This window comes from Tyto alba, unplaced genomic scaffold (assembly GCF_018691265.1).
Source record: "Tyto alba isolate M040663 unplaced genomic scaffold, T.alba_DEE_v4.0 Super-Scaffold_9, whole genome shotgun sequence".
Lineage (NCBI taxonomy): Eukaryota > Metazoa > Chordata > Aves > Strigiformes > Tytonidae > Tyto > Tyto alba.
Window position 1 is genome coordinate 13,098,427 of NW_024881330.1, and position 144,179 is coordinate 13,242,605.

The window sequence follows — 144,179 nt, forward strand, 5'->3', positions numbered from 1 at the left end:
GCTCCATTTCAGTCAACAAAAAGAGGTGATCAGTTAAAGCACAACACACGTTATGGATAAAAATAGACATCCCAATAGAAATGTAGTGAAAATTGTAGATGTGGTAGAATCTTCTCCATCTCATTCATTTGGTCATATTCTTCATTTTTATTATTTTTCAAACTGATATGCTACCCATTCTTTTGCCACAACTGAGAAATTATTTAATTAGACTCCTTTGTAGCTTTTGCAATAAAAAGACTGAAATCACCAAAATAGTGAGGCAGTAGGTTTTCCTGTTGGCCCAGCCTTGTTGTACCGAACTCTCTGGTTGTTAACGCAGCTCCATCTCATAAACAGAATGATGTGATTGCTAGGTCTATTGAAAAAGCTTGTTCTGGGTCCCTGCTGCAAAGCAATCTGAACTCAGGAGATCTCTCTCTCCCCTGTCACTCTGAATCTCTCTAGTGTGTGCTGTACGATCATTTCTTCCAGAATTGAAATGCTCTTGACTAGAAGGTTTCAATTCTGCAGCCGCTGACTGCTAAAAATGCTTTTGTTGCATCACCTTCCTCATCTCAGCACGCCACTTAAGGTGTTATTTGCAGTAATAGCTCACATCCAGGCTCAGAGAAACATCTGTAGATCTGCTGAGAATGGGCTGGTGAGGTCCTCACACCAGGTGCTGCATGGGGGACGGTGGGGTTAGCACAAGCAGCTGACTGTCCTGCTTCTGCTCTGCTTCACAGTGCCTGTGCCACTGTACCAATGCAGATGGGACATCTGATGTTGGTCCTGCCTTGATGTCTCCATGGTGATGTTCCTACATGCCACCTGCTGCTTCAGAATTGCACCTGGTGATCTTAGATGGGGAAAAGTGATCTCCAGGGCTGCAGCCACAATGCAGGAGTTTAGAGAAGCATTTTTTTTTTGAGAGGCTTGTTTGTTTTTTTCCCCCAGTCCTCATCTTGAATATTTCACAACAAAATTCTGAAAATGTGGAATTCTGAAGCTACTAAGTTTGTTTATAACAGAGCATTTGATTACACTAGCTCTTTCTTTACTGTGTGTTCCATTTCCTCCAACAGGCAAAACTATCACACATGTATTTGATGAGAGGCAGCAGAGGTGTTTTCCAAAGCTTTCAGCAGACAACTTTCAGCCTGTTGACTGTTTGAAGACTAGCAATCTCTAGCCCTGCACACATCAGAAGTTAAATTCCCACTGTATTTAGCAAGAGCAGAACTGCTTCCCCATGTGATGCTTTGCTACTCCAGCCGCTGAATGCTGGCAGAGAGTCATTTCAGATTAATCTTTAAACTGTACCAGGGATGATTGACCACAAAAACCATTGTCTGTTCAGTAATTAGTTGAGCATGAACGCTCTGGCATACCAATGTTTCAGGAGCTCTGCTCTGATGGTGGGTCTTGCACTGAGAGCTTTGCAAGGTGTGAGCAGGACACGCACCAGCTGCGTGCAGACCAGCAGGTGACTTGCAACTGCACATGCCATTTGGAGCAGCACTCAGTTTTCTTTCCTTTCAGTGATGTATGTGGTAGCATGTAAAACCAACCCACAAGAATTCCTGTGTAAAAGTCCTTACAACGCTGGGATGAAATGTATTTTGATGGATTAAAAAAATGAGATCACAGTCATTCATATTCATAAATCAAGAGCCCAGTGAAAACCCTGAGTTAATATAATTATAAGCAGTGTAATCAAAGAGCTCTCACATATGAAGTACTTGCAATCTGTCCCAGGTTAAAATAACATATTTCACTGAAAAATTTGCCTTGCCCCCTCAAAAGCACCGACAAAACAATACTGCCTGTTTTTCTGAGACAGGGATCAATTTATTTAACTCGGTTCCAAGAGAAACTGACAGTGGTTTTGAATCAATCATAGCCTGTGAGAAACTTGCATAGAGATCTGCAAAAAGTACTGAAATGTCATTTGACCCAAAGAGCTGAAATGAGATCAGATCACGTAGGGGTGGGCTAGTGCTGTCAAACACTGATCCTGATCAGTGCTGAGGAGCCTCAGCAGCGTTGGAGCCTGTCCTCCATCACACATCCCACAGGGCACCTCGGTCCAGCTGGTAAGTCTGCTCCTGTCGTGCTCAAGCTGCTCTGAAACCTGGAGGTTGTAGGACCAGATGCGAAATTTGGAGCTGGTTCCTCCTCCACGTTCCTCCTGTGGGTTGGGATGCGCAGGAGCTGGGTTCCAGGTCTGGGTCTGATTTGTGCTGCCAAACCTTCTTGTAAAATATGCTTTCTTTAGTTTATTTCCACTTATTTCCAAGCAGGCTGCATGTTTCCTAGTCTCAAGGACTGCAGTGATGTGATCCACCTGCTTTTATCCTTTAATTTACAGCCAATAACTGAAGAAAGTCAATAATACAGGCTCAGTAAATAACATGCTGTGGGTACTTTGCAGCACAGAAAGCAATGATGAGCCCAGGTGTGTGGGCTCTTCTGGTGGACCGTAGTGTGTCCACTTTTCATTGCTGGTGGAAAACGAGTTTGCTTCATCGGTATTTAAAATGAAAGAACACACAAGGTTGGTTTCTTCCAAAAAGGGAATTACTTGTCTGATCTTGCAGTACTGGGAAAGAGTGGCACAGGGGAAAAGAAATAGGCTTAGCCAATCACTTAGCAATGCTAATGGTTAATTAGCAGTGTGTGAAAGCTGATTTGGAAACCTTGTTGTCTTGTGATCAGGAACTGCAGGGAAAGCCTTGTGACCTTGAAGCATGCAGGGGAGAGGTCTGAAAGCAGGGAGTGACCTGAAAGTAATTAACGGGTAGGATTCATATCACATGCTCTGTTCATGCTTCATCCCTGTCAGATGGGAATTAACAAAGCAAGGTATGATCAACAGGGCTTGTTAAATATTACGACTTTTCTAAGACCTGACTCAAATAGTGAATTGATATTTTTCTCCGCAGTGTCAGTCCCCCATCCTTCCTGGGAGGTCCTCAGGATGCTCATGGTAACTCATGAGGAACTTCCTCACATGGGGAGCAAAATGAATGGGAGTAAATTCAGAGTCAAACCTGTCACTTTTTGTGAAGCTATTGAAATGTGAGTGATGGTAGCAGTCAGTGTTTAGTTTTGTGTGCAGCAAGATAATTTTCTTGCCATGAATAAATTAGCATATTTGAATACTAACCAAGTGGAACAACCTTTCAGGCAAATGTCACACCTTTTTTATTCTGTTTCTAAAAAAGGTTTTGTGCCTGGCATAAGCAGTGGAGTGTCTGGGGTCTGACACAAGCCCAGATGCCACAGGGAATTCAGTCCACACCCCAGTGACTACAGATGCAAGTACAGGTGCAGCTTCTCTTTTTGGATCCAATGGGAAGAACACCTCAGATAACCTTACACCTGCTTGAAATAATTTTCCTGATGTAGTAAGAAACATCTTTGGCAAGGAGGTGTTCAGCTGCTCAGCATCTCACAGTCTGGAGTATGTTTGTGGTATAGGCCCCCAAGTATTGATGCAAGAACTCCGCCTGGATCATTCCCCTCATATGGCTCTGTGCACAGCTCTGCCACCATCCTTGCCTGCTACTGCTGGGCAGACTACTGGCTTCGATGGCTCATGGTTTGTGCTGGTACAGCAACCCCAGGTTCTCGTTCGTTTATGTTATGTTCTTCCCTGTTCTCAAATCCAGTTGACTTCTCAAACCACTAAATGGAAATGGAAACACTAAATCCAATCTATAAAATTTCAGCCCCAAAATCAGAGGTGATTTGGGGGAAAGTGAGGTTCTTGGAAATAAAGACGCTTTGTCTCTTGAACCACGGGTCTGCAAGGGCTCTACAGCCACTGGAATTCTAGTGATACAGGGCCTAGATAGGAACAGGGGATGTAAGGGTTAATATGGGAATAGCAAGAAGGGGATGACAAGGGAAATAGTTAATAGATAAGAGTTTGCTTAGATTGCACAAGATAGATAGTGCTGTGTTTGTGTTGCTCGACCACTATCTCCTGTTTAAGTAAAAAGCCTCCTCCACCCCTGAGTAAGTGAAGATTACCCCACAACCGGCACAAACCTGCTCTGCGGGTCCAGGGGGTGACAGAGACTGCGCAGGAATTCGGGGTGAAAAGTTCAGCACTGAGGAAGAGGAGATACTTCCTCCCACGACCACCGCCCAGTCCTTCACGACCCCTGCCCAGGACCAAAGAAACTCACTGCGCAGACTCAACTGGGAGGAGATCATGGAAATGCTAATTTTAATACGAAGCGGGGATAGGTGATGCATATGTATAGGCGTATTGCGAAATATTATGAATATGTAATCATTTGCTCTATAAATCTAAGGCAACGGTGCCACATGGTAGCACACACATTAGGAGGAGCGATCCCCTGTGTGCCCAGCGCTGAATAAACATACCTACTTTACAATCTACCAGATTGTGGAGTCTGTTTTCCGCACGTCAGTTTTGGCGAGCCAGGCAGGAGACTCTCTGCTCGACTACGGGATCGACTGCGGGGCGGACTCTCCCAGGCGCGCCCCGAGCACTTTCCTCGGAGGAGCCTCCGCTACCAGCCGCTCACCGTGGGGGGCAGACAAGGACTTCCTGAAGCCGCGGACTAAACGGTATGTTCAAGGATAGGAGCCTGTAAGTCGTACGCGTGGCTGGGGCAGCTGGTAAATCGCTCAGAGACGTCTGGCGTGCAGCTAAGCCGGGTAGGTGCACCGAAAAGGCGCGAATTCGTGCGGGTTAGGGGAGTCTAGAGGGCAATTATATTTTGCCGCAGACCGATAGAGCGGTCGCTGGCTCCATTCGGGTTAGGGGAGTCTAGAAGGCAATTATATTTTGCCGCAGACCGATAGAGCGGTCGCTGGCTCCAAATTGAAAGGCCTTTGTTTTGTTGTGTTTTCTTCTGTTTTGTTGTGTTCTGTTTGTCGTGCGGGTTAGGGGAGTCTGGGGGCAATTATATCTTGCCACAGACCGATAGAGCGGTCACTGGCTCCAATTGGGGGGGGACCTGTTGGCCGATAGGGCGGCCACAGGCAAGAGTGAATGAAAAGGCGTTTTGTTTTGTTTTGTAGTGTTTTGTTTTGTTGTGTTCTGTTTTAACTTCAGATGAAAGTGCTGTAAGTATGTGGACGTCCGTGAGAATGGGAGATTGTGAGTGATTGCTGTGTGGTGATCATAAGATTGTGAGTGATTGCTGTGTGGTGATCATAAGATTGTGAGTGATTGCTGTGTGGTGATCGTGTTAAGCGAGTGTTTTACAGAAACAAGATGGGTAATACTCAGAGAGGGGTGTTAAAAAAGAGCCCTCTCGGCTGTATACTCGCCCATTGGCGGGACATTGCAGGGAGCGGAGGCACGGAAAGCAAAAGGACTCTTGTAAAATATTGCAATCAGTGGTGGCTGCTGTATAAGCTAGAGGATGGCGCTAAATGGCCGCTTAATGGAACACTGGACTATAACACTTTGTTACAACTTATGTTGTTTTTAAGGAGAGAAGGAAAGAAGGAAAATGGGATGAGGTATCATACGCGGATATGTTTTTCACTTTGCGAAACCACCCAGAGTGGAAAAGGGACTGTGGGTTAGTACCCCCAGAGGACCCTATGGTGCTCGCACTTGAACGAGAAAGTAAGGAAAGTAGGGGTAAGCTAAAGAGGTGTTGCTCATCATGTAGTATTGGACAGAGATGTACAAAGGTGGATAAGGTTGAAAACTTCAGAAGCTGCGCCCTACGGAAAGTGGGAATCTGGAGGTATTGTTAGAGGAGGCGTGGAAAGTGTTTAGCAACAGGGAAGAAGAATGTCGACAAGGACAGATGAAGTTGATGGCCACTCTGGTTCAGAGACCAGCCAGGCAAGGACCGCGGCTGGGGCGGGATCAGAGTGCTTTGTGCAAGGGTTGGAGAATGGGAAGGCTTCAATGAATGTCAAATGTAACAGAGGACTGACGGGGACCTGGGGGATCTACCCTGGCGGATCCACTGGTTAAACTTAAGCTGGGGAGAGAACAAGAAGAAGTAGAACTTTTGGTAGACACAGGAGCAACGTACTCGGTTTTGAATCAAGCTTTAATACCACTGGGGGACGACTATGTTATGGTAAAGGGAGCGACCGGCCAATCTGAAAAGGCGTATTTTTGTAAACCTTTAAAGTTGATTTGGTTTACTGTCTTAGATTTGAAGGACGCCTTCTTTTGCCTTCCTCTCCATAAAGCCAGCCAAAAGTTGTTTGCATTTGAATGGGAAAATCCTAAAACTGGTCGAAAGACCCAGCTCACCTGGACAGTGTTGCCACAAGGGTTCAAGAATAGCCCTACTCTTTTTGGCAACCAGCTTGCAAAGGACTTGGAATCCTGGGAGGCCCCATCCGAAAAAGGAAAATTATTGCAGTATGTGGACGACATTTTGATCGCTAATGAGACAGAAGAGGACTGTGCAACGTGGACGGTGAGCTTGTTAAATTTTTGGGACTACGGGGGTATCGGGTCTCTAAGAAGAAAGCCCAGGTGATACAACGCAAAGTAAACTACCTGGGCTATGAGATCACTGCGGGGCAAAGAACTTTGGGACAGTCCCGTAAGGAGGCCTTATGTCAAACCCTGAAACCTCAGACAGTAAAAGAATTAAGAACCTTCTTGGGAATGACGGGGTGGTGCAGGCTATGGATCTATAATTATGGACTGCTTGTTAAGCCCCTGTATGCGCTAACGAACACCGAACAGACGCACTTCGAATGGGATAAGGAGGCTGAGCGAGCCTTCGATTCACTGAAGAAGGCTTTGATGTCGGCCCCAGCTCTAGGACTCCCAGATGTGAGTAAACCGTTTCTTCTCTTTTCTTATGAGAAGCAGGGCATTGCCCTGGGAATACTGGCACAAGACCTAGGTCCATACCGACGAGCTGTCGCCTACCTCTCTAAACAACTAGATGCGACTGCAAAAGGGTGGCCTGGGTGTCTGCGAGTGGTGGCTGCCCTGATACTGAACATACAGGAAGCTCGGAAGTTCACTCTGGGCCAGAAAATGACTGCCTATGTGTCCCATACAGTATCGGCAGTCCTGGAAGCAAAGGGACGGCATTGGCTCTCCCCACAAAGATTTCTGAGATACCAAGCTGCACTAGTAGAACAAGATGATGTACAGATAATAGTCACTAATATTGTCAACCCAGCTTCTTTCCTCAGCGGTAACATGGGGGAACCAGTGCACCATGACTGTCTGGAAACAATTGAGGCGACATACTCAAGTCGCCCTGACCTGAAGGAAAGCCCCATGAAGGATGAGGAGAGCTGGTTCACGGACGGAAGCAGTTACGTCCTGGACGGTAATCGACACGCAGGGTATGCCGTTACCACCAGGCAAAAGGTAATAGAATCAGGACCTCTGCCTGCAAATACTTCTGCACAAAAGGCAGAAATAATCGCTTTAACTCAAGCCTTGGAACTGGCCAAGGGTAAGATCATAAACATATACACGGACTCCAAATACACTTTCGGAGTTGTACATGCACATGGAGCAATCTGGAAAGAAAGAGGACTATTGAACTCCCAAGGGAAAAACATCAAACATGCGGAGGAAATTTTTAAACTATTAGAAGCTGTTCAACTTCCTGAGAAGGTGGCGATTATGCATATTAAAGCACACCAAAAGGTGAACTCTGAATTGGAAAAAGGAAACGAGCTGGTGGATAGGGAGGCAAAACGGGCTGCCAAAATAGAGATAAAGACGAAAGGAGCACTTATTCCCAATAGGCAAATTTCCCTGGAAAGTAAACCAGAATATACCAGGGAGGATCAGAAACTTATTGCAGATCTGGAAAGGACATATAACAAGGAAGGGTAGGCTTATACCCCACAGGGGAAGTTAATTATCCCCTCTCGTTTACTATGGCATTTCACACGAGAGGAGCATAGAAAGAGACACTGGGGAGCAGAAGCTTTGTATAGTCATTTGATAAAAGAGATTGTAGCCAGAAATTTGTATACCACGGTAAGGCAGGTGACAATGCGACATCTGCCTCCGGACTAATCCCAAAAACGCCCCCAAACTAGAAATGGGTCAGATTGGGAAGGGCAATGGGCCTGGGCAACAATGGCAAGTAGATTTTACGGAATTACCAAGAAAAGGGGGGTATCGATATTTGTTGGTACTGACTGATACCTTTTCAGACTGGCCAGAAGCATTCCCTACTAGAACAGCTAAGGCTCGGGAAGTAACTAAAGTAATGATACAAGAAATAATACCACGACTTGGGGTTCCGGCAATCATATCCTCAGATAGAGGACCACACTTTGTCTCAAAAGTAGTACAACAAATTAGCCACCATTTGGGTATAGATTGGCAGCTTCATACCCCGTACCTCCCTCAGTCAAGCGGTCAAGTGGAAAAGATGAACCACTTAATCAAACAGCAAATTGTAAAATTGGGGCAAGAAGCAAACCTGACATGGCCTCAGTCCTTGCCCTTGGCCCTTTTACGCATACGGACAAGGCCAAGGGCAAGGGAAGGGCTAAGCCCCTTTGAAATTTTATATGGACAACCATACGGGGTACAAAAAGGAATATCCACACAAATTGGAGATGAAATCATGAGCTCCTACATGGTGGCATTAGGGAAGCAACTCAATAAGATCAGAAAACATGTAATTGGTACTCGAGGTAGAGGGCTGGATGGACCTGTACATGATATACAACCTGGGGACTATGTGTATGTTAAGTCTCTTACAGAGAAAACCTTGGAGCCACAGTGGGAAGGGCCATTCCAGGTGCTGCTCACGACGTTTATAGCCATCAAGATTAGGGAATACTCAGCCTGGATACATCACACCCGAGTAAAGAAAGCCCATAAATCCCCATGGAAAGTTACCCAAGTTCGGCCAGGAAGATTACGCTTCTCACGATAAGTCTGATAATCATTTTTCCTCTAATGCATAGTCGAAGGTTCAGTGAATGGCCATGGTCCCAGGCTTACATTGGGCATACTAATAAGACTAGAAATGTGAGCAACCACACGTTGGCTACTATAGTTATGCAGGGGACAAATGTGCCCACAAAAGAAGAATGGGATGCCTATCCAGGAGAACCACAATTGCAGGGAACATTGGGACAAGAAATTAAAATTCAGATGCAGAGCATTTAATAGCTCTACTTACTGGGCAGGAAAACAAAGGCTGTTTGGGACAAAGCCACCAATTTTGAAAGGAGATTCCAATCTTGGTGGACTATGGTGAATTTTACCTATGACCCCACTACTAACATGGCTACTGCCTTTGTGCTCACTAATCTTGTATTACCCGGGAACAACAGGGGTTCATCTGTGAAAGCAATACAATTGACGCCCGAGACATATGCCTTGACACTGAGCAAAGTGTCTGCCACTTCGAAATTCACCCAGATAATAGCAAGAAAACTGTGATTGTATATGCTGGTCAAGGCTGTATATGTTTAAGAACCGCTTGCGTATTCGTAGAGATAGATCCTGACAATGTAACTTTGCCTACTGGGAATCATTCTAATTTCTGTATTTGTAACTTTGTTAAGATTACTGGGTGTGACTTTATATATTGGGCACCAGTGGTTTCTCACCAGTTGATAAAATCTAACGTTACAGGGTATCTCGAGTTATCACCTATACCTATTGGAATGAACCTTACATTAGTAAGGCAATTGATTAAACACCAAGATCTGTTAGGGATCTTGAGAGAAATTCAGAAAAACGGAGAGAAAACTTTAGTCACTGTTCACCATGATACAAAAGAAATAAACAGGGTTTTTCAAAGAGCAAAACAAGATGCAAGTCATAACTGGTGGGATACTCTTCTCGGCTGGTCGCCTTCTGAAACTGGGGTCCTTAATATTATGATACAGCCCATTGTGATCCTACTAGGTAGTGTAGCAATTTTATTAGTATTAACCATCATGTTATATTTATGGGTCTGGAGAATGTTTAAAAGGATAACTGCTATACATGAGGCTTTATACTACTCAGGAAAATAGCTGAAGTAAAAGAATTTACTTAGTATGATAAGAAAGGGGGGATTGATACAGGGCCTAGATAGGAACAGGGGATGTAAGGGTTAATATGGGAATAGCAAGAAGGGGATGACAAGGGAAATAGTCGAGATAAGAGTTTGCTTAGATTGCACAAGATAGTGCTGTGTTTGTGTTGCTCGACCACTATCTCCTGTTTAAGTAAAAAGCCTCCTCCACCCCTGAGTAAGTGAAGATGTTTGTGTTGCTGGACCACTATCTCCTGTTTAAGTAAAAAGCCTCCTCCACCCCTGAGTAAGTGAAGATTACCCCACAACCGGCACAAACCTGCTCTGCGGGTCCAGGGGGTGACAGAGACTGCGCAGGAATTCGGGGTGAAAAGTTCAGCACTGAGGAAGAGGAGATACTTCCTCCCACGACCACCGCCCAGTCCTTCACGACCCCTGCCCAGGACCAAAGAAACTCACTGCGCAGACTCAACTGGGAGGAGATCATGGAAATGCTAATTTTAATACGAAGCGGGGATAGGTGATGCATATGTATAGGCGTATTGCGAAATATTATGAATATGTAATCATTTGCTCTATAAATCTAAGGCAACGGTGCCACATGGTAGCACACACATTAGGAGGAGCGATCCCCTGTGTGCCCAGCGCTGAATAAACATACCTACTTTACAATCTACCAGATTGTGGAGTCTGTTTTCCGCACGTCACTAGAGGGTTGTAATCGGATTTGGACTACAAATATAGTTGGTCCCAAACTTTCCTTTTTTAGTTGCCTGCACAATCTTTGGTTTTACAAACCAAAAAGGCCCTGACCAAAGCCCATGGAACCAGTAAAAATGGTTTGGCCTTTCCATCTTTCCTCTCCTCATCACAGATGTTACAGAGAAAAAAAAAAAAAAAAAAAAAAAAAATGCTGACAAAGCATTCCAGCTTCACTTTTCAGCCTGAAAAATCTTTCATGTCCAAAACCCCAACAACTGGATGAGCTAATACGTTCCTGTTTCTTAGGCACATATGTTGGCCTTACACTCCAAAGGTCTGGTGGGCATGGAGCATCACCAGCGAGAGATGTTGACTGAGGATCAGAGGAACAGCACTGGAGAAGGCAGATATTCAACTCTGTTAAGGGTCTACCTGCGGGGCAAGGTTTGGCTGCTCTCAGCAAAACCCCCAGCACTGCACAGTTGATAGAAGGAGACGTGCTGGAACTTGTCGGCCACAGGCCTTGGGAAGAACTTTGTTTAAAAGAAACAGGGTGCTGGCTCGATATTTACATAAGAATCATGGACATGTGAAGCTGTAAATACCAATCAGCTGGTAAATGAGGAACTATTGTCTCTGTTCAAGATAGATTGTTGTAGACAAAGTGGGTGCTTGGAGGAATGCCTTTGGCATTAGCCAGTCTGTGAATGCATAGTGTGGAGTGTAAGCCAATCAGTCTTAGGCATGTTCTGAAGAAACCAATTGGTTTGTAACACGTTATCTAGGAACTAGTATAAAAGTATGTGAAGAACCATAACATGACTGACATTCTGCTTGCATCAAGCTGTGTCCCGTCTCTCAATCGCGGCATCTACCATGCTCCTGAGAGGGAAAATCACAGTGCCTGCCTTTGAAACCCATTGTCCATATTGTCACGTTTTACACATCCAGTCCGTAAGTGCTCCTCACAAATAGCTACCCCAGCTCCTTGTGCCAAGAACAGGAAGGCCTGACCCCAGTACGTCAAAGCCCACCCATGTTCCCAGAGCCATGAGCGAGCCCTCTTTGAGGTCATAGCTGCCAATGGGACATTGGTGTGAGCTACACCCCATCAGGAATCAGTCAAAACAGAGCCTGGGACATGAAAACTATTTCCAAATGAAGATTTTGGAGGAGGAGAAATGTGTGAACTGAGCAGAACAAGATGGCTCTCACTAATCCTCTGATTAATAGGTTGCTCTTATTATTACTGTTTGCTTAATATATTGACTTTATGTATGATATTCACTGCAGCTGTGTTCTAAGCTGTTACAGCGTAGCACTTTCACACAAGCTGTGCACATACATCTGCACTGTGGGTACCAGCTCTGGAGAGCCGTCAGTGGAAGGCAGAGCCGCTCTGTTGGGTGAGGAACCTTTCACACACCAAGAGTCAGGAACATAGTGATGGTGTTAAGAGGCCGCAGGCTTTTGAAAAGTACTTTGTTTAGTGTTTCAGTGAGGTTTTATTGCAATGGCTAATTAAGAGTTCATCATATGCACCAAATGCTGCCAACGTTTATTTGATGTACAGTCATATTGACAGGCCAATGTTTTGTCAGTATATCAGAATTGTGTGCTTGTTTCTGCAGTGGATTAACTATTGCTTATCTGTCTGGAAAAAGAAACATCACTAACAAATAAGTAAACAAAAAAATAAAACCTTGTCTTTCATGATGTGCCAACAGCCTCTGGGGGTTGCTTTTGCATTTGGCTCTTTTTTCTAATATTTGCCTGAAATCTGGCATGTAAGTTGCAGTGCAGAGCTAAACGGTGTGGGCCAGCATGCTCTGGGCATGACAAACCTACCTGGATTTCCTTGTGCCTCAAATCTGTCCCTTAGTCCAGTGAGGGCTTGCAGCTGTAACCACTGCTCATGGGTGTAAGGTGAGGATGAAGGTTTCAGAGTCAGGGCTTCCAAATGAGGCAGCTGGACCGGCTGTAGCCACTTAGGCTGAAGGTAGCAAAAGTGGGTGAAGGAATCCCTCTGAGGTGTGGTACCCCAGAGTAGCCAGCTCGCTGGTTCAGGGACCAAGGGCACATAGAGACCCCTCTTGTTGAAAACTGCAGAGAATAACAAAGGACTAGAATAAAAAGAAACCATTGGAGGAAGGTGATGGCAGTACAGCTATACTGTTCAAGCATCTCACCTAGCAACATAGACATCTGAAGAGTTCTTCTTCTATATATTTAACATACTTTTATATATATTACAGTATTTCCCAATCTCCAATGACTCTCAAATTTGCTTACGAATGGATGACAAATTTCTGTACCTGCCTTTCTTAAAAGACAACTGGGGAAGAAGTCTTATAACACCTGCAGATACTACCTGCAGGTCTGCTATGTTTTCAGTGCCTGAATGGCAAGGGAAAATTCGGGCTGGGGCTGGACATGGTAAGTGGAAATGGTTTCCTTCCCCTCTGGCAGCCTCCCCTCTGCTCCAGCTTCTGAGCCAGCAGTTGTGTGCAGTGGACTTGCTGCTTTCTACCTTGCTCACTGGCAGGAGCCAGCTGCTTGTAAAAAGAGTACCAACCCCCAGCACAGCACACAAGGGAGGTGACAGGGCTGGAGCAGTGTCCTCCTGTGCTGGCAGGTCAAGCACAGCCCTTTCGAGGAGCAGCAATATGAAAAATGTTCTGTGCTGCGATGAGCAGATAACTCTGAAAGAGTAGGTTGCTGGAATTAGCCCATTAATAAGCTGTCAGTATCATCAGAGAGAGTTCAGCCAGGGCCATTCTTTGGACAGCGGGAGAGAGGGAACAGCCAGAGATATTTCCGTCTTGCTCTTAATGAAGGTGGCCTCTGTTACTGCCGAGGTGTCTTGGAGCCATTGCAGAGGCATCTAGGAAGCAGACATATAGTTTCTGCTAATTAACGTAGTTCTGATTAGTTTCCATACCTTCTTGAAGAAGAGATTAAAAGACATGAAATCTGGAAGTTTTTTCAAAATCATCCTCTCTCTATCAGAAATAACATGAAATGTTGTTATTTGTTTGCTTTTGAGATGGGAACTTAATTAGAAAGTGGAAGGGAGAGGTGGTTGTCATCTACTAAATGTCTGGGAGCCTGGAACCAGAATTTGGGTTGAGATTTTCCCTAGTCACAAATAGCTGATATAAAATTTATAAATTAGTCTGGAAGGAGACAGCACTCTGCACTTTGGAGCTGAAGGCAAACAGGCTATTCAGCCAAGCTCATAAATATCCTTTTTGGAGCTCACAGTCAGTGCACAGAGAAATGAGGAGCTCCACTTGGAAATCAAAAGCCTTTTCTGTGACTAACATGTGGAAGAAACAAATTCTTATATCACCTCATCAGGGGATTTGTTTCTTCCAAATGTAAAAGTCATTTTAACATAGTCATTATTCACTATAAGACCAATCTGCTGGGTGCAGTGCAGTTTGCTGGCTGGGAGCAAGGCACAGAATATTCTGCAGAAAGCAGGGCAGGGGCAGACCCCCTGGCTTCACAACCTTGACCAAACCACCATCCCAATAAACTCCTCAGAAGCAGCAGAAACTGCAATTTACAATATATTTCTGTGCTCTGTAGAACAATTTGGTGCACTGAGATGGAGATTTGTTTTATAATAGTCCATGTAGGATGGATACAGCTGTCTTTTATCTATATGGACAGCAGAGTGGTGATAGTTAAACATGAAAGGCTCTAGTGTACCCTTAGGTGAGGAATAAGATTTAAAAGTCTGGGTAATATCTTTCTTTTTCTGATATGTCCTTAATATATCTTGTGTAGTGGTGACCACATTTCTTTGTTTTGAAATCAGAGGAAGAGAAGGACACCTTGCACTTACTTCCAGGTGCCAGGACTGCCTTGAGGTGGTTTAATACATGCTGTGTAAGAAGGGAGACCTCCAGTGGGTAGGTGTAATGGTAGGGAGACTCACAGGTGTTAAATGTTCTGATAAACTACCTTCTGGAGCTATGATCACATAAACATCAATCATAGTGCCTTCAAATCTTTTCTGAGTAGGCAAAAAATCTCTTTACAGATAAAATACCTTCTATTTGTCCAGAATCTTAACTTTCAAGAAAGTTTGGGAAAAACAAAAAAATAAGCATCAAAACAACCCCCCAAACTAAACACAAAATACCCAGGTCCCAAAATCCAGGTGATCCAGGCTATTTCACATTAGACTTAAAAACACAAATAATTAAGTCTGCTAAGAGGCACAGAACTGTTGAATTTGCTGTCTCAGAAGAATGATAACTGTAGGATAAAGATGTATACAGTCTGTTTTGGAGTTAGCTTTCCCCCTTGCTTTGCTTTTTACGTTAAATTTTTCTGCCAAACCACAAATTCAATATTCAGTACAACATTAATGCAGTCTGGCTATGAATGGCCACTCTCAGTATAGACATCCCACCAAAACTAGTCGAGTATGTTATTCATAATTTCTGCTAGTCACATTGCTATCTTGCCTTTTTAAAGTGTTTGAAAGAAGTTAAAAAGCAAAAAATACTAGTCTTTCAAAAATAAAGTATTCCTTCCTTACAGAGGATGAAGGTTGAAAATTGGAGGACATATTTTCAAATGCTATCCTTTTACCTTTATCACTCTTTTACCTCTATCTACAAGAAAGCCGAAGAGGGACTTTTTACAAGGGCACGTAGCGATAAGACAGGGGGTAATGCCTTTAAACTGAAAGACGATAGATTGCGATTGATATAAGGAAGAAATTATTTACTGTGAGGGTGGTGAGACACTGGAACAGGCCTGGAGAAGCTGTGCCTGCCTGTCCTGGTTGGGGCTGGCCTAGAGTTCCCGTTGGTCTGGCAGCGGGAGGAGCTGCAGCCCCCTGAGACCCCAGGGGCTCCCCAGGTCCCAGTGCCCTCACCTGTGTGCGGGGGCGGGGGGAGCACAGCTGGAGGGCTGGGCCCCGATTGGCCGATAGTCCATGTCATGTGACACTGTGCTCACTATATAAAGGCAGGAGAGGGCTGGGAAGGGAAAAAAGAAAAGAAAAGGATCTTCTGATGTCCCTGCTCCCATGTCCTGCTCTTCCAGAGTCTGAGCAATCCCACACTTCTGGGAGTGTGGCTGTGGGGCCTTTGTGTTTGGGATTGCTGGCTGGGAGCAGGCGGGTCTTGGTCGGTGGGTGGTGAGCAGCTGTATTGTACATTACCTGCTGATACTGCTGTCAGTGTATTATTCTGTTACTGTTATTCAACTGTTTTTATCTCAACCTGCGAGTCTCCCTTTGCCCCTCTGATTCCCTCCCCATTCCCAAGTGGGGGGGAGAGTGGGTGAGCAACTGCGGGGTGCTTAGCTGCTGAGTAGGCTCAAATGACAACACTGCCCCCTCCCTGGAAGGGTTCAAGGCCAGGTTGGACAGGGCTTTGAGCAACCTGGTCTAGTGGAAGGTGTTCTGATCTGTGGTAAGGGAGTTGGAACTAGATGATTTTTAAGGTCCCTTCCAACCCAAACCATTTTATGATTCTGTGACTTGGTTGATAGGTTTCTCTATATGGGAATTATTATAGATATTGTCAGTTATTGATGGTTTGCATGAAAACCTATCTGTGCCCTCTCAAAAGGCAAAGAAGAGTCCATTGCAGAGCCAGGAAACAGTGTAAGATCTTTCTATTTGTGGTGCTTTTCTATACAGACAATTCAAATGCCAGCACCTGGCCTGACACGGGTTATGTCCCTGTGTAGGAAGGGACTGGTGTACCTCTTATGTGAAACCTGATTTATTGTGAATGCTTTAGTCTTCCTGAAACATTTCAGGTGACAGGCTGATAGGGTAGTTTGCTTTCATTCAGTTACAATTCACCTGGATTGACCTGCTGAGCTGTCTGTTTTGTGGTATTTCTGGTGTTTTGGAGCAGATATGCAGGTGCCAACTGCTACAATGCAACCAGGGCTATGCAACCACAGCTTTGAAACCACAGTTGTGCAGCTATGAATGCATTTGAGAGAACTGTGTTTCATCATGAGCAACTGGGGGTTCAGCAGCAAATCAGATACTATCTGCTGCAATAGGGTGCTAGAGGGTTGGGGTAGTCAGCAAACACATGCGTTTCCATTGCTCTCTCAAAAGTAGAAGGAATAGCATAAATGGTAGTCACCAAACCTTCCTTCTGTGGAAACAAATTAGCACATCTGTGATGAGAGGCACAGTGTGGGAGTTGCTGGAGTTGTTCCCTTGTGTGAAAAGGATCTCCTGATGTCCCTGCTTCCATGTCCTGCTCTTCCAGAGTCTGAGCAATGAAAGGCCAAGGTACCAGGCTGGGCTGGTGCAGCTCCCCAGAGCCTGCCAGCACCTTTCACGGTGGCTCTAGAGGCTTGTACTGGTGTGGGGGGAGAGGTGTGAACATGCTGTGCTCAGAGTGCAGTGGCTCCCAGCACAGGACCTGGAAACATTTGTTCATCAGCTAGGTTGCCAGAAGAGCTCCCCCCACCAAAGCCCATTTATTTGGGGAGAGGCAGTTGTGCTGCCTCATTCTCAGCAGAACAAAGTCAGTTCAGTCCTTTCCTAAGGTCACAGAAAGACAGGAGGAGAATGTACCTAATGCCAAAGGGTCCATGCCAGAGCCAAGGCAAAGAAAGAAAAACTGATTTCCAGAGCAGGTCTCTGGAGAGGACACTAAGCTAAAGATGTGAGTGTAGCTCATCTGGACAACCCAGGTACCAGCCTGGTCCTGCACGCTGCTGGGATGCTACCTTGCTATATGAAATGCAGACTGACTGTACGACACAGGAACTGGCAGGGGCCCGGTGAGGTTTGCAGAAATTACTTTGCAGATGATGGTAATCATGTCCTGGCTGGCCCAGCAGAAGCCTGAGCTTGAAACTTCATCCTCCAGCAGAGCTTCAAGGCTTCACCTTGCCAGGGCCAAGGCTGCTTGGGACACTATGATGGTCCTGGCTCTGCTGGGCAGCTCAGCATCGGTGGTGGCTTTGTGGGAACTTGTTTCTCATGGAAATCAAGTGCTGCTTTTCTCTGTCTTATTCAATGGACTGGGAGGGGGAATTAGAATTAGTTTTTTTACCCCCAATTCCTTTCTATTCTGTGGTAATTTAAGCTCCTGAGTTGTGGTGGCAGTAGAGGGAAGCCTATGCTTTAGTTTTCCTGGGGGTTTTGTGATGGGCTAGGATGTTATGAGTGGGAAATAGCTGGTAATGGGTGATGCACATGGCCCCGTCCTTAACTCCTGGTGAGTCTGGTGATCATTTCACACTATTGCACACACATAAATGGGTTAGCAGCTGGGCTAAAGTAGCTTTTGCTTGTACATGTGAATGAGGGTTTGTTGCAAATTTCTGTAGCAAGACTCGGGAACAGCAAGTGTGTTCTTTGGATGCTGCTAAACTGTGCAGTGTGAGACAAGATATTTTTGTTGTTCTAATTAGCTATATGGGAATGCAAAATTGCCACAAGTAGTCAATGCCCATAAGACTCACCTTTTGCTGTTGTGTACCTGGTCAGCATATAGCCAAATCAGTGATAACAGTTCTTTTCTGTTCTTACAGTAGGAAATCAGGCAAGACTGCAGCAAACTCCACTGTGGAGGTATTGGTCACTGGTAACTGTCTACTTTTACTGGCCAAGCTGAAAACTTCTGCTGCTTCTTAAGCATTTCATGTTCTTTCTTGCTTGTAGTATTACCCTGCCACTGTATGTTGCCAAACTGAGCCAATAGAAATGACAGAGGTATAAATTAATAGATATTTTGCTCAAGGACTCACAGTTCAGTATCTCTTCATGTTTTTTTTCTGTATTGTTCCTTTTTATGGGAGGCCCTGACAGCAAAGATCTGATAGTGATTTTCTACTGCTTTCCTCCTGATCTGTCAAAGCAAGTGGCTTCACATCTCTGCTCTGCAATGGCAGTAATGCTTTTTCCTTCTGATTCATGTAATAAAAAAGTTTTACAAAGATTTCATTTTTGTGTGCCTGTGAATATAGCTGGAGCGGACATATTTTTTTCCGCAGAGAATCATTTATTTTCTAGTAGTTCACATCGTATATTGATGCGGTTCTGCTTTGTTTTTCCTCCCTAAAAGTAGGCTTTCCATTTCCTTTCCTCAGATGTTCTTCAGCTGCATCACCAGACCAAGGCAGAGGTCCATCTCCCTGTTGCCCCATCTCTACCGCTGTGCTGTCGGACATCTGCTGGTAGCATTTATAAACCCATACAATTTCTTTTGATGCACAGTTTTGCCTGGTGAGTGAAAATGCAGCACATCCACCTACGGCAATGGCCACATGCATGGGTGACACCAGGCCACTATTTGCTCTGTGACCTGATGTGTCCTGTTGAGAGTAGCAAAGTTTTGGCACCAATACATGTTTCCAGGCTAGAACTGGCTTCAGTCTGGTCAGCACAACTCTCTGACATGTCTGTCCCCAGTCACCTGTCTTGATGTGTCTATAGGTTGAATCAGCTATGACTGGAGCCCCGAGCAGGAAGAGATGATCAATGTTCAGCTTGCTCCACAATACTAAATCATGAGACTCTGTTCCCTCTCTGCTCCTTAAGTTCCAGCAGGAGGTGAGTTTGTGCCTAAAAATATGGCCCAGGGTACCTGAATTTGGGCACTTAGAAATTATTACACCCCAAACGTGAGTCTGTCTTCAACAGTTCGGAAATAGGTCTCCCCATCTTCCAGGTTTGCCCCCTAGCAATATAACATCTGCACCCTCCTGAGAAGATTTTTGGATGCAAAAAGCAGTGTTTATTGTTGCAAGCCAAATGTCTCAAAGCAAGATGTGCCTTTTTAGATCAGCAGTGCTAGGCTATTATTTCCAAATATTTTGGGGATTCCTGGCTAGCCTTTCCATTCTAAGAACACAGTGTCATATCTACAGATCTTGTATTTTCCAGTGGTATCACTCAGCTATTTAATGAGCTATTTGTGGTCAGAAACCAGGTGATAAAACCACAAGTTGAACTAGCTGGCCTCAAAATTGAGCCAGCGTAATTGCAGACCAGTGTTGAGATAACAGCTCAGCATAAGGATGTCTGCTTTTTGTATGAAATAGATAGAAGCCCTTGACAATAACAACAATCCTTGGTATAAACCTCACTCTCTATTAACTACAAAGCCCATGTCACCATAAACTCACTTAAGATGCAAAACCATAACATCTGGCATCTGTATGAGTAGTCCAGCATTGAGTGCTCCTGTATTTTGTCTCTTTCTTTAGTACTTAATGACAGCCCTACCTCTCCAGCTATTTCACAGCAATCTGGAAGATCATGAAAAGGTATTTGGTTTAGCTTTGTCCCATAAGACAGTGCTATACAGCTCAGCCTACACGTGTTGAATGCAGTGATAGGAAGTCTGAGAGTTGTAGAGGACTTAGCTTGCTTGCGTTTTGGCTCTGTGATGCCTTTTTCAGCCCAGACTGCAGGGGTAAGAGGATCTTGGTGTCCAGCAAATCAAGGGGATCAGGAATGACTGTGATGCAGGGGATTGAAGACCCCAGAGGCAGCAGGGGTGAAAGAGATGGATATTTGCACAGGAAGGCAAGGGAAGAACGGAGACCAGGTCTTTGCAAGGTTACTCTTCATCCAGACTCGGACCAGGCCTTGGAGGGGGATGTCTTTTCAGCCATTTCATCCCAACAGTGCTGCTGCCACCGTTTGCTTGCTGCTGGGGTCCAGAGCCAAGACTTGGTCCTGGAGCTGTGCAGGAGGGCCCTCCAACAAGGGCAGTGTGCTCAAGCCACATTCCAGTGCTTCACACAGTCCATGGCGGCAAGGACAAACAAGCAAAGTAAAGACAAATGGACACAGCAGCTGCCATGCGGGATCAGGCCTACTGCCTGAGACACTGGAAAAAAATCAGAACCTTCGCCTTTATGACTTAACAACATACTCCAGTTGTCATGATTCATTTCCCACCTTTTGCACAAAAATAATTTTATTGGCTTTTATTGGAGCTTTCAAATTGCAAATCCACAATTCATGGTATGGTGAGATATATTAGGAGAAATAAGATTTCCTCCTCTATTTCACAGAGGCTCAATTGCAAGGTAGCACAAAAGTGAAAAACAAATGGTTTCAGAGGAATGTGTCACATGCTGTGGGGGTAGAGACTGCAGCACACAAGAGCCCAGTGCAGAGGGGTATGAGATGAAGAGGGACTCAAGGGTGCTCAGCATCTTTCCACATCACTGTCTTGCATTGCTGCATTTAACTAGTGCAGATTCAACCATGTAATTATGTTTTAATTTCTTGGTCATATTAAATACACTTCTAAAGGAAAATAGCCCAACAGTAAAACCCACATGTCTAATTGTAATACAATTACTCACACACCTAAATAATTCAGTTATATTTACTGTATACTTAGAATGTGAAATTTAGAAGAAATACTAAAAGCTATGATCAGCTAGGTGGGGTGGGATGGGATGCTTTCAGCCTGCCTTTAGCTGTCTGCTTCTGTGATCAGTGGAATGAGGAAGAGGCACTTTTAGAGCAATTCATCCCATCCAAAATAAGGCTCTAAAATGCTTTTTAAATCTAATGTATTTTTGCAGTGGAGGTTTCACTGACATCCATTTTTCAGAATAATGCAATTACCTGTGCTGTAGGCTAGAGGGGAATGCAGAGACTCATTGCACAGCGTTGACAGGCCAGGTTCTGGAAGTACCACACAAGCTTCCCATAGAAGTGGCCTCTGAGAATGATGCAGATGCCTACTTTTCTATTCCTGCACCTGTATAATTCCTGTTATCATCATTTCTAGGATTTATTTTTCTTGCCTTTTGATACTTTAAAATTTGCAAAGGGTGCTTACACTTTTTATGAGAGGAGCATGATGGAAAGCGTTTTCTCAAAGGTCACCTTTACAACATGTCTAACCATGGATGAGACTAGAGGAGATTTCTATGCCTACTTCAAATCCATAATCACTCATTTTAAGGCCAAGTGGAGTCATTAAGTTATCAAGCCTTGCCTTGTGCATGACACAGGCTGCAGCATTTTCTTCTGTATTCTTAGGTAGGATGAGGATTTTCACATTGACAACTGTGTAAGGTTTTATTCTTTGTTTTCTTTAATCCTCCATGATTTGTTCCCTTCTGCAGCCTTTCTCTTTTCCATTCCTCTCCCTCCACTCATCAAGCAGCAGCACTGTCCTTGTTGCCTCTCCTTAAAAAGGATCATTTGCTATTGCAGTGCCTGTGCCTGAGTCTTCATCATCCTGATCCCCCTCCTCCAGTGACCTCCATCACTTTCAAACTGTAGCTGAAAAAATTTCTTTCCATCTCTGCTTCTACCTCCCCCTGTCACCAACACTCACCTCATTTATAAGTGCATAAGACATCTATATAGAGCACAGAGCTCCTACTGAGAGGCGCAGGATGAATTCTGCACATGACACTAAATGAGATAATTTAACCTTAAGGGTTTTTTAATAAACCTTTTATTTCTAAATAATCATGCCATTATAAGGTAGTTGAAAAACAGTTCAAATAATTAATTACAAAACTATGCAAAGACTGAACTATACATTTATCTTTGTGTACAGATTTTGCTCTTAATATTTAATCATTTGTCTGTAATAATAAATACTTGACCAACAAATCAGTTCCAGCATAGCATTAATTAATTTGCTTTCAAACTCAGATTTAGGTGCATAATCAAACTTCCATTGTCAATAAAGCTGCAGCAGTATGCTAATGATAATATACATTAGGGCTGGGTCTGAATGGGCAGCCAAAGAAAACATTAAAACATTCTAAAAGAGTTCCAATTTCTGATACAAATTGTAATGTTTTCTTTTTACAAGGAATAAGATGAGTTTCAGGTTATTAATTCTGTATGTCTGACTTTTATTTTTAGCTGAAGTGTTTATATATGATTGGCTACAATGAGAGTAATAACCTATGCTCATCCTACAACTATTCTATGACTGATCGCACCTGGTAGTGTGTAGATGAAGAGCACCAGGAAAACAATGAGAATAAGCAGAATTATGCCGATGATGATGTACTTCTTGTAATTTCTCCAGATCAGGTGATACAAACACTTGAAAGGATTTACAAACCAAGAAAAGGATGTGTCTGGTCGGCTAAAGCAGAAGAAAGTAAAAGAGAAAAATTTTTATTAAGGCAGATCCAACTATTTCCAAAGCTACTCCACTGCAAAATTGATATTTGGGTATAAAAAGAACCTTCAACTCCTGGGAACCAACTAAAGAGTTTAGAGGAAACTTCCATGAGTTTCACATACTATTGGGTCACTCTTCTTCTATCCATCCCTGAGCCCAAGCTCCACACACCATTCAGAATGAAATTCCAGTTCCTACTTCATAACTACTCCAATTTAAGGCAAGATATAGGGTTCAAAATTACAGACAAGATCATGATAAACCCTAAAGAAGAAATATAGACATCCTGAACTTGAGTGCACAAGCTTTCTAATCATTGCAAGGAATTTAGCATTACAAAAGAAGTATTACAAAAAAATCTGATTGCTCAGTGATAGTCACAGTGCCGTAACAGTTGGAGCCAGCTCAGGCCTGGCATGTGCCCAAACCATCATATTTTCAGAAGGAGACTTATCTTCTGAAAACAGGAGATGAGATGAACCTCAAAATTTAGGTAGTTTGCCTGAGTACATAAAGAAGAGCCACCTTTTTCTGGTGGAGCATATCTGTACTCCACCATCCTAAGTTTTTTTCAAACATTACCCCATGTCTTATTCTCTTCCATACCAGGAGTTTTCTTCACACTGTACATAAAAGCTGACTGCATACAGAGAGGAAAACAACGTTTTCCTTAGGAAAAATGTTGGCATAATCTCTCCTCTGGAATGCCTGCCAGTTTGGGAGGTCAGTATTTCTCTGACTTCAACAGCCCAGCCCCTGCGATAAGCAGAGTCAACATCTGTCATCTTTGTATGATGAGATGACCTGATGATTATGGTGGTGTGGAGCAACATTAACACCTGTGAAACTGGGTGCAGGTCATATTTCTTATCCACTATCACCGTAACTGTGCAGATGGTGCAGCAGTAAGGACAATGAAATTAAGACTTGGGGTCACAAAAGGCAATGGCCGTGTCTCACTCCAGAAAACTGTTTAAGGAATTTAAGCAATGTTTTAGTCATCTGGAGAATTCATCATTCAGCATGTGAAAGTGAATGCCAATGTGACACAGTCTGTAAATCTAAAAAGCCAACAGAATATCTTTTAATTAAAGATTGTGTTTTATATTGAGGTGGAAATGACTTGGAAATAAATCAAGAAATAAGCCCTCCAGGTTAAAAGGAATTATTAAAAAATGGATACTCTAAAGAGTAAAACTTAATGAATCACAGACTTGAGTAACAAAACTATTAATCTGCATGTTCCGACTACTTAAGGGCTTTTCATAACCTTTAAAGACAGGGGAAAAAAAAGCCAGGCTGTTGCTCATTTAATTAATTTCCTTTGCATTGTAGGCAATAGGATTTGGTACCAGTTATAGCAGCATATTTATTATAATGGAGTGCATCCAGAAAAGCAACCTGTCTTGATCAACAGAGATGAAGAGATGGACAACCTCATGGTACTTCGGTCAACAGGAAATTACACTCGTTGCACCTTATTTCTCATTTGCATGTTTCTCTTTAGTTCCCAGACATTTGTCTACCTTTGCTCTGGTACATTAAAGAGTCTGCTACTGTCTAGTACCCCCTAGAAGGTAATTTTAGTTTTGAAATTACTTTGTTTCTTAATTAAAAAACTTAATTACACAAAGCAATTTCAAAATTTCTCTGCTTCTCTGTGTAAGCCTACATAATTATAAAAAAAAATGTGAACCTAATACTATCATAGAGATGGAGATCCTGACACAAATCTCCTTGAGATGCACTTCTTCCTGAACAGAACTCCTTTGAAGTGCAGAAACAGTTATCTGTTATTTCTCAGTTGATTTTGTCTACTCTGCATGTATGAACCACATATTCCATCATTCAGGGGCACTGAGCTGTTTATACCAGCTTTTTGGAACTGAGGCATGCAATGTCTTCAGCTATTAGTTTATCTTTCCAGTAAGTGAGTGTCTAGCTAAAATAATATTTGCTATCCACATGCCAATATTGATTTAGTAACCTTAGGATTTATTTTGCCTAACTTTAAAACTTAGGTGCCCAGCCTGGTCAGCTGTGGACTGTCTGAATGTAGAGAGGAAGGACCTTCTGGAGGACAACTGATCTCTTTCCCCAGCTCTCATCTTAAAATGTGTGTATTAAGCAAATGAGATGTCTCTCCCATCTATATATGAGCAGCTACAAAAGGAGCCTGAACAGCTTGCTTCTGACATGGGTAATGTCAAGTGAGACTAGCCCCACCCTAATTTCAATTTAATTAAGACATACATCTCAATTAAGAGTAGAACTATGTTGACTGATGTGTTGGCTGTATATTTCATTGTAAAAACCTAGATGTGGAGCCTCTCTGATTACTTAGTGCAAGATCTGGACAAAGCCTCTGGTTTTGTAGCCTCTGGGTTGAAACACCTCCAGGTTGGCTGTGGAGCAGAGAAGGGGGCTACCAGGCTAGTGACAACCTTTTGGCCCAACAGCATATTTGTAGATAAATATTTTTTAAATATGATTTGCCCTTGAGGTGAAAATACAGGGAACCCTGGAGCCCCCGACTGCCTGAGGTGCATGGACTGGCCCTGAAAAAATGAGAGGAAAATGAGACAGTGCCTTTGCACATCCTGTTGGCAACCTTCTGGACATATAATCCTTCTATTACACACTATACGACCTCTTAAAACTGCCTAGGTCGATTGCTTCCCACCACATGTATTTCAGAGCTATCCCAGTCCTCTCTCCTCTGTAAAACAGTGATTTAGTTTCCATTACTGGAATCTTTCAGACAGGCATCTGTCAGGCATAGCCTATCCTGCCTTTGGGTAAAGATGTTGGGTGAAATGATTGATTAGTCATTCCAAGGCTAATTTTCAACAAGTCTCTGATACCTCTAATTTTCAGGCTAGATTTATACCCTTGGTAAGGGTATTGGCAATTCTACCTTTACACTGTTTTTTTTCCTTTTTTGTGTTTATCCTGAGATATATATCAAACCAACGAGATTAAACAGAATGTGCAATGTTTACCATTATGATTAGCAATTGATTTTTAGAAGCTTTGGTAGCAGAAAATATAACATCAATTTCTCTCTCTTTTTATTTTTTTTTTAATCTAGTTCATTACTTTAGTAGAACAAAGTAGTTGAGCCAAAATAGATTATATGTACATTTTTTCTGAATGCCAGAATCTCAGCCAATAATATTTTTCTAATGTGACAAATACTGAAATATAAAATGCTCCTTCTAGATCATCTGCCTTTGTTAAACCACTTTAAATGTTCTCATTAAAAAACTTATGAGGAAAAATAAGCATTTTCATTCTTTGATAATGAATACAAAGAAATTAAAAATAGATCTTTTAAAGTCATATAATTCCTGTATGACCTGTTTTTCATTTTTATGTGCCTTTATATGCAAGTGATTAATTTATGCAAAAATATATGTATATATGCAGAGGTCAGTTTTCCACTGATATGTAGCAAGTGAGACACCTTTAAATGTGTGCAGATAATTCGTGGAATCATAGAATCGCAGAATCATTTAGGTTGGAAAAGAACCTTAAGATCATAAAGTCCAACCATTAACCTAACACTACCAAGTTCACCACTAAACCATGTCCCTAAGTGTCATGTGTACACATCTTTTAAATACCTCCAGGGATGGTGACTCACCTACTTCCCTGGGCTGCCTGTTCCAGTGTTTGATAACCCTTTTGCTGAAGCCATTTATCCTAATATCCACAATTCTTGCTTCCTAATACTAAGACTCTGCCTCCTAAGTCATATCTTAAAAAAAAAAAAAAAACAAACAAAACAAACAACAAAAAAAAACAAACAAACAAAAAAACCCAAAACTGGACATAGAAAATATTTCATACAGTCATTTTAAAGCACTTAAACATTAATGGCTTATAATTATCCTCTTAATTTAACAAATATAATCTGTCTGATCTTCATAGGTGACCAAACTGGGGTGTTAGGTGTATGCATAAGTTATGATGGTCTAAGAGGTTATAACATGACCGGTCAGCTCTGGAATGAGTCTGTGTGTGAACTCTAGCTGAGGACAAACATGCAGCAATGCAATTTATTTGGATTTCCAGAGGAAGGCATTTCAGCTAACCTGGAAGGTGCTGCCAACTACACGTGACAGCGGCCAGGTGATGCACAATTTGGACAAATGACTTGTTCAAGGTTACAGCAGGAAAGAGGAGAAAAGCCAGGAGAGGAGCAGAGAGGCCTGCTTTTCCCTGTTTCCTGCTGAATGCCCCTGCCCCAGCTTGTTTAATGAATATGCTGCTACTCACTTGGGTTTTTCCAAGGGTTCAGGCTCTTTTCGAGCTTTGCCTACCGGATTCTTCTCAGCTTCTTCTGCTGTGACCAAGTGAAACTCAGCTTCCACCTTGCCCTGGATCAGAGATCATATGTAAACATCCAATCCTGGATTATTATCACTAAATCACAGTAGGATTCAGCTCGTGGATAAATTGTGGAACCAGCTGAGGGCAAAGGAAGTTGATTAAAGTAAAATAAGATAGTTTTTGCAATTAAAGAGAAAGCACAAAGGAAAACCCAGGCACCAAATTCCTGACATGCTCAAAGACTGTGAGGAAAGAGAGGTAAGATGTTTTCTTCCACACCCATATATTAATTTTCTGCTTCCTAAATGTCCTGGTTTGGGCTGAAATAGAGTTAATATTCCTTTTCGGGAACTAGAAGAGTGTGTTTTGGACTTAGCTTTGGGTTTGGTATGAGAAGTATGCTGATAGCACACTGATGTTTTCAGCTGCTACTGAGACTTCAAGGACTCTCTGACTCCCCATGTTCTGCCTGCGCGCAAGTGCACAAGAGGGAGCACGGCCAGAGCACCAGACCCAAATTGGCCAATGAAATATTCCATATCATGGAACATCATGCTCACTATATAGAGGAGGGGTGGTCTGGAAGGAGCTCTCTCTCTCTTCTGGGATTGTGATTGCAGGATCTTGGTATTTCGGGGTCGCCATCCAGGAATGGGCTGGGTATTGGTCAGCAGGTGGTGAACAATTACATTGTGTACTGCCCATTTATATTTTCTATTACTGTCATTGTTCTCATTTTATTACCATTATTAAACTGTTCCTATCTCAACCTGCGACTCTCCCTTTACCCCTCCAATTCCCTCCCCCATTCCCAAGGTGGGGGGGGAATGATGGGTGATTGGTTGCAGGGTGGTTGTCTGCCGACCAGGCTCAAACCACGACAATAAATTATAATGTAATTCAAGTGAGAAGATCTGTCTTCTATCTATCACATGTCCTGGCAGAGCTGAATGACCGAGCTGGAAGCTGCATTGCTGACATGGACAAAGTGAAGTCCACCAATGGGGGAAAATTCAGCCAATCACAAGTGCTGGAGCTGTTGAGCTATGGGGTCTCAGCTTACAAAATGAAGATGGCTAGAAATGAGAGCTGTGTGCAGAAAATATCATGCAGTGCTAGAGCTCTGTTCAGGATAAAAGAGTAGTGGTCTGGCAGGTGGATGCAGAGTAAATTTTCTTGATGGATGGCCAGAAGACGATACACAGGGATGTGACAAATGGACAACAGTTCAGCACCAATTTACTGATAATTTCTAGAATTAGGAAAAGTCATAATGGAATATAAAAGCTGGTTTACTGATTGTTTTCATTGTGACAAGACATTAAAGCTTGTTGAGTGACTAATAAAATACTAGCACTTATAAAAGATCATGTCTGCTACACCTTGCAGTAGTAATATGTAATCTGAGTTATTTGGACTCTTAGTATCAGCTGTAACTTTTGCTATGAATGTTAGAGCTTCCTAAATATGGGTTAAATATTTGTTTTCCCCTTGCACTCACAGCAGCAATTCTGATGATAGTTCTGTCTGTGTTAGATTACAGAAACATTCTGTCTTTTCCCTGTTTATCCAGGTACATTCTTCAGTGCTATCTCCACTGTAGAATTAATTATGCCAAAGGAAAACAAAAATTAAGATTTCTGAGATTTAAAGATTCCAATAACAATTAAGAGTGGGTAAACCAAATCAGCTTCATAAAATCTCTGATGGATGAAAACCAAACAAATGGCTTTTCATGTATTTGTTATTTTCCTAGCCCACGACATTGTGGATATCAAAAACTAAAGTGTGGTTATCTATGGCCAGTGGCTGTGATTCAGCACAAAACTGGGTGGAAAGAAGGATGCAGATAAAAGGGATCAGTGTGGAAGACAAGGGGACCAAGAGATAAAAGTGAACTGGGAAATAGAGAATCAATTGTACTAGAGTTGAGAAAATGGATATAAAGCAGGGATTTGGGAGTGAAGCCCATTCACTAAATCCATGGAAAGTACACAGTTACCTTCAATCTGAAGAATACAATGAACTTGAAGATGGCAGTTTTTATTAAAATATTTTTCTTGCTGGAATGCACACCATATGAAGGAAGGGTGAGCTTTAGGAAAACCCTTGGGAATCAATGAAAGACTAGAGAGGGAAGGAGATCTCCTAAAAAAGGGTCAAAGCAGGTGAATTTGTAGAGGGCTATACTACAGGAAGGTAGCTCTTGGTCTGTGTCCCCACAGGGATCTGGATGAACCTAAAAAGACTCCAACCATACTAATCCCAGGACTTGGCTGCAGGGATGCCTGAGTTTGGGTCCAAGCTCCTAAAGTGCACTGTGGCCATGTAAGCACATCAGCTTGGGTTCTCCTTCACTTGCTAACAGAGTTGTTCATGCTCTGTTTCACGTAGATGGGCCCCAAAGACAATGTACAGTGTTAACTATTGGGATGTACTTCATGACTAGATACATGCACTCCACCTAGGAAACAGGATCAGAGCTGCCTTTCATCTACACTGAGTATCCCTATACTGCTGTAACAGTATAAAGGAGTCTTAAAGACAAGGAAAATGGAGAAGTTGTGTTAAATGCTGAGAATTTCAGTGTAGTTCCAGATTATATACAGAAAGCACTATAACATTACAAAGAGAAGCTGCAGCAGAAAACCCTGAGATAAATGGCTGGGTACACACTGAGTGGGATTTACACCCTGCTGCAAGCCTTGTTATGCTAGAGGCTTCAGGTAAATGAAAACTTGTGTGGTAGCATTTATATTCCTTTTGGGAGGATACTTCTAACATAACAAGTCTTGCTGAGTTTGGAGGGAAGCTGTCATTGTCCTTTGCATTCCTTTATACCAGTTGTATCCTGCCACTAAATCAAAAAATATTGGCTTATTAAGCACACTCTAACAAGAAGAGGGGACTGTGCTCTTTCTGCTTGAGATGTGTCACTAGCAAGGAAAATTATGGTAGACTCCAAAATCAATTCCTTCACCATGGTTGAAACAAGAAATAAATAGTAAAGAAATAAATAACCAGGTGAGATTCCTCTCAGGATTTCCTCAGCTGACATAATGTTGGCTGGAAGCACCTTATTTTCCACTCTACCCATCCAGTGTGCTGGGAGATGAAGAAAGCAAAGAAAAACTATGAAGTGCTCTGGTTGCCTGGGATTATCTGAACCAAATCTATGGGGAACGACTAAAGCATTCAGAGGATTCCTATGGATTGACAGTGATGCTTGTTCTTCAGATGCCATATCCAAAATTAACATCTGTCTGTCTCAGGATCTCCGCAGAGCATATCAGTCTCAGAGAAAAGCGGTTCATCTGTAGTGAGCTGCCTACCGTGAGCTCCCCAGCCTTGATGAAAGGCCACCAGCCTCTGATGCGCTTCTGCTGAAATATGGAGATCTTGTTTTCTTCACTTGCTGCCATAACTATGCCTGTGTCACAGCTCTTGGCTGTTTTTGCTGCTTGAGGGAACCCATTCAGGTTTAATTCAAGAGTACCTGGAGGGAGAAGAACCCATTTAGGTTTAATTCAAGAGTACCTGGAGGGAGAAGTAATGTGACAACACTCAGAGACCAGACAGATACTACAGCATTCAAACAACAGCTTCCAGATGAGATATATGGAGCAATGCAACATCCTGGGCTCAAACTTCAGAGCTGTGGATCTCTCTGTACTGTCAGTCATTCATTGGTATTGCCCTGACATCATCTGATCTGAGTTTCTAATATCCCCTCTCCAAGAAATGTGTAAGTTTGCAGTGTGGTGCTTCGGAGAAAGACAAGCAAAAATTGGGTCTCAAATTCCACCTCTACACAGTAGAGGTCTGGTGAGACCTCAGGTGAAGTTCAGGCAGATCCATTGCATACTTACCCAAGAAATCATCTGAAGAGAGTCTTTCAAAGTCCCACACCTGAAGAACCAGCTCAGCAGGTATTTTGCGCTCTGTCTTTTCCAAGGAAAATATATTTTCTCTTTTACTAACCACCATTTGCTTCTCTGCTGGGAGATAGTGAAACGGGAACACAAAGCGCCAGTTGAAGTTGCCCTCTCCTGTCAAGGAATTGTAATGTACATCTGTCTCCTGCTTGTCGTCTTCCAGACCCTTTATCCACCTGTGGCAAGCACACAGTGGAAAGCAACGCTGTCACCACAGAAGCTTGAATCATGGTTGCCGTTTTTTGGTTTCAGGCATGATCATGTATTGATTCCTTCTCACTAGGAGGCAACACACTGTTCAGGACCATGACACACAGCAACAGTCCTGGCTCAGGGATCTCAGTCACCTGCCAGCCGTGGTACAGGCTGCAGCAATGGCCAACAGCAATCAAAAGCTGAGTGAATACATGATTTTTATTTCAATCAGACCCCAAAATAGCAGTTGGCCATTTGCTATTGGCCAAGACATCTGAATTCTTTGAGACAAAGTCAGCATCAGTCATTTATCCACTACTAATCAGCCTGTATTTATGTTGTCCCACACTAATGAATTCTGTGTCAATGTCCCAAGATTGATTCCAGTGCTCAGTATTACAGTCTAAATTGTTTGCAGTTGCTGTTTGGGTGTATAAACATGGCATAAGTATGGCTGGAGAAGTTTCTCTGTTTTTTCTTGTGATTTCCTCTTGGTTTCTGCTACAGTGTGCACAATATCTTATGTGCAATGCTATGGTACAAAAGGACAATGGTTTCCTAAACGTCTATTCTGAAGAGCTCCACTGAGGTAATGATCCATCTAGGTATATTTTAGTTCTGAAGATGATTCATGACAGCTTGAGTAAAGATTAGCATTTCTGCGCTGCATCCAAAGAGTGGATTTTTCCTGCAAGCTCCATTATTTCAAAAAGGAATTAGGAAAACCGGTAACAATCCCAAACACAGCACTGTCCCCAGTGCAGATCGAAGCCTGGTGACAGATTCAGTGCCATGTGCACTGTCTGAACATAATGAGGTTTGTGTCTTCATCATTAAGACATAGAAACAAGAAGTTTTCTGCTCCTGGCTTTCCCTGTCAGACCACTCTGGCATTGATAGCGATGCCCTCATGTTACCAGACAGCTCAGCACAAAGGTGGGCTCCCAATTCTTCCCTCAGTTTTGTGCTCTCAGAGCTGCTCTGCTGCTACTCTGAGCATGTTTATGCTAGGTCGGATATATCTGTGTGAACGCCAGTGATTTCAGAGTAGTTCCTCTCAGGGAACTGCAAGGGGAGGTTTGCTCAGCCAGTGTGTGCAATAACCACACCTGCAGCACGCTGGGGGCCATACGGTTGTGTTAGTGTGTACTTCACCTGGGCTAAAATCACCTGCTCTAAAGGAGTGGTACGACTCCTAGTGCCCCACAGATTGGTCAGAGCTAACACTAATCTCCCTACGCTCTTTACACAGGAATAAGAGCTGCTACCAGATTGCCCTGTCCTTAGGCTTACTTTTTAGTTTTTATTATGTTCCTGTGATTTTCAGAACCTGAAAGTGGAAAATATCCTCCCTTCCCTGCTCCATCTGTCCCAGTGGTCCCTCCTGCAGCTCTTTGCATTTGGTCATTGTCAATACTGCAACAGTTTTTTAGGGGGATTCAGTTTTCCATATGCCTAGTGCTCTACAAATTCAGATTTTTCCAGGACTCCACGATGACACAGTTCATACTGACATATTAATCTCACTCTCTAGTGGTAGAAATACAGCAAAAAGTCTAAGACTAGTCTTGCACCTGATATTTCCAATACTTCCTACTGTCACATATGCCATAATTTTCCCCCACCCCTCTCTGGTACCTGCATTCAAATCCTGCTCAGAAGAAGAAAGTGCAAAGCAGTACTCCAAAACAGGCAAATAATTTTAAGAAGTAACCTGCTGCAATCTCAGGAAAGATCTGGTTTGAGTGTCAAGCTCCCCTTTTGCTCTCTCTCTTTTCATTTTATTTATGTGCTATGGTTTACTGATTCTACCATCTGTGATTAACATCTGTGAAGCTTTAACAGACATTTTGACTGCATCAGGAAGGAGATGGAGAACAGAGAGTGTCCATGGGGTGTTATCCCCAGCGTGGTCATGGTCATTCATCCACACATGTTCCCCACATGAGGTTTCCATTAGAAAATATTTCCATTAGAAATAGTCTGGCAAATAGCTACTTTCTTGTTTTTAATGTGATCATAATTACTTTTTCTCTGATCATGTCAAATCTCTCTGCATCTGTTTTAGCTCTTACAGTTCAAATCCTGTAAGAGTTTGATTTCTGTTGGCTAAACCAGGCTTGGTTTTCCTGCACCATCTCTGCCTGAGCTAGTATAATTTTTACAGTTACTTGATTTTATGAGGGAAAAAAAAAAAAAAAAAAAAAAAGAGAAGCAGCAGTATCCGATATTGATGAGTAATTTGGGCAGGCATTTAGAACAAAGTGCCAAGATCACAGAAATAGCTTACAAGATATTCTTAGAACATAATTATTTCTTCTGATTTTTGATTGAAATGTTACATGTTCTTTTGAAACCAAGTCCTGAAGAACTTACCCTTTTACATAGATATCACTTGATTTTTGCCCGGTGAAGATATTTTCATCTTCTAGAATTACATCCTCTGTGTTCCAGATTATTACTCTCAATTCATAGCTGAAAAATAGAAGAAAGTAGGCCTGTGTGTACTCAAGCTCTGGTCAAACACTAATGTAAACATCTATGAAATCATGCTTTTATAAAGTGAGAAATATTGTATTTGTGTAAAACTCTTAAAATAGCATCAGCCTCAAGCTGCTTCTGTTTACTCTTCTGTGATAGAATGGGGCTGGTGGCTCCGCTCAACTTTTGGAGCATGCTGGACAACAGCATAGTTACTGCCAGCTTCAGAGGGATGGAAAATTTCTTACTTTTTATGTGCCTGTTTCTTTTCAATTCTTTTCACAAAAATGCTGCAATGAAACAAGGAAAAGTTGATCTGAACATCATAAAACCAGTCTTCAAAACAGTGAGCAGTTTGCTAATAAAAAACAGAGCTCCCTGGGAGGTGCTTTTCAGAAGAAATATCTATAAATATTATATTTGGTGCAGTCCAGTGCATTAAAAAGAAACACTGTTTAAAGATATTTTCCTTTAAACAAGTGCAATCATATTTTGAAACATCTTTAGTGAAAGGAATAAAAGTTTTCCCATTGTTTCCACTCCCTATATGCAGATATTTATGGTGGCCATCCAAAGCTCTAGAAGCTTGAACTGAAATACAGATGTTGCAGGTGACATAAAAAAATTAATACTCAGAAAATTAGGTATGCCTTGAGTCATTGTATAAACCGCAAAATATAAAAAAAAAACCCTAAACAAACATCAAAATAAAACAACCCCAAAACAAACAAACAAAAAAATAACAAACCCCCCTACAAAAAAACAACAAAACCAACAAAAACCCCGACTATTTTGAGATCACCAACCTGATTTTTCTGATATTACATGTGTTGTCTTGGAAAAAGCTTCAATCTTAGGTGTGAAACAGTTTGCCCCAGAAGTTACCAGATACCCAGATATTAGGTCATGGAGCTCTTAGGGAGATGTCAACGATGAAAACCAAGCTTCTGCACTATTCAAAGAAGCTTTCACCTGCAATGCTCCATCAGAGCCTTGTCCAGCTGAAGATCATCAACAAGAAATATTTTCACAAAATCTGTGAAGTCTTATGGAGTCTGGAGCCTGTTTTGCTGCAGAAAATATTAATTTCTCAGCAAAATGTGTAACTAGTGTTTACAAGTTTACTTTCTTTCATGTAATTAATGGTTTAGCAGTATTTTTCCCTGATTTTGTAGGCTACAAAAACAGCAGCAACAATTTGGGTTTGTGAACATGGTTAGTTTTAAATCTTTTTGGATTGGAAAATGATTGTTGTTAGGGAGCTTTATAGAAAGTTCTGGTCTGAAGCAAGTAATTGTTACATAGACTCTTATTTTTGTCAAATCTTGTCTTTTGTAAAAGGAAAGGAAAAGAAACAGGCTTGTATTACATTGTTTCTTGTTCAAACATAAATAATACAGGAATAGTACCTGCTGTTTCTTCAGACATAAAACTGTCAGGAAAGGTCTTGCTAAAATATTGGAATAAAGCTGATATAGGATGGGCTGAGAACTCTGTTGCTCATTTTTGTGTTTCATTTACATCCAATTACCTTGATGAACTATGTGTAGTGTTACATATAAAGCAGCATATAAAATATCTCTAGGAATCTAAAAGAAAGTTATTCCAAACACATCTCTTTTATCTGTTGCTGCTTTATGTGTTTCTTGATCTTATATTTGAACAAAGTGCTAGAAAGCCAACAGGTGTAACACTATTGCATCAGATTAAAGCTCTCAAACTGGGTCAAGTAAGTTATCTAGCTGAAAGAGGTAGTGAAACCACAATTGTTTCTTTCAGCTCAACAAGTGGATGATAACATCAGAATTATTAAGGGACTCTTGTCTTTAGCCCCCTGCAATCTCTATATGAAAAAGGTATATCTTTCTAAAAGAGGTGGGTGATAGCCCTTGATGAAAATATCACCAACATTTCTTTGAGTTGTTTAATGGAGGAGACCAAACTAGATGTTCTCACTTGACTTGAAGTCATGTGAACCTAATAAAACTTTTCTCAGGATCACAGAAGTTTGTTCTGATTGTTCTTTTTATAGTTCTTTCCAGACACTTAAGAAAAACTCAGTCTTTCAAGACTTATGCCACTGTGCTGGGAGGAAAGCACAGAATATTACCCTTTGGGTTTTCTTGGTGAAATGTCCACTGGGGGTCCTGGCAGAGGCATATCTTTAGGAAACATGTCGACCCACATCTGTACACGACCCTTGAAAACAAAGATTTAACATCTCTGTAACCTTATTTTAGAGAGACTTTAAAAGGCTTTAAATGTAGTTCTGATGTCCAAAACTTCTATATGCACCAACTAGTTCACTATCCTGTAGCTATGATTTCATCTATAAGCTTACTAGACAATATAATTTTTCATACACATATTCTATCAACCTCTCAGGAATTTGGTGAAGTTGGAATTCAGCTCAAACATTGGCAACTTCAAGGTAAAATCATTATAAAAATAGTATGTGATGAATGGAAAAAAAGAACCAGAGTCTAAATACAAGCAGAATTTTTGCTGACTTAATAAAATAAAGCATTTTAAATAATGAAAATATGCAGTTACACCTTGTGTGATTACTGTGTATTTAGGTAATTGGCTGTATACATACATGCGTGACAATTTTCAAGTTGATACTGTACAAAGTCTCATGTATAGTACAACATCTGGATGCTGTCTCTGTAAGTTTGCAGATACAAATAGAAACCATAATAACTGGGGGAAAGGAAAACTGCTCCTGGGTCTACCATCAGCACCACTGCTGAGCTGCTCTACCTGTTCCATGCCTGGCTTATCCTTATGGTAGAGAGGTCGAGTCTCAATGTGCTCTGGGACCAGTTTGTATCCAGCTCCAGTGATTTCTTCCCAAGAATGTAAAACCTTTAAGGAGAGATGTTCATATGATTCAACTGGCTCCTCTATAGGAAAGAGAACAAAGAAACCAAAGAGAGCTGAATTATAATGGTGAACCCTTTGGTAATATGTGCCATTAATTATTAAAGATGGTCATTTAAAATTTGTTTGAGTTAAAAGGAAGCTTTTATGAATCCCAGCTAAGTAAAGAAGGGTCTTGACATCCATTTAGTTCTTGTAAATAAGGGTACCCACCAGGGTAACTAGAAGATTAGCACTTAGGCAGCAGTTTATCTGTAAAACACTGTGAATCATTCCACTATTACAGCAGTAATTTCCAACAGAAAGATGGAAGAAACCTGTGAACTACCCTTTTATCAGAAAATTGCAAATGTGAGGCTTTTTCACAGCTCATGAAAGGCAAGGAGACTTGGATTGTGATGGAGCTGGCAGTAAATAGGCACTAGTAGTTACATCTACACCACATTTTGCCTTGTGATGGCAACAGCAAAGACCCTTCTGGAGAACGAAATTACATCTTAAGGGAATAGGGTTGAAGTGCATGGGCAAGAACATGTCACCTCCTGACCAGCTCAGCTTGGCCACTGGAGGAAGGGAGACCTCAGAGAATGGCACCTCAAGGAAGGACCAATGCTAATACTGAAGGTAGGGTGGATATTGGAAAGCACAGAAAGAATTTTGAGCTCCTGAGCTTCTCTTTCTTCCCTTTTTGTGTGTTCTCCACACAAAAGGAACTCAGATTTTTGAAGAGGGATATCTCCTAGATTAGGAGAGAAGTACTCAAGTGAGAAGAAAATTCACAGCAAACTGTTATCACTTTTCCTATGTTGCTAACTCTGATTTGCTGGTAGGTGACAAAAGGTTTGTTTAGAATTTAAACAGCAGGTATTAAACCCTTCCTAGAGAGCAAGAAAGGATGACCCTGTGGTTCCCTCCTGTGCACTGACATGTGTTTGAGATGTGATGTATTTAATTTATTTTTAGCCAGCTAAAATCAAGGTCTTTAGCCTGAGCTACAACTTTAGCTTGAGGCTACAGGCAGCCTCAAAAGCATGGACATAGAATGTCTCTCTAAGATACCTTTCTAAAGATTGTTTTCACTCTCTGAAGATGCCTATTTCTTCCCATTGGCTACAGGTAGTCTTAGACTACCTGGGAGTAGTAGTCAAGCAGTTGGACTAGATGAGCATTGTAGGTCCCTTCCAACTTCTATTCTATTCCATTCCATTCCATTCCATTCCATTCCATTCCATTCCATTCCATTCCATTCCATTCCATTCCATTCTATTCCATTCTATTCTATTCTATTCTATTCTATTCTATTCTATTCTATTCTATTCTACTCTTCTTTAACATCTGTGCTCCTAGAGAAAAGTTAAATTATTCTTTCCCTTGCAATTTAAAGCTGGAGGTAAGGCCCATAAGTACAATTTTCTCCACCTGTAACTTGGAAATGGTACTGCTTCCCCTTCTCACTACTCCTCTAGAGCTCAAATTTTATGGTCTTTGTTAGTTTTACAGATCCAAATTATGACCAGCACAGAAACCCATCAGGAAATAAGGACCCAGATGTACTTGTCAGAACAACAATCTGGATAAGAATTATGCAGAAGACTGCTGTAAACTAGTCCTTTATAACATGTTGAAAAACTGGTGTACATAAGTACTTTGGACTTTGCCATCTGGTTCTGTATTTCCTTGCTTCTGGTTTCTATCATCTTGTCTGATATTTGTTTGTTTGAAGCTCATCTTAGTGAACCATGATTTTGTTCAAGAGATCCTGTTGCTGGTAGTCAGACTCAGTCATCTGCTGATGACGAAAACAAACAGCAATACTAGAGTCAAAAATCTCTCTCAGGCCAAGAAACCAAAAATGGATCAACTCTTCTCTCTTCAACTATGCTACCTTAACAGCCTTCTACTTGGGGTATGAGCTATATTTTGTAGCTGCCAAGGGGAATATTCTCAAAGATGTAAAAGCACACATAAGGGAGTAAAGGTTTCCCTACACTGCCACGGTGTCCACTACTGTCTCCAAGACCAGCTCCTTCTGTTATTCCCTGAAAGTCTCCATCCTCACATCTCTTTTCCTTACCCTAAGTATAAAACTGAATCATGGAATAGTTTAGGTTGGAAGGGACCTTCAAAGATCATCTCATCCAAACCCTGCCACGGGCAGGAACATCTTTCACTGATAGCTTTGTCCCACTCAACTCCTATGTGATATGGATACTCAACTTACTGGTAGCTTTGACCTCTTTTTAAAGCAAGTTCTCTCCTGCCCTCTGGATTCATGGACCCCACAGATACCTGAATTTACACAACACTGTGTTAGTGCTTCAGAAGAGCACTCAGAATGGTAATAATCAAGAAGAGGAAAAAAATCAACAGAGGAAAGCCAAGTAGGTAAGGTAGGAGTGGCAGGTCCTGGAACCTAACTGTGGTCAAACAGAGACTTGTCTGATCTTGAGTAACTCACTTCACATCTGTATTTCCCTTCTCCCTTCTTCTTACTGCTTCTTTTAGTTTAGACAGAGAATGCATTTTTTTAAAAAAGACTCTCACTGACTTCCCATGCTTTGATTTGCTGAGTGAAAGGATTTCAAAGCATGCAAGCTACACTCCTTTCAAACCAAACTAAGCCAGAAGACATGTTCCAAGAGGGTCCCCTGCACTCCAGCCAGTTCTATCCTTGGGATCAGGTGGGATCTGGTCCAAAGTATCCCCTAACACCTACTATGGGGATGTCAGGTCATCAGCAATAACTGTCTTACCCTACAGATTTTCTGCAAGCTACAGCAATAGCCAACATAGACACAGCCTTCATCATCACAGTTATATGACTATTTCAAAGCAGAGACAGGTTCCAGTAATGTGACTTTAATGTGCATAGCACAACAGGGCCCCAGCTACAGCTTGGGCAGGCTCCTGATACTGCTACAATGAAGTTGAAGAATGACGAACTACTTCATTACCATTCTCATCTTCTGTGAAGACTGTTTGTCCCTTAAAGACTTTTGTTCCTACTTGTATCTCCCCTGGCCGCATGAAGGGTCCATTTATCCTGTAGTCCTTACACAGCTTAGTGAGGATCTCGCTTGGCTTGGTTGCATCTCGCCACGCATTGTACCCTTCTCTGCAAGAAGTGAACAGAGAGTGAAGAGAAATGGGTGAAGTTTTCTTTCAGCAAAGTGCACTGGCAAATCAGGACTCCCCATGTAGAGATTCGCTTCATGGTCAGTGGCCCTGACATCTGCTCAGCCAAAATTTCCTTTGAATTGTCCAGCACTACGTCTTACTTGAGACACCCCCTCTGTCTGCTCAAGTCCTGGGCCCAACCACTCTTTTCTCTCAAAACACAGAAGTTGAGGCAGCCTTACCCACAGCTTAGATAAAATATCCCATGCATTGGCATACTTCCCAAGAGGAAAAGGACCAGAGCTCATGCCCTGTTCTGTCTAAAGAATTCAAATCTACATGTTCTACCTCCATTTAAGGAGAAATGTTCTGTGGTTCCCACATGCAGAGGAGAAGCTGAGATTATCTGGGACCTGGAATAAGCACATAAAGGAATATCTCACACTGGAGACTGAGCTGGCAAGGAAATTCTTGGGCTTTGGTTTGTGCTCCTGTATTGCTTTTTTACATTGTCCACCCTTTGTTTGTAGACAAAATAGAGAAATCATCATAGAAGAGCCCCAAACGCACACCAGGGTAATGGAATTATTTTAGATTGACTGTCTTGGCATTAATTAATCTTTGTGCACAACGTCCTTGAGAGTGCATCTGTATGACAGGGACCAGGAGCTCAGCACCACCGCCCTGTGACTCATCTCTGTTACAGAAACCATCCCAGCAGCCCTGCTCTCCTCCCACTGTCCCCAGTATCACACCAGTCCCACCGGCCTTGCTGCAATCACTCCAGTTGCAGCTGAATAACGGAGAGCAGAGTAGAACCCTGTCATAACTTCTCTGACAGATTTTTTTCCATTTACCTTTTATGCCTGTCTAAAGGAAGTTTGTCAAGCAGATATGTTATACATAGGCTGTTTACTATCTAAAATACTTGGTGAACAATGAATGTTGATAATTTTAAAATATTCACTGCCTACTGAGGCTGCCAGCTACCCAAAGCCACTGCTAAGCTCTCTGGTGAATTTTAATTAAAATACCTCCTGTGACACTTTTGTGCTGGAGAAAACATAATATTTAACCACATCTGGAATTTCTCCTTCAAGTCAAGTCATTCACTGTGTGCTCTGTTGCTGTCTAAGAAGTACTTACATTTCATATTGACTTTGTAACCCACAGGTAGCTCGATGCCTGCTGTAGAAACGATTTTCCAAATCAATTTTAGTCTCTCCAATGAGATCATCTGTTCCCACGAAGTCATGGTCATAGATCAGGACTGTGAGCAAAGAATCCTTGGGGAATGTAGCTTGGATTTCAAATGATCTACAGCAAAAATTGAGACCTACATGCAGCTGAATCAGTCTTGAAGTCTAAAAGACTAAGTTAATGAATACTGTGCAAACACATGGAGGGTGTCTCTTCTAATAAGAAGTGTGTGTGTGTGTGTGTGTTGTTTCAATGAAACATACTGGAAACACACAGTGCAAAAGTATTTTCTTTCTCCTGCTTCCTGACAACCGCTTTTACAGTTCTAAGGTTTTTCCTACCTACAGTAGATAGAACAATGGGATGGAGCTGGTCAAGTACAATGATTTATCCTGAATCCAATAGAGGTAGAAGTATGGAAAATACAAGGGTATTGAAGCTGTATGTAAGATTTCTCATACACTTTTCAGAACCCTCAAAAGGGACATCTGAGTCTTTTCTGTTTTCTTCAAAAAGCTCCAGGTTAAATATTGAATATAGGAATCTGGGGACACCCAACAAAATGATCAGGTAAAAGCATTAAACAAGTCCCAAAAAAGCAAATATCAAAACTCCCTTTTTACTCAGTGCATTATTCAGGGATAGGAATTGTCATTGAGACATTTAGGGAAGCTGAAAATATAGAATTGATATTAAAAGGTATTTTACAAATGAGTGGAAGACAAGACATCCTCATCAGCACAACAGTGGCTTCAGATTTCTTCAAAGCACAGGCAAAACTGAGCTTTGTCTCCTGAAGGATGAGTTTTGTCCTTTTTCTCAAAGTGGCCAAACTCAATTTTGTAGCAAGAGCAGAGCAGTTTTTGGAGAGTTTTGGGAACAGGCTGGGATTGCTAGAGGTCAGTGGCACAATACTGACTTGGGCTTCTAGGATGACGAGAGGTAGTTACCATGACTGATGGTAATTCTGAGAAGAAGTTGCTGGTCCAGTCACCCCACTGTTACCACTGGCAGCAGCTGCAAGGACTATCCAAATGAAAAGCCCATTCCTAATCTTGTCTAAAACACAGTAGTGATTTCCCATTCCATCTATATGCATGACTGTGCTTTATGGTTTATGTTTTTAATGACAGTTCAGTTGCAACTTCTACTAATGAAGAGATTAAATCACAGAAACTGAGATGGTACTTCTCTTTTCCCCTTACACTGTTTTCTTTAAGTCTCATATTGTGCAGACAGGACCCTGGCCTAGGGGACTTTCAGTGCAACATACTATAGTTTCTCTGTCTTAATGATCTTACAGAATAACTCAGTCCCAATTCAAAACATTTAAACATTTTCAACCTTCTTAAAACAGGAAACTTACTGGCAAAAAAATCACAGCTATTAGCATTAACAACATAAATAAGTATAAAGTACTGATAATACAAAGTTGATGTTTACTGACAGCTTGTCACTGGCCCCCCCATTCAGAAGGCTGTGTGTTCAAAAAAGTATTTTGTTTTGTCCTAGTCCTAAAATTATGAGATTTGTTTGGCACTCTATTCAACCTGAAATAGCAACAAAGATTGTGAAATCACACTTTACCGTGCTATTTATTTCATTTTAAACTTAAGAATTGCATAAATTTGCACAGACAAGATCATTTGTTGTCTCATTTCCTCTCATGAATTGCTTTGTAAAATCTCTCACAGATTACATTCTGTGATGTGTTTTGACTGGTATGAAAATGAAACCATTTATAATCATACAGGGTGATACCAATTCTCAACATTTTAACCAATAGAATGAGAAAACATCCAAAAAGGCAGAAATCAGCATATAACAAACACTTTGTAATAGTAACAGCAATAGCGGTTGCAAGCGATAAAGCAGAAATCATCTCTGAATAAGAAAATAAGCCATCACTGACCTTCCAAATACTGGGTTTAGTTGCTTGGGGATGTAGTTTTCCCTGTCTTTAATTTCTATGTTGCCCAGTCTCAGCACAATGTAGGGATCTGACTTGCCATCTGGATCAGCTGGGCTGAGGTTAAATGCCTGTTAGGAAGAGAGAATGTGTCCTCAAGAAGCTTGTTTGAATGCAGCATGGTCACAACACAGGACTTTGAGTTTCCTGCCCAGTCCTGGGTGTTCTGGAAGTGCAGAAGCTTTGATTCCCTCATGTAATATAGAATTTGGCATTTAACTTTTCAGGCTAGTGGGAAAAGATGATCTGGAGGAGAAGAGAGTTTGCAAAGGTGGTGCAGATGTAGCTGCTGTCCCACCTCTAAGATGAAAAAAGAGATGAGCAGGAGAGGCAACATTGAGGAAGAAGCTGTCTGCACAAGTCCATGTAGGATTCAGGAAAGGCTTCCCAAAAATATTGGTCCAGACCCTTGAACAGTGCAAAGCAACTTTTCAGACTGTATTTACAAGATGGCTTGGAAGTCTTTATATTCAGGAAGTAAAGCAATCTCTTCTTATTCTTCTGTTCTGTTTGCTATTGTCTCTTTGCTTGCCATTCTTCCCCTCTTAGATCACTTGCAACTCTCTTGTTTCTCTGAAATACCAGCCTTTTCTACCCCTTTTACTTCTCACATCATGCTCTCTCATCCTCTTGTCCTCTATATTCCTACCTCTTTCTCCACTCCATAACTTTTTCACATCTACCACTTTGATTACATGCAATTCACAGCCCTCAAAAAATATGCTCTCACTGAGGTTTTATTTAAATATGTGTTATTTTGAAACAACTTTACTGATTAAAACTGGCTGCATTTGCATAATGTGGCTGGAACAGGTTGGCCAATACTATGTTTTTATGTCTCTAGCCCTTTCAGTTTGAACAAGTAAAGTGATTCTCCAGTCCTGGGATTTATCATGAGGAATATGTAACATTTTCTACTCTGAACACTCATTTCTGCAACATGAACATCCTCTGAAATATGACAAAAAGTTTCTACCACATGGGTGAGGATTTCCAGAAGCTTCACTGCAAAGACACTAGAGATAAACTGAGCTGAAAAGAAACATCCAAGTTATTTCAAGGTTGGAAGAGTATCTGTCTACTTACTGCCACAATATAAACTCTGATGAGGACTTTGACGGAGTGGTTTGGCGGTATCCCTTGCAGGATGCGGGGCTGCCCTCTGTCCAGCAAGCTGCCATCCTCAGGACTTGGGTATATGCAGAAGGAGCCCTGGTAATACACTGGTTTTTAACTCCCTTGAAAACAGATCAAGTGCAATACAAAAACCAACCCTTTAAATGCAAACAAAACATCATTCATGCAGCCTGTCCTGCAGCACATATGTATACACAACACATTTTGTGGTGCCACTCAAAGGGTACACAGGCTTCAGTGCACTAAACACAATCTTTTAAAATGTCTTTGCTCTATACTGTGGTGCCATCATCACGTCTATGTGATTGCAAGAAGTACTTGCATGCTCTTAGCTCTCTATTTTATTATTTAAAGGACTAATGCTTGAAGGTGTTCTAAACCTAGTTTTCTTAGTATTAATATTCTAAAAATAATATTTTGCCCTTAACTGTGTATTTGAAAATCAATAATTTCACTGGGTTAGTTTCACAAAAGTGTGATGGGAATCCAACTGTATTTTTGCAGTCACCACACAACTCATATAAATCAATATTGACACATGCTGTTGAGTAGCTTATACTGCCTGAAAGCAACTAGCAAGTCACTTGAACAGAAATTTGCATTGCAAACTAATTGAGGTATCAATGAGTTTAATCAGTTCCTCTAAACTACAAAGTGTTTGAAAATCTAATATTATTATTCATGCTTCAAACTACGTTTTCAGATTGGTGCCCTGGATCAGGCTGTGCAATTGTTTCCAACTGGAGTAGCTGTAAGGGCCTCCATTTAAATTACTGAAAATTACATATATAATGCTGTGACTGATAGTGCAGTAATCAGGTTGCATTAGTGGAATCTGGACTACATAATAAATCTTGTATTTCCCTTCTCTGGTTTAAAACTTTTTTGTAATTCCTTGTTTCAAAACAACAGTGAAGACCTGGTGCTGGATGCTGCTTTCATCAGATAATGGGAAAGAAAAAATATGACTCTAGATCCGTTAAAGAAGATAATTCTATTTGCAACAGACTGTCAGTGTCTTTTTCTTTCATCTTTGGTATACCTGAAATATATATGAATACATAAAATCTCTAAATTATCACTCGTTCAATCAACACTAAAGCTCACCTTAAATTTTCCTATTATTCTGTCTTCAGATTCAGCATGAACTTCATCATTAGATTTTCCTCTTAAGAGCTGGAAAGTTTTCACCCAGTCCTCAAAGTTATTAAACTCACTCTCCAAGTCTCCTTCATAAATCTTTGAAAATAGGAGAATGCTTATTTTTTGTGGTGCAGTGAATATATTTATAGTAACTTTTTTTTTTTATTACAGATGACTAGAAATCCATTTTGACTCAGAATAAAGGTTTGAATAAAACCACGGTTTTGTAAAAGTCCTTGAAGAAAAAAAAAGTTAATTCCCCACTTAAAACAGGCACAGTTTTGTCCTTAACCAAAGTCCTTCCCAACTACTGGAATAGTACATTAATGCAGCAGGTAGAAATGGCTCTAGGAGGGCCAGAATCAACATTTGTAAACACTGGTGTGGGTGAAAAACTGTGTGGATGTGCTGCTTTTTGCTTCTGTTTCCTCTCTGCAATGTGCCTTTGACATACATGAGAGCAAAGCAGACGATAAATGCTGAGGGACAGAGCTTTAGGATAGGTGAAAAGACCAAATAATTTTTAAAAGGACGGGGAGCTTTTTCAACAATCTCCTCCTGTAATTTATGAAGTGTTATTCAGTGTGAAATAGAAGGGCCAAGACTAGTGCCATTCCTTTAAAAATGGAAACAGCAGCTTCAAATTCCCCTTTATTCGGATACAACCTAATCCAAGTAGTCCTAATCTTTTTAAATCTCCTCATCTCTCCAGTCATTTTGCATGACCCATATAGTTTTCTTTTAATTCCTTCTATCATTATCCAAGCAAATCTAATACAAGCTGAATATTACCTCCCCAACATGGAGGATGCACTAGAGATTGCAGCAATGCTTTCCGTAATCTTTAAATTATTCTTAAAAATAAGCTTTAATAGTCTGTAATATTTCCAACAGGACATTTGAAATTTCCAAATTCAGTGTTTTACAGGTGAACAACAGAACTGAATTTTCACTTAAGTGTCTCTGGGTGTGTCCATACTGGTAAATTGAAGGTGTAAGGCCAAACAGGCCACATTGACCCTATGAGACTTTGGTTTCCTCTGGGCCCCATGTGCTGATATGCATTATCACCATTATTTTGTGTATTTCACTAATTTAAACTGTCTGAAATAAATATAAGGAGGGTTTGATAAACTCAGCTGCTGATGTCAAGCTTTGGGGATAGAGTGAATAACAGCCTTACCTCTCAGCCTTACTTATTTCTTACCTGCAGTGTTGCTAGGTTTGCAGTTTCTTTCTGTTTCCTTTTCAATATCTTTTCCTTCTTCTTTTTATCTGGCTCCTCTTCTATGATCAATGCAATGTGGTTGGAAGTCTGCTTATCTGCAGAGATTTCATGACATGATGTAGGTTTTAGTGAGCAAAGCACATCAAATGCTTCAGATAAGGATGCAAAATACATTTAAAAGAGTCCTCCTCATTACTTCTCCATTCATTCTTCTACTGCCAAACATAGGATCCTCCCTTTTCCCACTGCTCCTCCCAGGCAGAGAGGTGGCATTTTATCCTCTCTGTGCCTGACAGGCTTCATGATGAGCTTGCTGGACCAAGTGTGATGGTGTGCTGTATCACTCCTTCTCTGCTGGCCATCTCCAAGAACACCCTTTTCCTTCCTCTGTGACTCCTCCCAGATGCAAACTAACAGATCTTAACAGCTTTCACATAAAATTTAAGGCTTATTTAAAACTGGAAGCAGCTATTTAGACTGGCTGGTACTTCAGATATCAGGTGATCTAAGTCCTTTCCTCAAAGGTATCATGAAATAGAGTGTATCTCACCCTGCGAAATCCTAGAAGTATGAGAAATGGGAGGAGGTATCTAGCCAACCTCAAGTCAGACTCCAAACACTGAGAGGGGACTTCCCAACAAAAAGACAATGAGACCTAAAAAATGACATTGAGATGGTTCAGTTCTTTGGCTGAAATCTGGATTTTGAGTTCACTTTACTTTCATTTTTTGAGTAGTTCATGTGTCTTTGATATCACTAAATATTTTGAAATATATATCTATTATCCAGTATGTATAATACTTATCATCATAAGTGAAAATATGTAACAAAACCTATCAGAATTTACAAGATCTGAGGCCATCAGACAAAAACAATATGCCACAACTGCCTGGATAGCATGTGGGCAGATGTCATAGTGTCAAGTAAATATCTAATTGTGAGTACCTTTGTAGAACATTTTCTATCTAAATATTTCCTCCCTGCGGACAAGTGAGTTTCACTCAGAAACTGATCTCTGCCTCATCTCTCAACAGTCCTGATGAGCACTGAAACACTGTCAGCTGCCACTTCCAGAATGATACCATCTGACATTTAGGTTGTGTCTTGCATCCTGAGCAATCTCAACACCTCCTTTAAAATAGAAACCACCTCAATCACTGAAGTGCAGTCAGCTCTAGCATGGGAAGATGCTATAGTTTAATTCTGAATTGCAGCTCCGTGTAAACAGTAAACATTTGTTTTCTTTACCAGTCTGTTCAAGCAGTCACATTTGTCCTAAAAAAATTTTTTTGTAGAGCTCTGTTTGATTGTGGGAGAACCTGTTAAGCCATTGAGTATATATGTACGGAGACTGATATACATACACACACACACACAGAGCTTATTTCTGGACAATTTCTTTAGGGTTTTGTGCAAAAAATTCCCTGCTAGAACCTGATCTAGACACAAAGCTTTTCAGCTTTGGAAGTAACACACATGACAGTAGAGTCTCTTAGCAAAAGTGGCTCCTACATCATTGATCCTGATTTGGATTCAAAATTGAGAGAAGCTTCTTTTTTCTGAATCTGTTACAAATGCAACCTAAGATTAGGATAATCTCCACCTTCTCTCATTTAGGACCCTGACTCTGCAAAACTTTGTGCATGAGATTTGAATGACAGGAAACTCATGTTAGCACAACACTGCTTATGAAGTTTTAACTTACCCACCATCTGACCAGTTGTAGTGGAAAGAACCCAGTATACTGGCAGCACTCTGTTACTAGACATTAATTGTTGATGGTAAAATACTAAAAAAGCAAAATATCAATAGTTCAAAATATTAGAAAAATGTAAATAAATTACTTACTGTCTTCAGGTTTTCCTTCACTGGAAAAAATTTCTTTTGCCTTTCAAAAGAAAAAGATGATGGACAAACTCCTCATTATGAATGTAACAACAAAGGGGAATCATTCAGCAATAAATCTACTTTTACAACACTGCTCATCCATAAGTTTTGATCATGCTGGTTGACTGACCTTTTGCATTTTGAGCACAGAAGCATAGTATTTTGACCACCAGTCAATAACATTTTCAGCTGATTCATCTGCAATCGTTCTTTTTCTCCTCTTTGTTGACTGTCGGATGGATTTTTTCATATCCTACCAAAACACAGGAAAAAGACGAACTCTAGAACTGATTAAAACTAATCACCCAACTCATGACATCAAGCATGAACAGATGTATATGAAGAAAATTTCAATCTCCAAGAGCTAAATGAAATGCAGTATAAATGTCTCTGTCTTTTATTTCAAGACACTTCATCATGATCATCATATTATTAAATCTGTCTCTATATTATCTACTGATGATGCCAAAACTTTAAACATTTGAGACATTCACACAGAAGCAACACATATAACAGTCAAATCTACACAGAGAAATAGGTAATGATGTTTTAAGGGATGCTAACATTCAGCTACAAATTCATTTCTCCCACTCTGCAAAAAATACTCTGCAAGTATTTTAAGAACTCTCATTATTATTTTATTGCCTTTTGGAAGAAGAAAGAGTCACAACATTTGCTGCAGTTCAGCTGTTCTCTTCTTACAAAAAGCTGAAATCTGATCCTGAAGATCACCTGCTCATGTGGCAATGTAACTTAATTTTTGCCTAAATATTCACCCTTTTAAATAGAATGTTTCATCCTACACACTTACAAAGAGTTATCAGTTTGCCTGGGGAGGCCGAAGCAGAGATAGATAATTGGGAATGATAGATAAATAAGAATGATAAATAATACAACACAGATTGTTAAATTATGGGGTTCCATTTAGAATTCTTTTCTTATTATACTTTGTTGTCATACATTAAAATTATTCTGTACCAGAAGAAAGATACAGACTGGTGTATACCTCTAGGGAACAAGACATCCCTGCAGTTTCTTTGACCTCCTAATTATGACAGATGCTGGAAACATCTAGCCACTGAAATATCAAAGGTTAAATCAGCATGCCTTATGTAGCTGCAGAAACAGCTTCTGAAATTAAACTCAGTCCTGCTTCCTCTGCTTTTATTGTTGTTAATAGAAGAGTGATTGTGATGGGAGAAACTACAGAGAAAGGAGGAGCATGTGAATCTGAACAAAAATGTGTACAATCTAGAGTGTATACTGTACTGTAAACTCCATGATGGCCAGAACTGCTCTGTTTTCCTGTAATTTTCTATCTTCTTCTACCCACAGACCGACACCAATTTTACACTTTGACAGTAAGATCTTACGGAAACACACTTTCTGCTCCACATTTGTACAGAATCTAACACAAAGGGACTTTCATCCCTGTCTAAATGCCATGGACAGAGAAACAGTCATTCATAGTGAGAGTTTTGTAATTAAGTAGATCATTTAAGGCCAGAAAAAGCGAAAATTCTACTACTCCAGTAGCACTTGCTCATATGATGACCATCTAGCACAAAAGGAAAGAAAGGAAATATTTATTAAAGGAAGTAATGAAATGATGTGGGGTCAAAGCCCCATTGCCAACTAGTTCTCTCAAGGGCCATCAAGACAGCATGGGTGTTAACATTAGTACCCAGAATCTCTAATCCTGAGAGTAAGAGATTACCATTTTATAAGGAAGGGCTAAATTCTGCAAGACTGCAACAGAAAGTTAGCTGGCAGCTTCAGCTATACTCACCTTCTGTTTTCTCTCTTTCCCTGGTTCAGAAGCAGAGTGCTCTGGTTCAGTGGCAGGAAGTGTTGTGAGATGTGGGTCTGGCTGTACCACTGTACATTTACCCTGCTCCACCTCAGCGTAGATGTGATCAGATAAAAATGATTCTTCTTGGGATAACTTGGCAGGCTGGGAGGTCTCAGGTGAAGCTGAAATTGAAACTGTAAGTTAGGTAAGATTTTGCCAGAAATGTTATCATCGCACTTGGTGATCATCAAATGATCATATCATCAAGGGTTTGACCCTACACTCAACACAATAAAACATGTCTTCTAAGTGCATGCCTAGTGTTAAGCCTCTGAGTAGGTCCTTTGATTTTGTATTTGGGGTCAGGATTGTACATTTACCTATCTCTATTTCTACAATGTCTAGTCTGTTTGTTGTAGCTTGAGGATCCAACTGGGTGTTACATAGGAATTGCTTAAGGCAATTGATGGTATGTGTTCCAACAAGGGTACTCCTCCCAAATGCTCTCCAGTCGACCACGCAGATGCTTAGTGGTGGATGCAAGAGTTCATTTTCAGGCAGTTCCTAGTGAAGGAGGACAGACAGCAGCATGAGAATTGCTAAGGAATATAGAACATATATAGAATATTTGTTGTGCACAGCAATGAGGCTTTTACTCTTCCCTCCCTTCTCCCTCTCAGCTATTAACATACTCAAAATGCAAAATGCATACAACATAGGCAATATAATTCTGTCCATGACTTTTTGCAAAGTCTGGAGAAGGCCTCATCCTTAAGAATACAAAGTGGACTGTACAGACTGTGCTACTGAGTTGAGTCCTCTGCTGTCATACACAAGCATCTCTTGTTAGGATAAATTGGGAGAATCAGGAACGTTCAGAAGGAATGAATGCTGTGTTGGAAGTTGTGAGTCTTAATGTCACTGCTGCTTTGTAGAAGGCTATTAACCCTATCTGCATCAGTTTGCCCAGACATGAGATGTGGAAACTGGGTCGCTAGATGCCTTATAGGGTGAATCACAAAAGGGAAAACAGTATTTTGGACATGTGATGTACAATGGAATCTAAAAATACTGTAGCAACTGTACTTCAGTATCTAAGTTAGTGTTTTGATATCTTTTGTCTTATAATTAAGCCTCTTCTCTCGTGATGCTAGCCACTAGAACAAATTGAACAGATTACTTTTTTCTGATGCTGACATTTGTCCACTGAAAGTACCAGTTCTTATAACCCAGCCAACAGGTGATAATTAAATTTCCAGGCCATAACAGCAAATGTTACAATATGAAAAGGTCCAGAGCTCATGAGTCATAAATAATCAAACCCCTTAATAGCCCAATAACACACGAAGGAAAATGAAAAGAATTGAAAGAAAATAAAGGAACTGAGCACTACACTGCAAAGTGGAAAATGAGGAGAAAAAAGTATTAAAAACATCCCTGTTATCTGCAGACAAGTTCTAACCTATCAGTACAATTATGATTGTAACATATTTCCTTTCCTACTTGAGACATAGCATGAGTAACATCATCTTCTTTTATCATACAGATGTATTGGAAGTCTTTTAAAGCATCTTCAAATTAGTAGCTTTTTCATAAGAACTGATGCCCCTTAGTATTTAATCAAGACACAGATAAAATTATTTGACAAGAAAGGAAGGAAATTAGTAATTAACATCTTGTCTAACCAGAGAACAGACAGGCAAGGAGCAGCATGCTGTACGCACCACTTCAAACCAGTCTGCTAGGCCACTGAAATTGGGATTTTTCTTGTAGCTCTGGATGACAGAGGATTTCACTCCTTTCCCTGCACATTCAATAAGAACCTGGGGACGATCTACAGAGAGGAGCTGGACTTTCTTCAGCTCTCGAACACCCCAAAACAGGACCTGTGGTAGGCATAGAGAAAAATCGGTAGCCTTCGGAGTCCCCTCAGTCTGGGGGAAGACACTGCTGGGGTCCCATCACCTCATATCCTTTTGGGAATGCAGGACTACCAGAAGAAAAAACAAACAACTTAAATCGGATATTCAGTAACTTTCAGGATTAATGGTGGAAGTTAAAGCAATTAATAACATCCAGCTGTTATCGAAGAGTTATTTCCAACAGCAAGATATAAAAAACACACTTGCAAAATTTGTCTTTTCAGCAGGACAAGGGGGACTATTCATCTGACCAGTAGTGGCTTGGTTTGTTTAAAGTGTTAGAGCTGTTGAAAGAGGAAACAAATCCCATATGAGCAGAGGTGATTGACAGAGGCCCTCAGGTCTGCAATGGATGGTGGGAGATCTCCAAGCAGCTTTCCTTCAGAGGACCATCCGCCTGATCTGGAGGACAAGAAGGAGACTGGGTCTGTAAAACAGGGACTTTATACAGCACACATCAGGGGGTCCTGAAGGAGAGGGCTGGGACAGCAAGAGGTGATTACGTTACAGTTGGTGAGAGAAGCCGTGAGTCTCGTGAACCTGAAATGAAGACTGGAACTAAAAGGAAGTATGGGGGGCTTTGTGGGCAACTTGAACGCTGGCAGGACTGGGGATTTGTGTGAGTCAAGGAGTGGCAAGGGGCAGTAGGAGGGTGTGGGGATCAATGAGGACCGGTTTTGCTGCCAGAGGTTCCCAGTTAAAATTGGACACAATTCTGTATTTACAATGGCTCCATGGCCTTTTCCTCTAGTGTGAGATATAGTTTATAATATCCTAACAAAAATAGTTGTGTTATATTTATTCTATGTTATGTCCTTGCTGGATAACCTCCAGAGTTCATACTTCCTTTCATGCACTTCAACACTAAACCTGTTCTCACGGCAATTTAACTATCTGGATCTGGATGTAATTTCCCTGATTTTTAAGGTGCCTGAGGTATCAGACTAAGCAGGGGAGTTGTCCTGGGCTCTCTCCAGAACAAAAGGAGACAGAAATGCACTTCCAAAACATAATTTAATCTATTTGAGATCTGAATCACTCTGGGAGAGTGGCTGCTCTGCTCAGCTGGCAAAAAAAAATAAGCCTCCAGTGATGAAATTTCTAAGATGGGTGCCTTGGAGCTAGTTGGGACAAATATCACAGCAGTGTAAAATAGAAAATGTACAAGCAGCACAAAGCAATCACGCTGCAGGGGCAGTGGGAAAGCCTTCATATCACAATACTTAGAGTGACAGCTAAGTTTAAGGATTTAAGTTGTCCCTTTAGCATCAGCAGAGTACTTCACAGGCTTATTTACCTTGAAATGTCAGGTGTAAAAAAAAGATTACTGCTAACAAAAACTCTTCCTTATGTACTGAAAACAATAGCTTAAGTAAATGATATAGCAGAGCTAGTAACTGTTCTCTCCTATTCAGCAGCTCAATTGCTTGATCTTTGAAGGCAAAGCTGGAACTGCTTCTGGGCGCCTGAAAGAGTATTTTTGGTGAAGGGCCACCAGATAATGCAATCAGGGTCTGACTTGGCACAGAAAAATGGGCAAGTAAGCAGGTGATGTGAAGGCTGCAGGATGAGTGACAATGAGCAGGGAGGCTCGGCAGTATCCAGGTCTTACACTGACAAGAAAAGCTGCCACATTTCCCTGTTTTCTAATATAAGGGGACTTTAGACCCAAATGGTGCAAGAAAGGAGGGAAGATAACGTGCAACATTTGTACACAGGCAGGAGACATTGCTTCGCTGAAGTTTGGGACCCATAAAAATCTTGGGAGGGGTCTGGTGCTGAACTTCACCTCCAGCGAGGTCAGCTGCAAGTGGAAGCTCTCCATCTCCTGCACACACTTCCCTGAGCTGCACAGAGTGCAGGTCCACCAGCCACGCTCTGTCACAGGAGCAGTCCCTTCCCAGCAGGTCAAGACTGAGATGTAGTCCTTGCTGGCCCCAGGTGGAAGAACCACCTTGCATGCCCAGCCTTGAGGAATCATTTTGGTCTGAGCTTACCACATTTATTTTGGGACCCATATGCTATTTTTATGTGATTCCTATTGATCAGAATTTTAAAATTACCATCCCTTACTGTTACAGTTCAATAAGAGAATAAAAGGAGATGAGGTCTGGAAATGGAAATATTCTAAATAACTCACCTCCACTCTGTACTTGCTTAAAACAGGTCGGATGTTAGCTGGGACTGAGTAAATCTGGCCAACATCTGGTGGATCCAGTGGAGGAAGTCTGAGTGGATCTGACTCAGGAATCTGAAACATTAAGCAGTCGTAACTTAGGCTGGTTTTTGGAAGAATAAAACCAGTATCAGAAGTATCGGTGAATGACACAGAACACATCTATTTAATGCAGTTTTACAAGACACATGCAGAGCAGATTGGTTGTGCTGTGAGAGAATTGTGACCTGTATTGCTATCTGTCCTGCTGTGATGCTAAAACATTTGCTAGGAAAAGTATTCAATACATTGGGTTTATACACTGAAAGGAAGCCTCCTATGTCCAAGCAGAACATAATCTGCCCTAAAGACATGCATGTACTGAAGCATGGTGATTCTATTTACTAGAAATGGATATAGCATGGTAATTCTAGTTAATAAAAATCCTGAGCAAAACTGCTTAGAAGATTTTCACCGAAAAATTCTAGATCTGATCCTAGTTTTAAAAGGCTGGTGAACAGACTGTACACATCAGCTAGCTCACACATTTGCCAGACAGACATAGTGCTTTTCAGCTGCTAAGACATAGTGGTCCTGCATTATTGTACACTGTCATCACCTGAGAACTTGTAAATCTCATCTCCAGCAATATGGATGGGTTTCTCTGTGCAACTACTAAAATCTTGTGGCAGGTGGCACTTATTAACTTTGTGTGTGATTGCACGTGAGCTTGCCCCATGTTCAGGAGTTTGAGCATACACGACTGCCCCGTGCTGGGTGGGCGGGAGGAGAGCATGGCCCACCACAGCTCTGAGGCCCAACCATCTATTTGCCTTTTGTAGTGCTCCAGGCTCTGCTGACTTTGGTTCACCCTCTGTGAGAAAGCTCCCTGGCTTAATTTCCCAACCTCTTCCTAATTTTCAAGTGTGTTTACGAACTTCTCAGTCCATGCAGGGCAGATCTGAAGCCTGGCCTGATTTAGCAAATTTCTACATAAAATATTTGAAGCCAGCACCTGATGATCAGTCCTAGCAGAAGCTCAGGCTGTGATAGCAGAGAACAGTAGGAACAAAGGTTTCACAGATGAGCTAACAACCTACAGACAGAGCTCTCCCTGGCTTTCACATGAAGTACAGCACCTAAAGCATACTGTACATACAGCTTCTGGGAGAAAGAAATACAACTTCTGGAGTCCTTCAGCATTTCTAAATTAACTTGTAGCTGTTGAAAGGTGAAGCAGCTGAGATACAGCTCTCAAAGGGCCTGTAAAGTTGGAGCTTTCTGCTTCATTTAACTAGTCCATCTGTCTGTTATCTGCAGCTATGTACAGTTGTGGGGGAGTTTAATTAGCATAAGGAAGAAAAGATGTGTTCCCTAGCACCATGTAGGTGAAGGAGGAGATGAGTGGAAAATGTATCTTCTAGCATAGCACCTGCAGCATATGTGAGCATTCACATAATTAACAGCAATAATTCGCATGCACGTTTACTGCCTTTTATCAGTAAAAATCCAAAGCAATTAATTTAATAGATTTCATGGAACTTGAGGCTAGACATCTAGGTCTAGTTTTATTGTTCCTTAACAAATCTGGTTTCTATCAGTCACCTCTGTGATGCTGTTTAAAAAGCCAAACAGAAACACACAACTTTGTGAGTAATACCTGCCTGTCTAGAAATTCACCTATTTAGCTTTAATCGTATTCAGAGCTTCCAACTCTATATTAACTGACATTAAATGCTTCAAAAATTTACCCCGTAATAGCTTAACTGGTACTTTAAATAAATCAAGAGGCAAAGACTACCTGAACCAGATTGCATATCAGAGGTCATGTCCCTGCACACAGTTCACATCTCAGGGTACCCACTTTCATTGCATTATCTGACTTGGGTACTGATGGCAGGTGATCAAGAAAAATATATTAATCTGCATTGTACGGTGATTTATGCATATGTAATTTGTAAACTGCATCATTTATTTATTTATTTATTTATTTTTAAACTAGAACATACATAGCTACTTGTGTCCCCTCTTACAGCTGTGAGAAGGGATTAGTTCCAAAGGACATAGTTTAGGAGAGGAAGGCCAGCAATATCTCATATTTGAGGACAGGACTGCCTCGTAAAGAGTTTTATTAAACTGTATTCCAGGACTACAAAACCTAAGACTGATATCAAATCAAGATTCCCTGGATCTTCCTTTTTGTTCTTTTTAAGAATTGCAATTAACTGAACAGTTCTCCAGTATTTTGCAAGGTCTGCAGTTTTCCAAGATCTAACAACCACTAGTGGAGCAGAGACTATTTCTGTATTACACAGTGAAACTGTTAGTTTCAGTGAAATTAGCTTGGTATAACTCAGAAAGGCCCTTGCTTCAGGGCTACAGTAAAACTGCACAGAACAAGAGGTGAGAAACAATCTAGCACACAAATGACAGTAGAGGAAAATACACACAAGGTGTGTTTTTTGATTAGCAACAAAAAAAAAAACAGTAAATCCTGAGCTCACTTTAAGCAAAATCAGGACTCCTAGTATACATTAGTCTATATTTTTTGTCTACTATTTTTTTGAAATTCCATGATGCTTTGTTTTAATAATAATTTCATCCCAAACCCCAGCAAAGTAGCTTTCATCTTGAGAAAGGAGCATTCAGTTCTTATATAACACTTCTTCAGCTGAGCCAAACGGTACCTGCAGATCAGAGTTACTGAGGATAGTATGTCATGGGAAAAGTTATAGGCTCAGAATGAGAATAAATTAGAAATGAGAGATTTTTGCTTCCATCCTCACACAAAGCATTATCAGGATTCCCTTGACGTTGGAAGAAGCCACCGGCACATCATCTCTGGGAGTGCTCTGAAGCCTGGCAGATGTTTATATATATATTTTCCTGAAAATTGTTTTAATGTCCATATTGCTATTACCTGCCACGTGAGATGTTCTAGAGTGTGGTCACTGAGAAGAATAATACAGAGTGTGAAAATAAGGACTGCGAGGTCTTTACTTAGAGTTCTTGTCAACTCTCTAGAGAAGTCCTAGGGGTATATTTGGATATATCGCAGAGGCAGTATTGCTTCCCTTGTCCCAAAAGATGGCAAAAACAAAATATGATGCTCCCTTTGTTCAGCAAAAAATGTATTTCAATTAAAAAATGCAAAAACTATGGCTAAGGTACTAGACTTTATCCCTTGGTGTCCACCATAATGAGGAAATGTTCCACATGGTGTCCTATTTCAGGCTTTTACAAAGAACATAATTAGCCCATCATGCTTAGAAGCCTGTTTTACCTTATGTGTAAAACGTCACAGAGTTCCACATTTTTCCCATTTCAGAATAAACTACTGTAGGTTTTCAGCAGAGAGGTTTCCTCTAACTGGTGGCTCTGCAAATTCCACTGAAATTCACTGAATTCCCAGGCACAGTATACCCCACTAATGCATCTGCCAGGTTAGATGCAGAGCTAAGATGAATTTGCCTTTTGTCTCTCAGTTAGAAACCAGAGTAACATTTCTCTAGATATGTTAGGGGTATCTGAAAACTCTGTCTCCCTAATCCAATCCTTACTACTCACCACTTCCTTTTCCTAAAAGTGAAAGCAGTATTGAGAGCTTTGATGTTGCTAAAGTCCTGGTCATATGCTACTCCAAAGAGCAGGTCATTGCAACAGCAGTGGGATTTTCACAGTTGTTTCTCAGGCCAGAGCCCAATTTAGGGCAGGGCAAGTGACAGGTAAATGAGGCTGAGAGCACACGAGGGGATGGCAGTGGTGTGTGCATGGACAGTGGCCCCTGGCAGGGTGGAGGGAGTGACAGAGATTTCTTGGGGACTATGAGGTCCAACAGCAGAGGGATCCTGCTCCAGTTGCAATTGCCATTAATTCAAGAGGGTGATGGGCCTTGATGCCACAGCTGCTTTTGTGAGCCCATGGTGTAAAAGTGTAATGGTTGAGGAAGTCTAGTTTACCTCTAGAAGCTCAAACGTAGCAAGAAGGTCTCCTCCTGAAAGGTTTCCACAATACACTGGGTGGTAAGAAAGTTTAGGTGGTTCATATTTTTGATCAGCAAGTCTCACCACAGGGGCAGCCACTGTAGACCCAATATATTCTGCCTTACCCTAAGTAAAGGAAAACATAGGTGTCAAATGCATTTGAATTTCACAGCTGTCATAGGAGTCAAGATGATGCAGAGTTTAGTATTTGTAAAAACACTTCTCCTAAAGGAAAGAGCAGGGTGAAATGCAAGGCCGCTATGAAAATGGAAATGCTGAGTACTTCAGAGCATCCAATATTTCTGAGCTCTATATTCAGTCAGTGTCAGAATTTGCATGGTCAGAGAAAAATCTGTGTCTCCCCAGATTTATATATAATATTTACAGTTGTGTGCAAGGGAGGTGGGGGCAAGATGCTTATGATTTCTGTAAACCAGTCTTTAGGAGCAAGATTCACTTGGAAAAAAAAAAAAAGACAAAACAAGGCCACAATTTTGCAAGAACATAAAGTGAGTCCCAGGGCTGTTTTCAGATGTTAAACTGCAAACCACTGTAACACTGAGCTCCATTCAGCAAGGTCATCCATTTCATGCCTATTCAGTGACACAGCTTTACTTTCACACTGGCAGTAAAATGTAAGAGCCGAGGTTTTTATTAAGAAGGATTTTGAGTTTACCACTGCATCGTCATCGTACAACTCAATGACAATCTCTGGTGGGAAGTGAGCGATCTCCTCTCTGTTGCCATGAAGCACAATTCTGTTGAAGAGCAGCATCTGGTTCCAGGTGGGGGATAACGTCTGAGAAATGACCTAATGAAAGAGAGGAAATCTTTAATGACATATGAACTAGTTGGTTGGGAATACTCCAGATGACTTGCTAATCTGCTGGTGATGTCCTTTCCCACAGCCGGAACAATTCTTTGTCTGAGACAACCACATTTTTCAGCAGCTATTCCTAGACAGGAGGATATGATTCTTTCAACCTGGGGCTGGTATCTCCAGGTTCTCCGTTTCCCTTTTTCCTCACAGACCCCTCACAAGCATATCAATACATGACCACCGGTCTGTGTAGACAAAGCTCAGTATTGAATTTAGAGGAAAACTGTTGGTTTAGGAAAGCAAGCACATGTCTAATGCTATTAAAATAAAGCCTTTTCCCTAAGCTGAAGCCAGCTTTCACTTCTCCAGGATACATGTTTTCAATCTTGTTTTTACTTCAGTGTAATGACACATAACACTTCATGAAGAATAAAAAAAGAAAAAGATATTTTAATGAAGCATTCATAATAAATCAATAGTTTGTAATTTGGCTTATGTGGTTGCTTATGGCGTTTCATCATAGACAATATTTTAACTGTCTTGGCAAGAAATCTATTTAACAAAGATAACATTTAAAGAGGAAAAATATACCAATTGTAAAATGACTCATAACCTGTTATAGTTCTTTCAAATGGAAATAAGGCTCTTGACTACAGTTTATTGGCATTTGGCTGACAGTCTTCTAAAAACATGCGAGTTATTGGCTGCAATATTTTGGTCAGGCAGTGAATAAACTTAACACTTCTGTGCCTATAAAATCCTATTTCTCCTGGGACAAATTCTACTTTCCTGAATCTGGTGCATCTGAACATGAACTTTATTGGTTTCATTCACCAACTTCTGTTAGAAGTTAAGATCACATCAGATCAGGAAAAACAAGTTCATATCCTTGAGGAGTTGCCCTTTAACATCAGGCATCTAACTTTTCCTGCTAGGTACCTCCTTGCAAAACCAAGATTTTTCCTCTTCATGGCTTAATTAGAAGAAAGAAAAAAAAAAGTGTAAAGTGTTTTCAATTACTGAAAGAGACTTTGGAACTTACCTTCGTGGTCTGGCAGTGTGATGTGAAAGTAACTTTTGCAAAAGGATCCGAAAGTCCAGTGCTGTCAGCTGCAATGAGTCCCCTCGCCTGATACATGTGAGCTCTCAGCTGGAAGAGGTGTGGGGCTACATCATTGCAAAGAAAAGAGTAATGTCAGCTTCATGGAAATGATGCAGACACAGGTAGGACAGGAAGATTCATTACCTGCTGTCCGACCAGGATCTGACAAGGGGAACTGTTGCTAGAGCTGCCTCACTAAAGAAACACCTGACACACTCAGAAATTGTAAGACTTCTGTATCCATTTAAAATAGATGTCTGATGTAAGTCTCTACTGCAAAGTTGTTAACTGATAGTTTTTATTTCCCATCACTGGTTTATCTACTAGGTGTTTAACATGGTAGTTCAATCAGGAGAACTGAAGGATGCTTCCTCATTACAAGGAGACAGACTGATGGGACAGGGAACAGAAATTGCAAGCAAACAGGTCCTTTCTTTCCCTGATATCTGCAAGCCTCAGCAGCAGGACTGATGACCTGACAATGAAAGCAGCCTTTTCTGATTAAAAGATAGTAAGCTTTGATCATCTTAGAACAGTTACTATAAACAGAGGTTGTGCCACCCTCTGAATTAGGTCTTTTGGGGCCATGACCCTTAATGGCTGATATGGAGAAGAAACAGTGTCTTACTTTTATACAGCAGGCAGGCAGGTGAGGGCACCACACTGTGCCCTGAGTTGGTATTAGATGGAAATTCAGTCTCATATCCTACAGGCAAATTCTCCATGGTGCTGTGGGCATAGCTGGCAAGTCCAAGCCATAGGTAGATGTCCACCTTTGCCTGCACCGTCCAGCCCAGCGGGCGCTTGCCTGGTAACTGAAGGAAAAAATCTACCCATCACCCACAAGCTCAAGAAAGAGAGATGGCTGGATGCTGAGTCCTACAAAGCCAGAGTAAAATAAAGGAGCATTCATTGAGTTGATATATTGACAAATGGCATTTCTCCACAGTGAGTGGCCCTGAGACTCATTTAGTACAAAGAACTTCTGTGATTCTTAGGGAAGAAATTCGTAGTTTGCTCAGTTGAAAGTCCATATAAATGGCATACTGCCTAACATTCAGAGGTTTGTGCAGGCTACCTAATAGCTGCATACAACCCAGTGCTAGCTGATACACTATTTTTCCCATACTTCAGTCCACTTTCCATTTCATGCAGTTTTTCCACTTTCCATTTCATGCAATAGTTGCTCACATGTATTACTAAAATATTACTCCATTGCGTAGGTCAGAAAACATATTCCAGTATAAAATATTACTAGTCTTGACAAAAAATACTATTATTTCCTTCATCTCCTTTCCCACTTCATCTAGCTCTGCTAAACTCAGTGTTTAGTATTATCTACTTGTAAGGTAATTCTTGATATTGAAGGGGTTGTAGAGTTAATTAAGGTATTTTTTTGCTCATGCAGGCAAATAGTACTATGTTTAACAAGTACCTATGGCAACTATCAGGAGCTTTGATATTTCTATCTGCCCTTTAGCTGTGCTTTATGGGAGTGGTCCCAGCAGCTCCAGATGAAAAAACACTAAAAAGTCATTATATGAAGTTACTATTGTCTTGTGTGTTTGGGCTTTTCCTGATGGCCATAGTAACAACTACAGTGCATAATATTCAACCACCAGGTACTAGAGGTCACACTGCCTTTGTAGGAGTATACCCATTAAGACTTTCCTTCAAGATGAATAATCCCATAGCAGTATGTCGGACATATATTGCACAAACCTAGGCACATTTTAAATAGCAAGCATAAAGAATTGCTGTATTGCCTCTGAATATCTAGGTTTCCTTGCTACCTCAGTTGACGTGTGCTGATATCTTAGCAGTCTCCTCCTGGATTTTCATGTGCTGCATTCTGATGTCTTTGACAGCAAAGAGTCTGTACCTCTTGTATCTGTTTATGTATACAGCTATAGATAAACAATGCCATATACTTGTCATAAAAAATAGTGAGAAAATTAATTACTCGTACACCAAAATCCTGGCAACGATAGAGTGCTTAAAGAAGGACAAGCATAAATGTAAGAAGCAAACATTAGTAGATGGCAGATATAAATGTGTACACGTTTTTAGTACATTACAAAGATAAGCCTGTAAAACACAGTCCCTGGAAGAAATCTGAATACTGAATGCTCCCCATGCATTACCTGTGTTTACAGAGCACCCCAGACTTACTTTCAGGAAATGGGTTTTAATCTTCCCACAGTCGTTGCCTCTCTGCTCTTTTGCTGGAGAATAGAGTATATTTTTTGCTGGGACTCTTGCATATGCAACTCTCTTGTTGCTGCTGAGCATCCAGATGAACACATCAGGCACCGTATTCTGCGGCTGTTAAACAAGAAATGTTGAACTAAAACTGAATTATTTCTATGAACCACCACCATTATTTCTGTTAAAACACTCTCTACCAAAAGCTGATTCCCTCATGGCTCCTGAGGAGTGGCAGATGTGCAACCAGACTAAAAGAGGCTGTCACTTCATGCTTTGCAGTCCAAACCTCCATTCCCAAGCACAGATAAAGGTAAAGAGCTTTGTAGAGTGATTCAGAAGCACTCATTTTATAAATCATTTCAGGTGAAACTAGAACTAAAAGTCTGTGTACAACTCTGTCTAAGGAAATAAGTTTCCCACAGATTGCGTAAGTTGAAAGTACCTACCATGGAAATACCATCAACTTCATCTATACCAACAAACCAAAAAGGACCAGGGCCAAACTCAAGAACTGGCATATGATCATCTATTCTGCTTAAGAGGATGCTCCAAGGCATCACCTTGCCCTGTCCCAAATGACATTTCCCCAAGCAAAGCCTAAGCATGGTTCAAAGCAAAGACCAGCCCAGGGGCTCTTTCCAGGAAGCGCTGTTAGCAAGGTCCCTCTATTTTTGGAAGGAAGGAAATTTGGGTGTAGGCTGCAAACCACAACAGGCTGTGCCACTTGCCCTCTGTGCCAGGTAATAACCTGTTTAGTTTTCTAGCACAGACACCTCTCAGAGGGACAACACTCCACTGGCTGGATTTTGGTCTGACCAGAAATGTCTGTTCTTCTGTTATTCTCAGGCTTAATAGCATGTCTAAGCAGTGTCTCCACAGTAAAGTACACTATAGAGCCCCCTGAGCTCATACCAGTCCAAATCACTATGTCCAAACAAGTGGACAGTCAAATCAAAAAGCAGACTATCTACAAACCACAAACCTCCAGGGCACATAAGAGATGACCTTATTAAAAAAAAAAAAAAAAAAAACAAACAAACAAAGAAAAACAAAACAAAGCAAAGCAAAACAAAACAAAACACAAAACTCTTCGTACTGCATTCTTTCCATGCTACATAGCCCAGTGTTTTCTATCCCAGTCTGTTAACAGATCCACTTAATGCAAAACAGGATTAGGTCTAAATATCTGAATGAGAATTCTTTGGATAGCCAGGCCAGGGGATTCACATGGGATTATGAAAATCAAAGTCAAGCCCTGCATTTTAAATTTATCTGAATTTCTGTGGGGATTACCTCATCAACCAAGAATCGAATTTTATCTATAAAGTTCTGAGTCTCATGCATCATTTCATCCAGTGGCATCTTCTTTTTCTGCTGCTGAACAATTCCCTTGGCATCACTGGACATTGCTTCCTGCAGTCAGGAAAGACAATATGTATTTTTTATGCACTATCAAGTAATTTGAACTGGACACGGAAGGAGAAAACAGTCTTCGATTCAAGTTGAAAAACGAAGATGGAGACACTTGGTTCAAGGTAACAATTACTTTCTCTGTCACAACAGAAAGCAATCAACTCTTTGGACCTGATAACATAAAATGTGCATGTCCCCCATTTGCTCTTTGTTTGTATGCATATTGCATGTATGTCCTAAGAGACATGATTACCGCCTAGAATTATTGGGCCTCAGGCCTGAAGAGGTCAAAGCCAAAATCTGTGCTACAAACAGTAAATAAAGCTAATAAACATTCAGACGACCTCCACCCAATTTGGTTTCTTCTCACTGGTTCCCTGGAGGAGGTGACTAGGTCCAGGAATAGAAAATGCCAGACCTTACTTGTTTTGAAGTTCAGCCCCACCACAGTAATTAAATGCCTAACAGCAGTGTTAATTTGGTGTTTTTCCACTGAACTCATCACCATCCCATTTTAAGATACACAGAAAAGAAAAACCATCTCATTATAATGTCTTACTTGTATTTTAAAACAACATGTTCTGAATTATTTTAGGGTATCTTACAACTCTTTGCTGTTGTAAGACAAACCTTAGTTGTAAACCAGCTACAGCAGGGTTTATTAAAAAAAGATGTTCTTGGATACTATATTCATATTAATTACAAAGCATTCCAATATGGTGAAATCAAATATAAATTAAGATGTATTAAACCAGCATGTTTTTGGTTAATGTTGCATTAATGCTTAAAGGCAAAAACACACATACCAGCTCTTGCTTGAACAGCATGAGTCTCTTTCTGTCCAAAGCAGTGTAGTTCAAATCTTTGGGCTTCTTTTCAGCAATGGTAATGAAGGCTCTAGGACACAAGAATAACAGGTTCTTTAAATGTGTTATTTTTTTAATGTGAGCTGCTAAAATACTTTGGAATAAAATGTTCTCTGTCTGCTGCAGTGCATGAACCAGAAGACAGAGATGCTGAAATTCTCTAAAATAAATATTGAGCATCTATAAAATTCAAAACATAAAGTCCAAAAAGTCTGTACCACATTTCACAGAAACAGGGTTAATATCTAGAAATTAGGGTTTACATCTATTTTGAGCCCAATCATGTCATCTGACACAGAGCCCACTAGGTGATTTATCCCAGCATGTGGAATCTTTTGTTTTTATCTTAACCTTGTCAATTTTTACAGTATGTCTATCACACACTTTATTAAATCCTACTTATCTCATATATGTTCTATTATTAGAGTCCAGAAAGCCAAAATAATATGACAATGATTGGCAGTAGTCTACTTTCAATACTGAATATTGAAAATAACAACAAAATATTTTCTCTGTGTAAATAGAAACTGCAATTTGAGAAGGTCTTTGCTTTTATAGCAGAATAAATAAAATATATATCTCAGTAAGTTTACTGTGGTTTTTTTTTTTTTTTATTATCATCAGTTTCCTCGTCCAACCTTGAATTTGTAGCCAACTTATAAAGTTGATTTTCTGTATGTCTTTAGTAAAGGTAGTTACCTGATTTGGTTTATAAAGTCATTTAGAGTCATCCTCATTTTCTCCTCAGATGCAATCTCCGAAACCTTGATCAAGTCCTTTACTTGCTCTAATGATTCTTCCTGCAAAAAACACATGACAAAGCTGTTATGTAAAGGAGGACACTTTGTCGTTCTGCCAGTTATAACACTGTTATTCACTGTATGACTAGCAAGAATGAGGGAGGAGACTGTAACCTAACAGAACAGGACCTTTGATATATCACTACACTTGAAGTGCACGGAGAGAAGATTCCAGCAGCGTGATTTATTTTGACCTTTCCCCAGTCTCTCCAACTACTAGTCCAAGATATTACTACTTGGAGCAGCTCTCTTTTCTCACTTCTTTTGTGAAGATCAGTCACTGGGAAACATTCACTGCTGGGCAGGGGGAAAAACTATAGTTCTCCTTGGTTCTATTTCCAGCCCTGCTGCTTAAATCTAGCAAGTTGCTGGAGTCAATTTCTTAAACTTTAGTGAGCACCTGAAACCATATGCAAGGTCTACCACAACACCTGCTGTTATCACTGAAAAATTGAGTTTGTTCTTACAAACTAAAATAAATAGCTGGATTTCCAGCAAGGCCTGTGGGTGTTCAGGTGCACTGACAACAATATCTGTCCATATATATATATTCTGATGTTTAATTTGCAAGTACCTGGGTTTGAAATATTGGCCTGTAAGCCACTGTCTTCTCACAATACAACCTTGCATGTGTATGACTTCAGTGTTGTTTCTCATGAGGTATATAATGAGGGATGAATCAGAATCTTAATTTGAGTGCCATGAATCAAAATATTCAACATTAGAAGTCACTTTAAAAAAACCCTAAACTATTACTTTCTTGAGATTGTTGATAGTTAACTTTAAATAAGGGTAGAAAAAATCATCATTGTGGGAAAACATTATGACTAGGGCATCACAGTGACTGCCCATGAGACGATATACCATTTTTGTCTCTATCAATGTTTTTAGGAAAAATAAAACCAAAAAGTGTCCTTCTAAGAATCTCCAGCATAAACACAGGTTAAACCATGTGGTCTGGGCAAGAAGACATCAGAGGAAGAGCCATAAGAGAGAGAATTATTCTGTATCTCGTATTTCAAATGTTTGACTGTTCTTACAAAGAATAAAACATTTCTGAGAAAATAAGACAGTCCTACAGAAGAAAAAAAAATGTGGACATGAATATTTGACTAGCTCTAATAATTCAAAACTATTTGGCAAAAAAAAAAAAAAAAGAGAAGGGGCTGATATCAGCTACTCTTTCACAAAATAAAGAGGAAGGAATGCAGTCAGGGGAAATTTTGAAGGCCTGTTTTGGGGAATGTGACCTCTCATTGCCATACTCTGCTGAATATATGAGCCTGGGAGGATGGTTGCCACTTACCAGGTGATCTGCCATTTTTTCAAGAGTGTTGGATGAGTACAAACGAAAAGTCTGGTTGCCCCAGTAGCTCTTGACACAGATACAGGGCTTCCTCTCATCATACGGCAGGTACTGGTAGTTCCTGTGAAAACAAAGCACAGAGCAGATCATAAAGGTGAGAGAGGAGTTCAGGGAGAGGTGAAGGAAAGAAAAACTGTTTGGTGCTCTCACAGCATAGGAACCGAGGACACGACAGTGTATGTTCACAGGTACTAACCAGTAAATACTGGGAAGAACAAACACAAACTACTTATGCTACCTGTGAGATCACTGAAGAAAAAAAGCTTGAAGTCAGTGGATCTAATCTCAGTGCTTTCCAGGGTGGGAGAAAAGCCAGGCAGAGACATGCAGAGAATCTCTGGTATACTGCTAATAGTGGGAAGCACAAGGGGAGAAGGAGGAAAAATTAAAATCTGATCTCCTCTTCAAGAGCAATGGCTCCTCACATGCACAGCAGGAAAGGCATGGCAGAGTCTCACCACCGCATTACTTTCACAAGATGCTTCTTTTCAGAAGCAATAGCTAGTGGAGATTGACATTCCTTGGCAGAAGCTGATCTGCAGGACCCTGCTTAGTAAAAGTGATGCCAAACACATAATAACCCAGTGATAAAATGCATCTGCTGCTCTCTTTTTCCTCACTTTTTATCTTAGGTCCAAGTTTCCATACTGACTTTTTTGTAATGCTGTTTTCTTTGGGTGTTCAGCTGTAGGAGTGTCTTGTACTGAAAAAAATAAGTAAGACACCAGCATAAACAGAGGCTCTGCAGACTTTAATGCTTACCTGCCACAAACCCTGATGTTCTGATTAGAGTTGTGATAGGAACTATGTCTGTTGACATTTTCCACCTGATCCTCATATCTGTAAACTGCTTGACAGTACCTGGCCTTCTAAAGAAAGAGGTACCATCTAGTCTTGGCATTTAGCAATATTGTGGATTGTTCTACCTACCAAACTGACAAAGAAAATATTTATTTTTATTAGAATCTTTGAAATGAATTAAACCTTTACACTTCTGTTTATAAACAAGACCATTTAGAAAAACTGTTTCACATGTTTTCATCCATTACTCCATTCTTTTTCTCAAGGACCATTTCTTCCTACTTCTGCTACTACCTGCTGTTTAAGTCTACATCTATAATTATTAGCTCTGAAAAGTGTTCTGGGAAGCTCACTCTTGACCAGATTTCAAAATTTTTGATGTGTTATTCTGCTTCTGGAGATGGTCATTGAAAGAATGGTACTTGTGATCAGAGTATGGGAGTATGTTATCCCTAAATCACGGATAGCATTGAAGGATGTACACTCGCCTATAGTTTTCCAATGTATAGTTGGTATAATGCAGCCCTTTTAGAAACATGAGAAATTCAAGAGCCCGTGAGTCCAAGATCAGAAGATGCATGTAAAATGGCTCAGAGGACATTCACTTCAGTGGAGCCTAGAAAATTTACTGTTGTGAAAGATGTAATTGAGGGTTTGAAAGCCTCAAATCCACACAGCCCATTTAATGCTGCCAGGATTCATTAATGAGTCCTGCAGGATTATAAAACAGGAGCCAGAGTCCTGCACGATGAGGTTTTGAAACCCAGATCCTCACCTGTTTCCACCTGTGATCAGTGGCTTCTCAGGGGGTGTGGTGGATATCAGGGGTATTCCAAGGTCATGAGAAATTTCATCCTCCCCTTCATGCAGCAGGCTTTCTTCTGCTTCTCCATCATGTGTCTTCCTTTTCCCTCCAGCTCCTGCTGACACCCCATCAGTAACATTTCCAAAGTTACCTAGAGACACGGTGTTAGAAATTAAGAGATGACTAGCTTGGAGTTGGTAAACTTGAATGAGATTTAAAAAAGAGAAAGACCAGATATACCAGTGGAAAATCTTTGTCTCCTCCTGTTTGTGAGCTGTCCTGGACATAGCACAGTTTATAAAGGTCCTGACAGGGTATGTCAGTCCTGATGATGTTTCAGACTCCAGGACAGTGCTTCCTTACCGGCCCTAGGTGATATACACCTAGTATACTACCCCTATTATTAAGTGATGTGATCCTCTAGTTTCTGGCCCCCAAGAACTTCTGTTTTTGTTAAAGAAACTCAGAAGCAAAAGCAATGCTGCTGTTGATATTTCTAGACCCAGGAGACCCAATATGTGTTTGCTTTACATAGCAAATGTATGTCTTCTTTATAACATACGGGAGATCATTCCAAAGTCTGATCTCAGAAGTACTAAAGCTTATTTTCAGGAAAACATTTTTTCTATAGTAGGGTTGCAGAGCTACTAATAACCATGCTTTGAGGCCCCAGCTTCAAGCCTAATGCCAGACAACTCTGCTAACAATACAGCCATATTCTCTGATAGATTTTGCCTTAAAGAGTAATTATCAGCACTGGGAAAGAGCAGCATCCATCAGACTTGCAATTACAGATTTTATTAGACAGGCAGAAAACATTCGCTGCAGGAGAAGGATGTGCTGATTCACCCCAGACAACATCCTGATCTGGAACTTTGGTTCTGTCTTTCATGTAAATAATAGCCATTTGCCAAATTTGGATCCAAATTTCAGCTGCACAGCTAACTGGTAGATGTTCAGGTCCAGAATTCAGATCCAGATTCATCTTTAGTATTAATTCTGAAAAGAATCACTATAATTCTTACCCAACTATACAAATGAGTTTCTTGTCATTCTCAATTGTGCCTCCTGCTAAGTTTCATCAGGAATCGGTATCACTCATTGACTGTCCTGTTTGTCACAGACATCTCTCCCTGCACACATAGCCCTACAGCTGAGCAGAGTCAGGTGCAAAAACACAAAGATGGGAAGTGCCAGGCTGCTACTGTGCACCTGAACTCTAAGTGGGGCTAGTACAGAGATAAGCAAACCCCTGCAAGGGAAATTAGACCAATTCAAGTTTCTCTCTTAAGGGAAAATTCTTCTACTTTGAAAATATCCACTCAATATTCATGAAAATGTCTTCATTTTCTCTTTAGTTTCCTCCAGGGGGCAATTCAGCTCCACCATGAGGAGGTCCCTCATGCAGTACAGTCCTGCTTTATGCAAAAAGAGTATAGGACTTGCCAGGAGGATCTTAGAGGACAAGCCAGTGCATGCATTTTGAGGCTTGGCTGTACATCACCCACACTCACAGACCCACATGTAGCTCAATGGGGTTGGCCAAGACAGTCCACATGGATCCTGCCTGCAAAGGGGCTCCTGCATAGCCAGGGACTAATTGCAACAGGCACCATAGAATGAACTCTTCCTTCAAATAAATTATTTGAGTTTGGACTCCCAGGGGATTAGGAAGCGAAATACTGGCTGAGTTGCTGTATACAGTGGGTAAGAGGGTTTGTATTAATACAAGGAATCTGGGAGTAGAGACAGATAGACATTAGTATGCTCAGCTTGACTGCTATCCAGCAAAATTATGATCAGGGTTTAATTCAAATGTAAGCCTTACTCTGAAGCTGACTCTTGAGCCGAGACACATCTATCAATAACATGCAGCATCCCCTTGCTCCTGAGACTCCCTCTCAGCTTTGGAGAAGAGCTTAGCACACTTACCAATGGAAACCTCAAAGGTTATGGGCTTGTCCCCAACCTTCCTGTCAATCATTGTGGCTTCAAAAAATGTCCCAAAGAGGAGGAATTCCTCGAATTTCTCTTCATAGATCTATTGGAGAAGAAGGAGGCAGAAAAATGGCACTTAGTTTACCTTCTACTCTTTTAACAGCACAGAGAAGTGTTTACAAACCTCTAGCAGCTGTGTTACTGTCATAGATCTATCTGTCCGAGGTAGTCAGTGAGGCACAATTTGTAGGAAGAAGTAATACCTCTTCTCTGAGAAATTGATATGACTGGGAAAAGTTATAAGCCTGTGTGACTTTGGTCTTGTCAATATTGTTCAGTTCTATCATAACTGATTACATAAAAGTCATTACCCCTCACTTCATACTCTGCCTCACCAGTAGTCGCTATTAAATGGTTTCAGCACCTTCACATACTCTTATACCATCACTCAAACTATACATCTATGGCAGTTCAAGGGCAGTTTAAGGGCACTCTTAGTGCAACAACAACAAAATATCACCATCCTGATATAAGTCATTTACCAGTGAGTGTGGCAATAGCCTTCCTTTGCATTGCAATAGTAAATGCTGCGCTCGTAATGCAACCAGGCAGGGGAGTGCTCATCCAGCTCTGCTTTCTCTGGGATGACTTTAACCTCCTGCCCCTGTGTTTGTACTATCAAGACTTTTTCCTTGCTCAAAGTCAAGACTTTGACACTCAGCTCCCAGTGACACCAATAAGACACAAAGATTTCTGGTATCCACATTATGCATGGCAGCCCTGTGCAAAAGCTTACTGAAACCAAGCAGTCCTTCATTTTTTTCTTTCTTTTTTTTTTAATCCTGCTGTGTTTTAAACCACATGCCCAAAGGTGGGGTCTTAGTGCAGGGGGGTTCAGTCCTCTGCTCTTTGCGTTCCTTGGTGTCACAGAAACCAGCAACACAGTAACCCTGTTTTCAGCTTTTAGCAGAATTTGGAAGCACAGGAACCAAGGGGTCTCAGCACAGCAGCACACCCTGAAAAGTGTAACAACCTTTTGTGGAGTTTTAAGGCTCTGCTAGGCACTGTTTTAAACCTACTGGAGATCCAGTATCTGCTTGTCCCTGGCACAAGCTCTTACTCAAGGAAGGCCAGCTAATACCTCTAGTGCTCTTGTGTCATTAACAAAAGAAGCAAATAGCCCCAAACCAACACTAAGCCCAGAGGAGTTATGTTTTATGGCTTGAATTCTTCCCAAATTTACACTCCAGCTGCCACAATCTCTCCAATGCAAACCCTACTCATTTTACAGCATGGACAACAGTGTACTGAAGTCCATTAGGCAAGATCAGTACTAGCTTCTTTTGCAATGGTGAGGCAATGAATAAAATCTTAGCTGTATATGAATATCTGCTTGTCTGACTTTTACAAAGCAGAAGCAGCTTTTGACACCACTGATGATCTCTTAATTTTGAAAAACCTCTGCTATACACAATAAAAGGGTATAGGTCTTCAGTGAAAGAATTAGCAGCATCACATGTCAAAGCTAGCACCACAGATTGCAGCTCCACAGCAGTTTTAGCTTCCTTGTGCCTTGATTGTTTTCAGCATGAACCCAGAACATAGGGTGCCTAATAAAGCTGAGGCTCAGAGACTACAAGACACACATCTATCTCCCACTATAAAGAAAGCAAATTGCAAATGTTTAATGTCTTCTTGATGCCAGAATAGACCAATAAAATTGTGCTGTGGGGCTGGATAATTTGCCTCTGTTGTCTCAGAGGCTCTATGAGACATCTTTTGCCTTATTTGTAATGTCTTCAGTTCCTGCTTTTCCTTTCAGAGAGTTGTAATGTAATTACTGTGTCTACTGTAGCATGAAATATTGCTGAATGTCAAAAACTGAAGAATATCTAACATCACTGTATTATGTTGTCGCCTTTTACTCATTTTGTGTTTGAAACTGAGGCACAGTAGCCAGAAATAAATCCTTATTACTGCTATTAATATTTATTTGTGTTACTGCAGGGTTTGTTCCTCTACCTGGAGTATTTAGCCAGCACCTAAGACCACAGTGTTTGAGCCACTCACAATAATGGATTTCTCCCATATAAAGGAAAATCTATATGGAAATAAATTTATTCTCATGTCACTTCTATTACAATCTTCAGAGAAAAACTGAGGGACGGAGGCAATTTACAGCTATATGAGTATATAAATCAAGACCAGGACACAGGTTCGCACAATTGGCTTGCAATTACCCACACCATTTCTCTGATAACACACTCCTTGACCTGCTCCAGCTAGCACGCATGCCAGCAATGCCAGGGCACAGGCCAGGAAAGAGCTCTTGCCAAGGCTAGGCCTCAAGATCAAAGAACAATTTTTCCTCTCCTATTTACTTGTAGAGACGGAGTCACAAGACCAAGAATCAGATCTAATAAAGGACATGAGTGCCTTAAGCACTGAGGTGGGGCTCCCACTACAGAAGCCAAAATTTTCATCAGTGACATACTGAAGGGGGAAGAAAATTGGTTATGGGGATATTTTTCTTCCTATTTATTGGGTAAAAAAAAATGTGCTGTTGATTCCAGGCAGTGATGGAATGGAACAGAGAACCAAAGCTCAAGTATTGGCTCAGCACCTGATCTGTTAAGTGTTGTTGTTAGTGTCTGTAATAGATATATGTTCCTTTTTTATTTCCTCTAACCAGTCTGTCTTTTGCTCATGAGCATAACGGGTGATCTGCCCCTCCTGGTCATATCTCGAATCCCAAGCCTGGCTCATTTATCCCTTCCCATTTCCGGAAGAGAAGGGGGAGTAAGTGGCTCATGGTGTTTGGCTGCTGACCAGGCTCAAACCACAACACCCCATCAGCTCTCTATCATTTAGCAGATATTACATCATGTAAGTTTCTAGCTGGAACACCTGGAAGCAGCTAGTACAGAAGGGACAATAGGACAGGAGACTAAGTTGTATGGAAAACAAGTCCTACTTGAGATTTTTTTTTTTGTTACAGGTACATATTAATGCTCCATTTGTGCTGCATTATTATGGAAAAGTCCCAAGACTAAGGAGGCATGGAAAAGCTGTAGGGAGCACATAAAATCAGTATTGTATGGCCTGAACCCAAATACACACATCAGTGACATCCTTGGAGGTTTAGGGACACATGTCAATCAATCTCTTAACATCATACTGACCTCTGAAGGCACATCGAATGGCTCAACTTCCACTTCAGTTGAGTTCATCTTATCTGAAGGAGAAGCTGACTTTCGATCCTCTCCTGATTTGTCAGTTTTGTCTTTTCCTTTGGGTGGTCTGAAGTCTTTATCTTTAGAAGGCAATTTGATATCCTTGATAATACTTGAAAACTTTGACTCACGGGCTCCTCCCGAAAGTATCTCCACAGCAATCTCAATGAAGAGACGTCCCCTGAAGGAGACCCCTTCTCCAAAACCTTCGTTAAGCTCCTGGTGGTCATCCATGAGGCTGTGGTTCCTGGGTGAGCCATAGAGATTGATCCAGGCAGGCCCAAAGGTAGGCAAAAACCCTGGAGATAAAGCACCTTTTATGACATTTCTATTAGGTGTTAGCACACTCTCTTCACTGTCTGCTCCAAGAAATCTTGTCTCTTGCACACCAAAAGCCAAACCTGAACCACCATAGAAGTCTATGTGGGTGGGAACCACCTCATATAGAGCACTGCTTTGCAAGCCAATTTTTAGGCACCAAGGAACCTTTGCCAATACCCACCCAGGGACTCTGCCAGTATGGAGCTCTTTCTCAGAAGGTGTTTGTATCACACGTGCTGGGGCATGAGGCCTATTGCACCTCTTGAAACAAAGAGCTTGCTCCCATTGACTGAGGGCTGGAACATGATAGGAGAGGAGTGGAGGCTTTTTCACCTTGTCCAAACTGTTCATAAGCCCATCTCACTACTCAGTTTGTATGATTTATCTTTTATTTTCTGACTAAGGACTTAGATACACATTTGAATTGCCAGGTTTAAGGAGTTACTGTGCCTTTACTGAGCTGTGATAACTGACAATGTTCCACATGTAGATCACACAATATAAATAAGGCTATACATGTAGACTCAAACATCAGTGAAAAGACTCTGCATAGTGAGATTTATCCCACATACATGAAGACAAACACACTAGTCCATGGTACCTCCTTAAGCTTTGATAGCACCCAGCTGAGCTTTACCTAAACACTTTGCTCTTACTGGATAGATCTAAGCCACAACCCTGCTCTGCCCGTGATTTGCACTTTGTGCTTTCATTGCCCAACAGAAACTCTCATGAACTATAAACATGCATCAATCATCCCTAATGGACTAGAGCAGACTATTGCCATGGTCACAAAGAAGGTACCAAATTATGTAGCAACCCTGTCACAAGAAAGGGAGTGGTAGACCACCATGCACCAAGCACAATGTAGTATATCATATTAAGCAAAAGAAGGTCTCTCAGAACCAACAAAAACTATGGATGTTCACTTAAGCTCTGGGCATTCCTAAAATGGAATTAGCCAGTGCCCAGGTCCCAAGCAAGTAGATTTTACCTTAAGGGCATATTCTGGAACAGACATTTTCCACTTTACCTTTGTCACCATCTTGTTCGTTTGATATTTTCTTCAAGTCAATGAAGTGGGTGGCTAAGGCCACATCATTCATACTGCCTTCATCCCAGACCTGGATTTTGACTCGTCTGCAGAGTGGGGGGAACATTTCCTTGAAGATAATCTGTTCATGCCATACTGGATCTGCACAGTTCTTTTGCACTGTTGTCCGACCCTGAAATGAAAATCCAGCAAATTTAATCCCAGACGGGTCACACCCTGGAGAATGGCAATGAATACAGCACAAATTGCACTTAGCAACATCCCTCTGGTCATTTTTAAAGCACAAATATCCTATCTTGAAAGTACTTCGGCTTTTCTATTAGCTTGTTTATTTTCCCCTCCATATCTAATAAAAGACCACATTATGGCTAATGAATTCTCACCTGCACACAGCAGAGCCTGGAATAAGATCTAATTCTTCAGGGCCCTCATAAACAAAACATCTATGAAGCCAGATTTTACCATTTCTGCTACAAACTGAACATCTTCAGATGGCTTTTTAAATACCTGGTTAGTGGTAATGCAGCACAGTTTGTCTCATAAAAGATGAAATTCATTACAGCTGCCAGGCTGTGTGTTCCAATGGAGTAACCTCAAATGAAGCAATTTATCTAGTATAAAATACGATTACTGTGGCTTGTGTTCTGGGCATATGCCTGTGTGCTAGGGATGTAGAGACTGGAGCTATTCCTTCTAGCCTGAAGGAGACGGCAGGACTGAAGCACCATCCATGCACCATAAGCTGTGGCAGGCTTTCTACTTTCACATTTAGTGCGGAGAACCAAGTCAGGAAAACCACCAAAAAGGTCTCCATACCCGTATTTTGTGCACCAGCATGAAAACCCACATCAGTGACCCATTCTTATGTCTTCTTCATCCCTCTAATAAACCTGAAGTAGCTGCATGCTTTTGAATGTTTTAACTCATAGCAGTCTGAGATGTAATACTTTGCAATTTGCATTCACAACAAAACACAAAATCAGCACCAAGAGCCTCATTCTCATGCCTGGAACATTTGTAAAGGACTACCTGGAATTCTCCCTAGGGCTTCCTTGCACATAAAAAACACTGCTGGCTTAAAATAATTTCCATTTTAACTCTTTCCTTATTTACACCAATAATCAAGACAAGCTCCCTGGCATGGTATTTCATGGGTGCACCCCAGAGGAATCAGGTTCCTGAACCTCCTCTGTGCTCCTCTTCCACCAAAGTCAGAAGACCCCTCTCAGCAGCTCTCTGTAGAACCATGTTTGATGTTGGAGGAGCTCCAGGACCAATGAAGCTAGGCAACACTGAAGCAGTCTACTGAAATGCTTCCTATTCTGCTACCCACAGAAAGCTGCAAGGTTCCTGAATTACAGCAGTGTAATTCAGAAGTCAACATACAGCCCTAAAATCCAGATTGAAGCATCTTTACTGATTTCAGCCCCACTTCATTTTTTCATTCCAGGGAGACCAGAACATAGCACTTACCTAATACCACACTGGGTATTTCACTATCTTGTAACTTAATGTTTTAGTAACAGATCTACAGAATTCTCTTTCCCCTCCTGCTGCCTGACTCTAACCTGCTGCTGTGAGGCTCATTTTGGATCTGATGGCATTAAGTATTTCTATCTCTTTGTTCCTGCATAATTTAAGAACTGAAAATTTTCTTTCTGATGAGAGAAATATGAGTTTTACTTAATTTCTGTAACTATAAGTTAAAGGACACCAGCATAATCACCTGCCTGTAGCAAAGCTAATAGGAAAGAAAGCCTACATTTGTGATCAAGAGGATCCCAATTACCATTTGACCTGCAAACATGACCACCACATAGGGATCCACAAGGTCCTTACTGTCGCCGATGAATGCTTTGGTGACATTGGCCATGATGCTGGAGTTCATCTTTGGAAGTCCTTCTGCTTTGTAAATTCTCACATAAAATCTGGCCCATGGTCTTTCAGATGGAAAGCCTTTGGGGATCAAAAGGTTCCTGAAGGAAAAAGAAGCCATTTCCTTAAAGCTGGAAATTCAGACAATGAAATTATATTTTTTCCAATAAAATTGTCATCTTGAGTTAGTTTGCATCCTGAGAAGGCACAAGGCATATGAATTTGCTTCTGCATCTAGACCAAAACATTTTCTGGTTACCATGAGAAAATGATACAGCATTACTCAACAAACTTGTTTATGTGGTATAGAACTAGGTCCAGTTAGATCACATTGCTCAGGACCTTGTGCAGTAAACTCTGAATATCTCCAAGGATGGAGATTCCTCACTTTCTCTGGGCCCCTGTTAGGTCTGACCACCTTCATGGCAAAAAAAAATATTGTCTATGTTCTGAAATTCCCTTGTTCTAACCTGTGTCCAAAGCCTCTCATCCTTCTACTGTATTTCTCTGAAAAGAGGCTGGCTCTGCCCTCTTCATGTAGGATACCCCTTAACCTACTCTTCTTAAGGCTCAAGAAACCAACCCCGCATCCCCCCCACACACACACACCTTTCCCTGTAGACCATGTGCTCTAGCCCTCCACTGTCTTGGTGACTCTCCACGGACTTGATCCAGTATGTTAGTACTGAACAGAAACATTGCTCCTGTAAAATTTCAACTATGCTGGCAGCATACTTTACCACCCTCTGTATTTTACAAGGAGAATGCTAATGTACTTGAGTTTATCTAAGGATATGGAAATTATCCATGCACACACATTTGATAGAGGAGAAGGAAAGCTTTTCCTCATATTTTTTCTTCTTACTTCACTACTTTTCAGAAATATTTAACTGGTTTCAGATCAATGAACGTTCTGTCAGGGATAACCTGGCACTTAGCCAGTGCTGAGTCAACTCTATCAGCTGCAGAGAAGTGACGCTAATATACTCTTCAATTTAGTTGAGAGGATTATAAAAAGTCTCTTTGAGCACATCAGAACAGCCACATGTACAATGCTATCCTGCTATTAATCCTGAGTTAGCAATGAAGGGACTGAAAGAAGGTCAGAGGACTCTTGAGGTACTTAATAAAGAATAAGCAGTAAAAAAGAAACTATTGCAGTACTTTTCAATCTGCTCCTCAGTATCAGCTGTCTTCTGTGTAGCTTGTATTGCATCACCTTTCCCAGTCACACTGATGTCACATTTCAGGTATCCCTTGGCTCCCATCCTAATGTCACCAGGGTCTGTGAGAAGCGCCCACTTGTCACAAAACTGATGACCTGTAAGATGGACAAACATAAACACCCAAAGAGAGAATGCAAAAAAATGCAAATATTTCTCCTTTTCACTCTGAGGAAGGGCACTGCAAACAACATTTGTGTTTTCAGAAGGATCATGCGGAATTACATTTGTTTAAAAGGCACATCTAGAGGGTCCAAAATGTTGTGTGACCAAAAAGGCAAACAAAGGCTTGATCTAGAGCTTATCAGGAACAAGGTCATTTTCATCAATGGTTACTGAGATCAGTGACTAAAGACCAGCAGAAGCTTGCGTGAGCTATCAGCAGCTGAATTAAGGCTGAAGCTTTATGAGGAAAGACCAACTTAGAGGGGGTCTTATCAGAGGAAGAGGAAGCAGCAAGAAGTAGGCTCAGCTCCATCTTTCCAGTAGGAAAGTGCAGAAGACAATTCACCCACAATAGCCTTTGTTTCAGGCCTGCTTCAGGAACATGACTCCAGCAAGGTCTTAAAACCTTACATTAAGTCCTTGGCCATCACCTTGGGTGTGTAAAGGAGTAAGAGGGAGAGACCAGAGTGTACCAGCGATATGAGATTGAGATCAACCCTCAGACATCACCCTCCTGTAAAACTGTGAGCAGGAAATACAGGACAGAATTCAGAGACCAACGCAGTCTGAGTATGGACATAGCGTGATCACTTCAGTCAGGTCATTTATCTCTCCTGACTCTTGCAGAAGCCCTGAAGAGAGGGTGATCTGAATGACTCAACAATTTTGCCATAGCTGGGTGACATCTAGCAAATTGTCTAAATATGTTCACGCCCAAAGACTGAGAAAAGACCAGGTCCTTGAGTAATTATGGAAGAAAGAAAGATACATGCTTTGTGAATGGTTGTGAAAACAGGCCAAAAAAGAGGTAGGTGATCTTTTCTTAGCTTCAAATTTCAGAAAGCACTGGACAGCTCTGAAGATGGCAGGTCAAGTGGAGCCCATAATCACCTCATTGTCATCTCCTTCTTCTCTTTCCCATTATGGTCTGTTCCTCCTATTTGTCTTATGCTCTCCTCACCATTTCTTCCACGCTCCATTCCGCTCTCCCTCCCTCCACTCCTTCTACCCCAACACACATCAGAGCTTTGGATGCTCTGTAAGGAATGAATGGAGTTAGGTTTTGTAGAGTGTTCAGCTGCCCACTCCAACCCCCTAAAGAAATGCTGTCTTTGATAAGTGCTTCCCACCCATAAGCAGATTGTCAATGTGTTTTCAGTGTTGATAATTTTTCCAAAAGTGTGGTTGGTACTCTGGTATCCAAATAAGAAAACAACCATTCTAAAAACCTTGTTAATTTTATCCATTGGTGTAAAACACAAGCTTCTAAGTGGAAAAAGAGCATACTTTCCTCTCCTCTCCTTCCTTGCCTCATATCTCATGTAAGAGGCAAAAAAAGCAGAAAAGAACCACTCACCTGGCTGACCATACACTGTTCCCAGATCTACTTTAAAGGAGCCTATCAGCACACTCCCAATCAGTTTACTGTGCACAACCTGTTAGAAAAAGGGTGGTTAAAAGATGTCACTATCTCTGTTCCCTGTCAGCCTAAGAAAGAGCAATCCAAACAAAGATCATATTCGCTTCAGAAGTAATGATCAGTGAGATCCAGTACCACCCAAAACTGGGTGTAAATACCCACGGCAGACACAGCAAGCTTTTGAAATGTTGTGATATTTGAAAAATTGTGGAAATTTAGAAACTAATATAGTTGCATCCAAGTAGAATCACACAGGTTCATCTCACAACCCAATATTATATAGAGTGGGAATCAGATGGATGTATCTTCAGAGCAGCTGCAGTTATATTACCTATCCTGGCAGTTTTAAATAAATTATAATGAATATAAACACAAGGAGCATAACTAGTTTAACACTAGGCTGCAGAAATCATACCACTTTCTGTGCAATAGCTGAATAGGAGCAATAGTGAATAGGAGAAAGAATTAAAGTGTTTCTCTGCAACATTTCAATGTGCACATAAACCAAGAGGCTCAATTCTGATTTACTCTCAACAATATTAATGAAATCAGAGAAGTGATATAGTTGTAAATGAGATGGAAAGCAGGCCGCAGTGAGTCTGTCTCCTTATACTTCCTGTCCAGTAATGAATTTAATTTAATATAATTCAAATTTAATTAATAATTTTCCTTTATCATGATTCCTGAATCTATGTACTTCTGTGTCAGATTTTCAATACATGCATGTGTTTCACTTTACAGACAAGACAGAGGATAGGAATCTCTTCTAAGGGAAGATTGGCTCTAGAACTGTATTTCTCAATAAATGTATCTCACCTGGTTTCAGAATAGCTTAAAAGGTTAAAACTTATTCCTTGGTTGTGGAAAAGATTTTGAAAGCAGGCTGAATTGTCTTTGGCCAAACTGCAAAGAGAAATTAAGCCCATAGGATTCAAGTCCACAGAAGTTAAATCTAAATGCTGGAGCTAAACAACTGTCCTGGCTTTGGCTGGCATAGATTTACTTTTCTTCCTAGTAGCTGATACAGTGCTGTCTTTTGGATTTAGGATGAGAACAATGTTGATAACATGCTGATGTTTTAGTTGTTGCTGAGCAGTGATATAAGTCATAACAGTGAGATGATATCTACTCTCACACAAAAGACGGGCCATTGTCAGCCTGTAGTAAACTCTGTCCTCAGGGCTAAGTGAAGGTCAGGTCTGCAGATACTTTATGTATGTATGAATTTCATATATTTGAACTGTGTATTTGATATAGTGGATTTGAACTGGAGCTTAGGATTCAGACTATCAATTTACTACCAGCATTGAAAACCTAGTTGTCCAGCTGGCCATGTATAAATGAACACGTTTTATTCCTGTAGCTGGGAAAAGTCACTTTATTAGCAGCTCAGCAAAGCAGGTACACAGTGAACATCTCTAAACTCTAAGAGGTTTTGCACAAATGTCTCCTATAGCTCCTCACCACTGCCTGTCTGTCGAGTACAACCAGCACAGACTCTTTCCTGGTGCACTTTTTTGAAATGGACAAAGCACTTCAGGGGAAAAGAACCTTTCCTGGGGCAACAACTTACTGCTCATTTCTCTGGACAAGTAGTGGGACTTTTGGCAGCAGAAATGCAATAAACTGCTCGTGAAGGGCACAGCTAGTGATATTTCTAAGTAATACGAATACAACACTGTCCAGAGTCTCATGAGATCTTCCTTTAATTCCTTAGCAGTTTTGCTAAATATGGTGATGAACCTCAGGAGCCTCAGGTAAGATAATTATTATGGCTCCATAGACTTGGCCTTCCAAACAACAAATCAATATCTAGTGTCTCAAGACCAAAAGCATGTGTGTCTTCCATCAGGGCTGTTCTGAGGTGTCACATAGCTTTGCTGAGACTTTACTTGCAGCGAGAACAACACTGAACACTTGGAGCCCACTCCCATGCTAATAGCAACCAGCCACTGACACTCCCAGACAGGCCAAAAGCCACTGATAAGGTACCTGCATAGTTTAGATAGAAACAGTCATATCTGAGGAACTGAGATAAGCCAGAAGTTTCAACTCAGTCATTTTAAACAAGTGGCAGCTTGAAAATTAAAGGGATAAAGACAGTGCTGACAAGAGTCAACTAAGCTGAATTTTCTCATTCTACCTTGCAGGTTGCCAAGCCAGCAATGAGCGTCCCTGAAAATGTGCATTTCACCTTCCTTGAGGGTTATATTCCTTCAAATCATTGCCAGCTGCATTTTCTCTTTTCCCTACCCTTTTTTTCCTATACTTCATGCTGACTTTATATCACTCCTGGTACCTAAAATAATTTATCTTTTTAATTACATTAAGAAGAATCATTTAGAGCTGAAGTGACACAAACAACAATGACCTTTACTTGCCGTGTTAAGCTTTCCTAGGTACTTACAGAAATGTTGATTATTTTGTCAAACAGGAACACCTGTGGTCCAACAAAATCAAACACAAAGTACTGTGGGAAAAGGAGACAGAAGATCAGAATCATCCTTGTGCTGGTAGCCAGCACTGTCAGCAGCTTGGTTTAGCTTTTTGGGTTACCACACAGACCTCTGCTGAGACACTGGGGATACTGGGGAGGTGGTGGTGGACACAGCAAAAGCATTTCCTTGTTCCCTGGCTCATGTCTACCATGGTCCAGACCTGCATTCTATTCTTCTCCTTGCATGGTTGCACAGCACTGCCCTTTGTAAATACCCGTGGCCCTCACTCCACATCAGAAGGTATTGTCAAAAGGGACAGGAGGCACAAGGAAACCCAAAGGACCAGTTGGTTTTGGTAGTTGTTTTGGTCTCATTTGTCACCAGCTGGGGCAAACACATGTCAAGGAAAGGCTGAAACAGTGAAATGGTAGAAAAGGGAGGTTGGGTGTGACATTTTAGACAAAGCTCCCAAATGGATCATTTGAAAAAATGCAGAGGCAGCGGTAGTAGGGAAGGACATGGTGGAGGGGGAGGGGAACAAGGTGGACAGAGCTTGAGAAGATCAAATAGAGCTAAACTGAAGGGAGCTGTTGCTGGTGCTTGGCCAAGCTTGAAACTCAAACAGCTCCTGGACAGACCTCCCTGCTCAGACATGCAGGTGCTACAAACTTAGTTCATCTCTTTTTGAGTTACCAAGTGGTGGAGGCCAACCAGAGCCATCAAAGAAAGTGCCTACTTCAAGAGAAAGCACCTACCTCATTGTAGAAAGGGGCGTTCGTGCCTTCCTTTACCGTCGTTTGCTTCTTCTCATCACCTATCTCGATGATCACCACAGGGTCAATGTTCTCACCCACCAGCTGCCTGGCCTCGATGATGGTGATGGCAATCTGTGGGCACAAGGACATCACGTGCACTCCTGGGCTCAGGTCCAGCCTGCCTGAGTATTTCACAGGTGCCTAAGGGCTGTCACCCCCTGCTCACCTGGTAGTTCTGGGATTTCATCTCCCCTTTGTGAATTCTGGTCACCAGCTTTGCTCTGTTTAAATGACAAAACAGGTCATTAGGCATCTCTAGGCAAGAGCTGGTACTTGCACACGTGTTGGAAAGACTTCTTGTCACTAAGAAAACATTGTTTATGGCAGATAGCTTTGTTGTGAACAGTTAGGCTTGATTTCATCAGCAGAGGCCATCTCTGTCTTTCGTATATACTTTGTAATAGGGAAATGTTTTGTATCCAGTGCAGCTACCTGCCATGCATGAGAATGATTTCACTTGTTGATCCCATCAAACCTGACTCCATTTCTCCTCTCTGTGAAAAAAAAAAAAACAACCTACACAAGCTCTTGGCTATAGAGATTTCTGTCCCCTTTGTCTCATTTTCATTAGCAGAGTTCATTAACACAGTTAAGGCACTCAGCATCCATTTCAGTCTCTCCCTGCACCAGACAGCATCTAGTGACAACTTGTCTGGAGCTAATAAAATTTACTGACAAGTATATCCCACTCTGTCACATAGGAAAGCAGCAGTGAAGGGATCACTGCTGTCAGAACATACGGTATGCCAAGAAGCACCTTTTACTCTTTTGGCTTAAGGATCCAAAAACATTGGACAATGCATCGCCATTCATTAGGTCTTCTCTCTCTTCCTGTCTTCCATGAGAGTCATGGTGAAGATTTGTACTTTCGTCATGATCACCTGATGAAGAAAACAATCAAGAAAGTTGAACCCACCTCTGATTTCTACTTGCAAAAAGCTAACTTGGAACAGAGCAGTGAATTCATCAGCATGAACTGTGTGTTTTATTTATTTGGGTGTCACAATTAGAGGGATAGTAGTGGTTTCTATTGAGCAGCATTGATTACAACAGCAGCTCCCCTCCTGTGCAAAATTATATACCATATAAATTGTGGCTGTAGCCACTCTCTTCACCCCATGTGCACCCACAACAGGCACATGCTCACTAGTTGCATCTGACTGCTTCACCCCTCATCTGCTAGAAAGGCAGTAGGATAGATTATTGCTGGGTTTTGCACATATTGCTTTGCAGCAGTGAGTCTGCCATCCATGGTTTGTTATAAGTTTAACACACTTCAGTCCTTTCCAAGAGACCAAAGTAGAGCCTAGCTTAGAAATAATTTCTCACTTTTCCTCTTTGCAGAGATGATGAACTGGAAGATCAAGGACAGAAAAAGAGTTGAAGGGCATGATTCATGGGAGCTCTTGTAGAGACTTATACTCAGATGAGACAATTTGCTTCCAGAAGTGCTTATTTTTCTTCCTGACCATAAAGAGAATCTCAGCAAATAGTTCAGATGTGAATATCTACATTTGGCCAGAGAAGCCCTTCCCACACTGCTCTGCTTTGTCCTCCTCATCTGACAGAAGTCCTATCAGGATCTCTGCCACTCGACAAACATGTCTCTGTTCAACACCTGCCTTGGGAAGGGTGCTGTGTGTTTTAGGTGAAAGTTTAAAATTTGAGTGCCCGTAGTTCATTCCAAATAATTACATTTACAAGCAAGAAATATTCAGTGACTCTGGACTATTTCTGGTCTAGAAGCTGTCAAGTGGTACCTGCAACAGTAAAGATGACTTGCCCAGCAATACCCAGGGGCTTAGGTGACCATATGAATGACGTTGCATCAAATTAAAGGAAACACATCCAAGTGCATTTTCTGTAATTACTCTAAAGCACTGTGCTCCCATTGCAGAACTAGACAAATGGTTTTAATAGTGCTTCCTTGTCTCTTTGCAAAGGTATGATCACTTGAGGAGTGTTTAGAAACTGGTGATGGTAGCAAAGGACCATCCATTGTACAGTAAAACTCACCTGGATGGCTCACATCATGTCTGAATATTCCTTTTTCACCTGGCTTCCACGTGACCCTACTCCAAGGCAAACCACCAGACAGGTACAGACGGACACGACTTTTGCTTGTGTTGTGAAGCAGTCAGGCATGAGCCAGCTGCATGAAGGTTCCTCCACTAACAATCTCATACGACATATGCTCAGCGAAGGTTACTCCACTAACAGTCTTATATAACATACAGGCTCCCCAACTGCCCCTCTGGCTCTTGCCCAATCTCCCAAGGACACGGGGAAGGCGAACTTGTGTCTGTATCCATGTAGACATAGCCTGATTTTCACCCCTTGAGGCAAAGGCATCTGTAGCACCAAGTTCCCGTAATTACCCTCCATATCCTATTTACTCTGGAGCATGCTGTTTGACTATGGGCTTGTAGTAGTCTGTACTGTTTGCTCTGAGACTAAAGCAGATAAAACGTCCCCCCATTTCGGGGGACAGGTGTGTGTCTGCATGACACCTTGTCTGGAGTACTTTCTGTGAGTTCTATGCTATTTCCATTGAGATGTAAACTCTTTACAATGTTTCTTTCCCTTTACAGCTCCATTTTCCTGACATTTTAATACATGAATTGCTATCTTTTTTCCCCCTCAATAACCATACGTATGTTGTACATAACCGACCATCAGGAATTATTCCTCTGTATGGATTCAGTGACAGAAAATGCAAACGGTTTAGTGAGTGACAATATTCCCCTACTGTACACTTCCCCAATAGGTCTTCTAAGCCCAAATCTTAATCAAAACAAGAGAGAATTGGTGATTGCTGTATCTTTGCTAGTTCAGACTGTTCAGCAAAGATACTAATGAAATAGATGAAGATGCAGCATAAGGACCCCAATCTATCAAAGTATTCAAACACACTCATTTGAAATAAACTGCATGCTCAAGATTGAAGCAAAATACAGTATAGTGTATCTTGTTGAACATGGTGTATTTCATGAAGCATAAGATAAGTAACTGCAACGTATCTGTAATTAGTAAGAAGTTTAATGATCTTTAGTTTTCTCTGCTCCAAAAGTCCGAACCTTTTGCCGTAAGGACGAGAAGAGAACCTTTCTTAAAGTATTGCCTTTTAGCTAAACAATATTTGTGGCACAAAATAGGTATTCTTCTTTCTGCCCAGCAGTGAGTCAAGACACACATGGCTGGTTTATTACAACACTGTAATTCAAGGGCTACACTAAACGCATAGTAGTCCATGTTTTAAAAATTCCATTAAGTTTGAAGTGTGAGACTGAAATAAAGCTACAGAAGTTGAAGACTTCGTTCTGGCTAAACCACAGGTTTTGGTGAATAGGAGAACTGTACTAATAAGAGAAAAATTATAGTGGTATGATGTGCAGGGTAATGTATTCTTAGATTGGAAACCAATGGTGTGTTAAGGGAAATAAATAGGAGTGTCTGTATGTCTTATGGATGTACTCGCATCTATTTAAAAATAATTATGAAAAATAAAAATAAATTAAAATAAAACAAAATAACTGCCATACATTTAAGAGGATAATTGCTATTAAGTAAAGCTCCCAGCTTTATCAAGCCAGCCCATCCAGCCATCAGAGCCTACTCAGGTTGTATTCTTATGGTTTCTAGATAAAGCAGATCTTCTGGAGGAATTACACAACTGTAATGATTTATATATCACTAGAATAGAAAAAAAAATTCAAAAATGTGTCATTTCTCTATGGTGAGAGTCAGGCTCATATTTTGGTTTTACTCTATCAGATAGAGGAGCCTGAACTCACAGAATCTGAAGGTGGACTTAACGAAACAGTTAAAGCAAAAAGAATAAGCTCTCTGTTTTCCTGGGAGTGATAAGGAGTTTACTGCCCATTTTATCAATACTCAGCCCTAAGACACAATTCAAATGAGTTCACATGAAACTGTATACAGTACAATCCCTCAAGTACTCTTCGCAGTTGCAATATTGATTTATGAGGCCTTACCCAGTGCATCTTTGTTTGCAATAGTCAACCCTTTCTCGCCTTTTTTCTTCTTCTTTAGCTTCATGCCAGCAAACAGGCCCTTTCTGAAAAAGTAAAGCAAAGCAATAAGTGCAGTATTTTCAAGCCCTTTTCTGTGCTGGACCCTAATTAAACTCAAGAAACTGTTAAAAGGGAGGTTTGATTTCCAAGCAAGACCATTATTTTCTGATTTTCCTTTTATTGAAAGCAAACAAGAGAAGGCTATGGTTTTATGATTCATCTAACTTTGTTTATTTTTAAAATTTGGCCCCATATGGGCAAACATACTGAGAGAAGAACCAAAACATCTCTTCAAACCAAGACAGCAGGAGGCAAAGAAAGGAAATCCAAAGTAAGTTTCCAATCTACTGACCTCCCACACACATAATTCTTAAGTCTGTGACAAGACCAGAGATAAAAGCTTCTCACAAAAATACAAGTTCCAGATCAAAAGCAGTTTTCCAGTGAATTAAGATAAACGTAAAAGCATTTGTATAAACTTCCTTGGTGAGGATACCCACTGTATCAGTGACACATACACCGCAACAGATTTTGCCATTTATTTAGTTCTCACTCCCTTTCAGCAGTAAACCGATGAACAGGACTAGACAAGGGCTTCTCCTCAAGCCAGCATACAGAGGTGCTTCAGCCCAGCATCAACCCCAGGTACCACTGCATGGGGCTTTTCTAACTCCCACTTCTTCCTATACTGCATTAGGGAATTGATCCAGCTTAAAACTAACCAAGCCAATTAAAGCTTGGTGAGGTCATTTTTCAGGTCCTTTAGCCATGCCTGGCTAAAGCAGCTCTATAGCCTCATTACGGCTTCCTTAGTCCTTGCGTTCAACTCAGTTTTAGCCACAACCCCTTGCCAGGAGCCTACCATAATCATCCAGGAATGTGGTGCATCCATGGGGTGAGACACAGGCAGGGAAGCATGGCCCCGGTCTGGTTGCCATCACAGATAAAACATGTCAAGACATTCAGCAAGGACCCATGGTGCGGTCCTGCTTCTTGGGAAACTGATGGCAAAACTTTCCGTGGCCCTGAGATGAGGTGGTACAGCTACTGAGCTAACATAAAGCACCTCTCCCAGCAGCAGTGCAGGCCCAGGTTGGCTGTTGAGAGGTCTGTGCTGGTCGTCCTTTTCCTATTTTACTCTTCCATTGGTCCTTCAGCTCTTCAGTGAGTAGAGAGAGTAGAAAGAAAGAGCAGTTGTGTTTTGTGTAGTTGGTTTTAAAGATGGAGTGAAAGGAAATATCTGTACAAATGTCACACAGTATTTTCTCCTCAACAAAGGGTGTCCTTATTTCTCCCATAGCCACTAGTCCCTCCTTCTTGGTGGCCAGCCAGCCTCATCCCACCAAACTCTTTGTTGGCCCCATGGCAGCATCTGGGAGCACAAGTCCTGCAATAGGACACCAATGTTGTTCTGACATTTTGCAAGAACAAAACAAATATGACTGCAAGACTAATAACTTTAATAGTCTCCAATTCACACGTGATCTACTGCTCCAACTTCTGGTCTGTCATACCCTAGAGCTGATACACTGCAGAGAAGGAAAGCTGTGGGATGAAGATGGGACTTCTCTCCCTTTCCCCGCAGCAGGGCTCAGCACACTATCCTTTCTTAGTAACATGGAATAGAAACACCATTTTCTGCATTAAAGCTGTGCCCAAAAAGCCCCTTTCAACCCAAGATTTTGAAGAAGGGGTGGGAAGCATCCAGCTGTCCTGCAGTTGCCTCCCTGAGAGATTTAGCACAGTTATCCTTACACTTTAGGAAAGGACTGGCTGTTTTTTGTTTATCTTCCTGGTTTTCTTATATTTTCTTCCTTTTACAAAGTATGGGGTTTTAAGCCACATGATTCACTATTTGAGAGGGATTTAGGGAGTAGAAATCAAATCTCTGAGCACTGGAGCATGAAGTTCAATTTTTCCAGGTTTCTGAAGGCTTGAACCAGTGTTTAATAATGACCTTTACAGTTTGCACATGTTTTTTCTTGTGGCCAATCAAGGTCTGGTAAAACAGTCATAATAATGCAGGAAACATACACAAAAGTTTTTCCTTAATGGAAAGCACTGGGCAGTGCTTGGAATGGGAGTGGACAACAATGAACTCTTGACTTTGAATGCCTGAACTAAAACAAAACAGAAAAAATGGGAAAAGAAATCAGTAGAACCAAACTGAGTGTGAGAGGCTATTTTCATTTAATAAAAGCCTGTGGACTTATCATTGGACTGAACCAGACCAACCTGAAATACTCAAAAATCCAAAGTCATTGCAAACAATTCACTTGGCTTTATTTCATGGTGAAAAAGTAAATCCTATTGTTGCAGATCTTACCTGCTTGCTGAAATCAACACAGTTCAGATTTCGTATTATAAAGTAGTGAAATACGTAATTCTGTTTGCAGTCAATTTGGTCCTTTTTAATTTGAAATGTCAAGAAAAACATTTCAGTATATCTGAAACATTCCATTTTGAAATGTTGAAATTACATCGTTTTATATTTTGAAAATATACTTTTTTACACCTCATTTTGACAGCTGAAACATTCACTAAATCCCACCCAAATTTGTGAGCACCTAGAACTTCACTTTTTTTAGTTTATTGCTCAGTACTATTTTCCCAATTATTGGTTTGCATTGACTCAAGAGGACATCTTTGTGGGCATGATTTCATACTACAGTTTTTCCAAGGAAATAAATATGCCACATATTTCAGAGGAAGAAACAACCTATGCTACTTGAGAATTTTGTGCTATTAACTCTACTGACAAACAAACCAGGTGGTGAGATTGGAAACACAAAAGATTTAGTTTAATGGCAACATTTTTCAGGTTCTCTGTTGGCCACAAGCATGCAGTGACAAACATTCAGCACATTTCTTTCCCCTATCATCAGAGGACTTATTTGCCTAAATTGCTGTAGGAATAAAAACTTAACTGGGGAAGTGCACAGCCCAGCTAGCCCAAACAAGCAGGCACCTATGAACTGAGCAAACCTGATAGCAATCAGTGCTCAAACATCTGAAATCACCTGCAAACTCAAGCTGCATTTAGCTATGGAGGAAAAGTTACTGCAAACTGGAAAGGGAAGCTGATAATGTTTAAAAGCTGTATTCCAAGCAAGCAAATTAAGTTTGCTGGCCAGGCCCAAGAGAAATGTTAACAATGCTGGGCACAGTCACAGAAAACACAACTTCTACGTGTCAAAGAATGCCAAACCCCAATCAGTATGACTGGAAATGTAGTATCAAGACAAAAAATGGCTCAAGCAAAGCAGGAGTCAGAGGGCAACTGAAGGAAATGACCATTAATAAAACCTGGGCTGCCTTCTGTGATTTTTATGTTTAGATAACACTGAAACTGCTTAAAGACAGAATTGCAGAAGGTGCCACAGTGACAGAAAAACAGCCAAGCTTGAGATAACTCCACAGGTGCCAACAGCAATATCTACCTTTGAAGCAAACCAGATTTCAATCTCAGCTTTTTAGTCTGCCAGAGGTTCAAGCACAGAAAGGCATCAGGGTGCACCTCAGCTCTCGTGCACCCCTGACCCCACCAGTTACCTCAGCCAAAGGCAGCTGGGACCACACAGACAAATGTCTCCCAAAAGCACTGGAGAGGCCGCAAGCACAAGCTGCTTGCAAGGCTCAGCAATGGGAAAGGAGAAGAGCACGGGGATGCTCACCAAGATGGCAGGGCAGCATTTGTTATACATGGGATTTGCCAGGGATAATCTTCTCTGTAACAGTCTTCACCAAGTAAATTAAATTTTCAGGGAGCTGAAGGTATCCATCCCTCACAACAGAGAGGCTCCATCACTTTGATACGTAAACTGCTTGTCATCCAGTGACATTGTACATGCTCCAAATATTGTGCACATGGGTAACATCCACAATGCTTAATAAAATCATTTAGGCTTCTTAAAAATGTTCTGTGTATACCCTTTTTGCAAGAGAAATGTTATTCTCTTGGAAAGGAAAAAAAGGTAATCTTTCTTCAAATTTCCACAAAGACTGTTTCTTTTCACTGCAGCTTTGATATAAATTCAATCAACTGCTGAAAATTTTAAAATTACTCCTTCCATTCTCCCTGAGATTGTGAAAATTTTCACAGGAAAATGTTGCCAAGAAGGGAAAGTTTCAGGCTTCCATGCAGTTTCACCAGATTTGGTAGTGTCTCCAAAGCTATTCACACCCGTATGTTATCTCCAAGTCAGGCATAAAACTGCATGCCAACTTTAGACAGACCCCAAAGATGTCGTGAGGAAGCATCTCACATGTTCCCCACAGGACCTCCTGACTGTCAGCAAGGCACAAACATGGCACTTTAAGAATTTGGGAAATCAGGAGAGACTTGGAGAGGGTGTGGAAAAAGTCTTTTATCTGTCTTAGACCTGTGGTGAAGTTGGAGGTTGTGATTATTGTGGTAGTACTGACAAACTTCAGTGAAGATTTAGCCCACATATGCTGCATGATGCACAAATATAGATAAGGATTTTATTCCTTTCTGGATTCAACAAGCTAATTTAAAATATAATAAAACAAATTAATGTCTAGAGAGAAGGGGAAAGAAAGAGTTCCTACAGACTACCAACAGGTTTTCTGCTGTAAGCTCCTTGATTAGAAACAATTAAAAATCAGTCATCTCATCCAATCAAGAACATTTCCAGCTCCTTCCACATAGGGACTTTAAAAAAATCTGGAGTATGGACAACTTTTTCTCTTCTGCATATGTACAGTGACAACATTGGCCTTAGTTTATGACTGTGGTTCATTGAGGTTTCCCTGATATAAACAGTAAATAAGAGTGGGACACCAATCATACTGCAGCATTTGACTACACACAGACCATGTGGGATTTGCACCAGAAATCTGTAAATAGAAGGGTTCATTTCCCATTATGAGTGCCACAGGTCCACTAAGTCTCTGAATAAACTTTCATACTCCTTGAAAGAGACTCACAAATTGTATTTTCCTCTCATCAGTATTTATCCTTGGCAGCTTCCAGCTTTCCAGCTTGCTAGCTTTAAATAAAATCCTTCCATACCCTTTCTTTTTCATTTAAGCTGTCCAGTCATCACAAAAACTTCATAATAACTTCTTACACTGCTTAATGGTCTCTCAGATATCCAAAAATTGCAATTTGCAGTCTAATTTAAAGAAAAGCTGTCCAAAAAAGCACTTCAGAGTTGTCAGCAAGGGAGTACAAGTGACCTTGCTAAATACTGAATCTTCTTAGAGTTCCTCTACATTGTTTAAACTTAGTTTCTTCTTCCAGCAAAATCCTTCCAGAGGTTCGTGTTTCTGTGCTCAGAGAACTGACATATAAGGTGTCGTGGTTTGAGCTTGGTTGGCAGCCAACCACCACACAGCCACTGTCTCTCCCTTCTCTTCAGGCAATAAGAAGGGACAGAGAGCCAGGCTTGGGGTTAGAGATAAGACTGGGATGGGCAAAAAATCACCCATTATGGTCACAAGCAAAAGGCAGGCTCGTTAGGGGAAGAAAAAAAGAACATACATTTATTACAGACACTAACAACACATAACAGAGTACGACAGAGAGAAGCATTGCCACAGCTTGAGAACACCTTCCCCCCACCCCTCCCTTCTTCCCGGGCTCAGCTCCACTCCTGGTATCTCTACCTCCTCCCCCAGCAGCACAGGGGCAGGGAATGGGGATGCAGTCAGTGCTGCTGCTTCTTCTATCTTAGGTGGGGGGAGCCTCTGTAACTTGTTTCCCCTTCTCCATTGTGGTCCCCCTCTCACAGGAGACAGTCCTCCACAAACTTTCTCTGACATGAGTTCCTCCCATGGGCCGCAGCGTTCCCCACACTGCTCCGTCATGGGTCACCAACTTTCTCCAACTGGATTCCCTCCCATGGCTACAGCCCTTCCCGAGCTGCTCCGGTGTGGGACACCCCCACATGCTGCAATCCTCCCAGCACTGAATTACAGCAGCAGGGCTACCTTTTCCCATGAGACCCTGGGCTTCTTCGGGCACAGAACCTTGATCAACCAAGCAGAAGCCACAGGCCATAAGTCAATGTCTGCTCCACCGTAGATGGGTGGCAGGGGGGGGCCGCCCTGCCGTCTCACCACAGGATACAGGGGGGTCTCTGCTCCGGCACACCTCTCCCCTCCTTTCTTCCTCCGTTCCTCCACTGACCTTGGTGTTCATGCAGCTGCAGCAACTCCTCCTCACAAGTCCGACTGCCCATCACCACGTCCCTTCTTAAATATGTTATCGCAGAGGCGCAGCTGATTGGCTTGGTTTTTGAGCAGAGGTGGAGCTTGCTTGGAGCTGGGTGAGCTTCAAGAAGCTTCTCACAGGGGGCTGCCCCTGTAGCCCCCTCCCCTGCCACCAAAATCTCCACCACTCACTCAAACCCAGGACATAAGGATAATAGCTTCTTGCTTTGGGAATGGTCACACATTACGCAGAGGCAAATGAGCACCTCTAGGGTGCAGGTTATCTAACTCACTTTAGACACTTACTGTAGGATGGCAGAAATCACTTCTCCGTTGATTATAGAGTCAGAAGAATAACCTGAGCCATCTAAATGCAGGCATTTGTAGCTCAGTGAAGGACCTTCTGTCCCCTTCCACAATGTTCCCTCTCAGTGCAATTTTCTACCTTTATTGAAGCAAAGCCCAATTTTGGGCTTAACCTGCATGAGACCAAGATGCTCGTCAAGGTCCATTTTTGTAGCCATGAGCCTTGGAATGCTTTTCCCTAGTGCTGGCATATGAGCCGTGCTGCTGGTGTGCACAGAGGAATAAAACCAGGGATTCTGATGTGGAAACACAGAGGGCAGACATAGAAACAAACCCTGTTTTATCCAGTACATCTCCTGAGACCATCCAGAAGCCCTCAAGTAGACAGGGAGAGTGAGCTGCCAGTGTCATCCTGGCAGCAGGAAATCCTCATTGGAGCAGCTGCACTGCTTTTCCCCCCCAATTCCCTTCCTCCCTGGAAGCAACAGTCTTTGCAAACTTTGGCGCCATCAAAATTATTTAGTTCAGAAATGATCAAAGGTATGTGCAGCTCAGATCTGAGCCAGCTCTAGCACCTAAGGATTGTAAATCTCTGGGTATGGTGACTGCCTTGACTGATAAATTGTTAGAAAATATAGAAAGAGGAAGAACAGCCTTCAGCTTTCTCACACATGAATGTGAAATTTGTTATGTGGGTTTGTATCTTTGCATTTTGTTATTTGCATTTTGTAAGGTGATCTGTTGTTGTTTCTGTTTTGGGTTTTTTTTGGTTTTTTTTTTGTTTTTTTTTTTTTTTTGCAGTTCCTTAAAATTCTGCTTCTTTCAACATAATTTCATTTTATGAAGAGCTTTGCAGTAGATCAAACAGTATTGCGTTAGGTGAATAATTATCTCCACATGATTATTTATAATTTTCATCAAATAAGCACAAGCAAAAAGAACCTTATTCTCTACATTATAAAAATATTTTCTATTTCCTTTTTAAATGCAAAAACATAAGAAAGACTCTTGGCTCATTTTATAATTTCTCCAATGTGTACTAGTCAAGGAAATGGAAAGGAAAAGTAAATTATCTCATAAACCACTAATTTCAAAGAGTAAAACATAATTACAATACAAAGCTGTAGCTTCAAAATAAAAAGCCTAATCCATCTAAAACTATAAAGCAAGCATAACTGGTTGATTCAGAAATATTTTTGTTATTCTAGTATGTCATTTGTGACGATAAATTAAGTCCCAGGGAAGAAATTTATTGCATTACATTTGATTGTCAAAGAGGGCTGAATAAAATTTGCTTCTATGTCCTTGGACATGTGGAAAGCAAAAAACATTTTAATGAATGGTTAATGATGTACTCATTTCATGGCTTCTTTTCTCAGAATTACAGAAGTTAGGGGGATATTTTTCCTGTTTATTCATTTATCTCCTTTGCCAGCGCAGCGTTGCTTCATACAGTATATTGTCAGATACTTTATCCTGATTCAGTAATGAGATTCCCTTTATCCCCAAATCCATTATTTCTGCTGTGCTTCTTTCACAGCCCAGAGCTCTCCCTAGCTCTATTGTTTCCATTTTTCCCAATTTCCCACTGCTACCACTGTTTTGACAGGTCCACGGATTTGCAATGGAAAAGCTTCAGCTCCTCAAGAAGGTGAATACACAATCCTGTATGACAAGCTCCTATTTAAGAGCCAGCAGTGGCACACATACAGGTTCTGAGGTTTTTCTCATCTATGTGACACTATGACAGTATATATCTTCTCTCAATTATTAATATCTCATCAATAAAAAAACACAATGCGAGGTAACAATATGGTGGTCAATATTAGTTATACATTAACTCTTTATATTCAAAAACAGGCTCTAAATTAGCTATTACAACTCAGGAAAGGAATTCTGCTGTCTTTGTGGATAATTTTCTGTAAAACTTCAGTTTAGTGCACTGCAGCAGTCAAAAACTGAAATCAGCAATTAGGTAGTGTAAGAAATTAGATAAAAATATGACAGGGAACATGATATGCCACTAAATTAGTGACTTTTGACCGCTGCATGCCACTCTGCCTCTCAGAAGGAACTCAGTAATGTGTAGAAAACACTGGTAAGTGTGATCAGAGGAGTGTATTGGCTCCTAGTAGAGTCCATTCAGCCTGGAAAAGAGGTAATAGCCTGTGATTTTAAGATGGTGCAGTGAGGTAAAAATAATCAACCATGCCCAAGAAGCTCCAAACTGCCAATCAAACTCAAGGAGGTGGTCCTGGAGTCATCCCTGGTAGTCTCTGGAGTCAGCAGCTCAGTGTGCAGCAACAGTAAAAAAAGCCAGCACAGTACTGGGTACTGACAGGATGGATATTAGGAAGAAGGCACTGAGTGTCATTTTGCCTCTAAAGCACTGGTGAACCCACACAAGATCATATGACAGTATCACAGAATAATTGAAGTTGACATCTTGGATACTGTGTTCAGCTTTGGCCTTCACATCTCAAGAAAGATAGCAGGGTTAAAAGGGGCAAAATAAAAAAGTGGGAGAAGCCATCTAATGAGAGACTGAAACAGCTGGGAATCTTCATTTGGAGAAGGGATGATTAAGTGGTAATGGGCTCAAAGTTTATAAATTTAAGCTGGTGAATAAAATGAAAGAAGAACTGCTTGCTACTCAGCAAAACCCACAACACTAGGATGAGGGTGCACTTGATGAAACAGGTCTAAAAATACTAAAAGGACCAGACAGGGATGTATCCATTAACACTCATGATAAAAATGTTCTGGATGTTGGGTGGAATAGACCACAGAAAATGGCCAAGCCTGTGTGCTTTCCCTGAATATCACCTCCTTTTGCCACTGCTGGCGAAAGAGCACCATGCCAGATGGATACTAGATCTGACCTCACAGGGTATTTTTCATGTTCTGGTGGTTCTCTGATCATAAATACCAGATCTGTGCATGGCTGGGTCACCTGACAGTCATGCTAGATTTGAATTAGGTATGGGTTCATGATCGCATTTCTGTCAGGACAATCAAAGCACACAACACAAGCTTTTGCCAGAATCATACCTAATCCAGCGTAAAACCTAATAGTGAAAAAACTAATCTGTTCTTCAAACACACTTCAACAGGAAGGTGAGTTCATCCCCAATTAGCATGGCTTTATGTGATCATCATGTTCTTGAGAAGTACCTGAACTTACTGTATTGTCTAACTGCAGCTGAAGTGGTGTTTGGAATTGAGTTCTAGAATAACAAGTGACATGGAGAGATGAAGAGAGATGCAGTTTCTCAGTTTCAGTCTCCAGACCACAGAATAGGAGCACTCAATGACATTGTCACACAACGAGCTTAAAACAAATGAGCAGAAGTATTCTTCAGTGAGACACGTAAATCATAAGACACATTTTAAGGAAGGTTGTTGAAACCAAATAATTCAAAGATATTTCAGGTAAATTTATGGAGTTTGTGGTCAGAGGATCTGATATCCATCCAGCTCAAACCTTCTAAGTGCATGAAACTGCTAGGGGCAGGATCACTTGCTCATACCTGTTTCACAGACTCTTTTCCCGAGTATCCACCCTTGGTCCCTCTTGGGAGGCAGAAACTGAGGTGAAGGAGATCATATGGTTTGACCCAGTTGCTTCCATGTTTTTAGCATTTTAATTAGAAAAATATTATTTCCCTAGATGCTGTTATATGCAGAATGACTAAAGATGATCTGGAAGAATAAATATCACATATATTCAAAAACACTCTGAACAACCTATAATTTGAACTTTCAAATTGCACACAGTTCTGCCACAAATGATCTTAGACTCCAAAGCTCTGAGAAGGATTCAAGAAACCACAGCACCGCAGAACGGGGCATCTGCAATCACTGTCCATTTACCCAAGCACATATAGCCTTGATTCTTTCTAATCCTGTCCCTTCTGCAGAAAAGCAATGACATTTCTATTGGCACATGAGTCATGACCGTAAAGAAACCACATCCTGAACAGGTGCAAATTAGTGGTCATACTCAGCAACTTTTCTTATGTCAATGCAGAAGATCTGGGTAACGTATCTACTGAATACTAACATATACCTACAAAATAAAGAATGCAGTTAATACACCCAAGTTGTTAATTTCTCCTGTTCCTGCACGTCTTACAGTCCTTTCCTTCTTGCACAGGGAGATTGAGCCATCACCCACTTGTCTCAGAAAGTCTTCCCCTGACATTGTTCAGGTAGAAATTATTAAAGAAAACACAAGGCAGTATGGAATAGATAAATATCAGCAACAATAATCACATCTGCCAGGAGCAGTTAAACAAGCATTAAATGACTTGTTTATTTTCTTTTTCTTCAAGAAGTCTTTAAATATAATTAGTTGAAATTAGCTCAAACCTTGGAAGAATTTCCTGAGGGTATTAGACATACCTGTGAGCCTGAGATGTCACTTCTGAAGCCTCCATCCCGCTGTTTTTCTTCCAGTCACTACCTTTTACATCATGAACAGGATCTCCAAGCTCATATTTGCATTTAACACTGCATTTAAGCTTGCTACTTGCTGGTAGCAAATGTGGTGCCTCGTTAGTCAAGTTGTTAAATACTGAACAAGAGCAAAGACTTATCCCTGTGCAAACATTAACTTCTCTTTCTCTGCAGAGACCTGCAGGAGCAAGCCAGTGAACCACACCTCCAAGCTAAAAGGACACAGAGATTTTCACACCCACTAAGAAACCCTGAAAAGGTTTAGATTTCAGACAGACTGAGCAACCACTCTCTGGAAAAATAGACCTATTTTAAGTATTCATGCATTCATGCCCAGTTATTATTTAATAAGAACATGATTTATTTTTCTCTATTTTCTCATTTTTCCACCCATAACTTGCCTGACTTCTCTCTATTGCAGCCCAATGTACACAGCTCTGGATTGTGGTTCCCCCTTCTACTCCTCCCATCTCCCCAGTTAAAAGGCTTAATATGTGTTATTTTTAGTTAGTAAACTTTCACATTATTCATAAATCTTGCCTCCAGTCTTGTATGTACAGCTATTTCCTTGACATTTCCTCTTGGACATACTCCAGTCCTTTCTGAGAACAGGTTAGAGAGGCACAAGTTCTCTTTTGCTCTGCACTTACCACAAGACCATTTTCACACTATTCTTAACCTCACCTGATGGGAACTAACCTATAGAGAGGATAGTCTACTACCATGAGGCTGATCGTCTCTTTAGGGACACATTTGAAATTAAGTACTTGAACCCCAGCAGAAAAGGAGGGCGTTCATTCTTCCCAAGATACATAATTAAATTCCCTGCTGTGATGAAGTACCCATAGCATGTGAGGCATCATTAGTTTTACCAGAGTGAGAAATGCAGCAGAGAAATGAAACAATACTAGGCAGGTTAACCCAAGTGATTATCCAGATTCAAAATTCTGCATTCTTTTGGGTGACTTTTAGGAGACAGCTGCCTCTGCAAGTCAGGCTTATTTGCTCTCCCTCAGTTCAACAAAGTACAAGCTTCCAGCCTAGTTGCCCAGAAGCTGCCTTGCCCTTCACTGGCACCAATCATACTCGTTTGAGTTGAGCAGTTGGGCAAAGCTCTGCTAGGATGACAAAATATAATTAAATTAGGTATCTCATACAATCCTGTATCTTTAAAAAGCATGTGCAAAATCCCCTTTTCTCCACTGGAGCAGAAAATTAAATGTTGGGGTTTGTTTTGTTTTGTTTTTGGTTTTTTTTTAATTCACCCTTCTGAAGTTCACAGTTAGCTCCAAGTTCTTACTCTGGCTTTTTCTGGGAGTGCTTTTCTTCAGTTTATTTTCTTACTTCTTCTCATCTTCCTTCTCTTTCTAACACAGAAATCATAAATAATAATAACAGAAATCACTAGCAGCACACGTCTTGGTTTTGGGTGATGATAAGCTTATGCCCCAGGCAGTTATTGTAGCATTACCTATCAAATTCCCTTAACAACTTTCTCAGTGAAAAGCATGTTCTACACTAAGGAAGGGTATAGCAACATGTATAATAGCATATAATAGCACATCTAGTCCAGGCAGACTTAGGTGATGGCAGAACAGTGTGGTCCCTTGGGACATACAACACAACATTGCCATTTCAAAGCACATTCACCAAAGTCAGGTTTTAAAGCACTCTGAAGACGAAATCCTAAATATCATGAACAGTCAGTGAGTCCTCTCAGTGGAGGGTTTCTCACCATCTGGTAACATCCAAAAAAGAAAAAAAAAAAATAAAAATCAATCAAACTATTCATTTCATAACTTCCAACCCTATCTTTGGCTGCGTTCAGAGATTATTCATTACCAATACAGAAGGACTGCAACTGAATAAGCTGAACTAGCAGCTCTGCAGGAAAAAGGCTGTTGGGGAGAGCCCTGGGCGCTCCAAGGGCCTACCAGCGGCTGATCAGTTTTGCTCACCAGCATCCTGGCAGGCTACCAAACTCCCCTTGTGAAGACTGAGAGCCTCCCTACCAGGCTACAAACCACCTACACCATCCCAGTCCCAAATAGCTTCCTCCCTGACTGCACAAAGCTTCCTGTAAGACCTGACATGAGCCAGCAAGCATTTCCTTTGCTTAGTTGGAAACAGTGGCTCTACATTGAGCACCCAATTAGTACTTGACTAGCAAAAGCTGAGGTGACCTTGCAGCAGCTGCTCTGACCTAATTGGGAGTGTCTCCCCTCTCCTCTCCCCTGCCCCTTCCTCCCCCCTCTCCCCACCTCCTTCACTCTTCCCCTCCTTTCCTTCCTCCCACCCCCCTCCATCCCCCCTCTCCCTCCAACCCTCCACCCTCCCTTCATCCCTTCCTTCCTCCTTTCCTCCCTCCCTTCTTCCCTTCCTCCCTCCCTCTCTTTGCTTCTCTTTCCTCCATTCTCTTTTCTCTTTGCTTGCTTTATTTTTTGAGATGGTAACAAAACCAGGTCTTCATGAAAAGAGGAGACACTTTTTTGGGAAGGAGGAGAAAGTACAGAGTATGTGTGTCTTGACTGCTTCATTTTGAATAGGAAATTTCACATTTACTGACTTTAACAGTTAAGGTTCAATGGGCAAAGAGGTGTAAATCAGCTCCCAGGCCACATGGGATGCTTGCCTTGAGCTGCCTACAGGACTTTTTTAAGAGGAGATTTAATTCTGAATGATATGTAAACATGTACACTTCTGCTCAGTCCATGTGCCTCCAGACTGGAAAGACTTGGCATGGAGGAGAAGTCCCAATGACTGTTTTACAACTAAATGCTGTAACAGTGAGGAAAGGCTGTGAGGGTGGTACCTCCTGTTCTTATTCCTGGGAAGGACAACGTTCCAGTTGCAACTTCTGCTCATGTTTCCCAAAGTTTATGTTTCCAGAACTGCTGTGCAACAAGTAGGGCAGAAACAGACTCCATATATGTGCCTATAAATACACTGAAATCAATCCGTGCTTGCAGAGCACTCGGTACAATGGAAAGTCTTTTTCCAGGAACTACCATTTATTATTAATCACTCAAAAAGCCATGGCTGCTATATAGAGGATACATGATGAATTACTGAAATCAGTCTATGTGATGTTTCATCTCTGTATGACCATTGTACTGATAATTCCTTTCCGTTCAACCCTTGCCTGTTTTTCCTAGTGAAACTAAAAGCTCTTCAGGACAAAGACTATCTGTGCACATATCCTGGCCCAAACACAGTGGGGTCCTGGCCTCTGCCTGCCATTGCATTGAGGGCAGTGAAAAATGTCACTAGAATAATTCTGGCCGTTGTTGTGGCACACAGTAAATACTGGCTGTGGTGCACGGTGTCCAGGGTTGGGATAAGAGGCTTCAGGGAGGTGGTGGCTAAAACTGAAGCTTTCTTCAACAGGTGGCTAAGAGCAACTTATTGAAGTCAGAGTAAAATAACGGGGGCTGGTGTAAAATAAAGCAGCAGCAAGCAGCCCTGCAGGCACCCTGCCTTCACCAGCCATTCATCACAGATCACAAAACATTCACATCAAAAATCGCTGCCTGGGGAGTGACATTTTCCCGAGCCTTGCCTCTTTCCTCCCCTCCCCTAGGAAATCCATCCCTGGTAATAGTTGTTAAACTAATTTTTTCCCACCATGCTCAAAGGCCGACTGCGCTTTGCATCTCCCATTGCTGTCCAGCAGAAACCCCCCCTCACCGAGCTGTGAGCATCAACCCATCGGCCACAGCACTGATGCCTCTGTGCCTGCTGCGCAAGGAGGCGCAGGGCAGTAATCCCTCTGCCCGATGAATGCTCTGTGCCACAAGAACAGGTGAACAGAAAGTGCTGTGGTTTTCACGTTATGAATCTAAGGCTGAACAGAAACTCCTTTGTATTTATGAAGGGGGCGTTTCTCTGAGCTGCCTGATAAATCAAGGTGGGGGCTGTGCCCAGAACCAAGTTACAGGATGTTTAGGGGTGTAAAGAAATAGAAAGATTACGTAAGGGGAGGTTTTAATTAGTCAATATGTTAAAAAAGTGACTCAGCCCCTCTTCTTTCATAAAACAGTAGACCAGTCCAGGGCTAAGCCAGGCTTCCAGAGAAAGGGAAGGGATAAAAAGAAAGTCAAGATATAGAGTTTATTTCCAGCTTCATTCCTGCCACATCCATAAAGTTACATAGCTCTGTGTGATCTGTTCAGTTAATGGATTTAGAACATTTACCTGTCCCATGGGAGGAGAACCAGGAGACATAAATGTTGTTTGAAAAGGCTCTGATCAAAACCACAGTGTTTATAGAGTTGGGCTGGTGCATCTAAGGCTTGAACAAAATGGTTTCTTGCAACTATGATAGGCATTTAGTGATCCATATGTTTTGGTTTCTCTAATGTGTGCAGAATATTATTCTCAATCATCATTGAAATCCTGAGGGATCCAATGCCTTTTGCTCCACTAAGCCACAAGAACAAGTTGCCCAGGGAGGTGGTAGATGACCCATCCCTGGAAACATTCAAGGTCAGGTTGGATTGGGCTCTGAGCAACCTGATATAGTTGAAGATGTCCCTGCTCTTTGCAGGGAGATTGGGCTAGATAATCTTTAAAGGTCCCTTCCAACGCAAACCATACTATGATTCTAAATGGGCCCAAACTGGGCATGTTGATGCCAAATGCAAGCAGCTGTAAACAGGAGTTAATTTGGTTTTTGGTATGTCAGAGAACATGAACCATGAATTGTCTGCTGCCAGGGAGTTCTCAAATCATTGGAACAAGCTTACTTGACAGAAAGTGATACTTGGTTAGAAAAATTGAGAAGCTTGAATATACTGCCTCCTCAGCAGGAATAAACTGGTGTGTTATCTCACTGATGGGGTGGCCCAAAAAATGGGATTACTGTAATTTTTAAGCAAAGAATCAATGTTTCAGAAACTATGCAGAGGCATCTAGCTAATGATCCAGCTGAAAATAAGTAAAGACATTTGATAGAGCCAAGTGTACAAAGGAGGTAAGTGATGTTGCAGAGCTGATCATGGGCCAAGAGAAGTGCAGATGTGGAAGCATCTGAACAGGACCACAGCAGGAGCCTTTTCCTGATGCTTCTGGCAGCTTTGGGGAGTGCATTTCAGGGTGGTCAGCTGTGGACAGAGAGCCAGAACCTGCTGACCACTGCAAGACCTAGCTGGTGTGGGGCAGTGCTGTTGTCTTGCTCTCAGTGAGTGCGTTTCTTTCTCAGTATTGAACTGATGGATGCTTTGATGTAAAGGAAAATATTCTTAATTTGAAAAATAAAATAAACGCTTTGTGGAAGTGAAGTACTACATTCAGTGCTCTACCCAGGGAGGACTTGACTTTGTGATACCGTCTCTAGCTCAGTCTTTTTGCACTTGCTTTACTAGAAGTTTTTACTTTAGGAAGAGAAAAACATACTGAAGTGCAGAGGAGGTGGTATTCAGGAATCCTGAATTGTAATCCCAACTTTGCTTTAAGGAAGCTGCTGGCACATCTCTGCACCCCTGCTTCCCCTTCCACTTACCTGCTTGTGCAACGGGTGCTGCAGCACGGGTCAGTCAGCACAAAGCAGCTCAGACCCCTACTAATGCCTTTGCTTCTACTTTTGCAATGTCGTAAAAACCTACTGTATCTACAGAAGTAATGAAGCATCAGTGACAGGCTGGGGTCTGTGCTGATCTGCAGAAGAAACCCTCTCATCTGGCAAGGCAGAGAGAAGCCTCATTGCCAGGTCAGCCAGGAGGGGTCTATAATCAGTCTATAGCCAGTGCTGACACCTCACTTAGTGCCCTGTGGGTGTAAAAACAAGCCTGCGTCTCCATCCTGGACAGGAGTCATTCCTGACCAAGCTTTGTTCCCATGAAGTCAGGCAGACAAGTAACCTTTACCAAGACATTTCTCACAGGCAGTGGTTCAATCCTTCACAGTCAGTGCCACATCTCAGCATTCAAGTATTTGTTTTGCAGCTCAGCTGCGCATCCTGCTTCTCTCCAAGGGGCTTGTTATTTTACAGTACTCCTAACATACTTATTCTTCTACTCTCCAAATGCCACTGGCAAGATTTGTCAGCAAATTACTGTGGAGCCAGAAGAGGAAAGGAATAATAAGTCCCACCTGGGTGGCCTTAGTGCACAATAATACATAAGGTTTGGATGTGCTTGTTAGAATCAGTACCAAGTCAGAAGTTAGTCTCTCGTCAAAGTATGAATTAAGCCACAGTGATTTAACTCTTCTCCTTCCCTTCCCCATACACATGTTCCCAGTCACTGAAGGCTGCCTGGGCCATGGATATGAAACATCCCTAGGGTTGTCCTATTTTGTTGCAAACTCTGTCAGTCCCAAAGGCAGAGCCGTGAGCTCTCCCATGCTGTGATGGGGAAAAGAGGATCTGCTTTCTGCTTAGTACAGCTATTAGGATGCATGGCCCAAAACCACAGCCCACCAATATGACCCTCAAACTTCTGGCTGGTTCATCACTCAGCAGTAATGATGTAAAATAATTCTGTGAATGCTAATTAAGCGGTGACATTTACAAAGATGCTTCTTTTTTATCAGCATGCTGTTTGCACTGGAATGTAACCACTGACTGTTCAGCAGGGAAGTTTTAATGCTTGGCACAGGAGAAAAAACAGCCTGTTTGCTGTGGGAAGTGCTCGACATCTAAGATCATCATGCACATGATGAGATTCTCTAAGTAGACATGACGTTTAAACATTGTTCAGGAGGCCAAACAGGTTGGCTTATATAAACAAAAAGATGTTTGAGCACAAACCCACTCAGAAGTCACTCCACCTGGCAGAGAGTCTTTTTGTTATTACAGCCTCAGAAAGGTTGTAGCTCACTTTACTAAGACAAATACAGAGGTCCAGGCACACACAGGACCCTGATGGGCAGATGTGGAGGATAGGCAATGTAGGTTGTCCTCCCAGAGTTTTACCAAAAGCTACTGCCAATTCTTGACCACATAATATAGTTCTCTATTTACAGTTGCCTATGTATGAGAATAAAGTAATGATTTCTGCTTTGCCCATGTGTTGACAACGTATTTTCACTTCCTGTGTCCCTCTGATTCTACATCACCAACATTGGATCTCTTTCCTTTTTAAATCTATCCTTCTATCATAAATCTGGTATTATTGTGCTTACTTCAGTCCCAGCTGAAATAAGTAACAAGGCAGTCATTGACCAATGTAAAAGATGCTCCTAGATGAAGAGGCTAGTAGCAGGTTTTTCCGACACTTCTTGAAACAGGATGAATATCCCACTTCTCTTAAAGTGCTAAGAATTCATTTATTTCTGGCTCAGTGGGACTGTGAAATGCTAGAGCTTAACAGTGATATATTCCAGAATAACCTCCTGTTCTGCAAAACTTTCAAATTAATCTTCAGTAGGATTTTAGAGGATTATCTTCACAACAGGCATATCTTTTGAAAGCCAGAAGAGCAGATGCTGCCTTCATCCTTTCTGTAGATACCAAGTTTAAACTGAGCATTTTATGAAACAGCTGGTACAGTAACTGTGTCCAAGTTTAGACAGCAATCATTGCAGGCTGATTTGATTTTCACTCTGAATAGTGAAAATCCCTGTCAGGCCAAATAAACTCCATCCTTCTGTTGTCCTGAACTAGTCATGAGTGAAAAAAAAAAAAAAATTACCTTGAACAATTATTTGTAGAGCATTAGGTTATTGCCCAAGCCAAATCCCAGGGAGCTTCTGAGGGCTACAAGCAGGACATGGGGCTCTTGCCACTTAACACCAGGTGACCCACAGGAAGTGATGATCAGGGAGGTAGCAATGGCCAGCCACAAGTACGTGTGCTTCATGTTGATGCTGCCAAATGTCTTTGAACTGGACTGGAAATTGATCTCCACTGGTGCTACAGCAATTCAGCTTCCCTTTGCTACCAGAAAATCCAAACTTGTAAAAAGGAAGTGTGCAATCAGCCCAGACTTTCCACAAAATCACACTTTCATTCAAAGCCAGCTGTATCTTTCAGATGAGGGGACCTAAAAGTTTCCCATACAATCATCTCCTCTCTCCACTTTTATCATAGCCATCAATATAACATCATTCATTAATATTTCTCCTTCATTTTACTGAAGTTGGAGGGAAGATGTTCAAACAAAGTCTGTATAAAATTACTAGAGCACTACTAGTGTCTAAAATAAACATACTTATGTCTCAATATTTGCTACTCATCAATGTCCTTGAGAGCATCCTGCCTTCACAGGGTACAACTCAAAGGCGTTTGCTTTTCGTGGGTATGATTCACACTTTGTCAACAATAAGCACATTTGGTTGAACAAAGCACTTTTGTTTACTGCAGCATTTCTCAAGGTGTTTGAAAGCAGACAAACTCCACCAATTGCTACAAACATTGTTAGTATCAGAGATGGAAGTGGCTGGTCAAAAATAGCTGTCTGCGTAGTCTGGCAAGGAGCCTGTCTCCAAACAAAAATTTGGAATGAACCTTCTCATGAAGGATCAGGTCTGCATCCCTTGTGTTTCGAATTTCATTCATATTTTACTGGGACTATTTAATAAAGAAGAAAAGCAAACAAAATTGAAATAAGACAAAGATTACTATATGAAGAAATGTTGTTGGAGGAATAACTAATTCCTCCCTTTCTGTATAAACATAGAGAATAATTACTCTTCTATTCATAGGATCACAGAATCATAGATGGGTTTGGGTTGGAAGGGACCTTTGAAAATTACATAGCCCAACCCCCCTGCCACAGGCAGGGACACCTTCCACCAGACCAGGTTGCTCAAAGCCCCGTCCAACCTGGCCTTGAACCCTTCCAGGGAGGGGGCAGCCACAGCTGCTCTGGGCACCCTGTGCCAGTGTCTCACCATCCTCATTATAAAAAGTTTGTTCCTTATATGCAATCTAAACTTACCCTCTTTCAGTTTAAAACCATTTCCCCTTGTCCTGTCACTACAAGCCCTGGTAAAAAGCCCTTCTCCATTTTTCTTATGTGTTCTTTATGTACTGAAAAGCTGCAGTAAGGTCTTTGTGGAGTCTTCTCTTCTCCAGGCTGAACAACCCCAACTCTCACAGGTTTTCTTCATAGAAGAGGTGCTCCAGCCCTCTGATCATTCTTTTGGCCTCCTCTGGACCCGCTCCGACAGGACTATGTGTTTCCTGAACTGAGGACTCCAGAGCTGGATGCAGTGGTAGCAGGAGACTCCAGGTCGGGTCTCATGAGAGCACAGTAGAGGGGAAGAATCACCTGCTGGCTACACTTCCTTTTTATGCAGCCCAGGACATGATTGGTTTTCTGGACTGCAAGCACACATTACCGGACTGTGTCCAATTTTTCATCTACCGGTATCCCTAAGTCTTTCTCTGCAGGGCTGCTCTCAAACTATTCATTCCTCAGTCTGTACTGATAGTGGGGATTGCTCTAACCTAGGTGCAGGACCTTGCGCTTGACTCTGTTAAGGTTCACATGGGCCCACTAAAGCCTGTCAAGGTTCCTCTGGATGGCAACCCTTCTCTTCAAGTGAATCAACTGCAACCACTCAGTGTCTTCTGCAAACTTGGGGAAGGTATTCATATTACTCAAGGAGGAAAACAATACATCACTGAAGTAATTTTCCATATCCACTACTTAAAAAACATTTATTCTCTAGCACAATTGATTTGCTTTCCCTTGTGCTACAGTCCCTAACAGAGCTGCTAAGCTGTAGTGAATAGGACTATTGTCCCAGACTTGAAATAAAAGTGACCCACTATGTTCACCATTGCTGGGGTCAAGGAAGGGAGGGTCCCACTGCCTATCATCAGGCAGGATCCTCCTAGCAGACCAGTGGAGATGGACAGGTTCTTCCAGACAGCATTTAACAGCAAAGGCTTACCTGGTATTATGTGAATTGTTTTCAGGAGGAATACATTCCTCAATGACAACAAGCAGCCTAGATCCTATATAATATGTAAAATTAATTCAGAATCATCCCGCCCAGCCTCCTTTTGCCTTTCTACTGCAATAAGCCCTTTTCAGAAGACACTTCCTTTTCTTTATTTTAAATGTATTACTCAGTAATGCAGTAGAAATATCTATCTGATAATAACTAGAAATGCTTTCTTCTGAGGATTTCAAACAGCTTTGCAAGGGGAAGCATAGACTCCTTTTTAAAGATGTCAAAATCAAGGAGCAGAGAAGTTAATGGTCCTACAGAGGCTAGGCTATAAATCACAGTTCACAGTTCCTACTCGTTTGCCCAAAAGGCAGGATTATTTGGGATGTAGTTAAGGCATGTGAAAAAAGGTGAGAAAGTGAAAGCTGATCTAGGCTTTAGAAAGGATTAGGGTTTTTTTTTGTCACAAGCAATGCATTACAGCAAGTATCTTTTTTATCTTCTATAATTCTCTACCATCACCAAATCCCCAGTACAATTAAACATTAGCTGGAGGACGCTCTTGGAGAGGCATTACATCCATTTGCTCTCAGTGGAGAGATCATCCTACAACATCTCTGCCTTGGAGGGAGCCACAATTCGCAGCAGATATTTGGACCCCTTTGCCTTCAGCAGGAACACACCAAAGCCTGATAGTTTTCCATCTGTGGAGCCCATTGCAAGGGACGTGTCTTTTTTGGCTACTTCTACCAAGGCAGCATTTTTGACAGGGATGATCAAACCCATCATTTTAGAGCTAGCCAAAGCCCTGAGCTTGGAAGAGACACAGCTGATGAGAACAGGATTCAGACACAACTGAATTGCCTTGTATCACTGCCTTGATCATTAACTGCAGGAAATGCCAAGTAATTTCGCTTCACATAAATGTCTGTTGTTTCAGGTTAAATTTCATCAAATTATCTCATACTTTTGAAAGGTATATAAGCCCAGAGTTACTGCTGATCAGGCATAGCATGCATGTCTCAGCATTGGTCTGCATGGGCAGGCTGGATAATGGCTGTTCCAGGTTTTTTTGCATGGCTCCAGCCAGAAACACCAAAATTTAAGATATCCACCGTTACCAAAAAGACTGTGTTCTTCAGAAATGCTATAAAATGCACAGAAAATCCACCTCATCTCCTTGGGAGGAAGTAAGAGTAAAGAGCTAGCAGAAAAAATGCATTTTGCTTCAATTTTTATATTTGCAAATGTTCAGCTTAAATAAGAAAAAATAAATCCCAGGAAACAAGACTTTCAGGGTGACTTTCACATGAAAATAAAGTAGGAAATATGGATCAACATTGAAAAAGAAATTTAGGCCAGATGCTCAGTTGGTGTCAGCCAGCACAGTCCCTCTAACAGTTTCCCCACTTACACCAGCTGGATCCAGCTCAGCCACCTGGTCAGCACTTTCATCAGAAAGCATGAGAGAATAAAGACATAAATACCCCATATAGTCACAATATGTGTTTTATTTGAATATAATCTATTGCCACACATCTAGATGTCAGTGACAGATTCATCTCACTTAACTTCAGACATCTAGAGGCAGGCTGCTACCTCCCAGCCAGTCATCCCAGGTAATCAGTATCAAGCAGAATCAGAAATGCATCCATATGAATCAGGCACCAGAAGTGTCCATTCCTCCCCATCAGCTGAGAAGGGAGTCTAGACACTTCAGACATTTACATTTGTCCAGATTAATCCCACCCTCATGTGGCAAGCCTGAGGAAGAGGGTGTAAAAACAACAACAAAAAAAAGATATATCAAACTTTCTTAATTAGACAGAGAGATATTTCAAATACAGAGAGATTGTATAGAATGTTTCGATACAAAAGAAAATATGTTTTTGTAAAATCCAGGGGATTTCATTTGAGAAGCCCAAATGTAAGAGTTTTCCTGCCCTTTCATTGAATCTCACATGGACCACAGCTCATCTTTTTATGAACATGATCAGTTTAGCTCTACCTCAGTGCTCTACATAAGTAATTTGATGCCAGCATTTCTCTGGATCGGTGAAGGGGAGACAGCGGTGTGAGTTCTTTTATGCTCATGGCTGGAGTCAGCAAATCTCCCCATTCCAAAATGAGATTATCCATCATCCCGTCCTGATGGAGGAGCTGAGTGACACTGCAAAACCTGTCTGTGCCACCAGTGCTTTGGTCCTCAAATGCCACCTGGTGGTGCCTCTTCTAAGCCATGTCGGGTCATTACAGGCATCCTTTCAGGATAAAAAGAGCTGAGTGGTGTCCTGTGAGTATCCAACTTTCTAAAGAAATGGAGAAGCCTACAGTCCTGGTCCCCTTGTATGCTTTCCAAGTCCCATCCATAGACCTCACCATCAGTCACCTTTTCTATCCATGCAGTTCATTTTGGTCAGGCGAAGTTAGTCAGCAATATTATCAGCAGCTTTAGGAGCAAGACCTGAATGCCAAACTCCCAGAGCTTTTACAGTAGCTCCATAAAAAAACAACAAAAAGGCAATAAAATGAAAAAGATTAGCAATAAAGAAGTAACAAGAAGTCAGGAAGAAGAGGAATGATGTGACTCAAAGAGCATCAGTTTCACTGCTGTCAGGGGATGTCCCAGTGCTTCACTGCCACTGAGTGTGCAGCAAGTTTCTGGTAGTCACAGCTGATCACAGATGATTTCCTACATTCCCGAAAGGAAAGAGGACTGGAGAATATCCCCTTCTCCCAGGGCAGCTGTCTCCATCTGCAGAGTGAAACGAGTACCTTGCTGCCCTAGACTGCTCAGGTCACTCGCTGGAGGCACAGGCTTTCTCTCTGGTGCCTGTACATCACCCTGACACATGAAAATGCCAGGAAAAAGGATTCAAGACATGTAATGAGGAAAGAGGAAGAAGGCTGCAATTAATGCATCTTTGAGGCAAAAAGTGTTCTGGAGGTACTTTTCAAAATACTTGAGAGTACCATTGATTTTGGTTGGTTGTTTTTTTCTTGGTGGAGAGCACTTTCTGGGCCTCATAAACCACCACACTTTATCAAGATGCAAAAACAGCAGTAGGAGGTTTCCCACTGTGTTTACAGGATTAACACCAGGAGCTACTTCTATGCAGACGGGTCATACAATCCTCAAGCTGTATTTTGCCTTTTCCAGCAAGCAAAATTTGTGTCCATAACTCACAAATTGCTATGAATTAAGGGAATCTTGAGCAGGGGCCCAGTACTCAGAGCTCTAAATCTGAACTCTCAAGTTTTTCATATGCCAGGACTTTTACACATGGGATTTGGGGATGTGCTGGCTTGAGCCAAACTGCAGGCACTGAAGTATCCGAATCCCATGCTTGGACATAGCCAACCAAGTCAGGAGAGAACAACCTACAACACTGAGTGACAGATCCCCAAGACACCAAACACTGTCCTCAAATGTCATCCAGCGCTGCAGAGCCCCGGCAGATGTTCATTCCATGCTCACATGCAAGGACTAGATTGTGCCATTAGGCACAGGACTGATGAGAGCAAAATCATCCCCAGGGACCTCATGAGGGATTCTTCCCCTGCCTTTCACCCAGCAGTGGTACAGATGATAATCCATAGAACAGGGCAGAAAAAGGAGGGGTTACAGTTCCCCGAGTGCTTACAGAGAAACCCAAACTCCCCTCCAAAGCAATGTCAGCATAATCAGATGTTTCTTGCAGCCACTCAGGACTTGCCAAGGGGAGCATCCTTTCTTGCTGCATGCTGTGTGGTTATTCTGACAAGCTCCCCATGCCTGCCTCAGCCCAAAGCTGCCTTGCAATGTGGGGTTCTTTCCGGCGCTGCACACAACACAGCTGCATGCCAGCAGCCTCAAAGAATTCTGACTATGGGGTGGCAAACAGAGATACACAAGTGGGAACAACTGTGCTTTGTTTTCAATTGTAAAATGATTTTTGGTCTTATTTGTAATAATTATGCTTTTTTTTTTTTTTTTAACCAGTCATTTACACCTTAATAAATAGCTGAAGTCACATTTAATTTCAGTGGTTTAAATCCTGTTGTAAGGTATGCTGACGTAAACTCTGAAGCAATTATTTATTTCTCTAGAGCTATCCAAGAACTGCATTTGAGATAAAATCAGAATCAATAAGTAGAATGTCAGCTCTAATATTACCCATATTTCCTTAGTACCCATAGAAAGAAGGTTCACTTCTGAAGTTACAATAGCAGTACATAAGAAAAGGAGACCATGGACTGAATGAAATACTAAATACTTCCGTATCCTCAAAGTAAAATCTATTGATGTCAAAAGACCAATCTACGCAAAGAACCCACAAGAAATTGGTATTACTATTTTTTATATTGGATTCATGTCATTGTGCTATTTCACGTTTTCCTGTGAACAAATTCCCAAGTGCTTTGACACTGCTTATTTACAATGCTTTGCATTGTTACAACTCCAGTTTCTTAAAAATCAACTACATCAACTGAAATAACATGTATCTAATCCATGTAAAACAATTACCACTTTCTAGAACTAATAAACTGTTTAGAGTCAATTTTAAAAACCCCAAGCCTGGGAACTCTCTGGTGCATGTACTAATCCAACACCCCAGGCATTTGATGGAGAAGATTTCTGATGTCTACAGGATCAGACCCATAGAACAGTGAATGATTCAGACTCCAAAACTATGTAGCTCTCTCAGCAGAATGGAATAGAAAAGCTGATCTAAATCTTACCAGAGCTAATGATAGATTAGCTTCAGGTACATTTTCTTAGACTGTTCCAATGAAGGAAACAAACTACTGAAACAAATCATGGCTTTCTCTTCAGACACAAAACCTTGTGCAGTTGTCCTAGAATTTAGGGCAGGCATAAATTAAAATTAGTCACTATGTTAAATTTATTTAACCACTACCATTTATTTACTATTTATATAAATTAATTTATGGTAAATTCTCAGGCAAACCCTGTAAGTTCTTTGGCCAAACTTTGGTCTCAGTTCCACATCTCTGAGTCTGTAGAGACACAACAAAATCCATTATAAAGTTCTGGGTTTGGTCTACTACAGCCAGGGTAAAATTTGTTTGCTAGTACCACATTCAGCTCTATTGCAAAAGAAGGTAGAAACAGGAAAATACACTATAAGCAGGACAGCTTATTTAAATAATCTTATTGTAAACAGAAAAACAGAAATACACAAATAAACATGGCTTTATGCATATGTATTTGTATACACTCATAGGCACAAACACACATATATTCCTCTATTCTCTTTCAGCAAAAAGCCAGTATCCTTTTCTTACGAAAAACAAGCACTTCACAAATTAGAGCTAATCTTCAACTCATGAATTGGATTCAATTCAGGAAAATAAGATTATTTCCAGCTGCTGCACCTGAGCATTAAAAGATTAAAAGTGTCAAATTTTGCCCTTAGATGCATCCTATTAAAATCAAAAGTTCTCACTGGGTAAAGTGAAGCATACATGCATCTACCTATGAAACACGGCATGCTGTTTCTACATACTTCTTCAAGGCAGAATCACAAAACTAGAGGGATACCAGTTATGTTAGACCAACTGATGTGGACACAGAAACCACTCTTGCACATTCAAGCCCCAAAGCCCCAGACCAGGGTGCTCCAAGTGATTTCTGTTTTCTTACTTGCACTGCTGGCTTGATGCACACCAAGTGTGAACCAGGGTAATCTCCAAAACACTGAGCTTCTAAAAAACAGTGGAAAGGAAAAGAAAACCCTAAAGACACAAGAAAATATGCTTGCTGGAAACATTCATCTCCTCCCATTTGCAGTTCAATAGAATTAATGATCTTCCCTTAAGCACTCTTAAAGTATGAAATTAATAAATACAAAACTTGCTGACATAAATGAAACCCTTGTGCAACACCTCAATGTTAAAATTCTAAGTCTTTAAGTACTTCTAAACCTTATTTTCCTTGCTGCCTTATGTTTTACATTTTCACTGACAATAAAAAAAAAAAAAAAAGGAAAAAGGAGAAACATTACCTTGGCTTTTTTCCTTCCATCTCCTGCACTTTCCTGTTGTCTGATGTCAAGCTGGCCTTCAGCAACTCATCCAGCACCTGTGACACACACCACTCTTCTTCACTTGGCTGCCATAGGGATTCTGCCTGTGTTTATGATTAACCCACCAAGATATCCGCCACAGTAGGGTGAGGCTGTTTAAACACTTAATTATATTCATGACTCTTATTCTAGATAAGATTTCCCAAAGCACTGAAGTGTACAAGTGGAGTTAGCTGCTTAGTGAGGCCTTGCAAAACTGTGGTTTTGGCTTGTAGTGTTTCTTTACAGAGACATTTTTTCCTCCTCCTGCCACGAGTGGGTTCTTCCCGCTGCTGAGGTCAGGTGGAACCAGCTTATGACTCTGCCAGAATTCTGGCTCATAAAACAGCTCCAGAAACACAACAGCCTGATGTTTTGTGGTATGACAATGACAAAATTGGGTATGCATTTCCTTTCACAGGGCTTCATGCAGTTCAGGTATTTGCTGCACTAAGACAATTTCTGTTCCTTCTCCACATGCACAGACCTTCTCCCCAGACTTGCCACTCCAGACTACTCTTTCCAGGGTACAAATATCCCAGTGAAATCAATGGAAGTTTGATCAAGGTATTAGTGACTGGTGGAATGGATATAGGCACAAGGAAAAAGCTCGAGAGTTTAGTTCCCTCCAGGGTTCAGAGTTATTGCTCCCTATATGTCCTGGAAATACGAAAAATGTTTTCATGATGAGGACAATCCAGCGTTAAAACAAGCTGCTCAGTGAGGTTGTACAGTCTCTGTCCTTGCTGGTTTTCAAAACCTGGTTGGACCAAGCCCTGAGCAACGTGATCTGCACTCATGGCTCATCCTCCTCTGAGCAGGAGGTTGGACTAGAGACTGCTTGACGGCCCTTCCAAGCTCAGTTTTCCTGTGATCCTGTCCCATGATCCCATATTCTGATACTGGCAATGGTACGTGCAGGTATATCAAGATTAACTGCATGGTTTGAGGATGAAATCTGCTCCCTGTAGAGATGTCGATGTTACTGTGACCTCATAAACCACACAACCTCTCTGAACTACAGCTTATGCAGCTGCAATATGGGAATGACTCTAGCTCCTTATTTCCCTGGGGCATTTTCAAGCATAGTGTAACATTTTCAAATTATTCATATAGCAAATGATGTTCTACAGTGTCACAATGATACAGCAAATGCAACATTTCCATTAGTCCTTGGAGTGATATAAATGTAAACTTTGGGACAAAGCACAGATATGTTTTAGGCAATGTCTTGCTTAATCTAATTAAACTAACCGAACATCAACCTGCTGACCCAATACAGAGGGTGTTAACCAGATGATCATTTGATCTCTCATATCAAAAATATATACACGCTTTGCTGTGCTCCACAGTTCAGCAAAAGTAAGCCTGTTTCACATATTAAAAACCACTATTTACACAAAAGAATAAACAAACTGTTGTAATTAATACATTTAGCACAAAAAGAGAAGACCTGGCTCATTTTGCAGTACATCACATATGCAGTCATTTTGCTACTCAGTTCAGTAGCTTTGCAATTCATGTTCAAGTGTTGCCAAAGAGTTGTGTTGAGGGGCAAATGTGGAAGAAAAGAAAAGCCTGATCTCTTGGCAAGAGGTGTGTTTTACAACATGGTGGTTAATTCTGGTCTTTCCAAACAGAAACTGCTCTCCATTTTAGTTAAAAACAGGTTGTGTCGAAGGGACACAATAAAGGGCACCAACATTTGGTAGGATTTTCTTATTTGATTTTTAGGGTTTATGTCTGTTTTAGCACTTGTCTAGTCAACACAGATGTTCTAGGTGCTAAGAAAAACACAGAGGGACATATTCATACCACTGAGTTTAGACATTTACCATTGGTTGGGTTTTATGCAGTAATCTGAATCAATTTAACAGCTCACTGCTGCTGAGAAGGGATGAGGGCATCATTCCCCTCTTCTGCTCTCAGAAATGTTCCTGGTGCTTATGTTATGTCAACTATAACAACACTGCTCTGAGCCAGTTTAACTCACTAATCCACCAGAAAACAGTGGACAATTTGGAACTGTCTTGCGGGAGGAACCAGGGAGTCTGGAGCCAGAAGGAAAGTAGGGCAGAGCTGTCACAGAGCAGGGAGCAGGAGGGAGGACAGGAGGGAAGATGGAGCCATCAGGTTGGCTCAGATGCTGATGAAACCACACTCTTAAGTACTTGTTCTAGATTCAGATTCCCTGTGTGGTCTATGAAGGTACCAGGAGAGATGTTTCTTCTTTCCTTCACCCAAAAATATGTTTATCTTGACAAAGTAGTTCTAGCAGTTTTCTGAGGAAGGTCTCTAGGTATGTCTAGGTGGGTGTTCATCAGGACAGCAAGTAGAGACAGGAGAGGACCCAGGTTTGGAAATAAGGTTGCAAAGGGAGCAATTCTGCCTCAACAGAGTCAATCAGTGTTATCTGTGGTGCTTCAGGACATCCTGCTTGGTCTCCCTTCACTGTTCCAGAAATGTGTGGGTGTCCTATGGATCCTGTGTCATACTTGCCAACCCTGTGGGTGGCTGAGATACCTGGCACTAGATGCATGTGTTTATACAGTTCCAATTTTGCTTGTGTTACAGCAGGTTAGGGGAACTGAGTGTGAGCCACTAGTTTTCAGTATGTAATGCTGCAGGGCTGAGTTCTGAAAACTGATTCAGATAAAACAAAAGATGGAAACCTGATTTTTTTTGAAAGTTATTCCAAGCTATTCTAGGTGAACATCAATCAGTCCAGCTCACAAATTCAAGAGACTTTGCCTTCCACGGTGCTGAGCTCTTTCATTTCATAATTATTTGGGTCAATTTTCTGGAGTGCAGTTAGCTTAGTGGATATCATAACTGTCACTGATCATTATGTTACAGAATTGATGTAGTTTCCTTCACATTTAGGATATTTACCTGTCTCAAGGAGGGACAATAATCTCACATTGTGTCAGACATCCATCAGGGTCCAGATGCCCTAGATTTAGCACTCCAGTGTGCTTCCTAATGTATCTGTCCAGAGGAGGCCAGCAGAGCTGTGCTTCACTGCTCTGCATAGACTAGAAAGGGGATTTATGAGGTTAAATTACATTAATCTCACCCTAGGTATTTCTGTTTCTCTAATTCCCTGGAAGGTGCCAGTCTCTTGTCTCTGTGGGAGACCACTGACAGCTCTACTTCACAGCGGGCCCAGGGGAGTTAATCTGAATTAACTTTTAAAGTGGACAAATTCAACTTCATTAATCTCTGTGTAGAGACACATCCTCAGAATTCCTGTGACAGTAATTTGATTTGGTTTGCTTAAGTTTGGAAGTGAAATTGATGAAAGTGAAATGGGGGACACTTCAGTGCCCTGGAGGAGGCCACCCAGGAGTTCAATGAGGTCTGTCCAGTCTGCTTGAACATTACGAGGGGCAGAGGAGGCTGCAAAATACTAACTGTGAGCTGAAAAGGAGTGACTGTGGTGATGGTCTGTTGTCTGTGGGGAGAAGAAGAGGAAAAGTATATTGATACCAGGCTTACACTCTGCCAATATCTTAGGGTTGATACATACTCAGAAATTACAGGGTATTTTTGTAGTACAAATAGACTTTGCAGAGAGATAGCGATTGACTCTACTGGAAATACACAGTGGGGCTTCTGCTGTCCTCTGACAGTGGGATTTGGGTTGGTATTAATTGACACTAATAACTCAAGAACAACACAAGAATATTTTTTTCAAAATAGCTATCCAATAATTAAACATAGAAAATTTTGTTATGTTTCAATAGGGGAAAAAAAAAAAAAAAGACAAAAGCAGGTCTGTCTGGACCCATCTCCAGCAATGCAATGCTGATCAGAGAGAGCTCACTGGTTGAGGGATTACATGAGCCCAGGCACTTTCCTGCTTCCCAGGCAGGTGACTTCTAGAAACCGCTGTGACTCATAAGTGTTTACCCACTAATATTTCCTCAACCCCTGAGAAGGCAAGTTGATTAGAGAGTTTAGATGAGAGTAGCCAAAAGGTGTGGCTAGCTTTCATTATATGGTTATCATTATTAGTTTGAACAGTGCCATTGTGCTTGCAAAGGAGGGTTTGAGTAACGTAATGTAGTGCATTGAAATGCCGAGGAGAAGCATGGTCTGGGTAAAGCACATAGCCAGACAGAAATGGGAAAACAAGCAATGAGGAAAAAGGTTCCACCCAGGCAGATGCAAAGCTGGCAGAGGTTCTCATACACTTCAGAAGGAAAGAGGAAAAACAAATGGAGCTGTTTATTGTAAAAATTCACTTCAGGATTTCATTACAAGGACAATTTATTTATGCAGTGGCCACGTCTAAGAGTCTCTTTTGTAGACAAAGCATCCATCATTTCTTCATTTTGTGGCAGAAAGTATTATGCCACTCTATACACCCAGTTTTAATATTATGTGCAGTCTAATATTCTGTGCAGTCCTCCCAAAAGAAGACAGTAGAAACTGGCAGGGGACAGAGAAGAGTGACTGAGGTGACCAAGGGCATGGAGTAGCTTCCAGTCCAGTTACAGCTACAGAAATTAGGACACTGTTGCTTGGAAAAGACAAATGGGTGGGATGCATTTAGGGGTCTCCTGGAGGTCCAAACCTTCCAGAGAAAGGGAGGTAATGTACGACCCTGCTTCTTTTATCTGAATTAGTTAGTAGAGATGGCAGCAGTTATGGCAAGAGGAATATCTGCTGGGAAATGACGGCAGGGCACAATTTGAGAAACCCTGCCAAGGGGGATAATCCCACCAAGAGTTGGATTTTGTTGGTCTATAGCAGCTGAATTGGGAGGAGAGAGAAGGAAAAGCAAAGAACTTCACCCCAGCACCTCTAGCAACCACAGCTCCCCAGTGCCACATGCTCCACAGCTTGCCTAAACATGATGCCTAAATCTTGCTTAAACCAAAAATTTTTGTTTTGTCTTGACATTGTCTTTTAGTGCAATTGGTTGGCCTGGAGTTCTTGCATTGGAAGAGTCAGTGAACATGATGTTCACCCTCTCCAGGCCACTCTGGGTTTTATAGATCACTACCATGTTCTTCCTCATCTCTTTTTCCCTTCAAAATGTCACAAAACTATTGTTCTCAGCTGTTTCCTATCCTTTGGATTATCACAGCTGTTCTCTGAACAATCCCTATAGCACCCCTATAGCCTTTCTGAGGGGGAAACCTTCAGCTTCCACCACCACAAGGGTTTTAGGAGGACCCACCCCCCTTCACTAGCACCAGCACAGACTGACCACGAGGGAAGACATCTCCATTTCTAAATGTACAGCAAAGAGACAACCAGGCATCTGTCACACAACTGCAGGAAGTGAGTTGCAGCTGCTGTGGAAGCCAACTAAGGTCAGAGAGGCCACCACAGTCCTGTCCTGGCCCCACATTCCAGCACCCACAGCACCAAGGGCAGCATCTGACCCAAGCCCCACAGCAGCCGTGTGGCTGTCAGGATGGTTGGTTCCTCTGTCCACAGACAGCTATATGTGAGAGCAGATGATGTACCTGCACACATTGTGGCACTTTACCCATCTCAGCAGACCAAAGTGTTCTTGTCTACCACAGGAAACTCTGAGCACCACATTCCTGCACAAGTTGTGACAGGACCAAGGTGAGCGGCTGTACCATTGTGAAATCTATGTGCTGGAGCATGTAGGACTATTCAGCAAAATCTGCTTCTGGTGATTGCAGTGAGGCCATGGGTGCTCAGCACCTTGCAGGCCTGGATGGTGAGCACCCACGGACATGGGTGCTATGTAGTCATGATGCTACTTTGACCACATTTCTCGCTCCCTAACATGACAGCCTTAAATACTCTGTGTTTTTTCTCTCTGACTTGCTGTGCTTAAGCACTAGGAAACAAGCATGGAAAATATCTGTTATATCTGTAGCCTATGCTGTAATTCTGTGCTGGGTTTGTGTGACTGCCAGGGGTTTTGGTAGCAGGGAAGGGGGCTACACCGGTGGTCTCTCTGATAAGCTTCTTGAAGCTCCCCCAGATCCAAGCCAGACCCACCTCTGCACCAAGGCCAAGACAACCAGCTGTGCCTCTGCAATTACATATTTAAGAGGGGAAACCTAGGAGGAGGAGTTAAGAGTTGTAAAGAGGAGTTGTGACACCTGTGTGAACACCAAAGTCAGTGGAAGAACGGAGGAGGAAGGTATGCTGGTGGACCTCCCCTGTATCCTGTGGTGAGACAGCAGGGCCATCCCCACACCGTCACCCATGGAGGTCTACAGTGGAGCAGATGCTGACCTGCAGCCTATGGAAGACCCCACACCAGAGCAGGTGACTGTACCCAAAGTAGTCCAGGACTCTATGGAAAGAAGCAGCCCCCACTGTTGTAGTTAGGTGCTGGGAGGTTTGCAACATGTGGGGGTGTCCCACACCAGAGAAGTTCAGGAAATGCTGCAACCCGTGGGAAGGACTCATGTTGGAGAAGGTTCATGAAGGACTGTCTCCTGTGAGAGGCAGACCATGTTAGAGCAGGGGGACAATGCCAGAAGTTCCTCCCACCCCCAAGGTAGAAGAAGCAGCATGACCGACCACACTCCCCATCCCCTTCCCCCTGCACTGTTGGGGGGAAGAGGTAGAGAGATCAGGAGCAGAGCTGAGCCTGGGAAGAAAGGAGGGGTAGGGATACGGTGTTTTTAAGATGTGGTAATGATTCTCATGGTCCTACTCTGCTGTTTAGTGTTGTTGCTGTTAGTGTCCCTATTAAATTTATGGGTTTTTTCTTCCCCTAATGAGTCTGTCTTTTGCCCGTGACCATAATAGGTGAGTCATTCCCTCTCTGTCCTTACCTTGATTCTGGAGCCTTTTGCTTCCCAGAGCTGGGGGGGAAGAGAGGAGTGACTGGCTGTGTGGTGTTCAGTTGCCCTCTGAGCTCAAACCACAACTAATTCCTACAGCACTGGTGTCTTCTCTCACTCAAAGCTCTCTACTACATGATTGCCTTTACAGTAGGAATATTTGTAATTCTGCTAAATGCACACAAAGTATTACTCTCTAGACTACTGTAATTTTTGCAGACACAGAGGCTCTCTTTCATTTTACTTCACTTATTTCATCAGCTGACCTCCGTCTCAAAACAATCGATTTCCCCTCTTACCCACAAACCTAACAAGAAAGCTGCAAAATGAAGACAGCCACACACAGGACAACTCTAACATAAAAGGAGGAACTTGTACCTGCAGCCAAATTTCCTATTTTTCTTCTGTTTTCTCTCCTCTTTCCTCTGATAAGGGAGCTGTGTTGCAAGTCACATAGTTTGCTATACCATGATCTACCTTACGTGGATGACAGAGATGAATTTCATCTCTCCTAAATTCAGGGGTATGCATCTGGATCCTCTTAGTCAACAGAGGTGAAGAAGCATTTTGAGAGCTTGGCTGACATAACACATTCCTAGAAAGCGTATGCAGGTGTGGACATCTACTGGAGGAACATCCCCTGAGCTGTCCTGGAAGATTCAGGTTGAATATTTGCAGCCATGGCCCAGGAAAGAGGGTAGAATAAAAGACCCCAAAATCTTTCCCAATCTTGTGGTAGTAAGACTACAGTTACTGGCATAACAAGAAGACATATCTAATAACTAACACCATGAAGGCAGTAGGTCCTGTTTACACACTCCCATCAAGTTCAAAACATCAGACCACCTTAGTCTTGCTACAAATGCAGTCTCTCCATAGAGTATTAGCTGACTCCACCCAGGAGCTCTGCAATATTTGATTTTGGCATCAAGGAAAAAGGACATCATACAAATATTCACCAGACTGACCTGCCCTGCCGTGTGATCACTGACACCTTAACCATCTGCTCCGCAGGCAAAGCATCAGCCACGTCCTTCACCTTGCTTTACTTAACAAAATCAGGTGTAGCTTACAAAGCTTTTAGATGGTTCCCCCACTGCTCTTATATCAGCACTTCCCAAAGGTTTGAAGGTATTATACAAAAAGATGTCTCTGCTTCACCTGCATCTCTTTCTCACTTTTAATTACAGTATGGAAAGACTGGATTTTACAAAACCAGATTTCTCCTATGTGAATCAAATAAATTTCTTCCCCTCATTTGCATTCTTACAGCTTCCCATGCAGTTCAAACACAGATGTTTTGGTTTCCCTCTGTGACAAAATTCTGTAAAAACCATTCAAACAGTTGTGTCTACACAACTGTAGTTAAAACAATGATAAAGTCAGTTCATTTTCTTCCTCAGCTGTGTTACATTAAAAAAGGGAAATTTTTTTTTGTAGAAACTGCACTTCTTGGTCTCTCATATAGATATGCTCTACTGGTTTATTTAATCCACAACAAGTTTATTCATTTAAATTGAATCTGAAATCGGTGGGTGACATTTTTATGCCCATATGTCAGCAGATGACTTTTTTTTTGCTTTTTTTTACTTCAACAGAAACAAGTTATGCAGCATTTTCTCAATAGCATCCAGAATACAAATCCCACCTCCAGGCAAGCTTCCAAGCTTCAGCTCCTTGGTCATATGCATGAGGGAGTGTTTTGTGCTTTAAAACTTCACACAGCATTGACCACAGTAATCTCATTCTCCTTTCCAAAATTCACCTTGTTACGCCCCCTCTGATGCCTCTGAACCTACCTGGCTACAAACAAGTTGCTTTAAAGTTAATGTTACCCATAGAATTCTTTTTATACCTTCACTTATTTTACATGACCAGGTAGTTATTCTACCTATAACACCACATCCTTCTTCATTTGTTTAGACCTTATTCCATAGTATATACTTGAAAAGGCAAAGACAGCGATACTTTTAAAATGCTTTTGCTTTTGGTGCAAGTTAGACTGAGCCCCTGATTATACATAATGATTTTCCTTCCTTTTCTGCGTTAAACAGACTAATTCATTCTACAAGCATTTGTGAAATGATCACTTCTTCTTAAGTTGGCTTGCCATTAATTCTAATTTTCCCAGCTTTGTTTCTGTGTTTGTATAGTTATGGAGAATACTTAGTGCAGGATCCGTGCACAGTTCCCTTGTTATTGTTTCAGACTCAGCTTTGTGAGCATTGCTTGGAGTATGCATTTTTATCAATTTATGGACAGCTGCCCACAAATTTCCACAATAGGGGGCTTCTAAGCATATCCACTGCTAATGTCTTTGGAATTGTTCTGTGTATTTTATCTGCGTCACTTTGCCTTCATAATAGCTGTGGGATAATTTATAAAACACTTTCTATATTACATCCTTATTTAATTCTCTTCTGTGATGGCTCAAATCAGAATGAGACCAGAATGGTGATGTCTTCATATGGCTCTGCTTCAAAGCTGCATGCAGGTCTTAAACAGAAGATTACAGCAGTAATAGGCAGCCATCTCTCTTCCTGATGCCTTAACATCATTACAGACCATTGTCAGAAACCAAAACACAGCAGAGGGCTGGATGTAAACTTCCTGTCTTCAGCCTCTAGAGTAAGTACTACAGTCCCTAAAATGCGCAGTCGCCCAAATGCTGTAATTCAGAATCCCTAGAATAACTCCAAATATGGTAGATAAAGCTTTCTCAGCTGTGGTCCCACTTACCAATACGAGGTGCCACTGTCCCCCTCATTTGATATTTTAGGGAGGTAAAGGTTCTCCCCATTAACAGCTCTCTGTTCCATATACTGACTCTGCAGCTGACCTGGGCTAGAAAATACCAACACTGCCTTTGAATTGGCAGCTCTTGATTCAGCTCATTCAGGCATGAATTTTTAGCCAAACAAGCTTTCCAAATGATTACGTTAACTTTTGGGCATAGCAAACATCTTCCCAAATAAGACACACTGGCACTTCTGAACATCTGATGACTTGGCTTTGATCTAGGCGTCCCAAACAGTGTTCAGCTCTCATTAGTTCTGGCAAACTACTCAGTCAGTACTAGCTCAATTCAGTTAAAGAAAATGATGGACAAATGTCATATTTTCTGATATCAAAGGAGCAAGTTGGAACGGATTCTTCCTAGAATTCTTCACAAATATTTCCATGTCCAGGTGTGTCTTGATTTCATCACGATGTTATCATTAGAGGTTTTGCAAGGTATGAAAATCTCCTTTTACATGTTTTGTTGTGGGTTTTATTTGTTTGAGGTTTTCTTGGTTTTTAATAGCTTGAGCTGTTGGAACAGTATCACCTGAGAATCTCAACCTTTTCTTAAATATTTCCCTCTGTTTCTAGGATGCTTTGGCTGCAGAGAAAAACCCATCCACATGTGCAGCAAAACCACCTACAGGTGAGATATCAATGAATAACTCCAAGTTGTACCTCTTGGGCCACTCCACACTCCACCATTAGATGGTCTGCAGTTTTTAATGTACCCACATATCATGCAAATCAGTCTTAAGAGATCAGAGAATTTGATGCAATTATTGCAAATTATTCAGGCATAGCATGGAGAAGGGGAAGGAGATACAATGCAAACTTCCATCTATCATTCTGCCAATGGGACTCAGTTTTTCCCTTTGCAATGGCTATTCTTCAGTTCTTGGCTTCCTTTTGATTGTAAGCCCATAGAGACTGTTATGTGATGCAGCTTTTATAACAGGTATCAAATGGTAGGCCAGGTACAAATATAAAATTGGTCTACAACATGGAGCTTCTGCCAAGTAGGCTGGTGTGTCAACACCCCTGTACGTTGTGTGCTCAGACTACTTTGAGTCAATATTAAACATGCAGCTAAATTTGAGGAAGTATTTTATTATTTCAGTGCTGCAGCTGTGAGAATTTTCCTTATGCTTTTGACAAATGTGTATTTACACAGTCACAATTTCAGGTGCAAGTTCAGTGTGGAATATGCAAAGCCAGGACAGTGATTTCTCCAGCTCCATGGATTCATTTCCCTTATCGAGGCATGGAGGACACAGCAAAGCTGGGAAACACGGCCCAGCAGTGTCATCTTTGTGGATTTCAGTAACCTTGCCCCAGTGGGTGCCTTCTGGCACCATGTTTGCACTTCACATGTATTTCCCTGGTCACTCAAATCTCTTTCTAAGATGCTCCTGCTGTTGCCCACACACAAGTATTTTACATATCCCTGAGTGGCTTCAATAATTGCTAAGAGCTTGTGAGTATCTCTGTCTTTGAAAGAGTGATCGCTCCTTACGGACCCCACACAAAATTGGGTACCACCTAATCAGGACTCATTTAGACCTATGCAGAAGGATAGTTCCTGCCCCCAAAAAATTTAAAAATGTGAGCAAATAGGGCATGCTTCAGTAAATACACTGCCCTATAAATAGACCCTGTGGCATGGCCTTCTCTTCATATCACTTTCATATCACTCACATATAAAACTGATTTACAAACTGACAAGGTGAAATAAAGAACTCTATTTTACTCAAAAAAATTACTTCAAGAAAATATGTGGTGGGTAAGGTCACACAGTTTGACCCCAGACGACTCAAATCCCGCTTTAGAGAATGAATGAGGCAACTCACAGCTCCATACTGAGCCATAGAAGACAGCAGTGCAAAATGGAAATACCAGAAACCCCAACGTGTCCCCACATCAGCTCACTGCTAAAGCCCTGGTGATGCCAGCAAGGGACAGTCAGCCCAGGCTGTGCTCCACCAACAGTGGGACAAAGGTGGGACGGAGACTGCCTCTTTGTTTTGCAGCACCCAAACCCTGTCCCAAGCAATCCTGACCCCCAACACCCTGACCCTTAATAGGGATAATTTTAACAACCAGAATCCTGTTCATTTGCACTCTGCACAATTTGTTCTCTCATTTGATGACAGTGATCTTTAATCACCTACACAGAGCTGGCTGAAACGTGGGTTTGAGCTCTCTTTACAGCTACATCTTTCCCACTGAGAGTTCAAAGAACTGACAAGAGCATTTTGGCCCCAGGGCTTTAATACAGAGTTTTAAACCCAAGCCAAGGGCTAAAGGGAACTTGTATATGGCATACACTACACCATCCCTCTCCCAACACTAAACATGCTGTCTAGTTGCAGGATACACTGATTTCACAGTGTGAGTTCGATGTCTTCATTCTGATCATTGCCTCAAACTATACTAAAAATACAATAACCATGAAAGACAAAGGTAAAAGAAGAGATGATTCTTTTTATACACGCCATTTCTATCCTCCTTTTATAACACTCTGTCAGACATTAAAGCTAACAGTCCACCCAGCTGTGTCCAGATTGTCAGACTGAGACAGGAAAACATAGCTGTGACCTCAAAGCACCCTCTATCCAGCAAAGAAAAAGGCATATGAGAGATGAAGCATCTCCCCAAACTCCCTGTGATTTTACTCACCATTTACTAGGAAGGTTTGGTTTGTAAGTGGGAGGAAATACACCTCCATTGCATTGTCTTTCCACACTAAACACATGCCGTGCAAATTATAGCCCTTGTTAAACAAGGAGGCACACAAAAAGCTGCGTTGTTTCGCGTCAGTTATTCTGCACAAAATGAAGTTAGTGATAATATTTGTTATTCTGAACTGCCAAAAGTCACAGTGGAGATGTCTAGTTATTGAACACACCAACACTGCCAAGATCAACACAGAAACAGCCCACCTCTTCACATCATCAGCACAGATTAGCAAAGCCCAAAAGCCAAATACTTACCTTCCTGACTTGGAAGCTCATTTGTTGGCCTGCAAAGGTTTTTTTTTATTTTAAGCAGAAAAAAACACTGTACTGGGGACTTGAAGGTCAGATAAAATAAACATCTAGGGATATAAATAAGAAAAACAGCGTGAAGACAGAAGTTTTCTGTCAGTTATCTCAATAAGCGTGAATGAAAATCTTTTTTTCAAGACATTTAGATTAGTTTTGTGAAAGGTACTGTGTAGGATGCTAGCCGTACTTTTTAATTTGAATTTACATATTAATATAATAAAAAGATACTAACACAAATTTCAGACATGCTAAAACTTAATTAGTACAAAATAAGTCCAAGAATCACTGTGGTAACCACTGAAATGGGAACTATGCCTGTCAGTCACCTGTAATACAACTTAATTACATCAGCATTTGAGCATATACAGCCTTTGCCTCTTCCAAGATCTCTGTAAAATACAGACCTCGTTTGCTCTCATACAAGGTTTCATATCCAGGGTAGCTTATCAAACCACTTCTACCTAGGAAATGGTATTATCTAAGAAATGTATAGCTAAGAAATACATGCCCAAAAGCCTGCTTCTTCTCTTCTCTGTACAGATCCTTTAAAAATAATTAGCTGATCCTTCATGCAGAGGACTTAAAAACACTGTCATATTACACAAAAATGGAGACAAATTTAGAAAACGGACTTGATATGGAATTAGATTGGGGGAAAATTACTTCAGATAGAAATGGTAGAAAATTCAGGTTCCATGAGATTTCTCTCAACAGTCACTCACAGGAATTTCTGCAAGCAAAAATGAGCAACTCTATGTAGGAATCATAGATTTTCAAACCTTGTTATTTGTAAGAGTCTTTGTAAGAAAGCCTGCAGGGAAAATGCTAGACTTTATTTTAACTCCTCTGCCTTCTCCACAGCTAACATGTTTTATGAGAGAATTAACAAAACTCATTTAATAGTCATTATGTTTTCACACAAACACAGAACAGTATTGAAGGGAAGAAAACTTGATGCTTTTTTGCAAAGAATAACCAAAATCCTTTGTCAGTTATTTGTTCTCTTTCTGAGTAAAGAACCATTTGCAAGCAGATCCTGGAGCCTGCCTGTACTTTCCCTCTCCCCCAAAAAAGCTGCAGCAGCAGAGTCCCTGTCCCATTTCTCAGAGATCCATTTCCACCACAGCTATGAAAACTCAGCTGCAGCATCAAGAACACACACAGAGCTCTGACCACATGCTACAAATAATGCCATATCTTGGACCATAATATATAAATTCAGGAGTCAAATATTCACATATGAGATAAAGCCAGTTACTAATCTGAAATTACATTTATTTCCAAAAACTCCAGGCATTTCTCCAAAAATCCCAGTACAGCAATTGAAGCTTTCCATGATAAAGACTTGACACTCCACACGTGCTAAGGTATTTCTATAAAAATGTGGGAAATGCCAACTCAAGTCATTGTCTGATAGAAACGCAACAAGGAGGTGAGACGTCTGCATCTTGTCTGCATTTTATATAAATTAGAGCATATTAGTAGGGCAGCCAGGAAGAGGCTGCCTGAACCAGCACATGCACGGTACAGCCTGCAGCTGCAGCAGCCACAGACTAAGCGCCCTCAGATGGGCCGAGTCCAGGATGGCTCTCAGAGCCAGCAGACAAACATGTAACACAAATAGAACAAAATAGAAAATAAAAAGATCTCTGATCTCTGCCAAGCTCATCCCTCAGATGCTAGGTGGCCATGGCACAGGATCGCCCAGCCCTAGGGAAGCCTGGCAAGGCAGGATGACAGCAGAACACATGAACAGGCAGTCAGGTGTTGAATGCTGAGCAAATGCAACTTGGAAGAGGTAGAGGGGTGGGATCATCTGTGTTTCTATTTTATTTTTAAGTCAGCTACTTCCAAAAGCAGTTTACCTACAAGAAAGATATAAACACCTTTATTATTTCTAAGGAAAATTCCCAGATTGCCGAGTCTTTCGCAACGCACATTATTCCTGCTTGAGCTGGTTCCTAAAGGCACATTCACTAGCACAGTTCCCCGAGTTTAAAGCCTTTCCACTTGGACCACTGCTTTGGCTGGAGGAGACATGCCCTTCTCACCCTCACAGCAGTGGCACCGGGAGACCTGTGGAAAGAGGGTGGGACCGACTGTGGATGACACCGGTGTGGGCGTGAAGCTTCTCGGGACACATCCACACGCACACTTGTGACCAAAAGCGGCTTGGCAGAAAAGGCCCCGCGGCTCCTGGTGGACACCACGCTGCCCAGCAGCTAGCAAGGTGCTGTTGCCCAAAGGCGGTGGCGAGCGGTACCCTGGGCTGCACTGGGAAAGCCTTGCCAGCAGCTGGAGGGAGGTGACCCTGCCCCTCTGCCCAGCGCTGGGGAGGCCATGCCTGCAGTGCTCTGCCCGGGTCTGGGCTCCCCACTACGAGAGAGACACCGGCATACTGGGGAGAGCCCCCCCCACCCGTGCCCCTCCCCCACCCGTGCCCCCCAGCACGACCGTTGGGGTCACAGTGCCATGCTGGGGTATCCCGGCGCTGGCCCGGCAACAGCCCCAGTGCCTACCGGACGTCGCCGTGCCAGCACCGAGTGCTACTGGGGTCTCGCCCAGGAGCACTCTCTGGCACTGCCACCCCCTCGGCAGCCCTACTTGCGCCGCTGGGGCACTGCCCCAAACCCCTAAGAGCAGTGGTCTGCGGGATTCTCCCGGCCTTGACGGGATGGGCCAGCTCAACTGCTGCCGCGGCCCCAGGTGAGCTCCCCCCGCGGCCAGGGGACACGCCGGCACAGCCGGGCCCCCCAGCAGCCGCCTTGCTCATGCCCGATGCCGTCTGCTCTGCAGGGAGGACCCTGAGCCCGTGCAGGAGAGTGTGCCTGTCCCGGCGGCACCGCAGCCACTGCTCCGCCACCGTGTGCGGGTGGCCCAGGGCCGCACGACGAGGAAGAGGGACCTCCTCCTCTTCAGGGAAACCCTGGTCATCGCCAAGCCCGAGTAAGACTCGCAGACCCCGGCTGCCCTTTCTCCCAAGCCCTGGCCCTGGCACAGCAGGGCAGGGACACCCAAGGAGCAGCCCCAGGCCCCCGGCACCCTGGTGCTGGATGCCCCCATGGCCATGCCCGTGGCAGGAGCACGGTAGAGGGGGAGCCACGGGGCTCGGCCACCTCCAAGTCACTCCCTGCCGCTCCTCTCCGCAGACGTGGCAGCTCCCCGCGCCCGCAGCTCTGCCTGGCCCTGGCCCAGCTGCAGGTGCTGAGCGGCGGGACGGGGGCGGCTGGGGATGGCACCCGGGAGGAGGAAGGCAAGAACACCAACTCCCTCGTCCTCGTCTGGCCCTGCGGCTGTAGTGTCGTCACTTTCCGGTGAGTCTCCGTGCCACGTCCCACAGCAGGACCCGGCAGCGCCTCGGTCCTGCCCCACGGGGCTGCCTCCTGCCTCTGTAGCCGTCCCCACGGGGCAGGGCTGTGCCGGCGCCCGCCTCTGCCCGCAGGCTGGGGAGCAGCAGGCACTCAGGCTCTTTCTCCTCTCTTCCTCAGCTCCCAGGAGGTGAAGGAGCTCTGGCTCAGCGCGCTCAGTGGGTAAGCCCAGCCTGGCGGTGCAGCCTGGGGGGCCCGTGCTCACATCACGGCGGGACGCTCCAGGCCTGGGAGAGCTCCCCCCGCGGCTGCAGCCAGCTCTCGAGCGGGCAGAGCTGGCGGAGCTGCTCTTTGCCCAGCCCCGTCCAGCCAAGCCCCCCCCAGCCCCTGGCCCACCACTGCCACCGCTCTCCGCTCCACTGCCCGGCGCTGCCCGGCTGCTTTGGGGCAGCTTGGAAGTGCTCCCCACTGGGCTGGCAGGAGAGGGCAAAGGCAGCTTCGGTCTCACACAGCTCTTCCTCCGACCCTTCCCCATGCACAGGCCACCAGAAGGAGTGCAGGGAGCCCGGGTGACCCAGCTGCCCTCCATCAAGCTCCTGCTGAAGCAGCTGAGTGGCCGCAAGGCAGTGAGTGGCCCTCTCGTCTGTGCTCTGCCCCCGCATGCTGCTCCAGCCTGGCATCAGCTGCATCGCTTCTCACCTTCTGCTCTTTGCCTTTTTCCCCTTGCTCAGGCGACGACACTACACGCCAGCAGCCTGGAGAGGCTCGTCGAGGGCCAGGCAAAGGTTAGGCTCGGCCGGGGTGCCATCCTGGCCATCCCCACCTCTGACAGGTGGCCAGGGGCTGCTCTGGCTCAGCAGGGGCCCTTTCTGCTGCGGGGCTGCTCGGTGAGCACAGCACATTTCTTGCAGGCTGCTGCAGAACAGCAGCCACCACCCGTCCCCTCCAGCAGCGAAGGCGGACGTGGCCACTCGGCTGGTGAGTTGGGACAAGACGGGGGCAGGACGTCCCTTCTCTGCCCCCCTCGCAGGGGGGCACTCGCGCTGCTGCTGCTGCCCTTCTCGCAGGGCACATCCATCCCCACCGCTCTGTGCAGGAGAGAGCTGAGTCCCCGGCGCCCCCCGTGCCCAAACAACGCCTCTCCCTTGCGCTCGGCGGCAGGGGGGACGGCTCTGAGGGGCTCCGGGAGCGCTCGCCCGGCCGTACTCACGCAGGGGTTTTTGCGCTCTTTCCCTTGGCACCAGGCGGCACCTGCAGGAGGAGGAGGGGGCTGACCTGGCCCTTTGCACGCCGAGGGACCTCGGCTGCTGCAGAGGCGCCCGGGCCGTCGGGCTCTGGCGCCGGGGGGGCTCTCTTTGGCCGGCCCCTGGCAGCTCTCTGCAGCCAGGACGGCACGCTGCCCTAGCCCATCCAGGTAAGCAGGGCTGGCCAGAAGGAGGGGAGGGTCCCCATCCCGCTGGCTCCTCTGGAGAGGTGGTGTCCCAAGCACAGGCACCCTGCCTGGGGCCCGGGGACAAAGCCATCTCCTCCCCCCATCCCCAGCCTCCAGCCACCCCTCCATCCCGCCCCAGTGAGAGACACGGAGCCGTCCGTCCACGCTCACTCCGGTCCCTCAGGAAGGTCTGCCTGCCCCAGGGCCTGTCTCCAGCCATCAACTGTCCCCCTCTGTCCCCTCAGGACCTGCTGGCTCTCCTTCACGAGCACGGGCCATCCACGGAGGGGATCTTCCGGCTGGCGGCCGGCGAGCGCGCCTCGCGGGAGCTGCGGGAGGCCCTCGACAGCGGAGCGGAGGTCCACCTCCAAAGCCAGCCTGCGCGGCTGCTGGCCGTCATCTTGAAGGTGAACCCGGCTGACCTGCAGCCCGGCAGCTCCCGCCTCTGTCGCTGCTGACGGGCGCCTGCGAGAGCAGCAGCCGAAACCCAGCCGCCTGCTCTGCTCCCGAGCCAGAGTGCCGGGGGTGCTGCCCGTGCTCCCGGCAAGCAGCGGCCAAGGCCTCACCCGGTGCCCTTGGCATTGCAGGACTTCCTCCGCAAGATCCCCTCCAAGCTCCTCGAGGCAGAGCTCTACGAGGAGTGGGTGAGCGCCCTGCAGAAGACCAGCAGGCAGGAGAAGCTGGCGGCACTGAAGGAGTGAGTGTGGCGAGCAGCCTGCCTGCTCCGCGGGGACTGGCAGAGGCCGGGACTCGCCCGCACGGCGGCAGCCTCCTTGCAGAAGCTGTGCCTTCAGCCAGACACCTCTGGGCGCTGTGGGCTCGGGTTCTGGGGGCACGTGGCACAGCAGGGCACTTCTCTCCTTGGAGCTCTTCCCGCGGGCCCTGGGGGTGGCTGCACCAAGGGCCTCTTGCCAGCAGGGCCAGGAGGGAGGGAGGTGGCCGCATCTCAGCGGAGGCAGTCCCTCTGCTGTACAGCAGGGGTGGCCAGGGAGCCTTCCCTCGGCCTGGGGTCAGCCTGGGAGGGAGGCCTGTGCTGACAAGGTCCAGTTCAGGAACGGTGTCTTCCTGTTCCCTCAGGGTGGCCAGCAAGTTGCCCAGCGCCAACCTCCTCCTCCTCAAGAACTTGCTCATCCTGCTCCGAAACATCAGCACAAACGTGGCCACCAGCAGGATGAGTGCCGGCAACCTGGCCATCTGCGTGGGGCCAAGCCTCCTGAGCCCAGCCGAGGAGCACACGCTTCCCCTGGACGTCCTGGTGCAGGAGACGGGGAAGGTACGTGGTGTTCCCCAGCCGGCTACAGCCTTCTGGGCCCACCCGGGCTTTGCTGTTCAGAGGTACCTGGCTGCCTCCTCTCTTCAGCAAACGCTCGTGGCGGAGCTGCCGGGAAGAGCAGCCCCACAGCTGCGCACAAGCGAGGCTCGGGAGTGGGGAAGGCTGTTGCACCTCGCTGGAAACCCGTGCTGTGCTGTGTGCAGGTGACGCGGCTGGTGGAGTTCCTCATTGACCACCACGAGGAACTCTTTGGGGAGGAGGTGGCCGAGCTTGGCAGCGCATCGGCCGAGGAGCAGCCGGCACCGGCGCTGGGAGGAGGAGCAGCAGAGGTACGTCAGGGCCACACAGAGCGTGACAACAAGAGCCTCCCCCTTCAGAAGGTGGGACTGCTGCCGCAGGGACAGGCAAGGTCATCCACAAGCCTGCAGCTCTCCAAAAGCGCCCAGTAAGGTGGATGCAGGTGGCCCGCTGCACTTTGTGCACTGTTCCCACCAGACCGGCCTCAGCTGGGCTCAGCAAACCCATCCAAGGGATCTGCCTTTCAGAGCTAAGGGAGCACTTGGGCAGCTGGGTCCTTGCCACCTCTTAAATTCCACCTTTCTGTTGCAGGTGGCCCCGCTCGCTCCAGAAAGAGAACACCTGAGGAGCTCATCTGCGGAGAGAAGGTAAAATGAGCTAGCTTTGATTAAGAGCAGAATTGGTACCCGTTTATCATGGCTTTACCTGCCTAACAATGCTATGGAATGGAAAGGTTGCCAGGGTCTTCTTGAGGAAGCAGAAAGCGGAAAACAACTTGGAGCGAGGAGGGTGATGGGCAACCGGGCCGGAAGAAGGCCAGGCTGTAAAGAGAGCTCTCAGCCATGGGCGAGTGAGGAAATCCAAGCAGGCAACACCAACCAGAAGCCCAGGTGTGTAACAGACCCTGCCCTCCATCCTTCCAATTTTACTGCTGCTCCGAGGGTAGGAAATATTCCCGAGGCGCACAGAGATGGCGCCAGACAGGAAGCATGCGCCTGCCCTTGGGAGAAAGTGTCTGTCAGGAGAAAAATACAACTCCAGCACTGGCAGTTTCCTTGTGGAACTTGTTGAGGGTCTGTGCAAGGCTCAACAGGCACCCCTGCAAGGTCACAAGACTCACAGTTTTGAGCTCTTTGACCTGCTACCTGCAGGAAGAGGCAAAGTCCCACGTTTCTATTCGTGCCAGCTTCCTGGTAAGGGGGCCCTGAACATCTCTGGCAACTTGCCGTGCCCCGGGCTTATTGCCTGTGCTGCGGAGGGGCCAGAGCAGCACCGGCGTTGCTGCCGCTAAGGGTTCTCTCCCCTGGGCCACGACCCGAGCCCTTTGTCCTCGGACTTCCCAAAGAACGGGGATCAAAGTCACGCCTCTTGCCGCCCTCGTGGTTCCATCAGCGCTTTCTGACTCTGCCCTCGTAGGTGCCCATTTAGTTCTGCTGCTTGGATTCCCCGCACGAGCTCTGACGCCCGGCCTTCGAGGAGCACGCTGCAGCCCCAGCACCACCTCGGTGGAGGCGAGGAGAGAGGCACCGTGCCGCCCTGCTCCGTCCAGCAGACTGCAGCGTCACACCGCTAAGCCGCAGCGGCCCCGCACCGCCCTCAGAGCCATCCCACCCTTCGCAGGAGGCCTTGCTGGCTCACTCACCAGCTCCGTCAGCCCATGCCCACCAGCTGGCACGTCTCCCCAGGTGGGGAGCTGGCATCTGAAATGCCGATTCCAGGGAGCATCCTGCGCATGGCGGTGCATATCGTCTGGGAGGGACACGCGCGACGTGCTGCACAGCATCTTCCATATTATAAAGCCCTCCTGGTTTTAGTTACAGCTACTCGTGCTCGGCTGAGAGGTGCCGAACCAACTTGTACCTGCTCAGTCTATGGTCAGGGTCCATGGATTAGGAAACAACGGACAGAGACTCAATTATGAGTGCAGAAGGGGTTTCTGGTAGCCTGTGACACAACTCCCCTGACACTTCCGAGTGCCTGTTAAGAAGGTGGATAATGCCAGCAGAGCTGCTGCATCAGCAACAACTTTCTTGCGCCTTCTGCTGCAGATCAGCTCTCTCTGGACTGACGCAGACACACCCCTTCCTCTCAGTCATGACCAGAGCTTTGAAACTAGCTTTTCCCAAAGCTCCAACTACTTCAACAGCCTCTCTTGTTTTGATCCTCGAGCCCTGGATGATGTGTAATGGTGTCGAGCTCCTTTCCGAAGGGAAGACACAAGTGCCAGGCACAAGAGGGGAAAGAAACTGCACAGCTGATCTGCAGGTCTTGCAGGGATTGTGCAGGCGTCACCAGAGCACGGAAATTCAGGTGCAGCTCTCCCAGCTGGCATCTGAAGTGTTTCAGAGACAATGCCATCTTTTCTTCACAGGCAAAGCCTCGCCTGATACCCTCAGCAATTGCTACCCTAAGTAATTAAACTCCCAGCTGTTCGGAGCTCTGCACTATGGAAAAATCAAAGGGTTCTAGAGAGTAATCCCTAAGTCACTTCGGGGGGGAAAAAACAAAAAACAAAACAAACAAATCCCTCTGTACTCAAGAGGGAGAAACATCAGATGTTGCGAAGTCTTTCTTCCCATTTCCCTGCTGTTCGTTTACCCGCCTCTGTGGCTAACTGAGAACTGCAGATCAGCCTTTGGTCTGGAGCTGCTGGCCGGAGACGACGGTGCTCTGGTACACGCAGCTGCCTGCTTGCTAGTGCTTTCGACAGACTTACAGCCTCTGCTAAAACGTGGCCATAGAAAGTTCTGCCCCGTTCTCTTTTCTGTACCACGCGTGTCCCAATGCATAGTGCAACCAAACCACTTAATAAATAAAGGACTATGGAAACAGCATTAGGAAATGACTGCAGGCATCCCAGCCGTCTGCAGACAAGGCCGCCTCAAATCCGAGTACTGACAGAGGGACGAGTTTGTAATGGGACTGCTTGGCCGATAGGTGCCTATTCCCCTTGCCTTTGCCGGAATACGGTGTACGGACTGTCTGCAGTCCTCAGCGTTTCTTCCCATGTGCTGCTTTTTACAATTTCTTACTATTTCTTTACAGAAATAAAGTTTCAAATGTCTATCTGGCCAGTCTCCGTATTTGGACGAGTCCCTTCCCTTTCCCCCTACCTCTCCCCTTCCTCCCTTCCCCTTCCCCTCCCTCTTCCCTTCCTTTTTTCTTCCTCTCCCCTTCGCTGTGTTTCACCGCTCGCACGCTCTGGTATTTCACAGTCGTGGATGTGACAGAGCCCAGAACTTCAGTTAACGGCACGGTGTCCTGTGACATAAGGACACAGATCTCTTTCACCTTTCTTCTGGTTTTCAGGTCACGTCAGTCCACACTCAGCTGTGCAGCTACGGCACAGCTCTGCGTTACTCATGCTTACACCCTGGCATACCGTAAGACTTCATAAGCATGTATTAGTGTAGTGGAGGAAGTCTGTGAAAGCTACTCTTCACAAAAGCAACCTTTTTTAAGCTCAGGCCTAAATTCCACGGAAGCCAGAGTGGATTTTAAATCTAGGCTTCAGAATAAGCACGTCTGCACACACGGCCTACGTGCAGGGGAATGCAAGTGTAAGATTAAGCTATCCTGAGCTGGAGTCTCCTCTTGGAAGACTATGTAAGACACAGGCATGCCTATTCTGCTGCATTTTGACATTTCCAGAGTAAAATTTATTCCTCTTTGAAATGGAACAAATCAGCATCAAAATGATAATTTTAAAAGCCATAAATTACTTTGTCCAGACCTGATAAAATGCACGGTATTTTTTTAAGGAAATCAGTTTCTTTAACGTGACTTTGTAACTTTGGTGACAAATGGACATAGCCAGGCCGCATCAGGAACACTAACACAGTCGAGTCTGCCCCTCTTTTGCATTTTTTCCTTTCTAAGAGGGAAAAATACTGACCATCAGTCACCTGGTTTATAGCTTTAGCTTGATTTTTTAAATACATCTAACGTATTTCAGCTTCATCTAATTAGTAAAACGTACTGTGCCTAGGAACTCTCATTTCCTAGTCACCTGCATTTCTTGCCAAAGAGAAAACCACTTCCTCTACTACAGCAACCGTATGCAACGGGCCCATCCAAGCTGTCCTTCGGAAAGGCTTCCAAATGCAACTGCCAGGCAGCACGAAAAACAATTCTTAGATGGTCGCTTTAATGGTTGTTAAACAACACTTCTCCGTCTCAGGGCACCACCACCAGGAGTGTCACAGGGAGCCTCTCAAGCCGCAGGACCCTTTGGTTGCTGCTGTAGCTGGAGGCAGGGCAAATGTCAGCATGCGTTTGGGCTTGTGAAGCTCTTCAGAGGGCAAAGAGCAGCTCTGACTACCTCAGCCCAAAGGTCTCTGAGAAGCTAGAAATCCCCGTGGCTGCTTTTTGGTGGGTGCTTTGGTTTGTTGGCAATGTCAAGCGAGCAGCAGAACTTCCAAAAGTCCAAAGTCACTTGGACAGTCGGCCACCACCCCTTAAAGTAGCTCGTGTGCAAAGAACGGAGCTTGACTCTCACAGGTGTCCCGTGCAAGGGGGCTCGGCTGCTTTTCCACTGTGAGTAGCAACCCTTGACCTCTTGCAAAAGCTGCCGTCGTACTTAAACCCTGCCTTCCCCTACCTATACCTATGTCAAATTATTGTAGGCGTTACCAAAAATACAATCATCTTCTTAGGTGGGACCTGGGAGCTTATTCAAGTCATTTCAAGGTCTTGTTTTCCTCAGAAGGGCAGCTCTCAATGACAGCACACACAGGCTATTAGGGAACAGGCATCCCGCATAGAGAGAGGCCCCCCACATCCTTTCATCTCCTCTACCTTCCCACTAGCCCTGTGCTGAGCAGTTGAGTGACCAGAAGGTCCAGACTTGTGTCTGGGTCCTGACCCTGAGGTTGCCTTGCCATTGCAGCATCAAGTGGTGACGCTTTGCTTTGTAGCACCACACTTGCCATGTGGGAAGGAGGAGGAGTCAAAAAAGCCAGCTTAAATGGAGCCCAGAAACCCCGGTAGAACGCCAGTGACAGATGCAAAGATAAAATACGTGTTTGCTCCCCTAGCTAGCTCACTTTTCAGCCATCCAATACATCCTCCTCCAGTCACTCATCTTTGCAAATATCCCGTGCTTGAGCAGGAGCTTTTGCACTCCTGGAAACTTTTCCCTACCACTCCTGCTAGCTGGCTTACAGACTCTGCTGCTCACTCTTTCTCTCTCTCTCCCCACCTCCCCTCTCCTGCACCCCGACCATTTCTTTCTAACTTGCATGAACAAATCCTTAGTGTCAACAAAGGCAGAACAGGGCACATTCCAAACAACATCCATTTAACCAAATTTTGGCCAGAAAGGCATGCCATGGTGCATTGTGTCTGTTTAATTAGAAATACACCTACTCTCTGCCAAGGAGCCATTTCAAACTCTGCTGTGCAAACACGGCTGTATTTGAAACTTCAGTCACAGGAATTTGCAATATTTTGGAACTAACCTAGTGCATTGAAAGACAAGACATTTTGCCTCTTTAATTGTTATAGATCACGTTACCTGGGTTGCTCCTCATGTACTCTTTATTGTGGTTAATGTACTGGCCTTGGAGTGTTTTAGCACAATTAGGAAATAATCATTTCTTCATTTGAGTGTGATGATCCAGATCTCTGCTCTTTTCCTCTAAAATAGAAGAAATTATTTGCCCATCACAATGCCATACATAAAATTATTATGATGGTGAATGTGATGAATGACTCAGTCCTAAGCGGCTGATAAGGACCACTGTAATTAGGACATTCCTTCACTTCCGTCCTTCTATTTTTATCCAGGTCTTTACTCCTTATTCTGAAGTATCGTTGTTCTAGGTATCAGCCAGACAACACATAGACACAGCACTGCTGCTCAGCAAGTCAAGAAAACTGAGGGATGACCTAGAGTTAAAACCTTTTTGCTCTTTGCACCTCTCCAACAGAAAAATCTATTGGAACAGATGGTTACAATCTCACATTAGCTCCCACCAGCTGATCAGAGTTTGCGGCTGCTGCTCCATCAGGTGTGGGCACCACGAGGGTGCCAGTGGGATGGGGCACGGCAGCACCCCTGGCCCGGCATCGCTCCCTGCAAGGATGCTCCCATGGTGGAGTTTGAACTAAAAGGCTTTGGAGAAGAGGACATCGGCTCCACAAATTTAATGCCATTCCTCTTCCCTTAAAAATCAGCAACTTCTGTAGATCCCTGCAGGATCACATGTTTGAGCCTCTAGATCCACCAGGACTCTCCCTAGGGGAGCAGCCAGCACGCATCTCCATCGGATGTTGGGGGACAGACAGCGATCTCTCGGCTTTCTCACGTGTTGTGTCACTGATCAAAAGGAGAGAACCAGTTTGCTTCTGCTGGTGAAGTGAAGAATACAACCTTGATGAGTTTGGGACTGAATGAAACTTCTATCTTAACAGAATTTAAATTTTTTTTTACTTTTTTTACTTTTCAAATTTAAAGGTAGGTAAAATATCTCACAATGGAATATATTTAGATTAAATCAGCAAATAGTTCATCAAAAAAAGTCTGTTCCATTTGCATTTTTTCAACAGATAAACTATTTGTCAAAAATATGTTATAGAAACATAGAATACCAGGTTGGAAGGGACCTCAGTATCACCTGGTTCAACTCTTCTCGGCAAAAGCACAGTCTAGTCAAGATGGCCCAGAACCCTGTCCAGCTGGATCTTAAAAATGTCATTCAAATAGAGTGTCTTAGCTCCAGTCCTCAGCTTTAACTGTCTTGTTTGCATCGGGAAGAAAATGGGGTGACATTTCAGCCTGAATTTCTAAAAAATATTGTGGTGATTCTTTCAGGGATGAACACAGACCATAACATGCCACTGTAAATAAGTACTCTGCGATTAGTGTGCGCATTTTTTTTAACTTTCTTAGATAAAATTGCATCAACAATTTTCTGTTTAATTTTGGTTTAGGCCTGTGTTGAAAAAGATTAAATCAATTTCTCTAGAAAATACCACTTATCCGTATTCTTTGAAGTGAGTGATAAAACCAAATTAGAGCTTGGTGCAGGCATGAATCTTTTTGCCATCTTAATCTTTGCACAGGACTGGAGATTGGTTTGCAAATTTTTTAATCAAGTGAGGGTGAAATCTCTAGATAAATTTGAGAAGCAGAACAGACAATTCATTTTTTCCTGCTGTCTGCATTCATCCCAAGGAAGAGCTGACAAAAGGAGAGCCCGTGGAGCAGGCCTGCAAGAAGTATGCAGCACAGCAGAAGATGTGCACAGCATGGCTGCTGAATCTCCTCCTCCATATTTGGCCACGCAGATGTAAAAACTATTCTGGTTTTCAGAGTTTGAGATGACAAGCTTTGGAAGTGAAATTCTACCTATTTCAGAATAATTCAGATATGATCAAAGGAAGACCTTCAAGGGATTTTTGTTTCCGAAGAAGGGATCATGGCACACTGAAATTAAATATCTGATACCCCTAGGCACAAACTGTCTCACGTGTATCTCTTACAAAAACCTTTCCAGCTGTAATTCTCATAGCAAGGAATTATGAAAGGAGGAAGCACAATTAAAACACAGACTGGAGAATACATGTACGTGGTGCCGCCTCATCCATAGCTTCTTTCTCACGTGAGGACACTAAAAACATCCAAAGAGCATCTAACACGTAACACCAGCAAGAGGCCATGCACATCTTGGCCAATGAAATATTTGTGTGTCTTGCTCCAAAACCCACCAGAGGAGTTGGTTTCTCCTCAGCTTTGCCCAAGGCAGGCAGCAGCCCAGGCTCACTGCAGATTGCGCTGCCGTTTGTGGCATCTGTAGGCTGGCACTGAGCTCGCAGCAAGAGCCAGGGAACAGCATGCGACGTCCCCCTGGGAGGAATACAAAACACAGAATATTACTGCTTACAGAGGAGCAGTGTCAGTCCATGCCTGTACTGGACAAGAGGAAGAACAGCCCTGTCCCCACTGGAAACCCTGCCAGCTGCCCTCTCTGTCCCCTGCCAGACACCTCATCGTCCCCCTACGCCTCACTTCGGCCTGCACGTGAAATCTGGGATGCAAACAGGGCTGTGTGCTTTCCTCTCCGGCCATGAAAATGTCGGACCTGAAATACCCTACATCAGACAGAAAGCCCTGAGTGGGGACGTTTTAACTGCCATTTCCCAGGGCTGACGTCCCAGCGCGTGAAGGCCCAATGCTGCCGCAGCTCAGCCCACGCTGTGACCTGGGCGTAACAGAGCTGTCACGTTGGCTTCCCATTCCCACATCATCGCTTAAGACATTCAGACAGGTCAGTATGTTTCAGAAAAGCGCGATGCTGAAAACAGCCTTTCTTACATCAGCACTCGGTGCAAGTAAATATAATACTATCACTACTGCAAACAGACTGACTGTAACTCAAGTTCCCAAACACATTTCTGCGTTTTCTGCACTGAGTATCTGCTACAACCACATAAGAAAGCTGCTGTCACAATTGGCAACTGCAGCTCAATAAATTTCTAAAAGTTGAAAAGTTTTGTGTCTAACTTAAAAACATTATTTGGATTTTTTTATTGTTGTTCAAAATAGAAAAACTGCATTATTCTTAGTATTTTCATCTCAGGTAGTTCTCTTTTCAGAAAAAGCAAGCTTCATGCTCCAGTGATCTGTAAAACTAGGAACAGATCCTCCAGAGTCTAATTCAGTGACTTTTCAGCTCTTCTGAGCAGATAACTAAAATCCATTTACAGAAATACCAGCGCCCTCTTCAGCTCTTGAATACTTTGCAGAGAACTACAGCACCAGCATCAGATCCAAAGCTTTACGGACAGCAGGTGTTAGGCAGGGATTAAACACCGTGGGGAAGACAGTCACTTCAAAATCACTTTTTCTGCAGGCAAAAACTAAACCCTCCAATTCTTTCTGCTTTACTGTTCCCATTCACAAAAGCGCAGCTCCATCCAGAAGCTACAGTCAGGATACAAACCACACTAAATCCCTCTGTCTACAACAGTCATAGAATCACAGAACGCTTTGGGTTGGAAGGGACATTAAATATCATCTTGTTCCACTCTCCCTGCCACGGGCAGGGACACCTCCCACCAGACCAGGTTGCTCAAAGCCCCGTCCAACCTGGCCTTGAACCCTTCCAGGGAGGGGGCAGCCACAGCTTCTCTGGGCACCCTGTGCCAGTGTCTCACTGCCCTCACAGTAAGGAATTTCGTCCTTATATCTAATCTTTATCTACCCTCTTTCAGTTTAAAACTGTTACCTCTCATCCTATCACTACCCTCCCTGACAGAGAGTCCCTCCCCACCTTTCCTGTACCCCCCTTGAAGTACTGGAAGGCCACTGTAACATCTCCCTGGAGCCTTCTCTTCTCCAGGCTGAACAACCTCAAATGTCTCAGTCTTTCTTCATAAGGGAGGTACTCCAGTCCCCGATCATCTTCGTGCCTTCCTCTGGACCTATTTGAGCAAGTCCATGTCCTTCTGACGTTGGAGGCCCAAGAGCTGGACCCAGCACTGCGGGTGGGGTCTCCTGAGAGCGGATTAGAGGGGCAGAATCCCCTCCCTGGACCTGCTGGCCACGCTTCTCTTGATGCAGCCCAGGAGACAGTTGGCTTTCTGGGCTGTGAGCGCACACAGGTGGCTCATAGTCAGTTTTCCACCCACTAATACCCCCAGGTGCTTCTCTGCAGGCCTGCTCTCAATCCACTCATCACCCAGCCTGTATTTGTGCTTGGGACTGCCCCAACCCATGTGCAGGACCTTGTTTTTGGCCTTTCTGAACTTCATGAGGTTCACACAGGCCCACCTCTCTCAAACCTGTCAAGGTCCCTCTGGATGGCATCCCTTCCCTCCAGTTTTTAAAGGTATTGTTATAAATTGAGACTACAGTGGGTCGTAATACAATTTTTATTTATTATAGCAAGTAGAATATGAGCAAAAACAGCGGTGGACGAAAGGGCAGTCTGTGCTCCACCAACTGCCGTACTGAGTAGAACAGACTGTCCCTTTTTATACATTTTGTCTCCCGCCTTCATAGAGTGGTGAAGATACTCTGTTTCAACTGTTGCTGGGGTCTAGAGTGGTGGAGATACTCTGCGCATGTTCCAACTGTTGCTAGGGGGTCGTTTTCTGCCTCCTGGTGGTCAAGGATATCCTTATATGGAGTTGTTTTTCTTCTGTTTGTTTTCTTGGAATAGCTTGTGATTTGCGGCGTCGGCCATGTGTGCACAAGCAAAGCATGATTCCATGAGCGATCTCCCCTTCTCTTGTTATCCGACCTTTAAGTCTTAATGAACAATATACTTAGCTCATAGTTTCTCACAGTATTGTCCTGGTTTGGTCTGGGATAGAGTTAATTTTCCTCCTAGTAGCTAGTATAGTGCTGCGTGACTTAGGATGAGAATAATGTTGATAACACTGAGCACCACATGTCTGCATTTTATATAAATTAGAGCATATTAGTAGGGCAGCCAGGGAGAGGCTGCCTGAACCAGCACATGCACGGTACAGCCTGCAGCTGCAGCAGCCACAGACTAAGCGCCCTCAGATGGGCCGAGTCCAGGATGGCTCTCAGAGCCAGCAGACAAACATGTAACACAAATAGAACAAAATAGAAAATAAAAAGATCTCTGATCTCTGCCAAGCTCATCCCTCAGATGCTAGGTGGCCATGGCACAGGATCGCCCAGCCCTACGGAAGCCCGGCAAGGCAGGATGACAGCAGAACACATGAACAGGCAGTCAGGTGTTGAATGCTGAGCAAATGCAACTTGGAAGAGGTAGAGGCGTGGGATCATCTGTGTTTCTATTTTATTTTTAAGTCAGCTACTTCCAAAAGCAGTTTACCTACAAGAAAAATATAAACACCTTTATTATTTCTAAGGAAAATTCCCAGATTGCCGAGTCTTTCGCAACGCACATTATTCCTGCTTGAGCTGGTTCCTAAAGGCACATTCACTAGCACAGTTCCCCGAGTTTAAAGCCTTTCCACTTGGACCACTGCTTTGGCTGGAGGAGACATGCCCTTCTCACCCTCACAGCAGTGGCACCGGGAGACCTGTGGAAAGAGGGTGGGACCGACTGTGGATGACACCGGTGTGGGCGTGAAGCTTCTCGGGACACATCCACACACACACTTGTGACCAAAAGCGGCTTGGCAGAAAAGGCCCCGCGGGTCCTGGTGGACACCACGCTGCCCAGCAGCTAGCAAGGTGCTGTTGCCCAAAGGCGGTGGCGAGCGGTACCCTGGGCTGCACTGGGAAAGCCTTGCCAGCAGCTGGAGGGAGGTGACCCTGCCCCTCTGCCCAGCGCTGGGGAGGCCATGCCTGCAGTGCTCTGCCCGGGTCTGGGCTCCCCACTACGAGAGAGACACCGGCATACTGGGGAGAGCCCCCCCACCCGTGCCCCTCCCCCACCCGTGCCCCCCAGCACGACCGTTGGGGTCACAGTGCCATGCTGGGGTATCCCGGCGCTGGCCCGGCAACAGCCCCAGTGCCTACCGGACGTCGCCGTGCCAGCACCGAGTGCTACTGGGGTCTCGCCCAGGAGCACTCTCTGGCACTGCCACCCCCTCGGCAGCCCTACTTGCGCCGCTGGGGCACTGCCCCAAACCCCTAAGAGCAGTGGTCTGCGGGATTCTCCCGGCCTTGACGGGATGGGCCAGCTCAACTGCTGCCGCGGCCCCAGGTGAGCTCCCCCCGCGGCCAGGGGACACGCCGGCACAGCCGGGCCCCCCAGCAGCCGCCTTGCTCATGCCCAATGCCGTCTGCTCTGCAGGGAGGACCCTGAGCCCGTGCAGGAGAGTGTGCCTGTCCCGGCGGCACCGCAGCCACTGCTCCGCCACCGTGTGCGGGTGGCCCAGGGC

The 144,179-nt window shown here is 42.9% G+C and overlaps 3 protein-coding genes across 3 annotated transcripts in view; 2 read left to right on the forward strand and 1 right to left on the reverse strand.

The window, feature by feature from the left end:
* Positions 1 to 22,251: 22,251 nt before the first annotated feature.
* On the reverse strand, positions 22,252 to 97,773 carry FER1L6 (fer-1 like family member 6). The gene is made up of 41 exons (XM_009973063.3): positions 97,739 to 97,773; positions 86,813 to 86,895; positions 83,575 to 83,698; positions 82,984 to 83,038; positions 82,758 to 82,889; positions 81,972 to 82,034; positions 79,502 to 79,580; positions 77,921 to 78,077; positions 76,671 to 76,857; positions 74,861 to 75,053; positions 73,456 to 73,805; positions 70,268 to 70,376; positions 68,306 to 68,486; positions 66,670 to 66,790; positions 65,263 to 65,363; positions 64,504 to 64,594; positions 63,578 to 63,697; positions 62,249 to 62,401; positions 60,705 to 60,891; positions 60,017 to 60,141; positions 58,831 to 58,965; positions 58,131 to 58,280; positions 54,157 to 54,267; positions 51,819 to 51,980; positions 50,475 to 50,658; positions 50,092 to 50,276; positions 48,433 to 48,555; positions 48,264 to 48,303; positions 46,395 to 46,510; positions 45,152 to 45,283; positions 43,994 to 44,119; positions 42,851 to 42,978; positions 40,885 to 41,055; positions 39,576 to 39,736; positions 36,502 to 36,644; positions 35,849 to 35,937; positions 33,634 to 33,732; positions 30,997 to 31,238; positions 30,460 to 30,623; positions 27,074 to 27,174; positions 22,252 to 22,753 (listed from the first exon to the last, which is right to left on the reverse strand). The coding sequence occupies exons 1-41, from the start codon at positions 97,771 to 97,773 to the stop codon at positions 22,573 to 22,575; spliced, it is 5,589 nt and encodes a 1,862-aa protein (XP_009971365.3). The 3' UTR covers positions 22,252 to 22,572.
* Positions 97,774 to 131,265: 33,492 nt separating this feature from the next.
* LOC122152712 (T-cell activation Rho GTPase-activating protein-like) lies at positions 131,266 to 133,920 on the forward strand (the record flags this gene model as incomplete). The annotated part of the gene is made up of 6 exons (XM_042786296.1): positions 131,266 to 131,463; positions 131,644 to 131,753; positions 132,134 to 132,329; positions 132,533 to 132,658; positions 132,939 to 132,994; positions 133,764 to 133,920. Coding segments are annotated over 6 exons (843 nt in total), but the record flags the coding sequence as incomplete, so codon positions are not given.
* A 10,049-nt stretch (positions 133,921 to 143,969) lies between these two features.
* LOC116963434 overlaps positions 143,970 to 144,179 on the forward strand; it is a 5,695-nt gene continuing 5,485 nt past the window's right edge. Inside the window, exons 1-2 of the mRNA XM_042786297.1 lie at positions 143,970 to 144,001; positions 144,092 to 144,179. The exon at positions 144,092 to 144,179 is cut by the window's right edge and continues 62 nt beyond it. Of these exons, the coding sequence (XP_042642231.1) occupies positions 143,970 to 144,001; positions 144,092 to 144,179 (120 nt within the window). The remainder of the gene's footprint in view (positions 144,002 to 144,091) is intronic.

Excerpts from the sequence above, each read along its gene's own strand:
- FER1L6 (XM_009973063.3), bottom strand. The coding sequence starts at position 97,773 with ATGGAGGCTTCAGAAGTGACATCTCAGGCTCACAG. Across the intron at positions 70,377-73,455 it reads CATTCGATGTGCCTTCAGAG|ATCTATGAAGAGAAATTCGA; the intron begins GTCAGTATGATG and ends CTTCTCCAATAG. Across the intron at positions 45,284-46,394 it reads CAAACCTAGCAACACTGCAG|ATTTATGAAGGAGACTTGGA; the intron begins GTAAGAAATAAG and ends CTATTTTCAAAG.